The 109,704-nt window shown below is 50.3% G+C and overlaps 8 protein-coding genes across 17 annotated transcripts; 5 read left to right on the forward strand and 3 right to left on the reverse strand.

The window, feature by feature from the left end:
* The first annotated feature begins 4,150 nt into the window (after positions 1 to 4,150).
* LOC142036418 (sodium-dependent serotonin transporter-like) lies at positions 4,151 to 11,913 on the forward strand. The gene is made up of 13 exons (XM_075039585.1): positions 4,151 to 4,370; positions 6,034 to 6,168; positions 6,323 to 6,542; positions 6,828 to 6,966; positions 7,278 to 7,412; positions 8,087 to 8,190; positions 8,445 to 8,572; positions 8,893 to 9,005; positions 9,349 to 9,480; positions 9,629 to 9,728; positions 9,947 to 10,047; positions 11,168 to 11,335; positions 11,833 to 11,913. Exons 1-13 carry the CDS (start codon positions 4,151 to 4,153, stop codon positions 11,911 to 11,913), a joined length of 1,776 nt encoding a protein of 591 aa, XP_074895686.1.
* A 1,291-nt stretch (positions 11,914 to 13,204) lies between these two features.
* Positions 13,205 to 15,299, forward strand: C11H12orf76 (chromosome 11 C12orf76 homolog). The gene is made up of 2 exons (XM_075039586.1): positions 13,205 to 13,394; positions 13,552 to 15,299. The coding sequence occupies exons 1-2, from the start codon at positions 13,286 to 13,288 to the stop codon at positions 13,635 to 13,637; spliced, it is 195 nt and encodes a 64-aa protein (XP_074895687.1). The 5' UTR covers positions 13,205 to 13,285; the 3' UTR covers positions 13,638 to 15,299.
* Positions 15,300 to 16,670: 1,371 nt separating this feature from the next.
* On the reverse strand, positions 16,671 to 31,547 carry ANKRD13A (ankyrin repeat domain 13A). Of its 2 annotated transcripts, XM_075041158.1 has the most exons (15): positions 30,962 to 31,547; positions 28,486 to 28,618; positions 28,227 to 28,351; positions 27,740 to 27,785; positions 26,896 to 27,039; positions 26,271 to 26,466; positions 25,109 to 25,175; positions 23,593 to 23,674; positions 22,790 to 22,848; positions 21,737 to 21,873; positions 21,210 to 21,367; positions 20,613 to 20,726; positions 19,708 to 19,859; positions 19,407 to 19,471; positions 16,671 to 18,598 (listed from the first exon to the last, which is right to left on the reverse strand). In XM_075041158.1, the coding sequence occupies exons 1-15, from the start codon at positions 31,058 to 31,060 to the stop codon at positions 18,400 to 18,402; spliced, it is 1,776 nt and encodes a 591-aa protein (XP_074897259.1). In that variant the 5' UTR covers positions 31,061 to 31,547; the 3' UTR covers positions 16,671 to 18,399. The 2 variants fall into 2 exon arrangements, with proteins under 2 accessions (XP_074897259.1, XP_074897260.1); XM_075041159.1 differs by lacking the exon at positions 28,486 to 28,618.
* Positions 31,548 to 32,294: 747 nt separating this feature from the next.
* GIT2 (GIT ArfGAP 2) lies at positions 32,295 to 66,022 on the forward strand. Of its 8 annotated transcripts, none has more exons than XM_075041153.1 (21): positions 32,295 to 32,470; positions 37,058 to 37,191; positions 37,721 to 37,833; positions 38,576 to 38,681; positions 39,048 to 39,134; positions 39,280 to 39,410; positions 40,565 to 40,659; positions 41,494 to 41,539; positions 43,116 to 43,167; positions 45,205 to 45,277; positions 45,623 to 45,720; positions 46,025 to 46,136; positions 47,166 to 47,308; positions 48,104 to 48,253; positions 51,462 to 51,710; positions 53,108 to 53,197; positions 58,016 to 58,098; positions 58,239 to 58,421; positions 60,174 to 60,328; positions 63,579 to 63,642; positions 64,514 to 66,022. In XM_075041153.1, the coding sequence occupies exons 1-20, from the start codon at positions 32,419 to 32,421 to the stop codon at positions 63,614 to 63,616; spliced, it is 2,190 nt and encodes a 729-aa protein (XP_074897254.1). In that variant the 5' UTR covers positions 32,295 to 32,418; the 3' UTR covers positions 63,617 to 63,642; positions 64,514 to 66,022. The 8 variants fall into 8 exon arrangements, with proteins under 8 accessions (XP_074897254.1, XP_074897250.1, XP_074897251.1 ...); XM_075041149.1 differs by having other exon boundaries at positions 60,174 to 60,299; XM_075041150.1 differs by having other exon boundaries at positions 43,119 to 43,167; positions 60,174 to 60,299.
* A 625-nt stretch (positions 66,023 to 66,647) lies between these two features.
* On the reverse strand, positions 66,648 to 74,700 carry TCHP (trichoplein keratin filament binding). Its single transcript, XM_075041160.1, has 12 exons — positions 74,405 to 74,700; positions 74,120 to 74,324; positions 73,748 to 73,804; positions 73,111 to 73,179; positions 72,094 to 72,267; positions 71,482 to 71,594; positions 71,093 to 71,159; positions 70,630 to 70,802; positions 69,541 to 69,622; positions 69,122 to 69,307; positions 68,898 to 69,038; positions 66,648 to 68,265 (listed from the first exon to the last, which is right to left on the reverse strand). The coding sequence occupies exons 1-12, from the start codon at positions 74,587 to 74,589 to the stop codon at positions 68,233 to 68,235; spliced, it is 1,485 nt and encodes a 494-aa protein (XP_074897261.1). The 5' UTR covers positions 74,590 to 74,700; the 3' UTR covers positions 66,648 to 68,232.
* Positions 74,701 to 75,954: 1,254 nt separating this feature from the next.
* GLTP (glycolipid transfer protein) lies at positions 75,955 to 79,163 on the forward strand. 2 transcript variants are annotated; one of them, XM_075041162.1, is made up of 6 exons: positions 75,955 to 76,147; positions 76,980 to 77,041; positions 77,369 to 77,502; positions 77,822 to 77,972; positions 78,294 to 78,508; positions 78,690 to 79,163. In XM_075041162.1, the coding sequence occupies exons 1-5, from the start codon at positions 76,045 to 76,047 to the stop codon at positions 78,474 to 78,476; spliced, it is 633 nt and encodes a 210-aa protein (XP_074897263.1). In that variant the 5' UTR covers positions 75,955 to 76,044; the 3' UTR covers positions 78,477 to 78,508; positions 78,690 to 79,163. The 2 variants fall into 2 exon arrangements, with proteins under 2 accessions (XP_074897263.1, XP_074897262.1); XM_075041161.1 differs by having other exon boundaries at positions 75,956 to 76,147; positions 78,294 to 79,163.
* Positions 79,164 to 83,089: 3,926 nt separating this feature from the next.
* TRPV4 (transient receptor potential cation channel subfamily V member 4) lies at positions 83,090 to 89,358 on the forward strand. The gene is made up of 15 exons (XM_075039587.1): positions 83,090 to 83,466; positions 84,535 to 84,707; positions 84,937 to 85,089; positions 85,345 to 85,485; positions 85,587 to 85,885; positions 86,372 to 86,551; positions 86,641 to 86,799; positions 86,935 to 87,027; positions 87,222 to 87,295; positions 87,406 to 87,571; positions 87,796 to 87,862; positions 88,114 to 88,430; positions 88,572 to 88,699; positions 88,928 to 89,049; positions 89,216 to 89,358. Exons 1-15 carry the CDS (start codon positions 83,090 to 83,092, stop codon positions 89,356 to 89,358), a joined length of 2,592 nt encoding a protein of 863 aa, XP_074895688.1.
* Positions 89,359 to 94,979: 5,621 nt separating this feature from the next.
* On the reverse strand, positions 94,980 to 109,464 carry FAM222A (family with sequence similarity 222 member A). Its single transcript, XM_075039588.1, has 2 exons — positions 109,347 to 109,464; positions 94,980 to 97,028 (listed from the first exon to the last, which is right to left on the reverse strand). Exons 1-2 carry the CDS (start codon positions 109,426 to 109,428, stop codon positions 95,812 to 95,814), a joined length of 1,299 nt encoding a protein of 432 aa, XP_074895689.1. The 5' UTR covers positions 109,429 to 109,464; the 3' UTR covers positions 94,980 to 95,811.
* Positions 109,465 to 109,704: the final 240 nt, after the last annotated feature.

Here is a 109,704-nt window from a genome sequence, read left to right on the forward strand (position 1 = left end):
GCTGCCCCTTCCTCGTCATGGGCCAAAGTGAATGCTCGGATCCAGCACTCCTGACTTCAGCTGTGTATTATATCAAATGCTACGTAGTCTCCATAGCCTCCTCTGCAATGCTTCTAATCGAATGTCAGAGGATGGACAAAAATATTTGGCTACAATTGGCAAAATAACAACATTTTACCCAGAAAACACCCCTGTCTGGCATGTGACTGATGAGCACACAGAGCCCCACGCGGTACAGCTGATGGGCCGGGCTGGAGCAACACACACAGCCCCTTACACAGGGCCTGGAAAACTGTGACCAGAATAAACAAAACTCTGGGGAAAACTCATCTCTCCAGAGAGTCACTGAGCCGGGATCCCGCTGCGAGCTTGGTTGCTCGCAGGGTCCCAAGACACCGGAGCTGAGTCTGGGGAGTGCAACACCTTGCAATGAAAACCATCTCCCAAAGACACCTCTCCCTCTGCCTTCCTCCCCTCTCCAGCAGCCCTGAGAACCTGCAATGGCTTTTCCAGCTTGCAGCTTCTAAAAAAAAATAAATTGAGATTTCAAAGCTCTTTCCTCATTGACTTGACAGCAGCATCCCTGACCCAATGCTGGGGAGGAGGCAGCCGTATCAGCAGGGCAGAGTGGAGAGGCAGTGGGCAGCAGCACGGGTGGGCAATCGGGCACCCAAGGAGAAGGTGGGAGCTGGGGGAGCGGGATGGGAACGCCGGGTGCATTTGCGGCTCATTCGCCAGTGAGGACCCCGGGGGGGGATCTGTCAGGGATGGTAGCTGCTGGAACAGCGGCAGGAGCATCGAACTGACGGCGTGGCACATCGGCTTGGCTGGAGCGGAGCAGCATTGGCGTGCTGGGAAACTGATACCGGTCGGTGCCTCGGCATAGGGAGCTTTCAGATGGCAAGGTGCAGGCTGCACGTCCCTGTGTTGCAAAACCACCATGCGGCTCTGGTTTGGAGCTATTCTGGGAATAGCTATAGCTGGGGCTGGCTAGTGCCGTTTCTGCATGCCCAGATCTGTCCAAGGTGCAAGTACAAAGCCCACCTCCTAAAATTTAAAAGATCAACGTGCAGAAAAGGAGAGGCTCTTCAGGAGAGCAAGTAGCTTAGTTTTAAAAAAGATGCCAGTGTTTGAACAGCTGCTGCTTCACACCCGGGAAGTGGTGTCAGCCCTTCACCCCACACTGGGGGATGCTGTGGGGGGACCTGCTCCCCACAGACCACCGCAGACCACCGCAGACCACTGCGGACCAGTGCAGACCGCCACAGACCGCCTCTAACCCCCCAACCAGTGTAGCCAGCTTCTCCCGTCTGGGCTGGGAGAGTCTCTGAGCCCATCTGCTGAGGCTTCTTGAGCAGGGAGCAGGGCCGGGGTGCAGGAGGGTCTCCATACTTGGCACACTAAGCCATTCCATGTAAACTACCCGGAGAAAAGAAGGGTCAGCTACAGAGAAAGAGCTATTGTTTTTTTTACAGTTGCTATGGCACCAGCTGTCTCTGTTCTGCCATTTATGCTCTTAAAATGGTCCTCGATCGGGGGGGGGGATTAAACCTTGCTCCCCCCAGCAGCCTCCTCAGACAGATCAGACCAGCAGCAGGGATTTCTCGCCTTCATCCCTAAGCAAGGGACAACTGCAGCCCCTCTGCCAGCCCCCCGCAGCCCCAGCAGTTGAGTACAGCCTTGTCTCTAATTTCCAATGGCTGTGCCCGCACCGGTATTACAAGGCCTGCAACTGAAATTCACGGCTTTGCGAGGCCCCAGGAGTGACACAAATCCCATATAAACCCGCAGGAGATTAATCGTCCCTTACCTGTGTGCCAGGCCTCAGCTTGGCAGAGAGCCGCACCGGCAAAGCCCGGCAAGGCCACATGCGTCCGGGCTCACGGAGCAGGGGGGCTCTGCCTGGATCTGACGGGAACCCCCCAACCTCCACTCGCTCCCCACCCAGTGCGGGGACCAGTACGTGGAATCAGCATGACACCCTCCAACTAAACCCCTTGGCTCAGAGAAAAGCACGTGCAAAGACCTGTAACCAGTCCCTCCTCATATACCACCAAGCAGAAAATTGTTGCATTTTCAAATGAGAGGTGTTAAAACAAATGATGATTTCACAAGCAGAGAGGGAGAAGCTGTGCCGAGCGCAGCCTGCAGGCGGGTGGCAAGAGCAAATCCATCACCCATCACTGCCCACTGGGAGGGGGCAGCTCCGGGCTGGGCACTCCAGTTTGGGAATCCACTGCTGGGGTCCCCGCTCTGGGTCAGGGAATACCTGGGGGTACACAGCAAGGGGGGGAGAGGGGGGGCAGCCAAATGCAGGAGGGCAAGGAGGGATAGCTGGTTAAGACAAAAGAAATCCTGGTGGGCTGATGCCCCCTGGCAGAGCCCCAGGGTGACTCTGCCACTGCAGCCTGGTCTAAACCCACCGAGGCACAATCTCTCCTGCCCGCCTTGCTGCAGCCACCCAGAGCACTGGGACGTCTGACCGGGCACTGGCATCAGCCCCCTGAGCTGCTCCCATCCAACAGCCCAGGCAGCCAGGACCAGACACACCAAAAAAAAAAAAAAAAGTGTTTTTAACTGGACGTTTCTAACAGGTCTCCATGCATGTGCCTGAAGGATTAACAGTGTCCAGAGGTTTCCCGTACTGGGCAGACGCCGGGCAGCTGCGTCACGTCGTCACAGCAACCTGCTAAGCATGGCCCTAAGAACGGCAGCTCCTGGTTTGATCTCTTCTGTAGTTTCTTTTAATTACAGATGAGGGTGCCTGCAAATGCTGGTGCTGGAGCATCCTGGAGCCCTGGGAGCACCCGGCTCGCTCCGTGTGGGAGCATAATCATGGACTCAACGACAGATCAATATGATCATAGTTGAAGACCATTTACTAGAGCATCAGACATCATTTTATACATTGGTTACATCTGTACATGCGCTTAGCTATTTTACTATTGGTTACACACATTATTCACGCACTGTCCACGCGCCTAGTTACACTTAATGATTGGTTATATCAACACTGTACACGCGCATAAACATAAGACATAATTGGTTATACTAAAACATGCGAAACTTGTCTCAGTCTAATTGGTCAAGATAAACTGTGGAATTGAGGTTGTTTGTGCCAAGTTCCCTTTATCGTGGAATGCGCACCTGTGTTCTTCTAATTGGCATCTTTCTTTTTTTGCCTTCTTGTTTATTCTGTTCAAGGCCTTCAAAAGGCATCTGGAATGCTCTTGTGACCATTAGCTAAATATGTGTCCACAGCTCGGCAGCAGCCCCCGTGTCGCAGCTGGGGGTGAGATGCAGGGACCTTCCCCAGCTGTAAGCCTTCACAGGTACATTTCATTTGCAATGAAATTTGCTGTTTAACTGTCAAACTGAAGAGAACAATGGCTTTCGGTACACTCCCATCCCCTCCCTGGTCATATCTGAGCTGCAAAAATTACTTCACTTCTGAGTGGCAACAACTCACACACCCCTGCGCTACAGAAAGACCCAGCAAGTCCATGAGGACAGACAGGGTGATGCGGGATGACTTAAACCGGGCAGCTCTGTGCCAGTGGTGCTGGCTCCCGGCAGTGCACAGAGATGCCCCTGGCCCACAAGGGTCTGGTGGGCTCCCAGTGAGTGCCGGTTGGGTTTGTGCTCTGCACTTGCCTCCCGGCCGGGGGGAAATTTCCAGGCGCCACTTGCTTCCCCTGCAAGAACGAGCGGTCATCTGCCTTTGGTGGGTCTGGTGTCATCATTCGCAGAGCAGTAATTGCAAAATACACCAAGGAGAAAGAAATATCTATTTGTTAGGAGGAAGGACCACCACCCCTGTGTGCAAATACGGTTCCGTTTCACCAACCCCACCCCAACCCCAAACTGCACCCACCCGGGTGCAGACCCAGGGAGCATAGGGGACAGAAACCCATGCGGTGAGGCTGGTCCTCAGCCCTGCGCTCGGAAAACTGCTCTCCCCCCTCCTGCCTTTGATCAGAGGATGGGTTTCTCTGCCGGCTGCTCTCGGTGCTGTGGGTTTCCAGCGGGAGGTGGGGAAGCGCAGTCAGCCTGACCCTCCCCTCCTCGGATCTGTCATCAGCAACAGAAAAATCCTTCCCTTGCCCAAGTTACTCAGCCTGAATCCTGCAGGATTTACCAGGGTGGCAGGATGGCAGAGCAGTCCTGCCCGGCACCCACCGCCAGCCCTCCCCGGCAAGTCACGGCCCCTCACCTGGGTCCCACGGCCAGCCCCGCGCCCCTGGGGCCCAAAAGCCACCCCAGGGACAAGTGGAGCAAAAAAATGGATTTCCTCCTCTCGGTCATCGGATTCGCCGTCGATCTGGGCAACGTCTGGCGGTTCCCTTACATCTGCTACCAAAACGGAGGGGGTAAGGACACCACTAGGATTATTTAAATCTTCTTTTGGAGAAAAGAAATCTGTTTTTCATCTTTCCAATGCTGAAAAACTCGCTGTTTCTTTTCTTTCTTTGTCTCTAGCTGCTCCTCTCTGCACAGGGCGGTTTAGAGACTGACCCAACTTCTCCTGACACCTGTATTTTTTCTTTTTTGTGTCTTTCTTCATTCAAAATCCTACTCCATTCGCTCCTTCCCCAGTGTCATTCACTCCTTCCCCAGCATGGTTAGAGGTGCGTTAGCAGCTCTGGGGTCACAAAGAGAAAATTAGCGTGGTCCAAACTGCATAAAAAGATTAAGAATCTGTAAATTTGGGGTGGGAGGTTCATACCCTTTAAGATCCTGTGACTTAAGCAACCCTTTCTGATGGCTCATGTTTTAAAATAATCCTCGCAAGTATCCCAGCCGCCTGCCGCAGATCCCAGCCATGCCACTGGCAGTGCTGGACCCCACAGAGCAGCCCCAGCTCCCCGGGACGCTCAGCCCCATGCCGCACAGGGCTCGGGGTGTTCAATCCTGTGAGCGATCAACAGAAAGTTAAGATACAAAAGCTCCATGAAGGAAAAAACCTTGAGTAAATGACATTTAAATGAATTGCTTTAAATAGAGCAGGGTAGAAAAAAACCCTTGCATGGAAATTAAAAATGAGGAATGAAAATTTTGTGCTGTTTGCAAATGCACAGTGGATTTAATTGCCAAAGTCGGCATTTGGGTAACATCCTCTACTGCTTGGGAAAATTAGAAGGAGATAATTAGTACCATACTCAAGGCTAAAACATGGATCCCAGGTGCCCACACTGAAGCGCAGTTATTTGTGATTTACTCCTATGGGACTGGGAGCAAACTTTAGCCATTCTTCATTGATGTGGTTCAGGCAGATGCTTTCCTCGCCCCGCCATGCACACAGGAGGGTGAGGAGTTCAAACAGCAGCTCTTGGAAAGGACAGCCATGGTCCACGCAGAGCAGGAGTGCTGATCTGGGCTGGTGGTGGGCTCACCCATCAGCTGGAGATGTTCCTAGTAGAGAAACCCTTGAGGGGTTGAGGGTGGAGTGCGTGGAGGGCTCTCGGAGAGAGGAGCCGTGGGGGTTAAATTAACTAATCCCAACAGGGCTATTCTGACGAGCGCAGAGAGCAGCTCCAGTTCCAAAACCTCCATGGGGTACAAGTGTAGCCCTGGTAAAGATGACATTGTTATGAATAATGCAGATTACAGCATTAATTATTTGTGTCTTGGGGTGACCGTGCATATTCAGCAGGATTTTCTCCAAAATTCTTCTAGACCTGGTAGGTGCTTGGTGCCCTGTCCTCTGCACCCTGATGGTTTGTATTGCTCTTTGTACCATCCCAGCCAAACGATCCCTCCCCGTGAAGGCTGGGATGCCAGTGGGGACTGACACAGCAGCCCGGAAAGCTGGCGCACCAACCGAGGTCCTGACACCCATGAGCCCCTCTGAACAGATAATTTGCAAAGCATCTTACAAACACGCGCCCAAATCCCTCATCCATGCTCCTCTGTGACACATCTCTGCAGCTCTGGGAGGGACGGCAGTGGCAGCCCCCAGCCCGCAGCCTGCCTGTGCTTGCCAGCCGGCGCAGGGCCGTGGTGGTCACTGCTGCTCTGCTCCTCACCCCGCAGGAGCCTTTCTCATCCCGTACACACTGATGGCTGTTTTCGGAGGGGTGCCCCTCTTCTACATGGAGCTGGCCCTGGGGCAGTTCCACAGGACGGGCGCCATCCCCATCTGGAAGCGCATCTGCCCCATCTTTAAAGGTAAGAGCCCCCATAGCCCCAGGCCACTGCTGAGGACTTGGGGCCATGCAGTGTTGGTGAGCGGGGCCGTGCAGGTCCCCGCAGCCATGTTCCAGGGGACGGAGAGAGGGCTGGACCCACGTGGGCTGCTGAGACTGGCCCCCTCTTTCCCCAGGCATCGGCTTCGCTATTTGCATCATTGGCCTGTACGTCTCCTTCTACTACAACACCATCATCGCCTGGGCTCTCTACTACTTCTACTCGTCCTTCTCGGGCACCCTGCCCTGGGCGAGCTGCGACAACCCCTGGAACACACCAGCCTGCACCAACTACTTCGGGAGAAGCAATGTGACCTGGACCAACTTCTCCAGGTCCCCTGCTGAAGAGTTTTATACGTAAGTGCACGTACGTGCATGGTGTGTTTAAGCTGGGGGACATTCCCGTGGAGGCACTTGGGTCTGCTGCGCGGGGAGCAGGACCGGGGTGCCTGGAAGCAGGCTCTGATGCAAGGATGCTCTTGGGGAGCTCATCGTCCCCGTTCTTGGTGTGCTGGGGGAGAGGTGAGCGTGGGACTGCCTGCCCAGGGCTGAGCCCGCTGCCCGGCTGCCTGCAAGGGCAGACCCAGCAGCACCGTGCCAGCCTGAGACACCCTCCCCGGCCACGGGGGTCCCTGCCCGCAGGAGGAAGGTCCTGGAGATCCAGAAGTCTGGGGGCCTGTATGACGTGGGGGGCATCCGCTGGCAGCTTCTCCTCTGCCTCTTCCTCATCTTTACCATTGTCTACTTCAGCCTGTGGAAAGGGGTGAAAACCTCCGGGAAGGTAAGAAAGAGGGCTCCAGCACCAGCCCTTCCCAGGCACAGAAATGCCGGAGCCGTGGGCACATGGGAGCTCGCAGCCTGGCACGCAAGCATCCCCTCTACGGCCAGGCCCAGGCAGGAGAGACCGAGCCCTGGTGAGGTCTTGCATCTCCCCTGGCTGCTTAAACACGGGATATTGCCCCCTCCCCACACCCCTACCCCTCGGCCACCCCAGGCAGGCACGAGCAAGCCAGCCGTGCCCGACACAGGCGGTTTGGGTGCTCGGTGGAGCAGCCCTGCCGGTGCTGCGGGCTGACAGCTGCCTCTCTCCAGGTGGTGTGGGTGACGGCCACGCTGCCCTATGTCGTCCTCCTTGTCCTGCTGGTCCGGGGGGCCACGCTGCCTGGTGCCTGGAGAGGGGTCATCTTCTACCTGCGCCCGGACTGGGGCAAGCTCCTGAGCACCGCGGTGAGTGCGCAGCAGGACGTGCTGCCCCGGCTCTGGCTGCCCCCCACCCCAGGGACGGCAGCACCCAGACCCCCTCCCCGGGACACACACCCACCCTTGCCCACGTCTGGTCCCACCGCTGGAGCCGCAGGGCGATGGGGCCCTTGTTCCTGCAGAAACAAGGCACCCTGGACAGGCTGTTGGAAATGTAAATCTATAATTGAATCACCCATCTCATTGCTGCTGGGTTTTGTTTGTGCCATGTTCTCCCCCCCAGCCTGACAATAGGCTTCCTGTGGGTAATTACCAGGCAGCACTTGAGAATTCTCATTAAAGGTAATCAGGGCTGCACTGCTGGCGCCGAACTTGGGCACGGGGGTCTCGGGGCTCCCCTCGACTTCGTTCCCACTCCGAGCATGAGTAAGCACAGATGCCGTTGCTTAATTCTGCTGCTGCAGGACTTCAGGGTGGAAATGACCTCCCTCTGTCCCACAGCAGCTCCCCTGCTCCCAGGACATCTCATAGGGGGATGAGGCAGGCAAAAGGGGAGGTTAGGCAGCATGTGCCAACACAGACCCCATCCCTGTGCCATGGGGTGGGCATGCCATGGGGTGGGCATGCCATGGGGCACCTCCCAGTCTCAAGGACCTCCTGCCTTGCCCATTCTCCAGCCTGCCTGTTGCTTCTCCTGCCAGGTTTGGGTTGATGCTGCTGCACAGATTTTCTTCTCCTTGGGCCCTGGATTCGGTGTCCTCCTTGCTTTGGCCAGTTACAACCATTTCCACAACAACTGCTACCGGTGAGCTCCCACAGCCATGGGTCCCGGCGGGCACGGGGGCTGCACCAGGCATGGCTACAGCGGAGCCACATCCAGGCAGCTCCCGTACCCTGCGGCTGCAGGCTGAGCATCTTTCCCCTTTTTACTGATGGTTTTGGTATGCAGGGCCAGGAGAGGGAACTGGTGGGAGTACAGGTGACCAGAGCAGCCAGGCTGGGGTGAGAGCTGAACTGGAGGGGGGGTTCTGCTGCAGGACACATCTCCCTGCTTTCTAGGGACGCGCTCATCGCCAGCACCGTGAACTGCCTCACCAGCTTCCTCTCGGGCTTCGTCATCTTCACCGTGCTGGGCTACATGGCCGAGATGAGGGACGTGGAGGTGGAGGATGTCGCGAGAGACAAAGGTTCGCCTCCCTCCAGCACGACTGCTCCGTCCTGGCCCGGCAGTGACCAGCTGCCCTTGGGCTCTGTGTGCCCATCGTGGCTGAGGGGGGATGGGGTGATGGCCAGCCCTGGGGTCTGCCGGGGCGCGGGGGCTTGTGCCCGGGAGCAGTTCCCAGGAGTGGAGGACAGCGAGGTGTCTGGCCCCTGTATCTCAGCCAGAACAGGCACAGATGCTCTGGCTTTGGGGCATGCTCCCCACATGCATTCCCACCGCTGCCAGCACCCAGGGCTGTGCCAGAGCAGCTGGGGAACGGCAAACCAAACCAGTGTTCCTTCCTAGGGCCGAGCCTCCTTTTTATCACCTACCCCGAAGCAATTGCCAACATGGTGGGATCCACCTTCTTCGCCATCATATTCTTCCTGATGATGATAACACTGGGGCTGGACAGCACGGTAGGGAACTCCATTGAGTGCGAGGGACTGGGAATGGCTGGCTGTGTCCCACGGGGAATACCAGGGTGACAAGGGGAGCTATGGCCTCGGGAAGGAGACCTGCCTGCCTGAGCCCTATGAGTGTGGGGACAGAGGGAGCACTGCACCATCGTCTCTAGTGGGTCTGAGCTGGCGTCCTCCAAAGCCCATCGGAGGGGATGGTCACCCTGGAGGGAAGGGATAAGATGGGATGTCACCACTCTGCTCACGGGCAGAGGGGAGCTTGCAGGGAGCAGGTTTTCTCCAAGAATGGGACTAGCCCCACAACTCCTTTCTCCGCCTCATGCTGGCATTTCCTTTGCAGTTTGGGGGCTTGGAGGCTGTGATCACGGCTGTGATGGATGAGTACCCTCAGGTCCTGGCCGGGCGACGGGAGCTTTTCGTCCTTGGCCTCATCACAGTCTGTTTCCTGGGCTCCCTGAGCACCCTCACCTACGTGAGTACCACTGGGCACCGCTCCACTCCCGTCCCCATCACACACCTACTTGTTTCTCCAACAACCCGTGGCACAGGACTTTGCTGAAGACCTGCTCCTCATCCCCACGGGGTCTGCAGCCACCATCCCCTCCGTTGTGCTGTTCCAGGGGGGAGCCTATGTGGTGAAGCTGCTGGAGGAGTTCGGTGCTGGCTGCTCAATCCTGGCGGTGGTGCTACTGGAAACAATAGCTGTCTCCTGGTTTTATGGTAAGAAACTGCCTCTGCTATGAAAAACATCCCACAGGCACCTACAGGGGTATTTAACCTTAGGTACCTGAGTAAATGCCAGGGGGTTTGGGGGAAGAAGCATGTATGTGATGACTCCTGGCAAGGCTCTGATGGAGCACGGAGGGCATTGTGCCCACGTCCCTGTACCCACATCCTCCGCGGGTCTCTGGGGCCATGACAGCTTTCTTCTCTGGCAGGGATACAGAGGTTCTCCCGCGATGTGAAAGCCATGCTGGGCTTCACTCCGGGGATGTTCTGGAAGGTGTGCTGGGTCGCTGTCAGCCCTGCCTTGTTGGCGGTGAGTATCTACAGTCCGAAATAAAGACCAGGTTGTCAGCCTCCCTCTGAACATCCCGCAGGGGAGCTGCTCTTCCCTTGCCAGCTGCTGCTGCTGCTGCCCAGCTCTCTGGGGACCTGTGCCGCTGCATGGTCTCACCCTCTCGCTTGCATGGGGTGAACAAGCTGCCAAGAGGGTGGACCAGGGTCCTGGCCAGGGCTGTAGGACCTCATGCCAGCCCTCCCTGCCGGCTCCCTATGCTGCTGCTCCAGCCATGGGCAATGACAAGCTGCCTGCAGTCCCTGGGACAGTGGGTTTCATCAAAAAAGCGAGCTGGGAGTACATTTTCCAGCCTCTTCTGCAGCTCCAGGCAAAGCTGGGAGCCAGCAGCTGGGTGCTCACACGGGCACAAATGCAGCCTTGTATCATCCTCCTGGTCTGTGGCGTCCCACGCTCGTGCTGGTACGGCCAGCCACGGCTGCGTCTCTGATGGCACTGCGGTGCTGCGCGCCAGGCTGGATCCGTCCCCTTTGAAATGCCAGCTCCCCCGGCACTTCAAAGGCTGCCGTCTGCAGAGGCACAGGGGTCTAATCTCACTGGATCTGCAGGAGAAGAGGCCTTGTGAGGATTAATTACAGCTCTAAGGGCTTTGCCCAGGTTATTAAGAGAGAAGTATTATAATCAAAGCAGACAGCAAATGATTTCATTTCAGCACGCGGACGTGCAGCCTTCGCAGGCCACTGGCTCTGTGGGGTTTGTTAGGCGAAGACCTCCCAGCCCACGCCTAGCGAGGGCTGACAGTCTGGGAAATGTCACCGCAACGTCCACGCTGGCCTTTCGCAGTTAGGAAAGAAGCGGTGGCAGTGGGACGCGGGCGGTGTTAACCTCGGGATGAGCCGGGTCAGTGCTGGGGCTGGGGAGATGTCACAGTGGATTGGCTCTCCATGGGGAACCAACGGGCTCATCTGCCAGGGATGCTCGGCCACCCCAAAAGAGCTTTTCTGGCCACCCATGCTGTGTGCGCATGGGTTTTGTGGGCTGTACAGCCCTGTGCTGCTTGTGACAGGCAGCGGGGCATGTCCTGCCATAGCCTGGCCCCATGAGCATCCTTCCCTAACGCCCTGCGCTTCATTTGTTACAGTTCATAGTTATCAGCTCCCTCCTGGACCAGCCACCCCTGACGCTCTTCGACTACCAGTACCCCGAGTGGAGCATCTCAGTGGGGTACCTCATAGAAGCATCGTCCTTCATCTGCATCCCCTTCTACATGGTGTACAAGCTCGTCTGGACACCAGGGTCTCTCAAGCAGGTGAGGAGCGGGGTGGGCGACCCGGTGGCCCATGCGTGGGCTGGGGGTGGGCAAGGACCCCCACTTGAGTCAGCCCAAGACCAGGGCTGGGGAGCTGGACAGATGGTTGATGCCAGCTGACCATCTTCGTGGACGTGGCAATTAAATCACGCCTGGAGAGCTGCCTGGAAAAGGGCTCAGAAGAGCGTGGCTGATGGCCTGATCATTTTAAATCATATTTCTGAAGCTGTGATTTTGGCTGGGCCAGGAGGCAGCGGGGCTACATCCACAATGGCCCTGGAGGCAGGAGACCGTCCCCAGCTGTCACCCGTCCTCTCAGGACACCTCCTGCCCACTGCAGTCTGCTGCAGGCTGACATGGCCACAGCCCCGCAGCGAGCAAGGTCTCGGCGGGGATGGCTTTGGCACATCAGGGCAGGCAGCCCTGCTCGTGGCACCAGGCCCCGGTGCGGGAAGGAAACCCATTACCTTTTTTTCCTGCCTGCTTACACCCTCCAGCGCCTCGCCGTCTGCATTTGGCCGGAGAAAAAACCACGAGACCCCCGAGCAGACACAGTGTGCATGTCACCCGTCCTGTAGCCCTCCCCCAGAGGCTGCGCGAGCTGGCGGCAGCTCTCCGGCTGCCAGCTCCCGTCGTGTCCTGGCATCTCAGCAGAAGCAGCACCACCAGCACGTGCTGGCAAACCGGACCCCGTTCTCGCCGCGGGCAGGGAAAACCTCTGATCCACAGCAGGGAGAACGGGACCCTCCGCTGAGTCCCGTGGGCTGGAAGCAAAGGGGCCAAACTCCTCCGGTTTGGAGGTGAACCCCGACTCCCCGCAAAGACGGAGGTGCAGCTGCGGAGAGACGGCAGTCCGACGGTACAAGCCGTGAACACGCCTCGCTTAGAGATGCTCGCGACCTTGCTGCGCAAACCCGTTCGGCGTGAGCAGTGCATGCCTTTAGCTGTGCCGTGAGTGACGTGGAAAATAAAGCTGATATCAATTGTTAGATCAGAGGAGGGAGAGGAGCCGGAGCTCGCCGTGCTGCGTTCACGAAGCGCCGTGGTGTTGCTGAGAGCACAGGGCTGGGCTGGGGGAGGCGGGGGGCTACACGGATACCTTGTTCTGTTGCAAAGAGCAGAAAGAAGTCCAGCAGAGAAGCTGCGTGGCCCCTCGGGTGGCTGCCGGGACCACGCTGCTGCGGCAGGGCAGGCTGGTCCCTCCTGCTGCCTCCTCCCGGCTCCGGCCCCGCCAGGCGGGAGCTCAGCTGAGCCGGGAGGATCGGCTGCGGGAGAAGCGGCGGTCTCTGGCATTTGAAGAAGACAAGACCTTCAGAGATCTCGTTTTACAAACAAATATCAGGGTGAAGCAGCCCCGGCGCTGGTGTGAACCAGCCACCTGCCGCCTGTCGCGGCTTCCCAGTAACCTCACATCACTTCCAACGCGGCCCCACCGTTTCTCACCCCTTAACCGGGCCCACGAAACACTTTCCAGCACCCACGTTCACCTCGGCGCAGGCAAAGCGGCATCTCCCAGCCGGCAGCGCAGCCGTGTGCCGGTCCGCGGCGGGGACCCCTCCCGGTCCCCCCTCGGCGGCTCCCGCTCTCCTTCGGGGTGATGCAGAACACGACAGGGGAGAGCTGGGGGGGGGGCACGGGGCTGGGGGGATGGACACACACGGGGCTGTGGGGATGGACACGGGGCCGGGGGGGACGGCAGTGCTGGGGGGGCGCGGGGCTGGGGGAGGGACACGGGATTGGGGGGGACACAGGGGTGGAGGGACCCCCCCGCCCCGGGGCGGGCACCTGGGTCCCCCCCCGCGGATGGCTGACCCGGGGGGGCGGGTCCTGCCGGGGGGGGGCGGGGCGGCAGGAAGAGGAAGGGCCGGGCCGGGCGCACAAAGGCCGGGGGGGTGGGGCGGCTGCCGGTCCGTCCGTCCGTCGGTCGGTCGGTCGGTCGGTCTGTCGGCGATGGTGCTGGCGGCGGTGCGGGGCTGGGCGCTGGCGGCGCTGGCCCTGCTAGCCCCGGGCCCGGCGGAGCGCAGCCGGCCCTACGCCGTGCTGCAGAAGCAGAACCTGGGTAAGGAGCGGCAGGGCGGCGGGCACCTTTCTGCTTGTTTTTCAGTGTTTGTTTGGTTTTTTTTTTTGGTTTTTTTTTTTTTTTTTAAGCTAATTTGGGGGAAGCGTCGTGGGGGGCGCGTTCAAATCCTAACCTGCCTTCCTCCCTCCTCCCGCAGTGCTGCTGGGCAGCATCCTCAGCGCCCTGCTGCTCACCATCATCCTCATGGCCATCTGCGTCTACAAGCCGGTCCGGCGGCGGTAACCGAGCGGGACCCGGCGGGTCCGTCGTGGAGAAGCGCTGCTGGTCCCGCCTGGTTCTCCCGCCTGGCACACAGCCGCCCCACCGCCTCCCCCACCCGCGACCGGGGACACCCTGATGTTGCACGCACGGCTCTTCATCCGCGCAACATCGTGTGGCTCCATCGGGAATGGCTCTTCATCCACGCGACATCGGCGGCTCCATCGTGACGTCACTTTCGATGACAGTATGGCCGGGTGCTGGAAATCACACCCCAGTCCTCCGCAAACTTGACCCCTGGACCTCCCGCGAATGCTTCCACAGCAAACCCGGTTGGGTTTGAGCAGGGTCTGTAGCAACACACCTTCCTCCCAAAACGCAGTGTTTCAGCGAGGCTGATCCAACACGATGCACTCAAGAGCATCCCTGGGGCGTGTGTGTACCTGGAGCCTGGGGAGGCTGTGGGGAGCTCGACCAGCCGTGACGCCCGTTCCAATCAGTGCCCGGGGAACCAAACCTCGGGGTCGGCACAAGAACCAAGCCAGACTACTGACATCGCCGTCTGACAAGCAGGCCCACGCACTTGATTACACCATATCTAGTTCTGCTTTCTGATTAATTTTGTTCCTTGCTTGAATGCTGAGTCTTGAGGGTTTGTAGTACAGCCTTCAAATACAGTCCAAAGGCAAAAGCTCAGCCACCTACCGCAGCTGTGGGGGTCTGGTACGTGCTTACCTCTGAGCAGAAATACTGAAGCATGAACAGATCTGGTGTAGCTGTTCAGGGACAGGCTTGTCATTCCTCGTGTTATTTGCTTTAACTCTTAGGTAACCCCAAGAAGTCTTGCACCAAAACCGCCATGCTGAACCTGTTCCAAACTGGGGAGTGGGCGAGGGTTTCCAGCTTGTGCTGAGCACTCCTCTCCTTGCAGGTGGATTTGTGCTCCCGAGCAGGTTATTATCCTACTGGAAACAGGAGCCTCCAAAAGTCTGCAAGCCAGGCAGATGCTCGAGACTGCTGGGCTCAGGCTCTCTGGAAGTTCGCTGTGTTTAAGCTCCGGACAGACCTGTTCTATGCATTTTCAGGAATGAATTCAAGGGTTTACACTGAAATCACACTTGCATATGAATGCTGCTATTTTGTTTTGCACTGCTATGAGTAGTAACTGGATTTTGCTTATTAAGTATTACTTTGGTATTTAACATAGGGGTGTTTTGGCTAGTAATTTATTTAGTGTTTTAAAACTTAACTGCTAGAACAATTGTGTTGACTCATTCTCTAAAATGTTATGCTGCATCTGACATGTTTTCTGTTCACTCTGTTTTAAAGGACACTGACCACTCTCATTGCAATGGGGGATTTTCTTTGCTGCTGCTCTATTAGTAAAGTGACAGTAGGAGGCTGGCCTAGAACAGATCTAGTTCTAATCTAAGTGAAACAGAAGTGAGGAAGCAAGGTAACACTCTTCTATTGCTTTCTGGTCCTTTTCTTTTGATTACCAGCCCTGTATCACTGATTTTTCTTAGCCCTTCATCTGATGTAAAACTCAGCCTATAGCTGTGTGCTGTTCACAGGAGGGTGGATGCTGTAGCTTGCAGCTACAGCTCTGAGTTCCCGGGAGCAGCATTCTTGGTTGCGTTCATTCTTCACTCCCTGCTATGTCCCTTTGTACAAATAAAAAGCTAAGTAAACAACCCAGGACTCTCTTATTTATTCATGGATGTTCTGTTTGTTATTAAGTCAGCTGTATGAAGGGATGAGGCAGTCCCATTTCCCACCTCCAATAATCTTACAGTTCTTACCCCTTTTCAATGGCAAGGGAACAGGGGCAGGACAGCAGTGTGATATTAACAGCTGGCTGAAGCCCCTGTTTTCATGAATGTTAATTAGCAAGGAACTGTTAACAGTAAACTGAAAATGAAAGCTCAGCCTGCAAGCGTAGTGTAGTCCCCAGCAGACATTAAGAGGAAAAGTTCAGTTAACTCAGTCATGAAGACTTTTGAATCTAAAGTCAACCAAAGCAGCGTAAGGATTTCCAAATTAATCACATCATGGATTATTGTTGTACATAGCCTACCTACTTGAAAAAATACTCCAAAAGCACAAAAAACCTCCCCTGCCTAGCCTCACTTTCAGGAACAGATACAAACAGCAGTGACACTGTGGAAACAGCATCAATTTAAAGAATTTAAAAAGCTAGTTATAGTTTTAGAACAAACTACAGCTATTTCTAAATCTGAGCTTCTCCCTTCCTACATAAGCCTCAAACTTCCTTGGAAAGAGAAGTTGGACTCAGCTTTTATATAGCAGTCTCAGCATTAGTATTACATGTACTATGCAACCCTTTGCTGTTACAAGAAGGTACACACAGAAACTAATGCAGAGCACTGAAATCCTGCCACCACCCTGCCTTTCATTGCCTTAGAACTGTCTGTATTGTACTGATCCCTGTTTTCAGAACAGGGAGACTCAGAGGTTGTCTGAAAATGTCAGAAAAATGTTTCCAGGGATTTCAGAGTAAACCAGAACTATCCTTGATAGATGATAATGTCACCTTTAATGTACAAAAATGCAACAAAAAGGCAGATAAGGATAATTACTAAAGACTCCAGTTACCACCTTAGAAAAACACACTCATGGGTGTAGTGTAACATTGTGCTGCAAGAAAAAACAAAAGATACTGCACACACAGAGGAGCAGAGGATACTTTTTATCCACATAGTATAAGATGTAAGCTAGGGTTTAAAAAAAAGCAGCACTTGCTTCAGGGAAGCTGGGCTTTCTAGTTTAGATGGAATGATGCAAATGCCACAGAAAGAAAAAAAAAAAAAACAACCAATCAAATAAACAAAACAACCCAAAAGCCCACCACAGATTTTTTTTACAGTCCCAGACTAAGAAGCAGCAGCATAACAAAACTTGAATTGAAACTGCTCAATATTCTTTAGTTTACAATATAAAAAAGAAAGAACGAGACAGCTTTTAAAAAAAAGATATTTCCCCCGCCGCGTAACCTTTGAAATGCTTAATAGAAAAAAATCCACCGTGTCAGACAGATGGTTTTATAAAGGCAACAGCACTCTTTATTTCCGCTGGAGGAAAAAACCACAGTTTCATCTCCTACCTCACAACTTCGTCAAGAGCTTAACGCAAGGCTTATTCCCTTTTTTTCAACTGTGAAAGTCACAGTAATCCCCTTTTCAAAGAAAGATGCAATTCTGACATAGACCACTGCCACCGTGCAAGAAAGTCAACATTCCTGCAAACACCAAATAAGCTATTTAGGGATGCAAGCTGTATCATTAAACAAAAACAGTGCAGATATACCAGTTCTAGTGTACACTGAAGGAATTTTAATCATTTGCTACGTAGAACAATGGATTATTGGTTTAAAATAGGATTCCAAGTTACCAACCACCTCACTGGTTATGATCAAGTCCATGTTATAGTGATTTTATACTGGTTAATAGTTGGTCACACAGAACTGCCCTGTTTTGCCCAAGGAACAAGTGCAGGATTAGGTAGCAAGATCAGACCATATGTACCAGAGGATCTTCATGCTTCTGCCAGCCAGAACAGAGGAATATTGCTCACTTTTAACTACTGTAAGGCTTTCCTGTGGATATACATTGCATACTTGTGGAGCGCACTTGAGAGTCATAGTGTAAGTACTGTAAACACCGACAGAAGTGCAGATAAAATAGCTACAAATATATTGTATGACGAAAGACCTGAGGAAAGCTAGTTAAAACATACTTGCAAATTGTTACAATACCATTTTTATGAGTGTAGTCATATTGGCTTGTTTTAAAATCAATAAAAATATTCAGATAAAAAAATATATGTATTCACATGAAGGATGAGCATTTGAATTTTAAAAAGCAACACACGTTTCCCTTTCAGATGACAGAATTAAAACTTATCTTTCAGTAAGTATACATTAAAATTTCACCTGATTTTTCTTCTATTTGAATTTAGCACCCGCACACAGGCACGCACTCATGCACACACACCAAGTGATCGCAAAGAAGCACCTGTATCTATCGCTTATTTTCTTGCTGCCCTCTGACTATGGGAACTAGCTGGTTTTGAATCACTGCAGAAACTGCTACTTTACTAGACAGATGGTCCCATTTTAGGATCTAAAATTCTACTGGCTACTTGTCCTTTTTCAGAAAGCACTAGTTTAATCTTGAGCTTGGATTAGCTGTTCAAGTATAAAATTATCCCTCTTAAGCAGGAGCACGTGATAAAATATCAGTAACTAGAGAAGAGATAATCACAAGTAAACAAAACTAACAGAATCTGTCAGCATGAAGCACTACCCTATGTGTGTATATGCATATAGATACTCTTCCATGTAATGACTGGAAAAAACAGACAATGGCTTTGGATTATTCACAAATGACTAAGCAGATGAGTATTTCTTTGGTAAGTAATGACGTTTCCCTCCTGAATTCCCCATAAATCAAGTTTTCAAGCTTTACTGCAATCCTATATCCTGATGCTAAGCAAAATTTCTATCTGCTCTTCAATAAATATGTTTAGATAAAAACTTTTCCTTCAAAGCTAAGACCACATGGTTGGGGAGCCAAATGCAGAGTACCGTGATCTGAAACTCCCTCAAACAAAAATAAATCAGCTTTTTGTAGCTGATGATGCCAACTTAGAAGGCAGGTGAAATGTTCACTTAAGCAATCCAGGAGTGGTCTTCAGACTGATAGCTCTGAAAGCCTTCAGTTTTATGCAGATTTGGTCATCCTTATTTCAGAAGATGGCTAAGGAGTTATTTTTCCACAAGAGAAAGCTGTAAAACTTGCTGAAGCTCTGCATCTTCCTCTTCACGACGTTGCTTCTCCCGTTCCTCCTGCTCTCGGACAGACAACTCCATGGCAAGCTGCAAGTCTTTTTCAAAACTGGAAGGTTCACTAGGGGTGCTGCAGTGTGAGTTACCTGAGCTTGTTAGATAGCTCTCCTGCAGTGCCCTGAAGGAGAAAAAGAACTTCAAGAAGAGAGACAGAGCCTATTTCACATTTCCTGCAACAATCCTTCCTAGCAACTGTTTTCTAACTGCAAACCTGAAAATCTCTCACCAGAGAGCAGAAAGCAATTTTCAGGGTAAGAGAGCAATTGTTCTAACATCCATAAAATTCCCAGTGTAAAACCTGTTCTTTGAAGGTTCCTCAGAATCTTTCATATGTACTAACAGTTACATTTTCAATGGGCTTCTAAAAGCATTCTCACCTGGTTCAAAGGTAACACGATTTTCCACGTACAAAAGAACGAAAAGGATGCAGTTCTTTGTGCGCACAAAGGTTTCTTTGCACTTAACTGCAGGAAGACCCCACAGATACCAGAGCATATTCTCAAGGGTCCAGTAACTATATGTTGCTAAGTTTTTAAGGATTATATAATGATTTTGAAAAGAAAGAAGAGCTACCCTGAAGTGTACAGCATCTAATAAACAAACCTTCAACCCAGAGGGACCAAATTCACAGTTTTTAAGAGCAGAAAAGAAGGACTATGTTTATTTGTTGAGTAAAGAATCTGTCACGTGCCCAGACCAGTCCCAAAGCTGAGCTGAAGAGCTATACTATATAAGCCAGGGAGGCCTAGTTTAGAGTCCTTGCTTCTTAGAAAAGTAAAAGTTAGAAGCAGCACAAGAAAGGAGACCTTGAGTTCTCTGCATCTGCTACCTACATACACAAAAAAACCTGCAAAATTGCTTCATGCTACTGTTGGAAGTATTTTTGCTCTGTCACTGCATGGCTTAATGTGAAAAAAATTAGTTACCTCTGATACTGTATATTGAAGTCCTGTGAATATGCAACTGCTCCATTGGAATGCACCCCCACTTCCTAGAAATGGGGAAGGACAGACAATTCCACAGCAGTTAACAGATCTGCAGTGCAACTCACTGAAAGGTAACTCTTAAATCACTCTAATTTCTTCTGAAATACATTATTATATTTTTCTCTTCTGAGGTTCTTAGAAAAATAGGTCCTACATTGGTTTAATTCAGAGATGCAGCTATCACTGCATAGTCCTTATCAAAACTGTCAGATCTGCACTGCACAGATTACAGCACACTTACTTGATTTCCACCGGATTCCAACAAACTCTGCTGAATAGCAAACTGCATGATCTCGTTATCTTCATCCTGCACGTGTATGTTCCTACCGTCATCTTGGATGTGGTAGGATTTGGGGATCTCAAACACTGACTGGTCAACCTCAAAATTAGCACCTACAGAAGCCAAATATACTTACAAACATGACATAGTATATTTTTACAAGTTGTGAATGAAAAAATTCTGAAGAATGTTTATGCATGATTAAGTTCACTCCAAAAATTCAGATAAACCACCTGGCTAAATATACCAACAGGCTCTGAAAGACCGCTGTGGCAAACAAGCACAGCAGTAAGACAGAATGCAGGGTCTTTCTTTAGGATGCTGGCAAGTCATACAAATAAAACCAGTGTGCAGCAGAGCGCTAAGGTGGCTGAACTCTGACAAAACCAGATGGGGAAAAAAAAAAAAAAAGGTTGCAAAAGATAAATACCGCAGTGGCTTTTCTGAGGTTATTCCTAATGAACGGGTCTGCAACAGCTCATAGGACAGAGTATCACTGGATATATGTAGTCATGAGCATTCTGCTCAAAAGTAATCCACTCTTTTCTGAAAGGGCATGCAGACTTAGCTGTCACTTACAGCAATTTTGTATTCCACTTCCCATAGCAATAGCTTGCACCAGAATTTAGACCTCAAAATACTTGGGAAAACTTGTTAGAGCTCAGTTTAGTCAGCCTGGCAGGCATGGAAGGGGCAGAATGGGTCTGTATGATCACTATCACACACCCTAGATCAGCTCTAATGTCCTGCAGCTTCCTCTCACCTGTGAATTTTTCATTCTCTGCAGTTAACCCATTTCTCTCTTCTGTGCATTACACTGACAGAAATGTAAACAGGTGCGATCACTGCATCTTTCCACTCCTTACCTGAATCACACTGTGCACCTCCAACCATTTGTGATGATGTTTTGTCAGCTGTCCTGCAGCCGTTGACATTTTCAAATGTAATTCGGGCATTCAGCACATGGAATAGGGGAATTTCTGCAAGAAGGAGTACAAGATTTCTGTCAAAAAGAGAACTCTCTCATTCACTTCTGCATCTACAGCCACATCAAACCCTTACACATTTATTGAATATATTCCACAAGCAGCATCCCATAATGACAAAGTATATAGTAACTCACTTCACCAAGAAGTTGCCCTTAGTCATTCTCACTGTCTCTCTAGATCTCTTATAATAAAATTTGCCAAATCTAAGGCATTGAAGCTAAGAGGAAAGGGCTAGCAACAGCTCATTCTTACAGAAATGATACTGTCTTCAAACTTATACTTCTGTACTGGTCATTCAGAATTTGGATTCAATGACCCCAGATGTACAAGACAATGTATGTCTGGGTTCTCAGCTCTAGATATCAGTGAGATGATTAGTAAAAAACTAACATGGTTTTTGTAAATATATGCTGCAAAACCAATAGAAAGAGTGTAAATGAAGAAGATGCTACAATAAAAAATGCTAACTCTTACCAATTTTGACAGGAAATCCTGGTGGAAATTCCAGAGTGATGAAATCCCTAAGTCTGGCAAAATGAGCACTAGTTCTGGCCATCAGATCAATGATTGGAGTGACTTGTTCCATAAGAGACAAGGGAAACTCTTCACTCATCCACAAGGTTGCTTTAAATCTTAAAGAGAAAGTTGCATAAAACCATCCTAAGTTTACAGTTTAGGAATAGATGCAAAGCAAAACATTGTCACCTGCTTCATACATTTCAAAGAGTCAGAACAGATACTGCTCTGAGGAACCGAACCACATTCCTGGTCAGACCAAAGGCAAAGCACAGGAGGTTACTAACAAGTTACAGCACTAGTCCAAACATTTTCTTTGACTTAGTGGATGAAGAATTAGACTATAGCTGAATACTTCAAGATCTCTCTTCTGATTAATTTTGAGAGCTGGGGCAAAACCACACTGGGTGTTTGTAAAAATGGTTTCCAGAGATTAGATGACTGGGAATAGACAAACTAGAAATAGTTAAAATTTTATTTCTCACTTCTGTGTTCGAATGGTGACTTCTTTCGGTCTTCCTATGTCTCTACCTTTCAAATCAAATTCTGGGTCAAAGTATTCCTCCAGAGTAATAGCAGTAGGATTGTTACTTGCAGCATACTCTGTTGTCTTGGTTGTACTCTATAAGGAAAGAGAAGGGGGTGGGGGGGGCGAGGAAAGTATGGAACAAATACACAGTGGCTACTACAAGAAACTTCTAAGTTACCTCTTGTGAAGTAACTCACACTCTATTTTAGACACCAGCAAGACATAGCCATAAATACAAGCACACATATTTAGACTGCTTTCTATTGAGGTTAAAAATCTCCAAGCATTTTAGAGACAGGAAAAATCTACTTAAATACTTTAAAGCTAGAAACCAACCAGAAATGCACACACAAGCTAGAGCTCCAAATCCTTTATTAAAGGCAAAACTTTGATGAGGTATTTGAAACAAAAATCTCTAGATCTGTGCAAGATCTGCAATGCCATCCTGATACAGAGCCAGCAGTTGGCAAATCTATTATCTACTGTACTTAAGTATATACAGATGCGAAGGAGTTTCTAAAGCCATATTGAAATCATTATCAACACACTTCATAACAGCAGAGGATATATGGTTTTCCTCCGAGTTGCTGAAGAGCAGCGTGCTAACATGTCGCTTCATCCTCTCATCATATCTTTGCCTGATGATCACTATGCTAGCACTGTCTCCCAACTGAGGTTCCTGCAGGTCTGTGGACATGTCTTCCCAGATTACTGGTGGGTTGCCACTAAGATCTGTGCTTGCTCAGATTTACTGCCTCTGCTCACAACCCAGCTCTTGCTGTGCTAACGGATTCTATGTCTTTTTCATAAGAGTGTTCAGAAGGAGGTACCTGCTATTCATACAGAACATTTGACCGCTTAAAAACAAAAACATTCTCAGGGAAAATTTAAACCTCATCATCAAAATTGCTGCCAAACTAAGGAAACAAGAGGCGATTCCACACACCTAGAATTCCTACCGGTACAGATCTCTGCGCTGCAGACCTCTTTCAATGTCAAAGACACTCACCTGCACACCATACTCATGCTCCACTGTACCCAGAAATGATTCCAGGGGGTTCCTGTCAGCTTCAGATAACAGGAGGGAAAAACCAGAAGAATCTATTACTATTAATTAGCAGTAAAATTTACATACACACCAGGCTAAAAAGCAAGGCTTCTAACCCAAAGTGAAGTAAGCCGTTCACACTTTCTGTAAGCTCTACCAGGCAAGCCCAGGACCTAAAGCTGACAGTATAAAACTGGTACAATACAAAGAATAGAGGCAAAGATTTTTCAGTGGTTTCTATCATTAGGAGATAGCTTTTTTATTCACAATGCCTCTCCTCCCGGGCCCACAAGGTAGGCCAATGAAGGGCAGTGTTTCCATATGAAGTTACTGGCTGGTCACCCTTTACTCTAGTTTAAATACTAGAAAAAAATTAGTGGACCAAAACAAAACAAAAAGTCCAAGCAAACAACGCCTACATGAATCTTGTAATCATGGCCAAAGCAAAGTAAAGGCATGAATACATTCCAGAGCAGGACAAAGCATGGAAAAGTGCAGCCTTTTAACTTTCAGTAAACTTTCAACAGTTTTGAAGGGCTCTTCTTTCCTCTAAATACAGCTAGGATAAATACTGGTTCATTCGTAGGTTAGGAGTCAAGTAATGAGCTACCTCAGACACACAACATGTGAAAGTAAAGCAGGGTGAAGTCAGCAAGAAAAGTATTTCCCTTGTCTACCTGCCCAGTTCTTCTGCAGTCACGCAGAGAAGGCATCAGAGAGCCAAAAGGTTCTACTTATTTCCAGTTATCCTATAGGAAAACTACCTTTATATCTTTTCTTCTCCTCTTCTGTTAAATGTTCAGTTCGGATTTTTGTGACCACATTCACATTGTTTGCAATGTATACCTTTAAAAAAAAAAAAAGTACAAGGACAAAAAACAAAAAGCATCACAGGTTAAAAAAGAGAGTTCTCTCTAGTAAAACACCATGTACACAAATCTAAAGACAGAATAAATCAGCATGGATCTGCCTCTCATGGACAAAGATCTTAATTTTTAACATACAGGTGATCAATAGGAAATGCTGCACTTTGATTTTTCTATTCGCTTTGGTATAATGGAAATCCTACATAATATAATCTTGACAGACCCGTGCTAAGGCTGAATCTACATGCCACCTGCTGGGCAAGTTGATAAAATCAGAAACCTTGCAAATCATACATCATATTCTCTCCAGACAGCATTAATCTTGCAAGCATCCTGTGCCAAAAGAATGGGAAAGGAGTCTGGTCATCAGCTTTGATGACAACAGAAGTCAGTCTTTCAACCAAGTTCCTGGAATGCACATTTACACTTTTAAATACGCTTTTGTAACTAACCAAACCAACCTCAAAACTAGACAGACATTTCCAAGCCTGCTGGAAAGAATCCCCACCTGGGCAGAGATTTTAAGAGACAACAGGGAGGGAAAGTCAGATAACGCTATTCCTAAACAGAGGTCACTTGTAAGACCTTCCAAATGAAATTTAGTGACAGTTTAATTCTGCAGGAACACTAATGAACCCCATGTCCAACTGAATAGTCCTGCTGTCTTACCAGGAAAAGCCTTCATATAAATGTCAAAAGCTATTCAGCATTTATTCTTCTGTTAAATGAAATTACAAGATGTGATTTATTGCACAAATTCCAAAACCTGGAGTAAACACAGACTTATGAATCAGGGAAGTTAATTCTTTTGATTCTTAAATTCCTAACGCAGTAAGGCTGTAAAGCCATCTTCAAAAATATTTCACCAAAGTGAAATGGAAGACAAAGACAGTGTCACATGGAACAAATCTGAGCAACTGTATGACTCACGAGCATGGTCAGGGTCTTTAATTTACCAGCAGTCTTTCATTACTTGAATTCATGATGCAACTCATGGCAGCAGGAGGCTGTTATTTCCCAGCAATACTGTTACTAGAGAGTGCTCAAGGCTCTTCACCAATGGGTTCCTCATTTTTTAGACAGTGAAAGAATGACTATTCAAGAATGAGTTAAACTCCAGTTTTTGGATGGAAGGGAGTTCTAGCAGTTATGCTGAATCTTTTGCCCCTCTTCTCCTGAAATGCTTTGATCCTCCCTCTCCCCTAAAGTCCCTGCTGATGTTCCTGTGTACGGGCCCCATCCCTCCCACAAGCTTGGCAGCCCTGAAGCTCCTCACTCCTGCCCAGTTCTGCTGGCAACACAATAAGCTCTCAATTGGAAGTTTTAAGACCTGAAATATTTAGGAAATAAAGGCAAAACACAACCAGACTTCAGTTAGCTATAAGACCTCTTAATAGAATAGAATGGGCTTTACCTTTGCTTCATAACCATTTACACCTTCTGCTTTTTCTGTCCTCCATACCCAGAATCCAGATGTGGTTCTGACAAAAAGTGAACACCACAAGCATCTATACAGTTGCATTTCTACACAATCCCCAGCCCGTTTTTTCTAAAATTGTTTCGAAACAACATTTGATAGCTTCTTTGATTATTAACCCCAGTCAAAAGCACAGGTCAATCTGTCCTCACCCACACCGATCACAGGAGGGCTGAGGAAGTCACACTGTTTCTGTTCTTATTCAGTCCATGGCCAAAGCACAAACGCTCAGACAGAGATTTTAGATTGAGATGTGGATACCTGAGCCACAGAAGACAGTCTAAAAACTTACCTAATTATTTTGTCCAACAGCCTGGGCATGGCAGCTGTTAACACACCGTTTAATTTAAAAAGTAACCTGTCACTGCAATTTGGGGAACTGGATAGTAGGAATAATTCTGTCTATGAAATCTTATTTTCTGGATGTGTAGATGCTGCAGTTACTAAGGCTCAGTGAACATCACAGGGACTAATTCTGGGCAGCTTTGAAAGGGTACTAAATATTCAGGAGAAAGATGCCAGAATTATACAGCTTGCTTTGAAAACACTTGTTTTGTACGATCATGGGGGTAGTTTACTGCATCACAGAGCACTCCAAAAGGAGCTTCATAAAAAGGATTGTTTGAACCAAGCTGACAGATACCTAGATAAACACGTGTAGTAAACAAGGAAGACAAATGTGTGTCTGTGGAAAGACACACTATTCACGTATTTTTATTTAAAGCATTAATGTGACATTTGACTTACTTAGCTACAAGACGCCAAGTTCTTGCCCATTAGTTTCAGCACTATACATACAGATTTGGGTGAAATGCAAACTTGTAATTAGACATTAACGTGGATCTCGCTAATATGATAAACTGGAAGTTTTCTGCAAATCAGTTCTTTCAACTGGAAACTTTTTACCAAGCAATAGTGGCAAGCTAACCAAGTCAAATTTATTTACCTACTGATGTGTGAAGTTTAAAGTGATTTCAGATCTAGCCCTAAAAGTTTTTATTACCAGGGCTTTTGAGAGTTTGTCTTTAAAGCTTTATTGCAGGTATGACCATCCATAATCTTGAAGTGTGTATTTGCTAAGAGAAACTTTGTATCTTACCTTTCAAAAGCAATATTTTTTGTATCAAGGCACGTATTAATAATTGGAGATGTAAGGCGTCTTTCCACATCTTTTCTTTTTGGTGTCATAGATCCCAATGTCAAACGCTTCATGTGTTGGGAAATCTCAAAACGCTCTGTTGTAACAAACTTATCATCATGATTGATCTCAATTAGTTCTGCCCAACCTCCAGTATCTGTTGGAAATGGTACACCTCAGTCTAAAAAACCTTAGCAACAGTATTCCAAAATGAAAAACTCTGTCAAATCAGGGTGGACGCTAATTCACTGTATTTTCCACTCAGCTGAGATCAAATTTGGAACTGTATCTAAAATTATTCAGGGGGCAGGAGAACAGAAGGGGGAAAACTAAGTAAAAGACTGAAGTAAAATTTTAGCCCTATTACCAAATTTTGACCTCAGATTTACTCAAAAGAAAGATATTAAGCCATTACGTTAAACCACAAAACAGTATCTCTAGGAGACAGTCACAGAATGTATGTATAAAACTTTTATAAAATTTAGTACTCAGCCTCAACAGGTCTTTTTTGTGCAAAATCGGGATTTCTCATTGTGGCTCTCATAGTATTTGGTGATCAATGGTGCAGACATGATAAAATATTTACCTTCTCCCTTGAAAATTAAACTACGCCTTCCTCTCTCCCAGCTCATATTTTCAAAGCCCAGTAAGGTGATATCAACACGCAGCTTGGCACCACTTTTCCAGATGCGGCAGACATCACTTGGACAAACTCTAGAAACCAGTGGGACTACAAAAAAAAAAAGAGAAAAATGTAAATAGAAAACATTCAAGAGACTAAGCACACAGGAAGTCTGAACTCAAGCAGAAGCTATATCCCCGACACAGGATTGCGCAGTACTACGATCATTATTCCAGAGGAGGTGAGATACTGATCTTTACTTTAAGAACAATCAGCCTAGGGACAAACCCCACCAACTTTAAATTAAAGATGAACATAAAAAGGAAGAAGACATTAGTTCAGACTAAAAGATGTGAAATGGCATAAACCCCACCTCTTAGCATAAACCCCACCTCTTAGCAATCTAATAGTTAGCTGTTTGGAAAATTAAGTCAACTCTGAGGCCTAGCGTTCATTCCTTTAGAAGAAAAGGAGGTAGCTCCCAAGTAGTCTGTGCATCTATGTATGAGATATATATCACCGTCTTAGTCATCAACTAAGGTAAACAAAATCCCAAGAAGTCTTCAGCAATTCTAACAATGGCTACACTCTCCATTAAAAAACAAACAAACAAAACCCAGCAAATAAACCAAATAAACAGGAAACAAAGCATAACTGTGCAACAAAAATATAAGAGGTTATTCTGAGAGGTGAAGAGATAAATATTCTGGGGAGCAGATATTTGTCTGCATGTCCTTCGTGACATTTTTACGTAAGCAAGTCCCTTTGTCTACAGTTTAGAAGAGGTAGCAGTGACCAGGATTCTTACCCCAGCTAGTGAACTCCCATTTCATTTCCACATAAAAGTCAGGAGTCTGGAGAAGGAAAATACTTTATGAATACCTCATTAAATAGTTTTATTCTAACATTCAGTACAGCATTTCTCGTGAACATTTTAGATAAAGGAAAGCAAAAAAAGAACAGAACTCAAGACATGATAAATGAATGTTAAAAAAACGAAATTGAAACTAACGAACATAAAAGTCATTGGCCTACCACTACTGCCTTCTGATGAGCTATTCTTCCTTATTTTACTATAGGAGCAGTAACACCTTCAAGATTCAGTGTCCAGTGTTGGAGTTCATGACTAAGGATTTCAAAGTCAAGTCAACGAAAAAGTCTCCATCTCCCACCACGCTATGGAATATGCAAGTTGAAACGAAGAACACAATTGCCCATCTGATTCCAGTTTACTTAACTGAAGTACTTGAATGAGACCTGCTGTCTGGAGTAAGAGGTTTAAACTAAATAATTACCTCATTAATCTTTTGGAGTAATTCAGGAACTCCTCCAAGTGTCATAGAGGTCTGCTGGTAGTCCCGATGCTGCAGAATCATTTGTACCATCTCTGGATCTCCTGTACTGACAGCCTCATGTAAAACTGAAAGAAATCCAGACACAAGGTAGTTTCAGTTTGCTTTCTGAGCAAAATACATAATATAAAAGCAGTCAAAATACAGCATCTGCAACTGAAAAGTATTAACACATGACTTCTGTTTTCCAAATTATCTTTACCTGTCCATCCCTGTGCATTCTCTTTAGTTACATCTGCCTTGTGCTGAAGAAGGACTTTGGCAGATTCTATATAACCCAAGGAAACAGCAAGGTGCAACAAGGTCCGGCCTCGTGGATCACGCTGATCAACATCCTGTTGAGTATCCGAGAGAAAAATAATGCTGAAGCTGTCCTATCAAATGCAACTAATGAGAGCACACTGAGAAGAGTTTATATAAACAAAGCTTGTCAGTGGTAATCCAGGGGTCGATATTCCCTAGGTGTTCCCATGTATCAGCCTGTGGTGCACAGCCGACTCAGTTTTCAAACACTACTGTCCTGCCCTTCCCCACTGAAATAAAAGGAGAAGCAGAACAGGGCCTATAAAACCGACATGGTAAGAACCGGTATCACTGTAAGACATGACTGAGTTCTTGTTAATGCTTCTTGTTTCTTTTTCGATAATTATTTCCCCTTCTATCTCCTTTCAGAAGGTGTCTCTTTCAGGAGAAGATGGGACTTCTAGTCTGTGTGCATTGCACCATGGCCAGTCAACAGCCTGAGAGACCAATAGAGCATTTAACATTATACAACATAATGGGGAGAAGGAAAAAAAAAAAAAGTAACAGGGCATACAACACCGATTTTGTATAGCACTTTTTGAAAGTATAGAAGCAAATGGTATTTTACAAAGCATCCATTTGACTGACACACACAGCACAATGAAGAGTGAGTGCATTTTGTACAAGTCACTAAAAAAAAAAAAAAAGAAAAGAAAAAAACTACACAGGCATAAACATCCAAAACATGCAAGCACAACATACTCATACCTTACATATTTTTCACTATTAGCTTAGAGATTTGAAACAGAAGAGCATCTATAACTAAAGGAAAAGTGGAAAGTCAATAGCAGAATAAGAAAGGAAAGTTATTATGCAAGTTAACACGGTTATCTGACAGCATTAAGTTGGAAAGATCACACACAGAGTAAGGAAAGCTTCATTTTAAAGCATTCCCTTTTCACTTCTGTGGTGGAATACCAATTAATTTGTTTCCCCACTTCCTACAGCTCCAATGCCTACTGCACCAACAGGTAAAGGACTCTAAGGCGTCCCTCCCAATTGTCTTTGCTGCTGTTAACCGGTAACCACACATTCTACCTGTCATTTGCCATACCAAGTGCAGCTGGCTAGTGTCTTTTCATTCCCTCACGCACCCTCCGACAGCAAGAAGCTTATCCCTGGGAAGCAGGAGGAAACATATCTTTGGAATACTTTAAAAAAAGAAGTTATTTAAAAGCAGATAAAGGAAGTAAGAGACAGACATATTCCACCTTAACATGTTGCTTGTTTCCTTACAGTATAAAGCATTTGAGGTAGGAAGCAGCACTTCACAGGTGTGAACTGCAGTCTCAGACTAACAAGAAGCAGAACGATCCTTACTTAATGGCAAACTTTCACAGGCGAGAACTTTATTGAAACAAATACACAGAAGCAACGTGCCAGTAAGGTTAAAGATTTTGTTAAGGAATAAGATCACATGAATTAGATAAAAAGTAACTGCATTCCAAAGATTCTCCTAAAAATAGGACAGGAGCATGCTCTAAGCAAGCATTAGTAAATCGTGGTGTACCGTTAGAATTGCAGATGACAGCCACTAGTCAGGAGGTGGCACAGCTGATCTTTGGCTCATATACTTGTGGTGTCAGGTATAATGTAATTAATATGCTCTGCTTCTGCAAACTATACTCCACACTAGCAAATGTCAGAGCTTTTACACAGCATCTCAGCCATAAGGATGTTTGCTCCCTGAGCTCTGCTGCAGCTTTTCAGACCAGTTCCTTACGTCATTACCATTTCTCACTTAGCCATCACAGAGAGGGAACAGCTTTGTATTTTTCTACTCCACAGCATGAAACAATGATCCATTTTTTTACCAGAGATGCTGAAAACATTCCAGCCAGTATAAAAATGCTGCCCCCATGGTCTTGGACAGCAACGAAGCTGTAAGTGCTGGTCCTCAGCAAGCTAAAGGCTGGTTTAATCTTGGGCAGCAGCAGCCACCTTTTCTGCATGTTGACTTCCCATTAAGGTAAGCAGTATTTATTGCTTTTCTGGCACAGAAAAAAAATTAATGTCCATCACATCTGCTCTTCCTGATCTGTTTCAGTGACTCCTAATACTTTCTAAAGAGCTACTCTGCAACCCACATTTGAATGCTCTGAGCACAGCTTTACAGTCAATGTTTAACATCTTACATAACAAAAAGTATATTCCTATGCCTTCTTACATCACTCCCGCAACCACAAATAAATAGGTAAAGAGAAAGAAGCACAGCAATCCCACAAGCCCAGCAAACAGACCTGGCAGTACCATTCAGGTTACTTCTCTCTAGAAAGGCAGTAAGCGAGGGGCACCAAGCCCTGTACCATGCCACAAGCTCTTTTGAGGCCAACAGCCCCACAACAGCCCCTCTATCGCCCGGGTGTCCCAGTTACCTTGTCCTGCAGCTCCTCATCCAGGCGCCTGTAGTCATTATTCCAGACCAGGACGTGCAGGGGAAACGCACTACTGGCCCTGCCAGGGGAACTCATCATGCCACACACCTGCAGGAGCCAGGGAAGCAGGGTGCCTACCCTCACTGTTCCCCCCTCTCTTTACTTTGGAGACCGCAGAATACTCAAGCTCTCACCCCTTAAGCTTATCCTCTCTCCTGGCACCCACCTGCCCCAGGTGGCGGGGGGGAACACTGGGCCACAACCCCCTACAAACCCTTCACCCCGCTCCAAGGGGTGCCCCATGCAAAATCCCACTCCTGGGGGTCCCCTGCTCTTGGGCACCCCCCCTCAACCCCACACTACAGAGGGTCTTCTCTGCTCCTGGTACCCCCCTCAGCCCCACACTCGGGGGAGTCCCCTGCCGGCCCACCCACAGCCCCACACTGCTGAGGGCCTCCTACTCCCCTCAGCCCCTTCACTCCTGAGGGTCTCCCCTGCTCCGGAGCCAGCCCACCCACAGCCCCACACTCCTGAGGGCCTCCTGCTCCCCTCGGCCCCTTCACTCCTGAGGGTCTCCCCTGCTCCTGGCCGCCCCCCCCCCAGCCTCACCCACCCGGCTGCCCCCCGACCTCCGCCTCGCCCCGCCCCCCTCCTTCCTGTCTCTCCAGGGCAGCGGCCGGGACGGACCACAGCGCGGCAGGTGCGGGGGGGGGGCGCTTCCCCTCAGAGCCCCTCAGCTCTGCCGCCACCGGCGAGCCCACGGAAAGCGGAAGTTGCTGCTCTCCGCCCACCCTGTCCCCGCGCGAGTGGGCAGATGGAGCGTCCCTTCCGCGAGCTGCCCCATCGCCCCCCGCGCGGAGGGAGGGGGGGGCCGGCAGCGCGGCGTTGGGCCGAGGTGCTCAGCTCTGGCTGCTCCCCCCTCCCTCCACCGAACATTGGTTTCGCCCGCCGTGCCGCCGCCATGGTTGGTGAGGGCAGGGCTTGATGGAGAGCAGCGTCTTCCGCCAGCCTGAGGGGCTAAGCGCCCGAAGCCTCGTTTTTCCCAGCTCCCCCTCTGCCCTAGTCGGGAGGAGACAGCGAGCAGGCCAGCGCAGCCACTTACGGGAGGTCTCTACGCTTCCCCGCAGAAGCGTAACGCTTCTGTGAAGCCAGAGCGCAGCCCGAGGCAGGTGTCTGCCAGGGACAAACGTGGCCGACCCCGCCGCCGCCACAGCCCGACTGCCGCCCTTTTGCCAGGAGCGAACATGGCGGCCCGGACCCGCCTCGCACCACCCGCCGTTGTCCTGCGGAACGCAGCCCGGCGCTGGCGTACGCAGCTTGGTGAATAGCGCCGGTGGCGGAGCGGGTGGCGTTACCGTGCGCCTGCGCGCTGCCGCCTCGGCTCGGCCGCCTGGCGGGGGCTGGCGGCGGGGACCCGTTAGCGCGGCAGGAAGCGCCCGGTCCCGCCGCCGCGCACCATGTCGAAGCGCCTGAGGAGCAGCGAGGTCTGCGCCGACTGCAGCGCCCAGGGTAGGCACCGCCGGCGGCCGGGGCCGAGGCGAAGGCACCCCAGCGGCCGGGCGAGCCCATCCCCCTCTCCTCAGACCGGGCAGCGGCGTTTCCCGCCGCCCCCACCCCCCTCCCGGCCCCGCCTCAGGCGCTGAGGGGGCGCGGGCAGGTGGCGGCCGTGAGGGGCGGGCTGCGCAGGGGCTCCGCCGGGCCCGCACTGGCCGCGGCCGCCGAGTCGGGTACACCGGGGGGGGGGGGGGGGGCTCCTGTCAGCGGGCCGCCCCCCCGGGAGCGGCCCCGGCTGCCCGGGGCGGGGGGAAGGTGGTGCTGCCGGCGCTGTGCCGGGGGGTGTCACCGCCTCGTAGCGGCCCCTCGTCGGCGGGGAGCCGGTTTTGCTGGGTTTGGAGGCGTTTTTAGCGGTTTTGTCCCTATCGGGCTTTTTTCCGAAGGACCCGTTTTCGTAGCGAGCGGTGGTGCGCCCAACCCTGTCTTCGGTTCGCTGTAATTTTAGTTGAAAAGCGTACGTACAGGTCGCCCTGGGAGCCCGGCTGTGTCTCCCCGCTGCCCTCTCGGGTCAGCCCCGGGTCCGCGCTGAGGGGCCGGAGCTTCGGGGAACGAACGGGCCGTGGGCAGCGACCACGCTCTGGGTACAAGTAAATCTGAAACTTCTCAGCTTCGGAAGGAGGAAGGCTTACTCAAAGAAGTCTTCCAGTCAGGGAGCTAAAAGGTGGGAGGAGGGTGTAGGCTGGAAATGAAAGGGACAGTGGCTGTTTCGGGGGACTTGGGAAGATGAGAGTGGGACTGGCTTTGGAGACCTCCCTTATTCTGAGGGTCAGGGGGAAGTAAAATTTAGACTTGTTAGGTGTACGACTGGCCCCACGGTGTGGGTTGGGTGTAGGTACCCCAGACTTCCAAAGAAAGGCTGTTCTGAGCTTTCCGATAGACTCGGATTGGAAATGTTCAGTGAGCAGCATAGGTTCTGTGCTGACATGCATGTTGTCTGCCTTACACTGCAGATAAGTTTGGGAGTTTATTGAAACATATCTTGTTTTTAGAAAGTCGGTTGCATCTCCTTTTCTGACTGTCTGTGGTTTTGCTGTTCTTATGTTTAAAACTGTCCAGTTCACTTTTTTTTTTGAGCAACTGTATGTATTTATTGTCTTTCCTTCCCAGAGTTATGTTGTTTTTGTTGTTTGTGTTCTGTGCTGGTTCTTCCAATATAATTACTTATGTAGATACTGAAATTAATTAAAACACTGTAATGTAGATAACATTTGAATGGCCAGAAGATATGATGTGGGAGAGGGGATAACAACTTTTATAAAATAGGACTTCTGTTTAAAAAGAAAAATTAAAAAATCCCAAATTAACTCTCAGGGAGTTACTTTTATCTTCATATAGTTTTGTTTTCACAATAAATAGAGCATGTGTATCTTACGTAGGCAGTTGTCCCTATCTTATACAAGGTAGCATATCTATGCTTTTAAACATCAGTGGTGTTACGACTCTGAGATAAAGTTGTGTTATTGTGTTCGTATTCGTTAAACTCGTCAGGACTATGCAGTGTGTCAGAATCACTACTAGGGTAATCTTGTAAACCAGCCTTTTATTTTGTTGTGTCGTGATGTTATAGCATTGTCAGATATTTACTTGATCTTGGTGAAGAAATTTGCTGGGTTACTCATATATATATGAAGAAGTCTTAATTTAACCCCTTCTTAAATTAAAAAGAAAATCAAACCCTTCTTTTACTTAAACCAGAGGGAATTTGTCCGAGGGGTGGTAGGGAGCTGCTACTTGTGCAGCTGTGTCAGGAGGCCTGGGGGGACTGCAGCCTTTTCACCCAGATCAGGTGTAGCAAGTGCAGAATGCCTGACTGCTGTAATAATCAGTAGTTGCCCCTTGAACTTCATCAGTATACACTTTGTTTCTTTGGCAAAGTATGAATAGTTTTCTCTTACACGAGGTGATTTTACGTGTACTTTTCTGGTACACTTCCTATTCTCAGGCAGGAGCTCGCTTTTCAAACTCACAGTTCAGGCTTGTCTTTATCACACGCTTCCTGTTTTGAATCACTCTGCCATGTTCCTGAAAACAGATTTGACTTATCTTTCTAGCTTCTCCCCTGTTGTATTTTGGTATTGGCTTAAGCATATTTTGATTGTGTCCGTAACTGGATCTCTTTTAAAAATGATTGAAATAAATTCCAGCACAGACACTTCATTAAATTAAATTTAAACCTGAAATACCAATTTTCCCATAACCTGACAGCTCTCTCTCTGTTTCTTCTGACTGTGTAACACTGTATTCCTTCTCCCTTTCCTGTCCCCACCTGTTACTTGGGAAGAAGTACATGGTGCTAAGCCAGGTATTAATTGAATTGAGGGGCTACAAACAGTTGTGCAGTTTCATTGAAAAAACTCTTTCAGTTAAACACGTGTGACTCAGAAAACGGCTTGCAGTGCTCAACTTCTGACTGCTTTTTGATTAGTCCACTCTCCACCCAGGCATGCTGTCAAATCCGCTGTGTTCCGTATCATTTAGGCTCCTTAACGGGGGCCTGAGCCACTGTCGGTCCTCTCTCTGGCCTCCCCAACGCTCACTAGGAGCAAAGAGCTTTCTCTTTGCCCATTGTGCTGAACTTTTCAGTTCCCTTGCCAAATCCATCTGTTGTCTTTCCTTTTGTTTTTCTTTTATTGTCGTCTTTTTTTGCATCACACCATCCACATTTCCAAGGGTGCCAGTTTTTGACAGATTCTACATAAACATGGATTCTTTCATCAATGAGATTTCTTTTAAATAGAATGTACAAGCTGAAATTATAAGCAAGGTCTCAGCTTTTTTCTTCAGAAGAATTTTAAACCCCTGTTTCTGCTATGAAATGACCAAATAAACAGTAGCTGACTTTATCATGGCTAAACAGCAATTGTTTGGAGCCCGTTAAATTAGGTATTGAGGTGGATGTAAAGAAAAAAAACCTGATGATGACTCTTGGTCAAAACAGAGTGAGGCTCACAGCAGCCTGTAACTAGTGATTGAAACAAGAAACGTAATGGCTTTCAGAAGAATCCTATTAGTTTATGAATGAGTATGTGATAAGGTTGTCTGTAATGAAAAGGGACTAGACTCGTTAATCTGGAAGGCTGCCTCCAGTCTTGGGTCGTTAGGTTAGTGCTAATGCGTCTCATTTCATTGTTATTTTTTTCCTTCTTAGAGGTGAAAGTTGTTAAAATAATGGAATGATTTAATAAGGAGGTTGCGTGCTTGTTATTAATTTGTTTTTTAAATTAGGTTAGGTTTTTTTCTAAAACATATGCTTTAATTTGGCTCTGGGCTGTGATAGTTATCATCTGTGAATAGATGCTCCCATCCCTCATGGCCTGTGGTTCGAACAGGTTTGCCTACATTGCCTTCAGCACACATACATCAACTCTGCTTAAAAAACACAACTGTGATCAGATCTCATGTTTCAGGGATTCAGTAAGTTTATTGCATGGGTCAGAGAAGACTTTTTTATGATGCACAATTGCTTAGATGTATTCTGACAGCCTGCAGAAGTTCTCGCATCAGATACCAGCATTGTGTTGTACTCACTTATTTAGCCTCAGACTGATCTCTGGATTTGAAATTAAGAAGAATTTTCCAAAACAAAAGAGAATCTTGAATTCCCTTTTCTTTTTCCTGGGATATGCTAGATCTGAAGATCTGTCTTGCTGCTCAGTTGCCTGTTACTGCAGGGTTCTTGGCACGTTGAGTTTCATGTGTCACTGACAGAAAACTGGAGTTTCTTCTGAAGACTGAGCTAAGGGTGGCAGAGGGACCTCAGTTTAATGTCCTGTTTTGCATATATTCAGTTGCAATCTGATGTAACACTCCTCAGTTTTATACTTTTTGATGTTTGAAGCTACATAATAGCTACTATATATTATTTACTACTTCACCTTCCATCAGTTGTCTTTCTGGTTTGCTTATAAGATGGTTTCAATTTGGATCTGTTGAGTTGAAGTTAATTTGCTTGCCAGTTTTTGATTTTACTGAGTGTTTACCTTGACACATATATATCTTTTTTTCTTTTTTTTACTCTCAGACTCTTGAGTGTTTTTACTATTTAATGTGGAAATTTTAAAAAATTGTACTAATATAGAACTGAAGACTGAGTAGTATGTGAAGAAGCATGGTTGCTATTACCACTTTTTATTTATAGACTTTTGAGTTTTTCAGAAGAGGAGGTAGGTACTATTGTTAGAAATATTTCTGTAGGACTCCACTAAGTGACAGGTAAACACTTCAAGAAGGTAATAAATTTAGTGTCCTGTTACACTTGCAGAGAAGGTATTTTCATAGGAAGAACTGAAGACAGTGGGGCTTGTTTCAGAGTTTCCACAGCAGGTCTCCTTGCTGTCCTAGGACTCCTACCTCCCCAGCAAGTGTAAGGGCTGTTATTTCCTCAGCATCCAGAGGCCCAGCAAGGCTGTAACATTCACAAGCTCATAAAATGGCTAAGCAGTAAAGCTAAGGTTAGAAGGCAGGGCTTCTCATTTTAGACTCTGTGTTTGAAATACAAGGTCATATTGCCTTCTGTGTTGTAATTAACATATTTTTTTTCAGATCCATGTTGGGCATCTATAAACAGAGGGATTCTGATCTGTGATGAGTGTTGCAGTGTTCATCGAAGTTTGGGGCGTCATATCTCTCAAGTGAGACATCTCAAGCATACACCATGGCCTCCAACACTGCTGCAGGTAAAAAGTAAAACTGTGTCTCCCTTCATTAAAACTAGATACATTAATTTTTTTAACACTTTTTATGGAATTTAAATCACTAAGTTTTTGTTTGAGAGGGGCTGGTCCTTTTAAGCTTTCTTTTTCTAAGTTAGTCTGCTTTTATTTCTCTTGTTTTGCTATGATGGACCACTAAAATCAGAATTGTCTATGCCTTTTTAATTTGATACCTTTGTTTTGGAAGGTCACCTTCAACTTTTCTTTCAGACTTCTGCGATGCATCTGCTTCAACCTAAAGTTTCAATCTATAGCAAGCCCCTCTTCAGTAGAGCTGCTGTTGGGAAGAGTAGAGAATTTTAAGGGGGTTCTTATTGCATTCCGCATGTGCCTGGTTCTTATACCCCAGTACGTTATGGATGCTGGCACACAGAATATGAATCTCTGTTGGCTTGCTGTCTGGTTGAAAATAATTACAGATATTTGATAGTCAGTCTGTGCAGCTAGCAGCAAAATCTCTTTACTGCCTGGTTATATACATTTTGGATTTCAGATGGTTGAAACACTGTATAGTAATGGTGCTAACTCCATATGGGAACATTCGTTGCTGGACCCTGCCTCTGTTATGAGTGGAAGGCGCAAAGCTAGCCCACAGGATAAAGTGCAGTAAGTGGAAAATTACAGAATTTTTTGTTTTTATAGAAGTGTGATTATTTTATTCAGCGGTAACAGAGACTGCAAGGTGTCTGTGGGAACCTATGTATATTTTGTTGTGGGAAGAGAACAGAAGTAAACTGGTCAGTTGTTTACTCACTTTTTACCTTTTTTTTAAAAAATTTCCAATGATTGATTTTTTTTCAAAATTATTGCAAAAATGGAAATACATTGGTTGAATTCTCTGAACTATAGATTCCTGACCTCTAGCTTTGAGTAGTGAGAACCTTTACTTGTACTTGACTCAAAAGACTTTTAATTCTTATGCCATATGCTTCAGTTAACTGAATGCTGCTAATGAGAATGAGTTTGGTTGATGAATTAAAAATTGAGAGATTTCTCTCATGAATATGGTGCTTCATTTTAAAATGTAAATAAATGCATATAGTAAGTATAGGTCTTAAATTGGCATAATTAAGTTCAATGTTTACTTCTAAGAAATAGACACTACATCCTACAGTCTGCAGATATTTTGATGTTTGTAACAAAAGTATGCTCTGTATAGTTAGACAGTCTGCACTGCATTGTTTTGTTAATGAAAATATTTTTCCATGTCTAACTTTGCTACTAGTAGCATGCAAAGTCTAATGCAAACTTCACTTGTGAATTTTCCTTTTTCTAGAGCATCTGTATTATTGTGAAAGCACTAATATTTATTTTCTTTCCCTTCTGTTGCTTGGGTTTCTCTTTACAGTCCCAATAAAGCAGAATTCATTAGAGCTAAATATCAAATGTTAGCATTTGTTCATCGCTTGCCATGCCGTGAAGATGACAGTGTTACTGCCAAAGATCTTAGTAAGGTTAGTAGTTTCTGCAGGCTGCCAGAAAAAACATACAACTTTTGTGTAACAGAACAGTGACATCTGACTGAATTAAATTGGTTGCTTTTGACTTGAGATAACTATTGCTGTTCTTCACCACTATTACATAAACAAATACAGCTTGACTTCAACTTGAAGCCACTTTTTTTTGGTAATATATATGTAGATATTGGAGATGTGGATGGTTAAGAGGCATCAATTTAGGTTAACCTGGAGAAAAACGTTTACAGAAAACAGCTGTAGCAAGAATTCTTGCATACCTGTTTCTAAAAGCATGGCTGAAAAAACAAATGCTGAATCACAGTTATTGCTGTTGTATTAAGTACAATCCTGCTTCTTTTTCAGCAACTCCATTCCAGTGTAAGAACAGGGAATCTGGAGACGTGTTTGCGATTACTGTCCTTAGGAGCTCAAGCCAACTTCTTTCATCCTGTATGAACACTTTTTTCATTATTTTGGTATACAATCAATTCTTACAGTTCATAGTATTTATACTGATTTCAGCTGATACACATTATATTTTAATCTTCTACTCGGACCTGTTGATTAAGTAGATGTTTTTCTTAATAACTTGTAGGAGAAAGGAAACACCCCACTCCATGTTGCTGCTAAGGCAGGACAGACTTTACAAGCAGAATTACTAGCCGTTTATGGTGCTGATCCTGGCACGCAAGATTCCAATGGAAAAACTCCAGTTGACTATGCAAGGTAGAAGGCTCTGACATATGTGATGCTCATATATTAACTGATGTTCCTAAACCACATGATGAACCTGCTTAGATATGTTTCTGTCCTGAAAATAATTTGACTGTTAAATGCTAGTAGGTACTTTTTCCAGAAAGAGCAAATGCATAAAGAGTATAAATATGCATTTTCATAATTTCATAGCCTGTATTTTCGTGGATGCTTGAGACAACAGTTGTGATCCCAATGAAACAGGCTGTGCCAATCTAGCAGCTTACAGAAAAGTAATCTGAGGAGAAGAGTTTCTGCAAGCTCAGCAAGCTGAGTAGACTCCAGGAGTGCAGATTAACTAGGGAATGGCTGTAGGAAAGAAAGGGCTGGACTGCACAGATGGGTCAGGGAGCAGGGGGTAGAACCAGGCTTTTTAGTGGCAGTGAACTGTTAGGTGCATCCAGTCGCAGAACTGCACCCTCAGGAAAGCCTACCTTTAGAAGGGCTTTAGGTTTCTGAAGGGCAGACAATATTCATGTCAAGAAAGATTAAACATGAATGTCTCTGCTGCTTAGTTGGGCAGTAATGAGGCACTGCAAGATTTGCAGCACAGCATTGAAGGTTTTTTGTGTTTATATGCAAAATTGGACATTACTGATGAACTAGAAGCTGCACATTTGTGTAAATGAAGCATCCTCATTGCTCTGATTCCTTTTGAATTGAGGCCATGAATGGAATCTGATGACTGTGTAAGTTCACTTGGTTGCAGAAGACAATATGCCAGAATATTTCCATTTCTCAATGTTGTTAGTCAAATGTGAAGTTGGGTGAGTTTGCAGCGTGACCTCATGAACCGTCTAGAAAATTGTAAATAATGTATTCAAAATAGCCTATATAACCTGTTTGGTTTTTTCTACAGCAAAGCAGTAGGCAAAGGTTTTCAGAGTTTTGACTGGCTCATTTGGAAAGTTCATAAAAGTTTATCTAGGGTTTTTTTTTTTGCCCACTGGAAGATACTGTTGAAAATCCTGCTGTTAGTCTGTGCTGTGTTGATACGCTCAAACACGTGCATTGTTGAACAGTGGCTAAACTAAAGCTGTTTCTCTGACCATTTTTTAATTTTTTTGTATGTCTTGAAATGAATAACTAATCTAACTTTTGTGTGTGTGTGTGTGTGTGTAAACCAGACAAGGCGGGCATCATGAACTGGCAGAGCGCCTGGTGGAAATTCAGTATGAACTGACAGACAGGTTAGCTTTCTATCTCTGTGGCAGGAAACCAGGTAAGTAGAAAAAACTGTACTCCAAGATCTTTCAGTGTTAATTATACGACAGTTCAAACTATGGTATATAATGTTTGTGTCGGTGTTACTACATTTTTTATATGCATTTCAAATATTCTAACATTGCATGAATTTATATAGGAAGAATTGAAGAAAGTATAAGATGTAAGATCAGTGATAATGCATTTAAAATTCAGATAAAAGTGCAGGATTTCAAGTATACCTAAATTAAAAATTAAGTTCCTTTCTGTTTTTCCACAAATATGTGTTCTGTAAATGGAATACCCCGAAAGTGTGGAGAAACCTATGTGTAAGATCAGATGAGTACTGTTTAACTTCAAGGAATGAATTGCAGGGAAAATACAGATTTTGTGAATGTTGAATAGTCTCCAGAAGATATTGTAGAAACTCAGTCTGAGTAGTTTCTTTTCATTGAAATGCAAAAGCAGGGGAGTATTCAATTAAGTGGGTACCTTTTGAATACAAGCACACTTAGAAGTTTTTAGCCATTAGGTACCATAAAGACACCTATATTAGAACTTTATTTTTTTTTTAATGGAACGTTAATACAGTTGATAAGCCTTAACTGGAATCTTTGATAACACCAGGAAATTGTGGTAGGAACCTTCTTTGAAGACTTGCTAGATTCCTGTAATTGGAAATTGAGTAATTACATGCAAGATAAATGATTTTATGTTTGCCTGTTGCATATATTCTTGGGTTTCTCATTACTCTGTCTTTTAGTAACATTGAATACAAGCTGTATACCCTGACAACATTGAAAACTATATTCTAGTAACAACCTATTAAAGTGCAATTTGTTTTCAACTCCAGAGCATAAAAATGGACAGCACTTTGTTATACCTCAGATGGCAGACAGGTAAGTTGCTGATTCCACGTCATGTCTGAAAACATCAAAATAAAAAAACCCCTAATAACTGAGTTTCCTTTCCTTTCCTTTCTGAAATAACTTTTAAGCTTGTTGTCGTTCTAACTTTATAGTGTGTGCCTTTATCAATCTTGCAAGCTTTTTTTCCCTAGAAAGAATATTGTCATTTAAGCAAAATCAGAAAATTATAGAACTTTACTGTATTTGTTAAAATGCAGGGGGAAGGTGAGACAATTATCTTTAAGGGAATGCACATGGGGATTCCTGGGAAACAGATTTTTGTAAATAATGTAAGGAGCAGTTGAGTTAGTTTCCTGGCACAGCATTTTGAAACTAATACCTGCAAGAAAGCTGCATTTTTCTCTGAAAATATTTGTACTTTTGATCATCTGAGTGCTTTTAACTTTTGGCTACGGTCAATGAAATCATATTTGTGTAAAACATCAAGTATTAATCATAAGTCCCTATTTTTCTTTTATTGCTATGCAATTGGAAATAAGACGGCTGTAAGTAAACTACTGTTCAACTTATTGCTTGCAAAATTTCTATGAAAAACTGTAATAAAATAATTATAGAAACTATGTAATAGTTGGTAAAATACTTAGTGTTAACATCTGTAATTTTTTTAGATATGCTGTGTTTAGCTATTGGATAAAGTACTGTGTATTTTCAGTGCAAAATATTTTGCAGAGCACAGTAAGTACCATTTGCCTCATTACACAGAGAAGGAAGTTGACATGCAGAGAAAATTACTTGTTCAAAGATGTTGCTCAGATTGCAGAGCCTGCAGTACAACCTGACTGTCCTGCCTCTGCCTGATGTCCTCTGCTGGTTTTTTGTTGGGGTTTTTTTTTTCCCCTTGTCTAGGTGACTGCTTACACAAACGCTCTGTGATGTCAGTTAATCATACAGCAGTTTTATTTGAGCCTTTCCATCCTTTTAGGTCAGAGGAGTCTTCTGGGTGATACAAATATGGACTCAAAATTTGTCAGCTTCCTGATCTGTGGCTTTTAGAATAAATTCTGTTGAACTGCACAATTTTCATCTTGTGCCTCATGTTGAACACTGGAAACTAGTGGAAGAGATTGTTTACTAATCGGTACAGAATAATTTTAAGCATGGCCCTATTGATGTAGCCATTTGCCAGCCTGATGGTCACCTACCTCCTGCACAGTCCAGTGGAACAAATCCTGTGTGTTTTATGTGGACTCCAGTTTTGGTCAGAATGATCGTATTGTTTTGATTCTTTACAGAAAGCATTTTGTTGCACTACAACTTGACTGCTTCTTGAGCTATGCAAATGTGGGTATTCACATTCCAAAGGATTTTTGGGATTCTTTTGTTTTAAATGTAAGATTGTTGTTCAGAAAAGCTTAAGAATATACTAATTGGTGTATTAGCAATATTAGTAAGATCAATGTGTTAAAAACTGTATTAAAAATACTAAAAGATCAAGGACTTTCAAATAAAAGTGACATTTTAATAATTGAATTATTGAAACATAGAATTTGTGTTTAAACAAGCTATTAAATGCTGTAGATGTAATGATCACTTTTTGTTTTCATAGCAGTCTAGATTTATCAGAACTTGCAAAAGCAGCTAAGAAGAAGCTTCAGTCTGTAAGTAAAACTTCTTTGTCTAGACGTGGCAAACTGCACTTCATCTTTCAGGCTGGTTTCAGCTGCTATTAATTCCTGCATAAATAAATGTCAACTCTGTAGCAAGCTAAAAGTCTGGAGAAGAACATGAAAATTGGCAGAAATGGAGGAGCAGAGATGATGACAAATCCATTATGGAGATGTTGGTCTTATTTGGAGTAGTATCTCTAGGTCTGTCTCCCCAGTTCAGAACCTTAAATTTTGTTGTTTTTCTTGCTCTCATGTATTTTATATAAATCTGTATGTTAAATGTTACTTTGCCTTTAACTTTCTGCAAAGCCAGAATAGTGCACTACTGTCTGCTAATTAGTTGATAGTAATGCCAGCTCACTTGTACAATGATTTGGTTACCAACACTATAAGTTAGAGTGGGAATATGTTTTCCCTCTACTTAAAGCTTTTAGCTGAAGCAAATTGTATCAAAGGATAAAAATCTTGCAGTTGGGGGAGGAACAATCCTGGTGATACTCTTCTGTTCAACAATGCCTGTTTTTCTCTAAAGGTAATGCTAGTGGTCATGAAAATTCCAGCTAAGCAAGCCAGCCTGTGTAGAACTGGTATTCAGATAGCAATCAATACAAACCAGATACGAATCCTACTTTAGAATTGGCTTTCTGCTGTTAACATGCTGTTAGTGGCTACTTTAAGTGCATTGCTAGCTAGAAGTAGATGGATTCCTGCATGGTATTTTTGCAAGTTATGGTGGGTTGACCCTGGCCAGCAGCCCAGCACCAACACAGTCCACCCCAGCATGACTGGGGAGAGCATAGGAAGAGCAAAAGGGAGAAAACCCATAGGTTGAGATAAAGGCAGTTTCATAGGTGAAGAGAAGAAAAACAAGTGAAGCAAATTAAATTGCTCAGCACCTCCCACAGGCAGACTACTACAGACTGCCCAGCTAGTCTCTGAAAAGCCATCTTGGAAGCCAAAAACCAAACTATCTCTTCCTCTACCCCAGATTTTATTGCTAAGCATGCCATGGTATGGAATGGAACATCCCTGTGGCAGATTCACATTAGCTGTCCTGGCTGGGTCTCCTCCCAGCTTCATGCCCACCCTGACTGAGCCTACTTGCTGCTGGGTGGTGGGGTGGGCAGAGTGGGGGGAAAAAAGAGAATGCCTTAGTGTTGTGCAAGCACTGTGCAGCGGCACCCAAAACTACGTAGTGTTATCTGCACTGCTTGAGCCACAAATTCAAAACACAGCAAGCATCATGCGGGCTACTATGAAGAAAGTTAATTCCACCCCTGCCACATCCAGTACACAGGTAAACATACTGGCTTTATCTGGGTTCAAGAATGATGGCACTTGCTCTTTGGTTAAGAATAGCACTCAAACTCTGGAAAAAGCAGGACTGGTTTTCGTGCTATCACCCTAGAAAGTGTTAGGTTTTTCACCCTTTTTAGTACAGCTTGTACCAGAGAAGGAAGATGAGCTCTCTATTCAGGCTTGCTTACACAGTCAGTTAGTTATCAAGTCTACCCATTACTAATGTTAATGCACTGTACTTCAGTAAGTGAAATATCCACAAAGCCCTGTGACATCTTAATTTCATGTCTGATCGACAGCTCACTTCTTTATAATGCAAGTATCTCTCTTGAGCCATCCACTGTAGCAGCAGTTTGAAACATGCAAACATTTTCTTAGTCTTCACTGTTCACTTAAGCCCAAATCTACAGTGGCATACCTAATTCTCAGAGTAGGTCTGCTTCACCCCAAATACACAAGGTGTTTTTGATCACATAGGAGAGGAGAAAAATCCATTAACCAGTAAAGGAAAAATGTAGAACAGTATTGTTGTCTCTGTGTCTAGCAATCAGGCAGTCGTATATATCTGCTTAATGGATTACTTTACTATGCAGGCTGAGGAACAAGCAACTGTATAGGCTGAAGAGCAGCCAAGCGAGAGTAGAGTTGTGCTCTTATATTTTCTATATTATAGAGGTCTTATTAGGTTTCATTTCTTTTCAAGCTGTAATTATTCTCTTCTACCCTTAGCTAAGCAACCACTTATTTGAAGAACTTGCCATGGATGTGTATGATGAAGTTGACAGGAGGGAAACAGATGCAGGTGAATGAGGCTTTCTGAAATATGTATAAAATAAATTTGAATTGTTACATTATGTACAAGATACTACTGCAAGCATATGTTCTGTTTGAAGTACTTCTGTATTCCGTAATTGCTGATAATAGTAGTTTCTTTATCTTGCATTGTCTGAAGGTGATGTTAGTTGAAAAAATCTTGTGTTTTTATGAAGTAGAGAACCCTCTAGGGAAAAAAACCTTCCTTTGAATTGATTGTGTATGTTTGAAATTGTGGTCTTTTATTCTTTGATGAGAAACACTGTCAAATAGTACAGGAAGGTTATTCCCTCTATTTTTTTTCTTTTTTTTTTTTTTCTTCTTCCCTGAGCAGTCTGGCTTGCTACTCAGAATCATAGTACTCTTGTGACAGAGACCACAGTGGTCCCTTTTCTTCCCGTAAATCCTGAGTATTCCTCAACCAGGAATCAGGTATGCAATCTTCTTAATACTGTAAAACTATTTTTATTTAATAGGCCAGGTATTCTAAGTAATACTATTTTACTGTACTTCACTACTGTAGAAGAGTTGCATCTACTTGTGAAGCTATTTTAACCTCTTTACATTTCCCCTGCCCAGGAGCGTGCAGCTTGATAACTTAAATCACACTTTTTGCAATACATATAATTGAACAATCAACTCGCTGCAAGTGCTATAGTCTTAGTTTTACCTGGGAACTCTGCTGTTCATCTAATATACGATATACTTTTTTTTCCTGCGTTATTCTGTAATTTAGGGAAGACAGAAACTGGCTCGATTTAATGCCCATGAATTTGCTACGCTAGTTATAGATATCTTAAGTGATGCCAAAAGAAGACAACAGGGGAATCCTCTCACTGGTTCAAAAGGTGAGTATACTTTTGGTTGTCACCTATTCTATATGCAATTCTTCAGTAGTTTAATTGATACCATAGCCTCATTCAGAAGTACTATATGAATGAAGAAAGAGATTTATACTGTTTTTATAAATGAAAAGAGCAAATCATGTGGATAGCAGGATATTGACAACATGCATTAGGCCACCAAAATAATGCCCAAATACAGGAGGTTTGTCTGTTAAGGTTGGTATTTGTAATACAATTAAATTAAGCAGAATTTGTGCAATTCAGTAACATCTTTTTATGTTGGGTGTGACTTTTATGATAACTTGGTAAAATTTTCCAGAATGCTCCTGTACAGTTTTAGAGTGGTGGTACTTTTGATAGGCAGCTAGGATAATGTCAGTGTTTTAGATGCTGGCTGTCCTGGCTGCTCTATATATGCAGGACTTTGCTGTAATTTAGATGCTCTTGAGCTTATTGCTAATTCACCTAAAAATGTTTACTTTCTGTATTTATTGAGTACAATAGATACCAAAGAATACAAATACCTATGCCAACAACCAGACAGAGCCATAGTTCTAGCCTTGATGGTATGGAACAAGATTTGAACACTAGTTTTCCCTCTGGAGAGAAAATACAAAAAATCTATTCTAACTTTTAATTTTTCCTCTATATTTTTCATTTGAATGTTGACATCCATTTGTTCAGTGTAGTCTGTTGGGGTTTTTTTCCCCCTTACGTAAATTTCATTAAGTTATTAAAGTATGTTTCTCACCACTTATTTTAACTTGCCTAAACACTTAGAAGAAATGAAAAGACAAAACCATAAAACTTTGACATTTTGGACATTAATAATCCATACCTATTAGGCAGATCTAAATTAATTTTTTTGAACTGGACTAGTCAAATGGTACTTAGTTATGGCATGTCTTGTATTGTCTCTCTGGATGAAAATATTTTCTGATTTATTTATTTTTTAAATTACTTTAAATTATGCACTTCTCTTTCTTCTCCAAACTGACTAGTATGTTTTTAAATGGTGTATGTTGATCACAGAAAATGTGGAGCTGATACTCAAATCAATCAGCAATCAACATAGTAGTGAAAGTCAGGATAATGACCAGCCTGATTATGACAGCGTTGCTTCAGATGAAGACACAGATCTAGAAACAAATGCAGCTAAATCAAACAGACAGAAGGTAGGTTTGCAATATTTACACACACACCAAATTTTATTCATATAGGTAATCTGCAGTCAGTCTTGCCCCTAGTGAGGGGATTTAACATGCATAAACAATCAGAAAATGAATCTTCTAATTAATTTTCAAATTCATTTCAGAATCATCTCTCAGTCTATGAACTTTAACAAAGTTATGTCTTCTGATTTCAGGAATTTTCATTGTAAATAAAATGCTCCTCTAGAAAAGTAATGTGTGCCACTCTGCATGTCTGGAGTGAAGATATAGGTCTAATTGCATAGATGAAATAATTGGATCTACCAAAACACTCTTAATCAGTGATTCCATGGTATTTCACAAACTGCTTCCTACTGAAGAAATATTTACAGGAGACCAATAGTGATTGGAGTGTTTTAAACCGTTCCTGAAAATAATGCAGCATGGTGAAAGAGGGGCAGTAAACCTAGTACTTCTAGTTTAATCTTCCCTGGTAATATGCACACTGGATATTTAATAATCTGTCTTTTATGACTTTCCAGTTCCTTACTGTGTATTTTAAAAAAATCCTTGTGAAACAGTATTGTCACTGAAACGCTGAGACAAATGTTTTTGTGCATAGAGAAGCTAAGAGTTGATTGATATCAGATTTCCTTTATATTACACTAAAATTATTTTAATGGATCTTATTAATTTGAACTTAATTTGAACCATGATTCCTTTAAAGTACATTGAAAAGCTGTTGAAATCTCATTGTCTTGTTTTCTTTTGGTAATCTGTTTCTCAATGGTCTAAGTATTGTTCTCTTACTGGTTATAGAGCCTGGATTCAGACTTATCAGATGGACCAGTGACAGCCCAAGAATATATGCAAGTTAAAAATGCATTGGTGGCTTCTGAGGTAAAGATTCAGCAGTTAATGAAAGTGAACATCAACTTGAGTGATGAGCTGAGAATCATGCAGAAAAAGGTAACAGGCACAACAGTGTAACCCCTTCATCTCTTGCTGTATTTTAAGTTGACTGGAATAAAACTGCTGAAACTGAAGATGCAATAACCCAATATTAGGATAGTGAGAATACTTATTTTAAAATGGAGCTGCCTTGGCATTGGATATGAGACTATAAATGTATGTTTGCAGCACATGCTTTGAATGTTTTTTTTTGTGGAGATGATGATCTGCTTAGTTCACTTGGACATAAGTTTTCCAAGTGACAAGACAGTTGTTACAAGTCTTGTACGTTTTTGCTGTCTTGCTTCAAGATAAGCAGTTTTCAACAATGAGGAAGTAAGTGCTAGCACACACCTTATGTGCGTGCACATATCTATATAATGAAATTGCAACTTTTCTGGTAAATATGCTGGGTTTTTTTTCCATTAATAAGCCTAGCTTGGAATGAAGGGAAATTAAAATTCCAATCCAGTTTGGCAGTAGAAAATAATCTGAAATGTGGCAATACCATACAAAGTTCTCACATACCAGGAGGCCAAGATTTATTTGTTTGCTTGCGTTCGAATCTGTGGGAAATAGCACATAAAGGATATAGAGGTAAACTCAATTACTGCTTTAAACCTTCAATGTGGGTTTTGTCTAGACAAGGATAAGGTAGAGATATCTCATTTACAATATGAGTTACTATGTATAGGTAGTCTTATGCAAACAGAATACTGAACATTTTCAGCTAAAATCCTGAATTTAAAGCTCCTAAAACCCAGTTTGGAAGCCAGGCCTTCTAATCTTTATATAAACAAATCAACAATTTGTTGAATGCTTTGCTAGTGTTCTGGTAAATTGAGATTTTTGCAGGGTAGAGGAGAATTTATATCTGTATTGAGTTCACTATCCTGTGTGTCATGCTAGCCTAGAAAATGCTGGCTGCTTCCTCAAATTCTTTGCCTAGTGTTAAAAATCCTCTTTTCCAAATAATTACAATACTGCAAGACTTAAGTATGTGCTGCAGAAGTGTTCTCTGTCTGTAGAGAAAGGTGTTCAAGCTGTGCTTCTGCAGAGGTGAACCTGTGCTGAGAGATTATCCCTGTTTTGGGGCAAAGAGGCTGATGCTTTGGAGAGTGGTGGGAATTGTTGAGCTAGCATCTGAAGCCAAGCTAATTCAGTGGATTCAAATATCTTTGTCTGTTAAGTGCGATCCTTCTGTTACAACTGTGTTAAGCCTTTCAGATCTATTGGAATGGTGAATACTAAGAGATCTCAGGTTGTTTCCATGGTCTTGTAGCAGCTTGTACTGGTTAAGCACTTCTCTGCATCAATTGAATTAACTTTTCACTTACACTGAGTTTCTTTAACTAGATGAAGTCTATTTAGGGGGGGAAAAAAAGTCTTTAGGGCATAGGAATTAATGAGACTTTAGTATATCTGTGTGGTGTAGCAGAAGAGAGATCATTGCTGTGCTGCAGTTGAACTTGTTTTGAAAGATGGCATAGCCAGGGCTCACTCACCTTGGAGATGAGTTGCACTAATTTTATGTCCTGATGATGTATATAGCTATGGGGCTTCTTTATCTTCATGTTTAGTTGCTTTGGATTGGTGAAGAATCGATAGAGCTATGCGCCAGTGCAGAATGCAGCATGGGAGGAAGGGATCACAGCTGTCTTAGCTCTAAGCTACTGGGAACTTCACTACAATATGGGAATTCTCTGCTGGGTTATTTGTGGCATGACACCAATATATTTGTACTACTTCAGCAATTCCAATGCAGCAGATGTCATTCAGGAGTCTCTTTTTTGTTGTTGTTTTTTGTTTTCTAAGCAAGGGCTTAGAAAGTCATAAACTAAAAATATCTATCCACTTTATATATCACCTTATTAGCCAACTGTGTATCTAATCTTTTCCATGGCAATTACTAAGCAAAAGAAGCTAATTAAAAGAGGCAAAGCTGTACTTGATGAATGCTACTTCAGAGTAGATTCTTCCTAAACAAAAGTGAAAATAGTTCCATTACTTTAATGGGCATTCCAATGGAAAAAGTTAATTTTTTTTATGTCTGCGGATTTTTTTTTAGGTGCTTATAGGTGGTTAAGAGTTTGGCCTGAATTTACATTAGCTGTTGGCTAAAACTGCACCAAAAGCACTTTTATACAATGTGGAAAACGTTTGGAAGAAGGAGGCTATAAAGTTTATGTATTTAATTGCCTCTAATGTCAAACTTCTAAGGGGGCAGCTTGGCTCCTGGGTGATCCTCAAATCTTAAGACTTGATGCATCTCACTACAGAGCACACAGAAAGTGGGGAGAAAAGGAATGAGTTACCTTGTTAGAAGTCTGCATGTTCGATTTAGGGTTCTGGGAAGTGCTCCAGGCAAAATAGGATTTTTTTGATAGAGAATGCTCTTGAACGTTCATATGATGCAAAATAAATGCAAGTAGTAAGTATGCAATTTCCTGTTTAAAAGGCCATCAGTTGTTTGAAATACTATACTCAATTATTGTTAGAGAATTGCCGATGCTGACTTTTTTTACATCTTTTCTTTATGATGTGTTAATATAGCAAACTTACTCTGAGTAACTCCACAAAAAAAAAATCAGAATTGTTGCATTTTTACTATCTATCAAATACATAATAATAAAAAGCTTTAAAATTATTTCTTGTTTACTTTTTTAGAAAGTAGTGGCTGATACTTAATTTTCATAAGCTAAACTCTCTTCTTGCTTTGCAGAGCAAGCTTTAGTTTTCTTTGCGCTGCTTCTGGTGTCTGTGCTGTAGTGCTGGCATCTTCAGATTTCATGGGCCTTATGTTAAAGTCCTCTTTTAAGTTCTTGTATTGACTGCTGAAATGGATCACTTTGCTTGAAAAACTGTTTTGTTGGCAGTCCTTCCCCCCACAACCTCATTATATTACACGATTCGTGTGCCAGTACAGCCGGTCTGGAAGAAACGGATTGTGTGTTTTTAAACTACAACAGGCAATTTTAAGATCTAATTCAGTTTGCATCTGAGCAAAAAGTGCTGGAAATCAGCGCATATATATTTCCAGATCTGGAACATAGATGCTTCTATGCTTATACTAAGCAAGTCAAGTAGATTTTGAAAAAGAAATCAAACCCTAGCTACTAGTAACTGGATTTACTAGTAAAGCTGACAAGCGTATATTGTATAGTCAGTTTGCTTTTGACGCTTGCTATTAGAAAAACAAAGTCCTACTGCTAAACATTTCTTTCAGCTTCAAACGCTACAGAGTGAAAATACCAACCTCAGAAGACAGGCTACAACCAATATATATCAGGTCCAAACTGGTCCTGAATACACAGACCCTGCCAACAATTCTTCTTTAAAGCGGCGACCATCTGCACGGGGTAGCAGACCCATGTCCATGTATGAGACCGGATCAGGTCAGAAACCCTACCTCCCCATGGGAGAGGTCACATACCCAGAAGAAAGCATAACAAGACTGCAGCCTTTCCCTCCACATGTAAGTAGAACTGCTGATGCTTCTGCATTTCTTCTTATGTTCAGCTTTTCTGTCTATTCCAACTACGCTCGTTTACCAAAGCTGCTCAGCTGTCAGCTTCAGAGTGAATTTGAACTGTAAGAATTGTTAATGTTTGCTGTATTAACATGTCTGCAGGAGCTCGATGTTTTGAAAAGTAAAAGCTATAACAATTGTGGAATATGTAAACAGAGTTTTTGGCTTCTGCTCAGCTGTTTCTTTTAATCACAGTATATATGCCAAATATCAATGTGTGGCTGTTTGAAAACCAGGAGGGGGGGTGGAAATAGTATTCCAAGAAGGTAGGTAAAGTTCATGGATTTCTTTCTTGAGTTACACAGGCATGTGCCAATTTGTGGAACTTCAGAAACCTTTCAAAAATAAAATAAATTTGAAGCTAAATTTTCACTAGGCCACCAATTTCTTATTCTGAGTTTGGAACTGGAGGCTGAAGATGGTTTAAATCTGTTAGTTGAACAAATTCTTCTGGTTTAGTATATCCTGTATGATGTGCTAATAGTGGAGAGTGAGTTCTGTATTAAGCCACAAGAATTTTGCACTGATGTGTTCACACTTCAGATAAGTGACCCAACACACACTAGTGCTTATTCAAGTTAATTTTTTACTGCATCTTTTTAAGATTGCCCTGTGGGCAGGAATACAGGATGGTATTTTTTAGGCATGTATTTAACATTTGTGGATTTGTTTCAATATGTTTCCCTGTTGGTGGCACTATCTTGTATTTCCTTCCAGATAAACAATTAAGCCTTTTAAAATATATTGGGAGTTAATGGGTTCTTTTGCCTGGCATGAGGGACGGCAAAGGTTCCATGCACATTCCGAAGAAGACAGTTGAGTGCACCAGGGAATCAGCAGAGAAATGTGTGCTGGGTTTTTCCCTGCCTTCAATTAAATTAATAAGAACTTTAAACTATGAAATCTGGATCATTTTAAATTATATTGACATGTTGATATAAAGGCAGTTCTGGCAGCAAGAAATGTCAGAATTCTGTATGTGGCAATGTTTGCAAAATATGACAGTGCTTTGTATAGGTCCTTTGGTCTCTTGGTTTGAAATTTGGATAGAAGTAGCTGTTCTGAAGCATTGATTTGTTACATGGAGTTAGTTACGTGGTATTGTGGTGAATGTATTTTATTCTCTGTGGAATTTAGCACCTCTGGAATATCAGTATTAGAATTAACATGAAGTCAATTGTATTTTGAAAGAATTAAGTCCACTCAGGCTTAGCCAAATTCTCAAAATCATTCTTGCTTTATGTCATCTCCATGGTTTTAAGAATGTTCCTTTATTTCAGTTAAGAATTTATTTGTGTTTTGTTTTTGGTTTTCCCGAGTGTTTTTCTCTTTCCCATTTTTAGATCGGGAGGAGTGCGTTTGTGACCTCCTCTTCATCTCTACCTTCCTTCCCCTCCACGCTTTCCTGGTCAAGGGATGAAAGCACACGAAGGGTTAAGTACCTTCCCAATTGGTCTTTTACCTGGAGGAGGTGGCAGTCTCCCTAGAAGCCATTATGCCTCTGTCTTCTCCCCGTTTATGCTGACTAGCCTTCATGCTTGCATGAAGCAGTATTTCATCACTTTCCGTTTCTTCTGCCACATGCTGTGGATACTTGCCTCTCTCTAACTTCACAACGGCTAAAATCTTTAGCATTTAACACCATGCACAGTTACTCCAGATCACTTGTTTGACTGCATAACACTGAAAACAGCCAGAAGACAGGTTGGTTGCTGTTTGGAAAGTAATTTGGCAGGCACTTGCTGATATTTCATAAGCCAATATATAACTCTTCCTATTGACTAAAATGCATTGCATGAGGCATTTGAAGCTCACTGGGTCCTGGCTTTAAAGCCTGCTTTCTTTGAGGGCTGTCAGTTTGCACCAAAACAAATTGGTACTGATTGACTGTTTATCTTACAGATGTTCATTAGTTTGTTTGAAGTGAGTTCTTTAAGCATCCAAACAGATGGCCATTCATATTGCCCACTGATATGTTTAGTATCAGCTAGCCTGCCTTCTGCTGACCTTGATAGGTAAAAGACTGAATGGGCGTGGGAATTTTTTTTAGCAAGACTCCTTTCAGGGCAAAATTAAAGACACTGAGAGTGTATAAAGGAAGCTTATATTGGTGTTCCATCAGTATCTACAAAGCTTTGTTCTTAGGGTTGTTAGCTACAGTACTGACTCTAGGGGAAAAAATTGCAATGTTACCAAGAAATGTTAAATGCATTCTATAAGCTTATGTTATTCCAAAGACACTGTCTTTGCTGTGGCCTGATAGGTGAGCTATTAGCTATTTGAAGAAGCCTCATCCAGCTTCTTAAAATTTTTTTAAACACTGTTCTCTTTTTGTAGTGGGTGACCTTAAATTTAGTCTTATTCAAATTCACCTGCTAGAAGTGAGCATAAAATGCCACCTTGCAAAAGGACATATTTAGCAAGGCAGACAGTTTGATAGACTAGTCTGTGACAGCTTCTTTTTAGACTATGTTTTATTTAGGATCCTTGAACTAATGGCAAATTACATATTCAAAAAAAAGGGAAAAGCATGTTGGATTTGCAGCTCTAGAATAACATCCATTTTTGGCTGTGAAGGGGCTGTGACTGAAGTAATGGACCCTGAGCAGGTACATCTTAAGGTGTCACAGACTAATGAATGCTGAAGATGAACACCCATAGCTTTTACGCTGCTGTTTGGCCAGCCTGAGCTACCAGCTTGCACTGCTTGCAGAAAGTACCCTCCATCATCAGAATGAGTTGATTACATTTCGAGGTCTTGCTCTGACTAAACCTCTTTAACTTTGAGGCAAATATTGATACAAGGTCCTTTGGGCTGTTTTTAGATGTCTGTGTCTCATTTTGTAGGAAATAATGAGTAGCTTATACCCATTTTGTTGTATCACATATTCAAGACTTCGGCTTTGCTTATTTCTGTGTTAAAATAAGGCTTTCCGAGAGTAAACTTGAGAGAGAAGTATTTGCATTTCTTTGTAAGACTTAACTGATTTTGAAAAGATCTTTCAAGAAAAGTTCTCTCTTCTTGCACTGCTATTTCTCTGTGGTTAATATAATGAAATCAGTACTGTCTCATTCTGTTTCTTGGGCAAGCATTGCAGTGTCTCTAATCAAATTTTACTATATAATACTAAATTTTTCAAAAAAGACAGGTTTGCGGGTTTAGATGTTGAATGGTCATACTCTGGCCTCTTCCTACTGGGATACAGAATCTGCTTTTTAAATTCTTGTGTCCCCGTTTTATTTTGACTGTACAGTGTTTGGACATATCAGTCAAGAAAATATTAGATTTGCAAGTAGGGCTAAATGATAAAACTTTAGGAGGAAATATCCTGCTTGGTCAAGTGTGAATCTAGGTTTGGCCGCAGCTGATATCAGTACTGTGTAGTACTAGAAACTTGCAGAGGTTTTGTTTGTTAGTTTTTGTTGTACATTTATTCCATTACTATACTATATTACTGATTCCATAATATCCTATTCTTGTAATTCATTGTTGTCTGTTTGTATTTCTGACCATAGTGTAGAGCTTTGCCACTAATCGTACTGTTCTTCTTTGTACATCTGGGAGAGGGGAAGGGTCAGACCCTCCATATAGTAGTTTCGTATCTTCAAAATTTGTGTCACTTAGAATTGATCTTTACTAGCTCTCCTGAGAAGTGAGCTTTCAAAAAATGCTTGTTTTTTCCTTCCGTGCAGAGTAACTTTAAAGTGGATGGAGAGTGTTCCTACTCCAGGTGCTTCAGAGTTAAGAATTGTTGGTTTTAACATTAGATGAGTGCTTGACAAATGTACTGGATCTTAAGCAATGAAAACCAGTTCCTAGTCACATTTTTGGTTTGTCCTCGAGGTAGAAATATTATTTCCTAAGTGTATGGATCTGGGATGCAAATTGAAGGTGTCCCTTACAGTCTTAACACCTGAGATTCCTTCATCTTGACTTAAGAGCTTCTGTAAAGCTTGAAGGCTTGTTCTTCAGCAGGGATTGCAAAGGACCCTATTACATGAGCAGTGTCTGTGACTAAGGCAGGAGCTGATGCAGAGGCTGATATATATGTAGAGTGACACTGATGTGGCGTACTTGCAAATGGACGAGCTGTAGTAGGCACTTCTGATGAGCTTTGCAATTTTTAAGACTAGAATAGGTGGACATGTGGTGATCCTGGGGCCTGGCTGAGGATGGGAGTGTGCCTCGGGGACTCCAGACTGCAAATTCATGTGAACTGCAGAGATCAGCCTGACAGTAGGTATTCATAGCATAACCCTCCAGGATGTTGTATTGCCTGGGCATAAAATATCCAAGAAGGCTAAACTAGGTCAGAGAAGGGAGCCTAGCTCTCTGTCTGAAAGTCTGATTTGAAACTCTTGCTGCATGTTAGGATCTGCAGAGAGAGCACTTTTGAGCTGTCATAGTGTAAGTATGCTTATTTGTGTTGGCAGCCTTCTGAGAGAGTAAAAAAACCATAAGTTGAAAAGGACTTTAGGGAAGAAAAAAAAAATGGAGCATCATCTTTGCCAATGGATTGGATGCTTTACTGGGAGTTGCAGAACTGGTCTGTATAGGGTTAGGAGGTGGTGAGCATTCTGCCACTGCACCTGGGAAGAAGCGCATGTGTTCAGAGGCAGGGAATGGGCGGCACTCCGGTTCCCGGTGTGGACACAGTCACTGCGTATCTCCCAAGGGAATGCCACATGAAGGGGAAAGGGGGAAATACTGGGCCTCTGGGCCTCCACCCTCTGGAGCAGCACTCAGCAGCTGGGCCTCCCACACTTGGTCTGGCCTCCCACGCTTGGTTCAGCCTCCAACTCTGTCTTTGGCCTTCCCTCTGTCATGGTCCTCCCACTCTAGGTTTGACCTCACCTTCCTCGTGTACCTCCCAGTCTAGGTTTGGCCTCCTACTCTGTGGCAGACCTCCATTCTGAGGTCAGAGTCTCAGGCTCAGTTCAGCCCCCACTCCACTGTGTGCCTCCTACTCTCGGTTTGGCCTCCCACTCAGCTGCAGGCCTTCGCTCTGGGTTCGGCCTCTGCTGTAGATTTGGCCTCCAAGCTCATTTTGGTATCCCGCTCTTCATTCAGCCTTCACCCTGGCTTCAGCTTCTCAGTTGGATCAGCCTCCTGCTTGGCAATGGGCCTGCAATGCTTGGTCCAGCCTCCGCTTCCTTGTGTACCTCCTGCCCTTGTTTTGGCTTCCGCTTTGGAATTGGCATCCCACCCTCCTTTTGACGCCCATTACTCAGCGGCGCTCTACTCCTGATGGTTAGGCCTCTCACCCTTGTTTCATCCTATGCACTCCTATGGGCCACAACTCTCACTTATTTGGCCTCCCAACCTTCTATTGGTCTGAAGTGTTCAGTGGGACTCAACTCTCCCTGTTTTGTCCTCCCACCCCAGTTTCAGCCTCCAATTTGCAATGGGCTTTGACTCTCCCCGTTTCGGCCTCCCACCCCTTTTTCAGCCTCCAGTCAGCTCCAAGTCTCATTGGTTCGGCTTTCTACGTGCCCTTTGGTCTTCCACCCGCAGTTTGGCCTCTACTCTGCGATGGGCCTCCCACCATCATTTCAGTCTCCTGTCTTTATTTTGGCTTTCCCATTGCAACAGTCCTCTACCCTCGTTTTGGTCTCCCATTCTACGGTGGGCTTCCCATGCCCGGGTCAGCCTCTGCTCTGTGGTCAGACCCCCATGCTTGATTTGGCCTCTACTCTTGTCACGACCCTCCCACACTCTGTCCAGCCTCCTACTCTGCCATGGGCCTTCTACACTCAGTTCAGCCTCGCACGTTGTATTGGGCCTTAGTTCTCCATTCAGCCTCCCATGCTCAGTTTGGTTTCCACTCTGTGTTCAGCCTCCCGTGCTGTGTCTGGCCTCCAGTCTGCTGTGGGCCTCCTGCTCTTGGTCTGGCCTCTTTCTCCCCGGTGGTCTTGCCCTCTCCGTTTGGCCTCTGCTCCCCTCTGGGCCTCCCTCTGCATGCCCACGTGGCAGTTTCAGCATCAGGGGAAGGATGCTGTGCTGTGGCCTTTCCGCAGCCCCACTTTGGGTCTGTCGGGGCTGTGCCGAGCCAGCATCACCCAGGGCCTCGGCTACCCACTGGCAGCAGGAGCCCAGCGCAGGGCATGGGGACGCACTGGGCTTCAGGGCAGCGTCTGGTGCAGGGGCTGTTGTGCTAAAGAGGAAGCCCAGGTACGCAGGACACGGCGCTGGCACAGCTCGGGACTCTTCTTTCCTGCACAGTGCTGAAATAGATCTGTGTTGGTTGCAGGCGTCAAAGCTGGAGAAGCAGAGCAGCGTGTCTGAGAGCGACTACGATAACCCCACCACCCCTCTGGAGCTGGAGGAGACAGGGTAGGTGCCGTGGTGACGCAGAGCTGAAGCTGTGGTGACGCAGAGCTGACAGCACAGCTCTGCGCTGTTGGAAGATGGGGAGTTGCATGAAGCAGCCAGTTTGGTCCCACAGGGCCAACCTCTGCTTTGTTCCTTTGCAGGTCAGGCAGGAAGGGCCGGCAAAGGAGCGTCCTTTGGCAGGGGGAGGGATCCATCCCTGAAGATGCTGACACAGCCCCCAGCTCCAGTTTGCCCAGCACAGAAGATGTGATTCGGAAAACCGAGCAGATCACTAAGAATATTCAGGAGCTGCTGCGAGCAGCGCAAGAGAACAAGCATGACAGGTAAGGTGTGAGTGCCAGAAAAGCTCCAGAGTTTGTGAGAAAATGAAGGAGATTCTTCAGGTGTTTTCAGAAGTACAGCCACCACCCCCGTGTTAACACTGGAGACGCAAATTTCACACCTACAAAATGTGTAGGTCTGTGGCGTTTCCTGGTGCACTGGACCTAGTGCACCAAGATGAGTGGGGATGAGTGACCAGCACAAGCAGTGGGAACATGCACACTCCCATCCAAAAAGCCGGTGCAGCCCCCTGCGAGTGAGTTCTGGCTGCAGTGCTGCCTGTCACCTGTCCACCCTGCCCACAACTGGCACGGGGATAGGGAGCACTGGGGAGTGGAGCGCTGGGGAGCAAAGAGCTTGTCAAGTCCTGCTGCAAAATGAATGATGTTTTGGATACAAATCAAGTGTGTTGCAGGGAACTTGCCGTAAGTTTCTCTTAGATCTTTGGGCCTCTGCGTCCTTAGGTAAGGACACCCCGCAGAAGTGTGACAGTAGCACCAAGTCTTGTTTCAGGAAAAATTTGCGAAGGTAATTTGACTTTCCTACTGAAATATCAGTACAGATAAAGTACCAGCAGAAGCTGTTTTGAGCTATTGGGTTTAGACACAGACCTAGCTGAGTAAGCAGGAGATTGTTGATCAGTACATCAGGTAGTGCGCAGCTTCAGCTCCCTCTGGAACTTCTGTCCCAACTGAACAATTAATTTCCAGAATAGCCCTAAGTGAGTAAAAGCGATACTGCCCTTGACTGATCATCAGGTGGTGTTACTGCACAGCTCTTTTAGAAGGCTGTGAATAAGAGTTACATCTTCCCAGGTATGAACATGCTTTAGGTCTGGAACAGCCTTGCTCTCCAGAAGACCTGAGCTTTGCAGACTGGCAGGTTTCACGTTCTGCCTCCCGTCCCAAGTTCTGTGCCTGTCTTCGCCTGTGAGAAGCGGCTGGAAATTTATGTTAAGCCCTCTCTTCCTGCCTTGCTGAGAGAAGTGCACAATGGGGCCACTTTTGTTCTGTGTTTTTTCCTTCTCTTACTTTCCTATTTTTAGAAGGGACAGTGTGCAGCCTCTCCTTCTCATGCTGAATAGTGAGTTCTAACGTGTTTGTGCTGAGCTCGTTGCCCTCGTCCGTAACCTTTTCCACTGCAATCCCTTGTTGCTTGTTTCTCACAGAGAAGCAACAGTAAGAGAAGCTTTACTTGAGTTTGGTTTTTATGAATATCAGAGTTTATGGTATTTGAATTATATTTTTTAAAAAAATCATTGAAAGAAACAATGCAGCCTACCTGGCTTTCGCTGTTAAATTGAATAGGTTGTTAAACAACCTGTTATGTACTTTTTTGTTTTCTCTTCTGTACCATGTGTGGAGTGGGGTGTGTGCCAGTAGTTACATGAGTATAATCTTGCAAAACACTGAACTATGAAGCTGCTGTTCTTTGTTTTCCTGTTCCCTGGCTTTGTCTCAGCAGGCTGAGAACTGCACGGCCTGGGGCATGCAGGAGATGGAGTTGGCTTGTTCCAGCATTGTCGTCTTGCAATAGGGGAATACTTCCTTAACAAAAGGAGATACTTTGGGATATAATAATACATCTTCCAAGCTAGTGATGGGAACCTTGTAGACGAAAATCATGTGCAGCATAGATAATGAGAGAGTAATAGAATGATGCAAGAATATCATCTATTAATGAAACACCTTCTTTTGTTTTCTTGTTTTCTTGTTTTCTTCCATTCCTTTTCCTGTGCTCAACTGGCCAAGTAGACCATTAGAGCGTGCGGGCACGCTCAAGCTCAGACATAGCCTCGGCTGCTTCAGCACGCCGGTTCCCTGGGCTGAGAGAGCTCCCCTGCAGCCTCTGAACATCCAGCAGCCCAGTCCTGCCTCCTGGTACTCTGGCCTCTGTCCCTGCCTCCCAGGCACAGTGTCCTTTCTCTTTCTCTCTGCTGCCTCTTTCCCTCATGCACCACCTGCACAGGGGTCGTTGAAGGCTATGCATGAAATGCTTCGGATGGTAATGGAACTGCAGATAGCTAGTACAGAGAGTTGTGAACCTGATATTACCTGTTCAGTCGAAGCTCCCAGTAGGGATTTAATTGGGAACAGAATCACAGCCTGGAAGTGTAACTGTCTCTAGTGTAAAAGATTCCCCTGTCTCTGTTCTGTTTATTGTTCATCGAGATGATAAATTATGACAACTAACAGCACAACATGTGGTTGCTGCTTCTGTGCACTGTTGCAAAAGTAGCAGAAGTTTCACGGTTCCCAGCATGCAACTTTCACACCTGACAGCTTAGGCCCTCAACTGTTTATACAGCTGGTGTGTCAAATGAGATAATTGGTATCTTGAATCAATGAAAAAAAAAAAGTGTGTTTATACAGTATCTTCCAACCTGACCAAAATATTGTTTATTAATGCCTAAAATAAAAATAAAACTTGAGTGAGGTGTTCTTTAAAACAGAACTTCCCAAGTTCTAGCCCCAGGTGTTAGTGTCAGTGACAAATACGAGGGTTGGAGGAAGAGTTACTGCTAATGAGTTACAAGTTACTGCTAATGATGGATTCTTTTTTCCAAGCTGTCACTACTTGAATATCTTCCTCATGTCTTACTGGAAAGTGCGTAAACTCAACAAATGTGCCAGCTTGTTTCATGAGCTTACAGTGAGTGTTTATAAAATAAAGCCATTCCTCCAAGATACACTGTAAACTTTGCAACTAAACTAGAGAACATATTATGAAATATGTGTCATTAATCTCGGTCTCTTTCTTTCAAGCTATTCCTAGTGCTTTCTCTGCCTTGTTAGTGAAGGGTTTAATCAGCAAACTGGCTTTTTAGTGAGGTGAGGTGCTGTTTGGTGTGGCTTGCAGGGAGCAAATTAATTGTTAACTCAATAGCAGAATGGGAATTACAGTGAACTTGGAAACTTCTCTCCACTTTTATTTGGAAGAACTCATGTGATTTGAGACATACGGAAATACTCCTTTTTAAAGCAATTTTCCTGCATTGCCAGAATGACCCCAGTGTGTTGCTTCTTTCTCAGTGCATTTGCAAGTGACCTATTTTTGCACCTTTGGTATTGCAAGATGACTGCATAAGTAATGACTGGGGGGGTTGGGGTTTTGGGTTTGGTTTGGTTTGGTGTTTTTTTTTTTTTTTTTTTGCTTGAAAGGGCAATGATCTACCATAATCTACAGACGATGAATATTTTTCTTGAATGCTGTTGCTTTGTGATTTTTGGGATTCTCTTGGTTAAGATTGAATTGTGTTAACTAACTTATCCTAACATTGAGCCTTTGAAGCACAGAAACAAGTCTTCTGAAATTGGACTTTTGACAAACCACGCTAACACAGCGCTTCACAGCAGCTTATGGCAATAGTTTTAAAATCTATTTTGAACAGACCAATTTTCATTTGGTATATAAATCAGAAGTGAAATCTGAAGACTAATGGAATCTGCCTTTATTTTATTAGCTTACTCAACAGAATTACTGAATATTTAGCCTAAAACTCACACACTGTGAAAGTAGTTGGTAGTTTGAAGATGCATGTATCTGTAAGCTGCTGTATCAGAATTGTGCATTGTCCATTTACTGTGTATAAATTAATCTGAGAAGGCATCTTGGTGTTCTTAAGCTACCTTCATGTGATGTTTTAGTTAAACTTTACCAAAAAAGCAAGGTATGAATTCTGTACTGGAAGTTTGGCATACCCCATTCTCAGGTGTCTAACCTTCCAGTTTGTGAAACTGAGAAAGGGGAAATGCATGCATAGTGCTGCATTCCTGGCTTCACCTGAGAATGAACTGATACAAGGATGGAAATGAATCTCCTTGGAATCAAGGTGTGTCCTCAGTGTGCATCTCTGCAACAAACTAAAGCTTCCAGCCCCACTGCGGACCCAGAGAGGCATGTATTAGTTACAGAGATCGCTCAGAGTAGCTGAGAACCCATGGGTTAAAAGCTTAGGGAGGTCAGACCTCAGGTCTTGCTGCCAAGTGTTTTCAGTACAGTTTTTTGGGTTTACTGTATTTTGGTAACTTAAATACAAAGTGGTTTTTTAAAGGCTTCTACTTTGTAACTTAACACATGGAAAAGAAGTGTAGGAAAATTGCATTGCTTCAGAGGTGCAGACAAGACAGTCCTATAAATATCAACACTTGGCTGTCAGATTATTTTTAAGAGTTTGGATGGCCAAAATTCAACTCTGAAACATAAAATCAATTGAAACACCTTTGGGTTTTTGTAACTTTTCTTCAGAGATTACTGGATATTTTTAGCTGCTTAGATCCTTAGCAGTTTAAAAACTTTTAGTAATCTGGTTTTACAGTCTTTTCCCTTATGGAGAAAAAGTTCTTTGAAAACAAATGGATAGAGATTTCCCTAAAATGGCAGCAAGTTAAACTTACTCAGATTCCACACACAAAGTGGGGTGGTTTTTTTTTTTTTTTTAAATCTGCTTTTGATTGTCAACACTGCACTGAGCAAAGAAAGTTGCTGTTTTTCCAAAGCACCTCTGTATCACCGGATTTTGTTTAAATATTTTCAAGCTGCAGAATCTTACTTTACTTTGTGCCTGTCTTACATGAACCAGTTTGCTTGGGCATGCTTTCCCACGTGTAACAATATGTCGTTGTGCATACACCAAAGAGAAAACGAGCTGAGCAATTTTCTGTACAATTTGGAGACGAATTCTAGCATTTGAGTAGTCAGGCAGGAGGGGGAGGTTAGGAAATGCAAGCGTATAAATTAATGTGCAGTTAATGTTCATAGACATGTTTCCATAATTGCATACAAATTTAGACTTTTAGTGACAATGTTTGGTGTAATAGGTGTGGACAGTTATTCCTTCAAACAACCTTTGATCGAAGAATAATGAAAACTTAAAAAATAATTTTGTACTATTGGTTAAGTTCTTGCTTTTTCTGAAGTTGCATAGTTATATAGAAACTTGTGCTGCAGTGTGCTGGGGAATGCTGAGGAGACACTAAAAGTCACCATATTGTGTGTTGCTCTAGCTACTTCAGTTAACTTCAGTGCAGCCTACGAAGATACTTTTAGAATATATATGGGGGTTTTGTTACTCAGTTGTTTTCAGAAGAATAGCCACTGACTAGTGAAATCCAAGAGGAGTCTTTACATAATGAATAATACATTGCATCTTTGTGCAGCTATATACCATGCTCCGAGAGAATACATGTGGCAGTAACAGAAATGGCAGCCTTGTTCCCAAAAGTAAGTACCTTCCAGCATTATAATGTTTTTGGCCTCATTCCTTGTTAGTAGATTTCCTTTCAGTAAATGAAAACTAAAAGCCAAAGGTAGGGAGAAATGACTAGGCAGTTGTCACATCTTGCATCCTTTGTATTTATTAGCAAGCCAATTGGGAAGGGCTAATGTATGAATCCAGGCCTTTAATTTTGCTCTTGAACTTAAAACTCTAAGAATTGCACACAGTTCCTCCAAAACTGGAGGCTACTTGCTTGAGGAGTCATGTGGTTATACAGGAATTTTGCTAGAGTCATCACCCCCAAGTTTCCATTTGAGTGCCATTGCTTGGATTTCTTACTTGCAGGTATGTTTGGATCTATTACCCATCTACCAAAGCGATTTGTTTCTTCACAGCAAGTTTAGGGAGTGAAATCTCCATGATTGAGTTTTTATAATGTCATATCTACCTCTGTAAAACTGCAAGGAAAATCTACTGCTGTTGTGCCTGCCTGAACTGATTGTCTTGTACATGCTCTACTCTGATGTCAGCCAGGACGTGGGCTGGGTAGCAGTAAACGGGCACTAGAAAATTTGTATGAGTAACTTCCTAAATGAGAGCATGAAAACAGTGTTCCCTGTGTACTGCCTGGCAGCAGTTTGAAACCTCCCCAAGATGAGAGAGGAGAAATTCCAGGGATATGTTTCACCCGCCCCTAACCCATGTCTCTGCAGCAGTGATGGCTTACAACATCTACTACAGCACAGAGAAGTCTGTGCAGAAAGCAGGGCCCTAGCAGCAGAAGTTTTGAATTAAAGAACACTACTGGCTAATTAAAAGTGATCCTGAAATGGTTTTGCTGTTCTGTCAAGTTCAACTTCTACTTTCCTCTCCCAGAAACCCAAATCTGAACTGGTAAGGACTTCTTTACGTCTGCTGACATCTAGTGCCTACAGACTCCAATCTGAGTGCAAAAAAACCCTTCCTGTGGAGACGTGCCCTACGACAGACATCCAGCTGGTCACACAGCAAGTTATCCAGTGCGCCTACGACATTGCCAAGGCCGCTAAACAGCTGGTTACCATCACAACCAAAGAGAACAACAACTGAGTCACACTTGGCTTTTTAGTCTTGTTTTTTAAAGGTTGGATTTCAAATATAGGTGTGGAACTATTCAAATTTTTATGAGAAAAACTAAAGGGGCAAGAAACATTTTTTAAAACTCAGTATTATTTTTGCATGTTTTCTAACAATTTTATGATTAATTTAACCCACTGCCTTATTTTTGTGCCTGTGTTGCCAGTTTAGTTACAGATAATAGCATGTTGCAAATAGCTGTTGAGCCAGTACCGTGTACCAGCCTCGTATCAAGCTCTTGCTAGATGTTTCCTTGGGGTCACGTTCTGCTTTCAGGTATTGCTTGCAAAACTCCCACTGAAGTCAGCTGCACATATCAGAGGGCAGAATCTTGCCTCTGGTCTGTCCGTCCTGGAGCCTCACGTGCTGTGATGCCACTGACTGAGAAACCTGCAGCGAAACAGGCTCTGAAGGCTCCAGGACCATAATGGCTAACCAGCAGGAAGAAGGTTGTAGTCCTGATAATGGAGCACAAGCCGAATATTATCTGTTCCCATATCAACTGTTGTGCAATAATATGTTTTTAGTCTGCTAAAACAATAGTAGTTGTGGGCATCTGAGCTTATTACATGTAACTACACAAGGTCTTTGTCACTTTATCTGTTTTGGAAGGAATTTGATACTTAATAGTTATTTCTTTTAGTTGTCACTATGCCATTAATATATATGTTTGATGTTACTTTAGGGCATTAGTGGTTAAAATATTATCCTTTGTTTCTGATTTAATAATTCATTCTTAAGTTTCCTCCAGAATTTTACTGTCATCTTTAAGGCACCATCTTGTTTGCAGCAGCATTGCTAAGTAACTCAAGATGCAATTTCACTAAAGATTTCTGTGATAAATAAAAAAAAAAAAGGAAGTTAGAAGAGCACTAGTGCAAAAGCAGCTGTGTCTGCCATAGCATATAACCTCTGTACCTCAACATATCCAAATGTGAAAAGATTTCTTGTATCTAGTAAGTTTTTTGCAAATCTTTCACAAGCTACATATGGAGTAACCCATGCTAGGCTGCCTGTCAGGAGGGTAGATGGGTAGCAAATGTCAATGTGTGTCACGTTTTTTCATTCATAACAGTTCACAAAACTTCCAAAAATATGTGTCTGTCCATAATTTCAAAAGTGAGAGTTTTCTGGGGACTCTAAATTCCATGGTGGGGGAGAAAATCACCAATATTTGCCTCCACCTGTCCCCCATTTGGAAGCGTGTTGTCATTTTCAAGGAGCTGGCTGTGGCAGTTCAGCAGGCAGCTGCTTCAAGTGGTCTTGTAGTTAAGAGTGAAGTTGGGGAACTGCACTGGCTGTCATGTGGCAGCAGTTGAGGTGAACATTTAGACAGTTTTCACAGAAACCTTTGAGTCGGAAACGGCTGTCTGCTGTTCCACAAATGGGTCTGCCAAAACCACAAACTCTTCAAGGCTTTCTGGTGAAAAACTGCCATATTTAGGTGAAGAACTGAACTGAAGTTCAGTGGTTGGTTCCTTCTCAAATCATAGTGTGTTTGTATGTGTATATAAACACTAAGTGCCATAAGACTGTTCAATTCCTGTATGTTGTAATTAACGCCCTTTCCAAAGTAGCACAAGTTTGTGGGAGGGAAGGAAGGGAGAGTAGATGACAACCCAGTAAATTAATGTTCTTCGTGGGGTTTTTTAGTTCCTTTCTGCACTTTGGAATTCCAGAACTGTCCCTAAACTCATGGGAATGCGGACAGGCTGGGATTAGAACTGCAGAAGACATTTGTAAAACCTACTTCAAAATTTTGCTACTGGCAATTAAATACATTGATAATCTTCTAGGAACTTTTCCTTAAATTGGCATCATTGAAAGGCAGCAGATGGTATTTTTAAATCTCTCAGGATGCCATTGTTTGCTTTTCTTTAACATATCTTACCCCATTTCCAAAGCAGGGTAATGCTGAGTTAGCTTGTAAGTTACCAGTTGTTTAAACTTGCCTCTGTGCAAAAACAAGCATATGCTTTGATAACTGCATGCCCTTGTTCCAGCTACACTAGCTCCAGGTTTTCTAAAATCAACCATTTAGCTTGTTGGAAGGCCTAGCTATAAAACCATGGCTAACTTGTAACTGATTTCCTGCTTTGTCACTTCAACAGCATTTCTGGTCAATTCCCCCATCTCTGAACAAAGGTTTGTTCTAGGTTGGTTATGGTCACACTGTCATCGCTCCAGAACAACACTGCCTGTGATGCAAGAGTGGCCCTTTTCTGTCATCCCCAGTAAAACAGAAGTGGTCCGAGCATATGCTGATGACCTGCATCAGCTCTCTTCACAAACAGGCAGAGTGGTTCAAACCAACAGTGGAGCTAAAAAGTAGTACGTAGATTAGTCCTCGGATCATACAGCATAATACCTGAAATAAAAAAGCTGTTTTTTTTGGTTTTATGACTAGATCTCCTTTTTTTCCCCTATAAACAAAGTTGCTCTTTCTTTACAAAATGCTGCATAGGAAAGTAAACATTTTTTTTTGCCTTTTTCCAAAACTTGTATTTATCAGTGTTGTTCTATCTGTACAATACTTTGACTTAATCTTTTGTTTACAGTATTACTATAAAATGCTAAAACCCTTTCAGTGTGCAAACTTGTTACGGTTATTTGACTGCTGGTTTTGTAAAGAAAAGATCCTGGAGAAGGTTTCTACGGTTGAGTAAAGCCTGCAGTGCTGAGGTGGCACCCATCTTGGTAACAGCCCTGTGACAAGAGCTGAAGGTGCCACACCAGCTGAAGTGCATGGACTGATATTTTAAGCTGCAGTTGCTGACAATAATCAACTAAAACTCCCCTCCTGTTGTTGCAGTAGTTCACTCATGTAAAGAAATGAATGGTTGTTCAGGTTGCAGTTATTCATTATTTATGAAACAAGTGAAAAGCAACGTTTAATGAAGTCTTCAGCACTTTCTGGAGAGGAATGGGATGTGTTAGGAGTTACTGCTGCAGCACACATTATCTATCTTACTGATTTGCAGTCTGCGTTAGGAATTAAGTCCTAAAAGCCAGCTGGGCCTCTGGGCATGTCCTGCTGCTCAGAGGTAGGAGTCTGACACCTGAAGAGCAAACGCAGCACATAGTGGTTCACAGTTCATGTTCCACAGGAGGCACCAATTCTTTTATGGTTCAGGTCCCAAGGGCCCCCTTGTTGGCTCTGTGACCCCAGTGTAGCACATACTGAAATAGGTCATCACAATCCCTGAGCAAGTGAAGCAGTTCCATCTGCCAAGGATGCTCGCACCTCCACATTCTTGAAGCCGGTAGGAATTTGCTCTTGTGTTCAGCTAAGCCACAGCTAAGTATTTTCAGAAAGGTACTAAGCTGAGTCTCTGTGTCATTGTAGGCTATTCCAAAGCCACTGTCATTTCAGGAGTTAAACACTGAAAAGCGTTTGAAGCTTGATGCTTCAAAATTTTCTTTCTGTAGTCTGCAGCTGCATTTGGTGCTCATTCCTTGGGCGCAAAGGACAGGAATCCTCAGGTCCATGCTGCTTTTGGGTAACTGTAGAGCTAAAAGGGTCAAAACAAAGACCGTAACTATGTCATGGGCTCTAGAATTAATTTTCTGCACGTGTGAAGGAGGTACGTTTGAGAGCACAGCATATCCTCCAAGAAAAAGCATCAGTAACGTTTAAGAGTTGATACTTTCAAGGCACTAACACCTCCTTCTGGCTTTCTCTGACTTCAGTAGCTACTGTTTAATAAATGACAGAGGTGAGTTACTTTCCAGAGTACCCCACAGTTTAGTATGAAAAATACGATCTCCTGGGCACATGGTTTTGGTAGGGTTACTCAAATTCAGCTTCGTTTTTAGAGCTAGGCAAAGCACAACAGAAGATGGAAAGACATTGAGCAGCTGAGGTGCACTGTACCAACTGTGTTAATGCAGCTGGTAATGCTAAAAATAATTAGAGTAACATTTGAGGCAGTAGCAACAAGTCTGCCTCAGAAGTTGTTTTAAAACGGGGACTTAAAGCATCAATATCAGAAAAAAAAAAAAGCAATTTATAAGAGAGAACTATAGACCTCTGTTAGAAAGAGGAACAGGACCGGTGTTCTGCCCTGGTGCTGTGTGGCAACCAAGGTGCAGATTAGAAACAATGACCCATGTGTATGGGCTTCCCCTTCATGCTGTTACCTACCCTGCTGCGATGCCCTTGCTCAGCCATGCGCTCGGCCTCCTGCCGCACGAATTCCTCGCAGCACTGCCGGGCTGATCTCTCCTCTTCCTCCTCCCTCTGGCGCTGCTGCTCTTCCCGTTCTTGCAAGTGGCATGCTGTCAGCTGGGCACAGAGAAGATGGGGCTGTTAGGGCAAGACTGGGCACCTTCAGCAGCTGGGCACGTATCTGGAAAAGTGTGCTGTACCTGCGCCTCCAGCTCCCGCCTGCCGGCTGCCTTCAGTTCCTCTTCCTGCTCCTTCTCTCGCCTAGTCAGTTCTTTTGCCTCTTCGAGTTCTTTAATCAGCTGCTCTCGATACTTTATAGACTTTTCTTGGGCTTGTCTGTTTAACTCCATCTTCTCATGGATCTGGCGCCGTCTGCCTGCAAGGACCTTCGTGAAGTGAGAGGATTAAGGGAGAAGGTAAGTCAAGGGGGCCAGCCTTTGAAGCAGAACTGGGGAAATTCTGGTGCAGACGGTTAAACAGTTCTCAGAAAATGTATCGGACAAGCAAAAGAATTCTGCCCTGGGTAGTGAAGGCTGTAACCCCCTGGAGGGTGGAGGGTCACAGCTGGAACATGGCTTCATCGAACCAGGAGAGACACTTCATCAGAAAAGGTCATCACCTCATTCATCAGGCGATCTCTGGCCACCTTCTCTCTTTCCCATTCTTCTTCCCTCTTCTCCCACACTTTTTTAGCTTCTTCTCTAAAGGAGAAAGAAAGAATTATCTCTAAGGTTACTACTGACAGTTAAAAAACCCCACCTATATACTCTATGGGCATAGAGGAGTGCTTTAGAGGAGCACTCGGGTTTCTCTTCACATTTGTTCCCAGGCAGCTAGCATGCCCACCCCACCTGTGCCTATTTCAGAGAACCACTCCCATCTCTGTCACTGAGCAGCAGGAGGTAAGAGGCTGAAGGGAACACTGGCCTGTAGCAGGACTTCTTGGATGCGCCCATCTGCCCCAGGCACAGAAGGGCCTCGGGAGGAAGCTTGCCTCTTAGCAAGGATACTACTTCACATGGGGGGTGGGTAGTTAAGGGCATTGCTGGAAAAGCCGAAGATTTTGCAAATCTTCCCTCCGCAACAAAACCTGTAACTAAAATTTGATGGTAGCACGCACTGTCCTGTCACCAGTGAAGACGCTCTCTGTGCTGGGGAAAGCGAAAGGTGAACCTGAATGTGGAACCTGAGGCAGCTTTTATCTACAAGCTCTGAGATACACAAGGAAATAATACGCAGGTTTTGGAGTCACTAAGCCCCTCCACAGCGGTAATGCAGAATCATTGAAAGTTGGTTACAATGTACTTACAACTAAAAGGTAATTCTTGCCATCTCTGCATTACTTTTTTTTTTTTTTTGTATTAAAGCTGTTGCATTAGAGCTAATGTAACAGAAATTAAGGACTAGGCCTTGGGCTGAGGTAGCTGAAAAACAGCCTCGGTTTTTGATTCTGTCCTGGCAGAAAAGCTTCGGCTCTGTCTGTGTACTGGCACGCTGACCGCCTAGCACGGTACTCGGCACACGGAACAAAGGGGCAGAGCTCACTTCAACTGCAGCGCTTCTACAACTGCAAGGCCAACCAGACACCACTTTCTAACATCCGCTCTCAAAGCCTATTTAACAAACACAAATGGAGCTTTGCCAACTGGGCAGGAACATTCAGCACGTACGGCCTCTTTAGATGACGTTCAGAGGTGAGCAGGCTCACCTAAAAATAGTCTGCAGCTCTGCCTCCCTCTCCTTTTCTAACTGGAGCTGTTCCTCAATGACATGTTTCATCCAGGCAACATCCACAACAGCTCGTTCTTGTCGCGCAGACTGGCGGCGCTGATCCTCATCTTCTTTCTCGAGGAGGGCTAATAAGATTTGCCTGTCTATCTCCTTCAGAAAAACCACAAGATTAACAACTATCCAACAGGCTTCCAGCCTGTGTGCAGGGCTATTCCCTACAAATTATTGGTGACGTAGTGTCAAGGGTCCGCTCAGCGAGACACTCGGTCTGCTGGCTTCCTCATGACTCTTTGCGCTCCAGCCCTGTTCACAAGCTGGAAGGGGCTTCCTAATTAATTATCTGTAGACATCAGAGGCAGACACATAAGTGAAACACAAAGAACAAGTTTCTTCAGCACACAATATCTGTAACATCTAAATCAAGGGGTACTTCCTCTTACCAGCTCCTCTTGTATCTGCTGGGCTCGTCTCTTTAACTGGATATCACACTGATGCCTCAAAAAGCGACTGAAGGAGGAAAAAAAAAAAAAAAGAACACATTCAAACTGACTCTAAAGCCCTATGTTATTATACACCAGCACTCAAGAAGGTACACGTATGACAACGTAACTTGCAGACAACAGGGGTACCTGCTACAGCAAATGTGAACAAAAAGAAGTAACAGCACCAATGCATTTGCTTGTTGGCTGTTCTGGCCGCTTCTGTCAAAAACCAAATACTTACAACCCACCACTATCTGAAATATCCCCTCGTGCCGCAAGAACTATCATGGATGTAGGAACAGATTCTGTCAAAGCCCCGCTGAAATGAGCTACACTTGATCTCATACCCAAGCTCTTTCTTCTTCCGGTGCTCTTCCATTTGTTTCCTTTCTTCTTCCAAGTCCTCCAGCTCCCACTGCTGCTTTAATAAATTCTCTTGTTCTTTTTTCAGCTTTGTTGCCTGAACAGGAAAAACAACCACCAAGAAAGGGTACGTCAGAGAGCTAGGACATCCCAGAGAGAGCCTTTGTACCGGAGTTTGTACCCCATTCTGCTCCTCTGCAAGTGGTCAAAATTCTCGCTGCAGTAAATATTCCATGTTCATTTAATTCGTGGCTCAGGGGCTCACAGCTCCAGAGACAGTGTGAGGAGCTCCAACTGGCAAAGCCTTTGACCTGAACCTGTCACACTTAGAAGTTTCTACAGACCTGTTTCTCATCTGGTGCAGCACGAAAAGGTGCTCACATTTCAAGAGAAGCAAACAAAAGCTACCGGAATGCAGTCAGTATGCCAGTGTTCAGGGGAGAGGTCTACACTGCTACACAGAAATTACGTCACAGCTAACTTTGTTCCAGATTTAATCTAGTGGAAACCTGGAGGGGAGAGGTCAGGTCAGTGTTGCTTTATTTACACAAGAAACAATGAATTTCCTTCTCAAATGAGGAGAAACTAAAGATTACCTCTGTCTCCTGTAATTTCAGTTCTTCTATTTGTTGAAGCAACGCCTCCGCTTGCTTCTTCTCTTCCAGCTGACGCTTCTCTTCCTCTTGTCTCATTCTTTCCAGTGCATCCCTTTGCGCAATTTCATATTCGTTTTCGTAACGTTTTTTCTCTTCAAGTTCAGCTGCTTCTTGCTTTCCAAGCCAAAAGAAAACATGGCATTTAAGGTTAGGCTAACCCAAAAAAACAGCCTCAGGCTCAGGAAATCCACAAATCAAACTCCTGCAAGCTGACACCTATTGGGAAAATACGGAACAAAATACGCTAGGAAGGAACACAAGGACAAAGCCAAACTATCTGCTGATCACTGCCCGAAAATGGTTATCAGTCTATACCCGTCCTTCACAGGACTCTGCACAGGTCTGGTGCAAAGCACAGGTGGTCTCACAAATAGACTCAGATTTTCCTATTACAGCCTAGATTATTGTTTTAGTTAACTCTGACACCTGTATTTGAAGGCCTTTATTATTCTTTCACATCAAAATCACTGTATTCCCGTATCTAGTAGGTTCGTATTCAAATACTGAGCTTTTGCAGCTTTGCACCGGCTCTGCACTGCAGGTCACTGTTGGACGAGCGCCCAGTGCCACACTGAATCCTGCAACAGATCCGTTCAGCAGATAGCACTGGATTTTCTAAGAGATGGATAGCATGTACTTGTTAGACAGGAACGATGGCTCTTCATTAAAAGCATCCTTCCTGTTAGCAGCTACTGTCGTTCTGCAGACACCAGAACTCCCCATCGCTACAGGAACCAGCACAGCAACCTCAGTCGTTATTTTTGGTACGAGACTGGTGTGAGAAAATGAACAAACAGCCAACTCCTTCCTATTCCTTCCACACCCGAGCCCTGCCTGTACAGGAAGCAGGCTGTCTGCCAGCCAGGTCAAAAGGCACACATTGTCACACTTCCACCTGCTCATGTGCTTCAGGAGTCTGCCCTAATGACCAGTAACACCAGGGCTACCCCAGTGTACCTTGTTCTTTTGCATTAGCTGATCACCCCAAGCCTCCATCACGTGCTTCCTGTGCAGCTCCGACTCCACCTGTAGATGACAACAGATACCATTAGCAGCAGAGGCTCCCCGGTCCCCCAGGGTCTACTGGACTCTCTGGAGCACCATCTGGCCCAGCTGTAGCCCTGAAGTCCCAGCAGGATCTGCCTCTGCAGTGGTGGGCTTGTTTGGGTGTCCTCGGTGCCCACCAGGTCCCAAGCTGAGGGTCAATGTCACACGCCAGTTCTGGGAAACACTACAGTGACACTGAAACCAGGGCTGTGGCGGCTAGAGCGGCAGGTTGGTGGAGTAAAGCATAAGGAAGCACCATGGACACGGCAGGTACAGCTTTAAAACCCACCTGAGATATTTACATCATGGGAACTGAAAATCTGCTCTGAGTCAGAAGGGATTTCTGACTCTTTTTGAAAAATACCAGCTTTGGGGGGACTTCTTACACAGTTGAGCCATTTTACTTCTTTGCCTTTTACTTATCAGAACTTAGGACGATTGCTGTGATTCAAGGTGAATGACAACAGCAGATACACGACGGCTTTCGAGTTAAAAACTGGCTTCATAAATGCAAGGCGTCGGGGACTAACAAAGCAAGTAGCATCACCTCCCGGAACTCAGCGTTGTTTTTCTTCCAGTGCTCATGGAGCAGCTGCTCAGCGACCTGGAGACAGGAGAGCGGCATGATGTCAGAGCACAGAAGGACCCCAGGCACCCAGCCCTCCCAAGGCAGCCATTAGTTAAGGACACCGAGCGCTGAAAAACCGCAGCCCGGGGCACTTCTCTCCGGCCCCCAGCAAGTCCCGTTCGCGCGCCCACAGCGACGGAGCGGCGGTACGGGCCGGGAGGGCCGAACGAGCGCTCCTTCACCGGGAGAAGTGGCGAACGAACCCCGGGGCTGCGCGGCCTCTCCCGGCGCCCCGCCTGCCCGGACCGCCAAGGGCCGGGGCCGCGGGAGGCCCCGCCGCCGCCCCCTCACCTTCCTCCTCCGCTCCTCCCGGCCGGCTCGCAGCTCCTGGCTCCGCCGCCGCATCCCGGCGGGCTCCGGCCCGCGCTCCCGCCGCAGCTCCCACAGCTCCGCCGCCAGCGCCTCCCGCTCCTCCCCGAGCAGCCGCCGCAGCCGCTCCCGCCGCTGCTCCAGCCGCTCCGCCGCTTCCTCCGCCTCCCGTCGCACCGCCGCCGGGCTGCGACACACCCGGCGGGTCAGAGGAAGCCCCCCCGGGGCCCGGCCACCCCCATCCCCGCCCCGGGGCCCGGCCCCTACCTGGGCGGCGGGGCCCGCGGCGCGCTCCACCGCGCCTGCCTGGAGCAGCAAACGGCGGCCCGGGCGAAGGAGCGGCTGGCCCGCTCCCACTGCTGCCGGCTCCGCGCCTCCAGCTCCCGCCGCCGCTCGGCGGCCCAGCGCTCCGGGGCCCGGGCCCGGCCCCGAGCCGCCCGCCACAGCGCCATCGCCCTCCCGCCCCGCAACGGCCGCTGCCCGGCGCCACGGCAACGCCGGCGGCCTCTACGGGAGCCGGCGAGGGACAGGCCGGGAGGAGCTTCGCGGGAAAGGAAGGGGGAAGAGGGAAAGGCAAGAGGCAAAAGGCCAGAGGGACAGGGAAAAGGCGAAAGGGAAAGGCAAAAGAGAAAAGAGAAAAGGCAAAAGGCAAGCTCGCCGCAGGCTCACACCCCGGGGCGAGCCGGCCTGGCGGAACAGCTTCTGCTGCCACGTTACCTCCATGCCCTGTCCGAGGCCTGGGTGGTGGCAGGACGTGAAGAATCGGTTCACTGAGCTGGGGGCGCGGTTTGTGGGGGCAGCCGGGCCGGTGCTGGCACATGTTGTGCTGGGTTAAAGCTCCCAGCAACAGCTCAAGTCTTTATTGCGCTGTAAATACCTCGGGTGGGTTAAAGGTTCCCGTTTCTGGAAGCCTCAGCAGTAACACGGGCCTGGCACTGCCTGCAGAAGCTTGTCCCATGCCAAACCCCAACCGGGCCGGCTTCTGGCTGACCCAGCATGTGCCAAGCACCCAGGGACACCAGGTGTGGGCACAGCCGGCACCGGCTTGGCGGAGGTGGCAGCCGGAGGCCCCCCCCGCGTGTGCCACCGCTGGTGACACACGGCTCCCAGCCTCGGCCTTGTGCCGGCACCTTCTGTGTGAGCCAAAGATCGGTATCGCCCCACAACCCGTTTTTCCAGAATAGCTGGTAAAAACCCCAGATTTGGGGCTCTGCCACGGGTAAATCCCCTCCCCACACCCCAACGTCCCCGTTCCCTCTCCCACTGCGGGGAGGGCGAGTTCACCCTGCCTGGACAGAGCTCAATGTCCTTTAAAATTAATCACTAATTAATCACTCCCACGTCCGGCTTTGGGTTGGGTTGTTTTCCCAGCGCAGGCCAAGGCCCCGCTAACCGAACCATCTGCTCCCGATGAAAAATTTATCTCCCCTAAATAATTAACAACCACCAGCCAGGAATACTGCACCCAGCCAGGGGAGGAACGAAGCGCGGTGGGGGAAGATCCGATTTCCCGCCCCCCCCTCCCTTCGCCCCGCCGCTACCGGGGCAGGGCCTGCAGGCACCCGTGAGGCCCAGAGCAGGCCGGAGCGGGGGATGAACCGGGGTGAGGTGAGGGCAGGCGGGCGCCCAAACCGGCCCGGCCCGGGCGAGGGGGCTGAGGAGGGAACCGGCCCCGGGCCTGAGGAGGCTCTGAGGGGAGCAAAGCCCCGCCCCTCAGCACCGTCTCCCCGCCCCTCTAGGCCCGCCGCCACGCTCCGATTGGCGGTGGGGCGGGTGGGCGGTGCACGGTCATTGGTCGGAGCGGCGGGGGCGGGGCGCGGGGGGAAGCGCGCTGCCAGGTCGGGCCGTGGGGCCGGTCCCGGTGCGGGTCCCGGTGCGGAGCGGTGAGGGCCGGGCCAGGCCGGGCCATGGCGCTGCTGCTGGAGCACGAGTTCAAGCCGCTGCCGGCCGATAAGCAGATCGAGACGCTGCCCTTCCTGGAGGCTGTGGCGCACCTGCCGCCCTTTTTCGGTGAGCCCGGTCCGGCCGTCTGCGGGGGCGGGAGCTGCGGCAGGGCCCGGCCCGGTACCGGCCCCGCCGCCGCGCCCGGCTGTGACCGTCTGCGGGCAGAGGGCCTCGGGTCCCGCCGGTCCGGGTAGCCCCACCCCAGTCCTAGGGGTCCCCCGGTTCTGGGTCGTCCCCCCATCCCCGGTCCTGGATCCCCGGTTGGTGCTCAGCCCCGGACCCGGCTGCTCCCCGCCCCCCCCGGTGCCTCGTGCCCTCCCGGGGAAGCAGCCTGGCAGGACCGGGGTTGCATCACGGTCCTGTCAAACCCGCCGAGCAACCCCCGTTGGGAAACATCCCGACGCCAGGGCCCAGACGCCTTCCCCCGGTACGCCCCGGCTGGAGGCATCGCTCCGGGGTGGGCAGCTCCCGGCTGGCCTACGGATCCCACCCGCCACCCCTCACCCCGTGTCAGGGACGGAGCAGGCGCTGCCGGGACCGTGGGTGCATGCCGTGCCGGCTGCCCTCGTGCCACGACGCCTGCGCCATCCCGCTGCCATCCACAATGTCAGCTATTGTGTGATGGCGGCGTGGCAGGGCTCAACCGGGCAGGACATGGGCAGAGAGGGTCCTGTGTCCGTCATGTCACTCCGGACCATCACATCAGGGCCGTGTCCTGGAGCCGGGGGGTCAGAGGGTCACTGGCGGGGCCACGTGCGAAGCCTGAAGAGCCCTTTGCTGGTGCGTGTCTCGGTGTCTTGGCTGCAGTTAAGGTGAAACCTGTTGTTTACAGCTCGGGACTTTGCCGTGTCTCCCATGTCCCCTAAAGACTAATAGTCCTCTCTCCATGTTTCCACAGATTGCCTGGGGACTCCCATCGTCTACTCGCCAGTCAAAGCAGACCTGACTGGAAATATCAAGGTAGGAAGGGACGCAGGAGGGCTCGGGGCGGGGGTGAACCCCCAGGCAGAGATGCTGTGGGATTGGAGAGGCAAGACCTGGAGGCCTTTAAAAGGGATTTTCTTCCCATGGGGGCTTTCAGGCTCAGTAGCGGCTCATCTCAGTCGTGTGTGTTTGTTAACGGGGTTCCCTGGCAAAAGCACCGTTTAGTGGCCACGGTGCTCGCTGCAGGCACCACGTTTTCCCCACGCCGCAGCTGTAAGCTCCAGCCCAGCTGCTCTCCGGTGCCGCCCGCTGCCGCTCTACCCGGCAGCTCCCGGGAGCCAACCCTGCCTTGTCTACCTTCAGAAAATCCGAGCGGTTTACGACTCCAACCCTGCCAAGTTCAAAACACTGCAGAACATCCTGGAGGTGGAGAAGGAGATGCACGGCTCAGCCTGGCCCAAGACGGGCGCGACGCTGGCGCTGATGTGGTTGAAAAGGTGACTCATGGTGTTGGTGCTCCAGGCTGTGTCCTGGCACGTGGGGAGCTCGTTGAACGCTGGCCAGAGCCTGCTGCGGAGAGCGTGGATCTGGCTGGTCCCTTCAGGCTGGGTCTGGCTGGGATAGCATGGGGTGCTGCATTTTGGGGAGCAGGAATATGCAGGGGCAGGCATCAGCTCTGCGAGGGGGTGTGTGCTGCCAGGGCCGTGGGTTTTGGGGAGGAGCCTGGATATGCATCAGGCTTGGGGGTGCTTTGCTGGAGGCTGGCAAGCAGCATCCCCTTCCCCACCCCCCCCATCACCTCCATTCTTCTCACAGGGGCCTGAAGTTCATGCTGGTGTTGCTGCAGAGCATCTCTGATGGCGAGCGGGACGAGGAGCATCCGAACCTCATCCGGGTGAATGCCATGAAGGCTTACGAGATTGCGCTGAAGAAATACCACGGCTGGATGCTGCAGAAGCTATTCATGGTGAGCGTTCCCGTCTCCATGGAGGAAAGCAGCCTTTCTTTAAGCCCAGTTGCTCCGTTAGTTACCCCGAGAAGTGATGTGCTTTAGAGGAACAAAGGCTTGGAAACATGGGAAGCTGCTGATCTATTTTGAGCAGCATTTCCTGGGGACCCTCTCTGCGCATCCCTGCTTCTCTGAGGGTGGCTTCTCCAGTCACCATCCCCAAGGTTGTTCCTGAGTGCTCAGAGGTGCACAGGAACAACCCAAACCAGGGTCCTGCATATGGAATGGGGAGGACTTTGAGTTTGTGGGAGCCTTACAGCTTCTTCCTCTGTTTTACAGGGCTCAGTCTATGCTCTTCCGTACAAATCAGATTTGCTGAAGGCATTAGAGAAAGGTAAAGACGTCAAAGAGGAGGAAAGCATAGAGAAGATTCATCAGTTTCTCTCGAGGGTCACTCCCATCCTGGATGCGATTTATGAGATGTACACAAAGATGAACGCCGAGCTGAGCTACAAAGCCTGAGGCTTGCACGGGACTGGCAGGGCTGAAATAAGGTGTGACGGGTGCTACCTGTGTCTTAATCACTGAGGCAGCCAGGGCTGCTCCTGGCTGTCAGGCGACTTTGATTCTCCTCTGGATCTGCAGTGGATAACCTGTTTTCTTAAAAAAGAAAAAAAATATTCATTTTCTATTGAGAATATGGCAATAAAACAATTGTACCCCATGTTATTGTAGGATTTCTCAAGCTTTTGTACTAAAGAGGAAGAACAAGTGTTCCTAGTCCTAACCACCGGGTTCGTGTCTACTGCAGTACAGGGAATGAAGCGCGGCTGGCGGCAGCGTCCCGCTGATGCTGCCTTGACTCTTGGACTACACCGCTGCACCCTCGGCTGCGCTGCGCCTGGTACCCGCAGCGTGCTGATGGGCACCCGATCGGCACCCGAGTGAGAAAGTTCCCGAATGATGCCAACGGTCCCCGTGGCGGAGGAGCTGATGATTTTCCCCAGTGACCCCCAGTTCCTCCAGCACCTGCATGGGAGTGAGTCCCCTCTGCTGGGACGGCTGCACTGGCCGAAGCCGGGGGACTGTCCTGACACGGCGTTTGTGGGAGCACGTGTTGCCTTGTTCACCAACTGCCTTACAGTGCTGCCGAGACCCATGTTGGCGGGGCAGGGAAGCAAAATTTAATAAAAACTCACGGTAACCTCAGCCTGGGCAGCTGTTTTGGGGCTTGTTCCTGGGGGGGGCTGTTTCAGGGAGGGTGTTTTGGGGGCTGTGCCGGGGGGAGGGGCTGTTTTCAGGAGAGTTTTTGGGGCTGCTTCAGGGAGGGTGTTTCAGGGCTTGTTCCTGGGGGGCTGTTTCAGGGAGGGAGATTTGGGGGGCTTTTCCTGGGGGGGGCTGTTTACAGGAGAGTTTGGGGGACTCTTCCCTGTGGGGGCTGTTTCAGGGAGGTTGTTCTGGGGGGCTTGTTTTGGGGAGGGATTGTTTTGGGGAGACTGTCGGGGCTGTTCCTGGTAGGGGCTGTTTTGGGGCTGTTCCTGGGGGGGAGGGGGGAGCTGTTTCAGGGAGGGTGTTTCAGGGATGGTGTTTCGGGGGGCTGTTTTGGGGAGGGTCTTTTGGGGGGCTGTTCCTGGGGGGGCTGTTTTGGGGAGAATGTTTTGAGGTTGTTCCTGGGGGGCTGTTTCAGGGAGGCTGTTTTGGGGGACTGTTCCTGGGGGGGGCTGTTTCAGGGATGTTGTTCTGGGGAGGCTGTTTTGCGGAGGGTCTTTCAGGGGGCTGTTCCTGGGGGGGCTGTTTTGGGGAGAGTGTTTTGAGGTTGTTCCTGGGGGGCTGTTTCAGGGAGGCTGTTTTGGGGGACTGTTCCAGGGGGGGCTGTTTCAGGGATGTTGTTTTGGGGAGGGTGTTTCGGGGGGCTGTTCCTGGTGGCGGGTCTGTTTCGGGGAGGTTGTTCTGAGGGGCTGTTCCTGCAGGGGCTGTTTTGGGAGAGCATTTTCAGGTTGTTCCTGGGGGGGGCTGTTTCAGGGAGGGTGTTTCAAGGAGGGTGTTTGGGGGGGCTGTTCCTGGTGGCGGGGCTGTTTCGGGGAGGGCTTTCCGGGGCTGCTCCGGGCCGTGCCGGTGCCCGGGTGCCGGCAGGAGCGGAGCGGAGGGGGCGGGCGGGGGCCGCTCCCGCAGGCGGGTCCCGGTGCCTCCCGCCCCCGGTGCCGGACCGGGGAGGGGCCGTTCTCCGGGACGGGCCCCGCGGCGACTCCCCGGCGCCGGAGCTTGCGGGACCCTTCGCGGGACGTGCCGCGGTACGGGCCGGGAGCGGAGCGGGCAGCCGAGGGGTGGGGTGGGGGGGACACGGGACGTGGGGTCCCGCAAAAACGGGGGGCGGCACGACCGTGGCGGGGACCGGGACGCAGGTACCGGGGCGGGACACGGGGACCGGGGCAGGATGGAGCCCCGGGGTAGGACAGGGAGACCGGGGCAGGATGGAACCCCGGGGTGGGACACGGGGACTTGGGCAGGATGGAACTCCCGGGGCGAGGGCAGGGTGGCAGGCCGAGGTGGGCCAGGAGGGCTGCAGACCCCCCGGCACTGTGGGGTCCTGACCTGTCTGGCCAGTCTGGGGTCTCAGTGCTCCGAGGGTGAGGGGCCGGGTGCGTTCCCACGGGGAGCTTTGAGGAGGGGGTCACCAACGGCTCTGAAAGGCATCCCTCGGACCACGGGGAGTTCACGGCTCTCGCCCAGGTGAGCGCGGTCCCGGCGGTGCGGTTTAGTTTGGAAGGTGGCTGGTTCACTCCGGATGAGCGTTTCCACCGGGGCTGGACAAGAACACTGCGATGTGGTTTCGGTGATTCATTCCTACCCAGAGCCCTTCGTGCTTTAGTTTGAGGAACACTTTAACCACCTGCTAATGGGGTATCCTCCCTGCCACCCGCCCAGGGCATGCCCCTGCACATCCCAGTGTTGGTGCCGGTGTCCGTGCCCCCACGGCGGGCTGGAGTGGGAGACTAACTGGGGATACTGGTCTGGCTGGGAGGTAACTTGGTGGAAAGCTGGGGAGAGGTGGGAGCATACGTGGGGGAGTGGGCGGGAGGGTTTGCGTTGGGTGGGAGAGCCAGAGCCATGCCTCAGCGTGCGGTGAACTGCGCCGACTCATTTATTCCATGGGGTGAGGAAGTCTGAAAAATAAAAAACCCAAATAACGAACAAGCCAAATAAAACCCCATTGACAGCACCTTTCCTGGCAGCAGCTGGACCCATGGGAGCGCCCAGGCTGATGGCACCAGCCAGCGAGCCCGTCGTTTCTGACGTGAGCTTCCTGCCCTGGTCCCTGGCGGCAGCGCCGGCTCCCGGTCCCACCCGCCCTTTCCACTTGTCCCCTCACTTCTGCCCCGTGTCTCCCTGGGCATCCCCGGGGCTGCCCGCTGCCCGGCTGAGTCCCCCCGCCAATGTCCTCAGCTGCTTCCTACAGGGAACCATGTCCTGTGCCGGTGGCTCCCTGGCTCTGCCCTGGGCTCCAGCCACATGTGACAGCCCGCACCATGTTCGGGCTTTTCCCTAAAGCTGTGCCTGTCTGGGGCTGGGATTTCCAATGCAGCTCAGAGGGGTCCGGCGCTCCGTCCCCTTGCGCAACCCGCAGGGTCAGCGTGCTTGGCAATCCCCTCTTCTCTGTTGTCCAAGGACAAACATGGCCGTGCAAGGGCCCGTGTTTGCCCGGGGTCGGGGTGTGGGACCTGCGGGCTTTGGCAGGTGCTTGTGGAATTTCTTGCAGAGAGGGCGATGGCAGGAAAGTCAGCAAAGAGGAGAAACCGTGTCGGCTCCGTGGCTCGCCCTGTGTCTCCCCAGGGCTGCACTGTCCCTGCTGGGTGTCCCCCAGGGCAGCAGGGAGGAGAGGACTGCTGCCTGGGATCCCCCCACTGCTGCGGGATTTCGGGGCCGCTTGCAGCCCTCATCCCCCCCATGTCCCGTGGGCCCCCGCCATGGGGCTGCCATGGGCAGCTGTGGGACACGCTGCCTAATTAGAAGCACGTTATCCGACAGATATCCCTGCCCGTCCCGGGAGGGCCCAGCCTGCCATTATGGCTCGTTGTACAAAGCTGCAGCCCAGCAGCAAATGATACGTTTCCCGGCTGCTTTTTCTGTCCCGGGACCCGCAGGGAGGGCTGAGCTCCCCCGAGGCAGGAGCTGGGCTGAGCCTTAACACTGCTGTGTTTTGTGGGTGTGTTTTGGTGGAAAGCAGGGCTGGGGGACAGCCCAGGGTCACTCACCTGCCTGTCCGTGCCCCTGCCAGCACCGCCTGCCCAGAGGGACCTGGCAGGCAGGGCACGGCAGTTCCCGTGCCATGGTGCAGTCCTTTGCTGTCCGTGCTGGTAGCGTGGCTCTCCTGCAGCCCCGTTTCCTCTGGGTAACCTAAACCCATAATTTCTTGTCCTAACCGCTGCTCCCGCCAGGCAGCACCCACAGGCTGTGACCTCCCCATGCTGCCTCCGTCCCCTTCCCGGTGCCCAGCGTGGCCGTGCCGGCACCGCCGGCTCCCACAGCCGGATCCCACCGAGCCCCCCAAGGCTGCAGGAGTGGTGGGGCATCGAGGACCAGCCCCAGCCCTGCTCCCAGCCCCGCTGCGGCAGCAGCTCCTCACTGCCTCTGGGCGCTTCTCTGGGAGAGGGGTGTATCCCAGGAATGTTTTCTTTCCTTGGGCGGCAGATCGGAGCGCACAGGGTCTGCTCTGTGCCCTGTCCTGGGCTGCACCCAAGCTGACCGCAGTGGGGAGAGGCAGCGGGGCCGGGCTCGCCCTTGCCCATTACAGCTGCGCTTTGAAGCCGGCAGCACCACAGCCGGTGGGGCCTCTGCAGAGGTGAGGGGTCCCCACGGCTGGGTAGGTGGGCACTGAGGAGAGTCAGGGCAGGCAGGAGCAGCTGGGAGACCCTGGGCTGCCGGGGGTCTCGCTGGCCCCAACAGCTGCCGGGGTCGGCGGGGGATCTGCTCCCACGTGGGGGCACGGTGCCCCGTGGGAGAGGATGGGGAGGGACAGGGGTTATTTGGGGATGACATTGGGTTTTCCTCCGCCAGGTCTCCCGCTCTCGTGGAAAGAGCTGGGGCTTGCAGCCACGCAGGCAGGCTGCTCGTTCCTGTCCCCCTGGCCAGGGAGCATGGCAGATGCTGAAGACCCCCCACGCGCTGCTGGCAGTGATGCCGCTGAGGGGCCGGGGGATGATGGTTCTCTCCAGAATGACTCCTTCCCTCTCTCCTCGCTGGCCAACCTGTTCGAAAGCGAGGACACCCCATCCTCTGCTGAGGCAGCCCGGGGCCCCCCCGGCGCTGGGGATGGAAAGCAAAACCTCCGCATGAAATTCCACGGGGCTTTCCGGAAAGGTGCCCCGAAGCCCATGGAGCTGCTGGAGGCTACCATCTATGAGTCAGCTGTGGTCCCCGCACCCAAGAAAGCCCCCATGGACTCCCTCTTTGACTATGGCACCTACCGCCATCACCCCAGCGAGAACAAGCGCTGGCGCAGGAGGGTTGCGGAGTGAGTACGGCGATGCCTGTGCACCCCGGTGCTGGCAGGGAGCGATGGGGTGGGGGGCACCCTGGGCACGCTGGATGCAACATGAGGGGTATGGGGATACTCGGCAGCTGGGGATGGGGACAGACCCCTCGTGGCTCTCTGGGTGGTCCTTTGGGGTGCTTTGGGCAGGGGGTGCCATACACAGAGAACAGCTCCCAGCCAGGCCCAGTGGCAGCGCTGGGCTGCGCCACGCTGCCCCGTGCCGTGCCACGGTGCCCTATGCCACGCCACGGCATGGGTCTGCAGCCCCGCTGTGCCGTGGGGCTGAGAGCGTGGCTCCCCTTCCCCCTTTGCCGGTGCCGTGAAAGAGGCTCTGTGCGCCCAGCCGCTCCCCTGGCCGGTGCGGACGTCTGGCTCCCCGGCATGAAAGGGCTTTTCAGGAGGGCCTCCACCCTCCCCGCGCCAGGAAACCGGAGCCGGGGGGGGGCAGCCCGCGGCCGGCCACACAATGCCCCTCTGTGCCGGGCACCTGGGGCGGCCGCCGTGTCCCCCCACCACTGTCCTCAACCCAGGGGTGCAGCCTGGCCAGGTCCCTTGGGTGGGCAGGGATGCAGGTGGGTGGAGGGGGCCGGGATGCCCCACGTGCCCCCTGCCCCAGAGACCCCTGGCTGGGGCAACTGCCGTCCATCCTCCTCCCCCCCCATTCCCGGTGCCCGGAGCTGGCCGGTTGTCCCGCTGCCGCCAACTGCTCCGACCGGTCTGGCTTTGCCCACGGCGCTGGAGCGTGACTGAACTCGAGGCCCGTCCCTGCTGGGAGGGGCACGGTTGGGGGCCCAAAATATTGCAGCACCCAGCTGGGAGCTGGCAAGATGCCCACCAGCCCCTGTGGGCAATACTGGGAGGTGGGATGCTGGGAGAACTGGGTTGCTGTGGGTGGGGAGGCTGCCCCGGCCCCGTGGGTGACCCTGGCTGGGGGGTGCCCCCGGCTGCCCATGCGCTTCTGTGGCAGCTAAGCACCCTCAAGCTCATCACATGGGTGGGAAACTGAGGCAGCGGCTCCGGACCCCAGTGCTGGCGCTTCTCCTGCAGGAAGCAGGCGCCGGGCATGAAGGCGCCGGCTCCCAACCCGCCCCCCGTCCTCAAGGTCTTCAACAGACCCATCCTTTTCGACATCGTCTCCCGGGGGTCCCCAGCTGGCTTGGACGGGCTCCTCTCCTTCCTCCTCACCCACAAGAAGCGCCTGACGGATGAGGAGTTTCGAGGTGAGCACCTGGGGCTGGTTCTGCGCTGGGACTGGGGCTGTGCCATGCCACCAGTGGTCCCCGCGTCCCCTCGGGAATGGTGATGCATAGCCCTGGCACGGGGAGGCTGTGATGTGCGGCGCCCAGGAGGAGCTGGGGATTTGACCAGGGAGTGCAGGGGTGCAGGGCTGGGCACCCCCGTAGCCTGGTGGGCTCGCCCCGGCCCCCCCTCAGCACCCTCTGCTCCCAGAGCCCTCCACGGGGAAGACCTGCCTGCCCAAGGCGCTGCTCAACCTGAGCGGGGGCAGGAATGACACCATCCCCCTCCTCCTCGACATCGCCGAGAAGACGGGCAACATGCGGGAGTTCATCAACTCGCCCTTCAGGGATGTCTACTACCGAGGTAGGGGGGTACGGGGGTGCTGCTAGACCTGCCCGGGCATGGGGGACCCCAGGGAGGTTTGGGGACCGGAGCAGCAGGGACCCTGGGGAGGATGGAGGATGCTGGCAGGTTGGGGACCAAAGCAGCGAGGACCCTAGGGAGGCTGAGGAGTTCTAGGGGGGCTTGGCGACTGCAGCAGCAGGTACCCTGGGAAGGTCAGAGACCTGGGGGAAGTCGCGGGGCGAGCCGGGGGGCTGACAGGTGCCGGCGGTGCAGGTCAGACAGCCCTGCACATCGCCATCGAGCGCCGCTGCAAGCACTACGTGGAGCTGCTGGTGGAGAAAGGAGCAGATGTGCATGCCCAGGCCCGTGGCCGCTTCTTCCAGCCCAAGGACGAGGGTGGCTACTTCTACTTTGGTGAGTGGGGAGGGAGCCGGTGGGTTGCTCGGGGGGCACCGCCTGCACCCCAGGGATGCCCCGGTGGCAGGCTGAGTCCCGACAGCGTGCTGTCCCTGCAGGCGAGCTGCCCCTCTCGCTGGCCGCCTGCACCAACCAGCCCCACATCGTGCACTACCTGACGGAGAACGGGCACAAGCAGGCGGACCTGCGGCGCCAGGACTCTCGTGGCAATACCGTGCTGCACGCCCTGGTCGCTATCGCCGACAACACCCGCGAGAACACCAAGTTCGTCACCAAGATGTACGACCTGCTCCTCGTCAAGTGTGCCAAGCTCTTCCCCGACACCAACCTGGAGGCGCTGCTCAACAACGATGGCCTCTCCCCCCTCATGATGGCTGCCAAGACCGGCAAGATCGGGGTACGGTGACCCCCCCGAGGTGCAATCCGTCTGCCGCGCCGCCCCCATCAGCTCTTGGCTGAGACCTGTTGCACTCGGTGCACGTCCTTGACAGCAGCGAGCAGCACGGCTTCCCTCTGCAGATGATGCTAGAAACCTGCATGTGCAGCCTATTAACCTGGCTAATTAACCTTTCCCTAATTAACCCCAGGCTCTCTGTACATCCTGTCTTTTCCCCTCACTTGCCCTCGTCCTCCACTGGTGCGGGCAGGGGGGTTGTTAAAAATGCAAAAGCTGCAGCATCCTGGGGGGCTGCCTGCCTGCTGTGACAGTGTCCCTGCACCCCAGGAGCACCCCAGGCCCCCGTGGGGTGCAGGGGGGTGGGTTGGGGTCTGCAGCGGTGGAAGGGGAGCTGCCTAGGGTGGGGTGGGAGGAGAGCAGGGTGTCCCGAGCAGGCGGGGGCCAGATGCGGGTTTGCCCACGGGCGAGTGGTCCTCCCTCCGGTAGATCTTCCAGCACATCATCCGACGGGAGATCACGGACGAGGACGCCCGGCACCTCTCGCGGAAGTTTAAGGACTGGGCGTATGGCCCCGTCTACTCCTCCCTCTACGACCTCTCCTCGCTGGACACCTGCGGGGAAGAGGTGTCCGTGCTGGAGATCCTTGTCTACAACAGCAAGATTGAGGTGTGCAGGGACCGGGAGGTGCGCAGGGTGTGGGGGACCGGGAGGACCACGGGGCTGGGTCCCCGCTGACAGCGCCCGTGTCCCACCAGAACCGCCATGAGATGTTGGCCGTGGAGCCCATCAACGAGCTGCTGCGTGACAAGTGGCGCAAGTTCGGGGCCGTCTCCTTCTACATCAGCGTGGTCTCCTACCTCTGCGCCATGGTCATCTTCACCCTTGTCGCCTACTACCGCCCCATGGAAGGCCCCGTGAGTCCTGTGGCACCCTGGCACAGCCCCATGGGCCAGCGACTCCTGGCAGGGGGGGTTTGCCGCGTCTCTGCCCCAAGCAGCCCTGCCTGCCCTGGGAAGGTGGAACAGCTCCGTTCTGTCCTTTCCCCACAGCCCCCCTACCCGTACATCACCACTGTCGACTACCTGCGCCTGGCCGGGGAGATCATCACCCTTCTCACCGGCATCCTCTTCTTCTTCACAAACGTCAGTGTGGTGAGGCGGGGGGTCGTCCCGTGGCACAGCCGAGCCCTCCTGGTCTCCATGCAAGGAGTGACTCGAGGGCGACAGCCCCATGTCCTGAGGCATCAGCCCCTGCCGCGTTGCCTCCAGGACACCGGGACCCTGTCGTGAAGGGGCTTGCTCCCCTGACCCCCCCAACCTCTCCCTCTCTCCTCCAGATCAAAGATCTGTTCATGAAGAAGTGCCCAGGCGTGAACTCCTTCTTCATAGATGGCTCCTTCCAGCTGCTCTAGTAAGTGGGGAACCCCTGGGGCCTCCCCGAGCCACAGCACCCCCGGGCTTGCAAGGGGCAGTAGCCGACGATGGCTGTGGGTGCAGGGTCTGACCCCGGCTCTCCTCCAGCTTCATCTACTCGGTGCTGGTGATCGTCGCGGCAGGGCTGTACCTGGGCGGCATCGAGGCGTACCTGGCCGTCATGGTCTTCGCGCTGGTCCTGGGCTGGATGAATGCGCTGTACTTCACCCGGGGGCTCAAGCTGACGGGGACCTACAGCATCATGATCCAGAAGGTCTGGTGGGGTCGGGGTCTTCTCCTTCCCCAGCAGGGCTGGTCCTCCTATGGATGTGTGGCCCAAAAGGAGGGCCCTCCATGCTTTCTTTAGGGTTTCTTGTGGGTCACCAATGCCCTGCTCTCAGCCCGACCATCTCTGCAGCATGACTCAGCCATGGTGCCTGGGCACACAGCTGGGCACTGTGGTCAAGCACATCTCACCCCACTCTCCATCACTTGCAGATCCTCTTCAAAGACCTTTTCCGCTTCCTCCTGGTCTACTTGCTCTTCATGATCGGCTATGCGTCAGGTAGGCGCCTGGCTGGCAAGCTGGGGCTCAGGGGAAGGACAAGCCCTGCGGCACGGCACGGCATGGCACAGCATGACAGGGCAGAGGTCTGCAGAGCCCCTGCTCCATCCTACCCATCTGCAGGCTCAGCCTTTGCCTCCTCCTGTGGTGGAGAGGGGCTCGGCCAGCGTGGAGCCGTGTGGGGGCCCGTTGTGAACCCCATCCTTGCCGCTGCCTCCACGGACTCGCCATCCCTGTCCCTCCTCCCCCAGCTCTGGTGTCCCTCCTCAACCCGTGTCCCAGCAGTGAGTCCTGTGGCGAGGAGCAGTCCAACTGCACGGTGCCCACCTACCCCTCCTGCCGGGACAGCCAGACCTTCAGCACCTTCCTGCTCGACCTCTTTAAGCTCACCATTGGCATGGGCGACCTGGAGATGCTTGAGAGTGCCAAGTACCCTGGTGTCTTCATCATCCTCCTCGTCACCTACATCATCCTCACCTTTGTGCTCCTCCTCAACATGCTCATCGCTCTCATGGGTGAGACTGTGGGCCAAGTGTCCAAGGAGAGCAAGCACATCTGGAAGCTGCAGGTACCACCCCAGGGCTGCCTGTGCCAGGGAGGGGCTGCAGCACCGCAGCACCCCAAGTTCCATCAAAGCAGCACCACCTGGGCAAGGGACTCCCATGCCCGCATTCCCAAGCGGCTGAGGGGTCCCTGATGTCCCCGGCAGTGGGCCACCACCATCCTGGACATCGAACGCTCCTTCCCTGTGTTCCTGCGGAGAGCCTTCCGCTCGGGGGAGATGGTCACTGTGGGGAAGGGCACCGATGGGACGCCTGACCGCCGCTGGTGCTTCAGGTAAAGGCAGGCACCCTCGGGAGCTGGGGACCGGGAGCAGCTGAGCCTCTCCCACTGCAGCGAGCTGCATTTCGGGGTGATGGTGCCGTGCTTTCGTTTGCTGGGTAGTTTGTACTAATCTGGAGCCAGGTGGCATTACTGGTGGCGGGATGGCACAAGGATGCAGAAGCTAACGCTTTGGCACCCAGTCGCTCCATGCAGCCCTTCTGGGTCTGACCTTCCCTGCAGGGTGGACGAGGTGAACTGGTCCCACTGGAACCAGAACCTGGGCATCATCAGTGAGGACCCGGGCAAGAGCGACACGTACCAGTACTATGGCTTCTCCCACACCGTGGGCCGGCTGCGGAGAGGTAGGCACAGTGCTGTGGGCTGGGAGCATCCCTTGGGATGCTGCTTGCAGCCTCTGATGAGCCCCAAGAGCAGATTTGCTTTGGGGCCTGGGTGGCACAGGGCTGACCAGCAAGGTGGGAGCAGCCACAGGCTCCTGGCTCTGACAAATTCCTGCCATCTCTGCAGATCGCTGGTCGACGGTGGTGCCACGCGTGGTGGAACTCAACAAGAGCTGCCAGCCGGAGGAGGTGGTGGTGCCGCTGGGGACCATGGGGACGGCGGAGATGCGGGAGCGGCGGCATGGCCAGGCCCCGAGCTCCCCGCTCTAGCATAGCGGTGCTGGGAGCCGATGGACTCTGCCCGGGCCCCTGGCACGGCCCCGGCACAGCCAGCAGGATCACGGACTAGGCTGGACGGTGCTTGTCTGCTCCTCAGGGATTCATGCAGCCTCTGCCCCTCCAGCAGCTGCTGTCCCGGTGGGTGTCCAGCCTGGATGGGGGGTCCTGGCTCTGCCCTGGCGGTCTCCGGCTCACTCGGATGAGCTCCAGTGCTGCCGCTTCGCTTTGCCACACTGGGGCTGTCGGCTGTGCCAGGCTGGGAACCTCTGCCGCGGGCAGGGTGCAGGGAGCACGGCCCCCTCCACCCACAAAGGCCAATGGTTTTTGCTACATGTTTTTGCACAAGATTTATACGACTATTTATTTAGCAATAAAGACTGGCCTGCCGCCGCTGCCTCCTCCTGGCATTGACTGATTCCAGCTGGGAGAGCGTCGCTGCAGGCAGGTCTCTGGGAGGGAGGCGGGAGCTTGCTGCTCCCCGTGCCATGGTGGAAGGCCACCCGACACACCGAGCTCACGCTCCTCTGGGAGACGGACCCTCCCGTGGTGCCCTGTGCCGCCTGGAGCCTGCTGCCAACCTGACAGGGCACTGTGATGGTACGGAGCGGGCAGAAGCCCACGGGTACCCTGGGCAGAGCACCACGCGCCTGCAGACGGGCAGGGCCGCGCCGAGCAGCGGATGGGGTCGTGGCTGGCTGCAGCACCCGGTGTCACCCTCCTGGCCTTGGCTGCTCTGCCTGGGAGATGGGAGAGCCCGGCCCTGGCAGCCCTGCGCTCATCCGGAGGTGCGTGGCCAGCAGCGCACAGCTGCCGTTGCATGGCTGCAGTACGTGGGTATGATGCACAGCTGCGGCGCACAGCTATGCTGGATGGCCGCGGTGCAGGGCTGTGGTGCACGGCTGTAGTGCAGGGCGATGGTGTGCAGCTGCAGCGCATGGCTATGGTGCAGGGCAGCGGTGCAGGGCAGCGGTGCAGGGCTGCGGTGCAGGGCTGCGGTGCAGGGCCACGGCGCAGTGCCGGCGCTGCCCGACTGCCTCCCGTCGGGGCCGCTGTTCCACTGGAGGGCACCACACACCGCGCAATGCCGGATCCGGCCCCGACAAGCAGGAGGGAACCCGGGGCCGGGCCCCGCCGGGCTCCTGCCCCCACGTCCTGCTGGGCAGCCCCCGGGCTGGGGGGGCAGCCGGACCGGGGGCGAACCGAGGGTCTGCGGCCGAGCTGGGCACCCGTCCCGGTGTCCCTGCGCACCCCTCGCCCCGTCCTCGGGTGGGGACCGGCCTGCGGGATGCGGGTCTGCGGGATGAGGCCGGTGTCCGGGTCCTGCTGGCTGCCCTTGCGATGTCCTGCTGTCGGGCAGGGAATGGGGGTGAAGCGGGGGGGCTGGCGGCTGCCCGGCTGGTGCAGGATGAACTCCGGGCAGGATGGGCAGCGGGACAGGCAGTACCACCTGGGCAGGATGCTCCCCATCCCCATCCCATCCCTTTCCCCATCCCATCCCCTCCAATTCCCATCCCCATCCCATCCCTTTCCCCATCCCATCCCCTCCAATTCCCATCCCATCCCTTTCCCCATCCCATCCCCTCCAATCCCCATCCCATCGCGCCTCTTTAAGCGTGTTGCTCCTTTTCTGCTCATGTCCCCTCGCAGCCATCTGCAACGGTGTAGTTTCCTTTTGCAGCCGGGCATTGTGTAGGTCTGAAGGACTGATTGGGGTGGCATGGTGGCACAGTGACTTGGTGGCAGGGACACTGGCCAGGGCCTTGGAGGCAGCCCAGCTCGCTAAGCAAATGATATAGCAGAAAAGGGGACACTTCTTCAAACTTGATTACTCGCCGTTAGCTTTAACTGCACTGTCTCCGTTTAAATGTGATTTACATATATCTCTCATATTGTGGTTTAAGTATTTCCCCAGGGTGAGGGAATGAATAAGTTTCATTATCACTACTTAGGAGAGGCTGAGGTTTCAGCTCTCGGCTCACGCTGCATAATCGAATGAGGACCTGAGCCGGCTCCTGCTTTCACGCCAGCTGTTATATGAAAATGATAAACTTTGCTTTTGCCCAGCCAGGCGGCCAGGCCCCACCAGGTACACGGCGGCCAGCACTGGCCGGGCAGCGCGGAGCAACTGGACGAGCCCCGGCACGGGACTCAGCCGCCCAGCGTGCCAGAGGTGGGCTCTGTGCTGCAGCTGCCCCCAGCTACAGTGCCGGAGATGGGATTTTCCAGCGTAATTGGTAATAAACCATTTTTTTTCCCTCCCGTGCAAATTCTAATGTCCCAAAGCTGAGGGACTCTGCGTGAGCAGGGTTTAAAGTGGTTGGGATGCAGGAAAGGCAGACATCGGCGTGCCCTAGCACCCTGTGCTATCATGCTGGACCCCATGGTGGCTCGATGGGGATGGGGAGACCACAGCCACGACGGTGACATCCCAGCATGAGATGCTTCTGCCACCTTCGGGGCTGCAGGACTTGCATTTGGCCCTTTTATACCCCGCTCTCCTAAGCCCTGAGCTATTGCACCCTCTGCCTTCAGGCATGGCCACGGAGGTGGGGGGCATCCTGGGGGGCTGGTGGGCTGGGGGTGCTTCGGCACGGCCCCCTCCTGCCCCCCCACCCCACCCCGCCACCCTGCCAGCGATGACAAACCCAACAAAAGGAAGAGAAAAGCACTTGTCATCCAGAATGCGGAGCGCGGAAGCAAATTTATTTTTAGATAAATCTAAAGCTTAATTTGTGAAGCTAATATCAATCAAAATGAGAGATGGGGTTTTTTAAGTCTTTTTGCAGCCATGCAATTTATACTGCCTGTCTCTTCTCCTCACTCTCAAGCAGCAAAGGTGGCCGCTAAGTTTAATATCAGCCTCATGCACACCTGCCTTAGAAATTATTATTATTATTATTTTAATAGGAAGATATTTGCAGACCAGAAATGGGATCGTTTCCCCCCGCTGCGTTCCTGCAGCACTCATGGGGTGCTGCGCCCTGCAGGGGTGTGGGAGGGCTATGGGGTGTGGTGGCTTTGCCCTGAGTGCTGGGATGCACCTCGGGGGTCCTTGCCCCATCTCCAGCTGGTGTCCACACGCATGTCGGGTCCCCAGGGACTCACCTGTGCCCACGGGAGCCGGCATTGTGGCAGCCCTGGATGGAGGCAGGTGCCCACCAAGGAGGGACCCATTTATTCTGGATTATGCATTTGAAGTCCTCCCGTGCACAGTGAAATCCTCCTCCAAGAGAGAGCTATCTGAGGGGAGAATTAACCTGCTAAATAATAAAAACCCCGCGCACCTCCTAATGAAATGTAATGACTTTGAGACCGGCAAGATGGATCGCGCCGTCGCTCCCAGCCGTTCGCCCTGATTTATGGCAATGTGGGAAATATGATGGAGGCAGCGCTAATGAATCCCCCCCCCCCCCAAGGAGCACTGGTAACGGAGCAAAGTTTCTCCTGGGGCCCCCAGCGAGGCTCCTTGCACCAGGCAGCCCTGGCCTCGGTAGGGTCCCCCCACTTTGGTAGCCCCGAATGCAGGGGGGAGCCCCACAGAGGGGCCGCAGCTGGCACCGCCACTCTGTGCCCAGCACAGAGGGACCCACCAGCACTGCCGTGCTTCAGCCTCACGTTTCTTTTGATGTGGCATATTTTAATGACAAAGATCTAAGCAAATATCTTCCTCCAGCCGATCTAATTTTAACGCATAGACAGGCAATGGCATCCCACCCCCACCCCCCCCAGTAACATTAACCTCCGTGAAAATTTCCTTTTGTCCCAATTTCTCTTTGTTCCCTGGATGGGCTGTCATGCCGCTCACTGCTGGTGACAGAGCGGTCCTCTCCTGGCATGCCATAAATATCGGCAGAACCACACGCACCATGGTTATGGCAAGAGAGCGAATGAGACAAATGGAGCCACGCTCCCGGGGTGCAGCTGTGGCCGCGGGGCAGCTCCGGGCATGTGGCTGCACGGCTGTGTCCCCGTCCCCATCCCTGTCCCCCCATCCCTGTTCTCATCCCTGGCAGACCTGGGCGGGGGAGCAGCAAAAAGGCAAAAAATCATAATAATAAAGCTTTGCCCCTGACAAACCAGCCCTCTGCCCCCAGTTCACGTCCACGGCCATGGTGTGTTTTGGGTGTCCCCCCACCACGCGCAGGTCAGGCTGGTGGGTTGTGGTCTCTCCACACTGCCGGGTGCGTGGGCACCACTACACCTGCAACCTGCCGTGGGTTTCTGCCGGGACCGGTCCCGCAGCCAGCGCTGGCCGTGGGCAAGGGTGGGCAGGAACCGGTTGAAAAATGATCTGAATTCTGCAGGTGGATAAGTGGAAAATAAAGCAATCGCTGCCCATGCCCTCGCAGCCATGCCGGGGGTCGCAGGCAGCTGTGGGCAGGGGTGCGAGCGGGCAGCCGAGCCCCCCACCGCCCTCAGCCCCCTCCCCGGCCAGGATAACGGCACGCCATATGTCACCGCCGCGGGACGCGGGGGCCGGGGAGACGTGCCCTCCGCCCAGTGCTATTTGGGATTTAATACTATTATCCTAATGCAACCGGCTCTTTGTTCGGGCCGGGAAGCTGCTGCCGGGGCAGAGCAGGGGGGTGGTCAGGGTTAGGGGAGATCAGCCCCCTCCCAGCCAGAGCGGGGCTGCCGGAGACCCCCCCATCCTGCCCCGGCACCAGGAACTCTCCTGCTGGGGGGGAAATCGGTGGCAAACTCGCAGGAGATGATGGATGGCAGGGGAGATGCCGGCACCGCATCGGTGCCAGCTGCAGGTCCTGGGATGGGGATGGGGTACCCGACCCCCAGCACCCATCACCGGGCCCTCGGGGCTGCGAGAGGCGAGCATCCCGCGGGTGCACACAGGGCCGCAGCCCTAATCCCTGGGGATTTGGCCCACGTGCACCCACCTCGCCCGGCCACCCTTTGGTGGTGCCACGCGGGATTAATGGCTCAGCGTCGTTAGCAGGTTATTTATAGGTGCTCCTCCGTGCCCTAAAAATCTGTGGGAGGAAGGCAGGGAGCGAGGGGCTGGGGGGGGTCCCAGCTGGGGTGGAGGGGAGCCCAGGGGTGGCCACAGCAAAGCAAAGAGACTCCAGAGCACATGTCCAGCGATATCCTGGTTTTACTTTGGGAAAAACACCATCCGGACACACGGCTTGCGGGTTTTGTGTTTTTTTGGTTTTTTTTTTTTTTTTCATTTGTTTTCTCTCATTTTTAAAACAATATAGTGCAGCCAGCACTTCTCACAGTAGAATATAATGGTCAATTTTAGTATAAAAAAAAAACATTCTCAGAGATTTGTAAATGCACTTAGTGCTTGAACAGGCCTTTCAGGGATACAGTACCTCTTTTCCGAGCACAATCACCTTGGGTTTCATCAGGGTATTTTTCTTTTTTTTTCCTTTAAACATCAAAACACTTTGTATTTTGTGGTGCGGAGCCTTTTTTAAATGAATAAATCTATTAAACACAGAATTACACATAGTGAATAACGGACCGTAATGAGCATTTTGGAACTGTTTTTTTTTTTAAAAAAAAAAAAGGAGAAAAAAGGAGGGATGTCAGCGCCCCGGGAACCATGGTCGCCTCTAACCCAGAACCAAGGTAGAACTGACAATAAGGGGAGAAAAAGAAAAACAAAAACAAAAAAAACCAGCCTGGAAATGTGAGACCCGGGCAGGTTCCCGGGGGTGCCACGGGAAGGGAGAGGGGCCGGGGGTCCTGCTGGGCGCCTGGCATGGGGCCACCAAACCTCCCGGTTGAGTGGGAATAGGAGCCGGTGGCCAACGCGGGACCAGGCGAGAAGAGGAGGAGGAGGAGGAAGAGGGGCGGGAGGAGACTCTGTAGCAGCCAACACGTAGATGTACAGCCTAGTCAACTAAAAAAAAAAAAAAAAAATTAAAAAAAAAAAATCTGTTCAAGTTTTCAAGTGTTTTTCTTAAATAGCCTCCAGACTGTCCCCAATTATTAGCTTTAATCAAAGCAGTGCAAGTTACGGACTTCAGCTACAGGTCAGGCGCGAGCTCCCTGTGGCCACCGCGCACCGGCTGGCTGCCGGGCTGGCACCGGCTGCCAGCGAGCCTCTCGGCCGGCCGCGGCACAGGGCTCTGCCCCGCACGGATCCGGCCGGGCGCCCGGAGCGGAGCCTCCTCTCCCTGGATAGCAGCAACTCGTAGCGATTCCCTGTTCACATTCGTGGAGATAAAATGATTTCTGAGCTATATAGACAAGCGGTCCTTCGTCCTCGGCTTCCGGCGGGTTGCGGGTGTATCCAGTCTGGGGACCCCAGTGAAACGCCAGTGTCCCGGGAGCCCTTTTGGCAGCAGACCCCATGTCCCCCTCCCCGTCCCCCCGCCCTCCTCGCTGCCACGGTCCGGTACCCGCACGGTGCCGGAGGGGAGCACGGCTCGCGCCAAAGTCCTCGCCCCTGGGTTTGGGAAAAGCAGCATCGGTTCCTTATCTGTAGACGGGCAGGCGGATGTGGGCGTGCTGGTGGTCCAAGAGCCTTGGCACAGACACGGTCTCGTAGCCCTTGCCCAGCATCTGCTCCTTGATGCAGGGCGGGTGGATGTCGTTGATGAGATACTCCAGGGACTGGAGGCTGCTGCTGAGGATGGAGGTATTGCAGAGCGTCTTGCTGGGCAGCCCCTCGGCGGGGGGCACCCCCAGCTCGCGGGGCCCGGCCCCCAGCTCCGGCGGGTTGTAACAGTCGCTGTTGGGGGTCACCAAGATGCTGTTCCAGGGAGGGGCGAAGTACTGCCCCACCGAGAAGTTGCCGTGCATGCAGTTCAAGGGGGACGAGCTCACCTTCTCGGCTGCGCCGCCCAGGGCGTAGGGGCGCGACGCCCCCGCGCACGTCTCGGGGGACTTGCTGAGGGCCCCCCCGCCGCCGCTGCCCCCGCTGTACATTCGCAGGTGCTGCTGCTGCTGCTTCTGCTGCCAGACCAGGTAGTCCATGCCCTCGGGGTAGACGCCCGCCTTGGGTCCCAGGGCCGCGGCCGGGTTGGAGCCCAGCGCCAGCTCGGTGCCCTTGCGGCACTCCGGCAGGACGGCGCCGGCGTACGCGGCGGCGCCGGGGAAGGCGCCGTGCTTGGCCGGGCTGGGGTTGGCGGCCACCACGGCCGGGCAGCCCGGCTGGGCGCCCTGCGCCTGACACTGCTGATTGATCTGGTAGATGATGCTCTGGATGGAGGGCAGGTTGGACGGCGGCAGGGCCAGGCTCCTGCCCGCCAGCGGCAGCACGGAGGCCGCCACCGTCACGTTGGGGGGCACGGGACCCTCCAGCTGCTTCTGGCTGCCGTGGTAGCTCAGCTGCCCGGCGCAGGAGGGACCTTGAGCTAAAGTGCTTGACACGGGGTAGGGAGCGACGCCGACCTGGGCGGGCGAAAGCTTAGTCCGCTTCCCCTCCGAGTTCTTCACCACGCTTTTACCGGAGGCTTTGACGATGGCCAGGAGACCCTGGTAGCCGCCGGCGTGCAGGGGGTAGGGGCTGTAGCGCTGCCCCGTCGTGTCGTAGCCATTGACCGTCCGGTTAAGGTGCTTGTGCTGGGGGACCCTGATGTTGGTGGGGAAGATCTTGATGGTCAGCGGGCTGTTGGCCACCTTCTGTGCGTAGGCGTCCAGCTCGGCAGGGCTGGGGTAGCGCGGGGAATGCATGGGTGCCACCGTCTCACCTACGGGAGCAAAGCGTAGGGTGAATCCGGTGCTGCTGGGAGGAGGGGGACCCGGCGCCCCGGCACCCAGCGCCTCCCCCCCGGCCCCGGCTCCCACCCGCTGCTGGCAGAAACCAGGTCATGGCACCAACCTGCCCCCTCCCGCTGACGGAGTCACTTGTAAGTGGCCTAAAATAAACTCAGTGTGGAGAATGGAAATGTCACTTTACCCAACGGGGGAATCTTTCTCCGAGATTGGATTTAAACTACATTATACAAGCAATTTCATGGGTGCTTTGCGCTGCTACGAGAACCTCACCAAAAATGGAAAAGCATTGCATTTACCAGCCATAAATCAGCAGTTCCTATAATGAGCACAAAAATGTCACTTTTATGCAATTTTACAGATGAACAAAACTGGTGAAATTAACTGTGGTAACCTACTGGAGTCAGCAAAAGCCACTGCAGAAAAAAAATTATATATGTATATATTTTTGTTCCTTTCAAACTCTTTCCCAGGCAAGTTTCTGCCATTCTGGTGTGAAAACTCATTTGTCGTACCCATTATACTTTCATTTGGAGTTTATCTTGAGTATCCAATGAGCCACCAACTGTGAAAATGATTAAATCTACAAAATCTATCTAATAGATGGAATAAATTAGGTGTTTAAAATCTCCACACACACACACACACACACAGAGGCACATGCATATACACGCCAGCACATTGGGGACGATGTTTGCTCCTGAGCTGGTCCCAAAACCCCCGGCCCTGCCAGGGGATGGACACCTGCAGCACTCTGGGAACACCAGCCCTAGCATCTGCCTGGAGACAGGTTTTGTAAGGGAGAGATGGTCAAATCGGGGGGCTTTGGGGCTGGCAACCCCCAACGAGGAGCCCCAGCCCTCCCAGGGCAATTTTGGAGGCTCCCAGGCAGTGCAGCCCCACAGCACCCTGGGGAAGGGGACTGCAGGCACGCGGCATCCCCGCAGGGACGCTGGGGACCACTTTGCTCCAGATGCCACCAGGACCAGCAATTCCTGATGCCACCGTGGGCTGGGTGGCAAAGTCACTGCGAAAGAGCCGTGCCATTGGATGCGTTCAGCACACCTAACAAAGTTGTTAAAATGCTCTGCAACCCCTGGCTCAATCCTGCTCGGAGAGATGCTCCGGCGCAGTGCCCGCGCCTGCCTGCACGCACAGGCGTGCCTGGAGGAACCAGGCACAACATTGAAACCAGGATTCAGGGGGAGGTTGGGGCACTGGCAGCTGCAGGACTCCATGTCACTCCCCGGGCAGCAGCGTGATGTTCAGGGACACACAGGAGCGAGGCCGTGGCCGCTCTCCGTCCTCTCCATCCAAGCGGTGCAGCAGTAATTTAACAGGCAGAACGGCAGAGCGTTCACCAGCCATTCCTCCCATTAAGCTAATGTTATGAGCTTTTTACAGGTGTCTTAAATAGACATTGTTATTAACGAGTATATTAAGCCAATTAAAACCAGGGCCTTTGAGTAGGATTTAGTGTAGCTGCCAGGAGACAGGAGGCATGGCATCATCAGCTCCCTATGGTGGGACACGTGCAGGCACGTGACATCCCAGGATATGCTGCCAGCCTCGCCGGGCACATCCCGGGCATCGACCATCCAACCTCCATAAAGCTCCCGAGCCGCGGTGGCACCTGCAGAGCAGCCAGGCAGCTGCACGGGTGCACGCGCGCGTGCATGCTGGGTGCCGCTGGGCACGGGCACCCCGTGAGTCGGCGGGCGCAGGGGCCTGCGAGCGGGACCCCGGTGGCACGGCATGGCACGGCACGCTGCCCGGCACCACGGCCCGCTGGCACCACGAGCCGTGCACATCTGCATTCCCCTTCATGCCGGCACTGCTGTCCTTGGAGGTGGCAGCATCGTGAATACTCAATTAACATGACACTAATTAGCTGGTGACACTTGCAGAATCCCTAATGAGCCCTTTCCACGGAAACACTCCTTTCCAAGCAAAAATAATAAAAAAAAAGGGGCCATTGCTGGAGGGAGGGAGGCAGCATCGCCCGTGGGCACCGTGGCTGCCCGGTGCGAGTCACCAAAACCCCGTGCCTGAGCACCGGGGCTGCGGGTGACGCTTCTGGGACGGTCCATGCAGCCCCCCTGGAGCTGCCCGCTGCTGCGGGACAGGCAGAGCTGCCAGCTCGGGTGAGCCGAGCTTGGCCAAGGGCATCCCACCCGCGAGCCCCGGTGCCAGCGCATGCCTGGGGAGTGCCGTGGCCGACGCCGAGCCGGCCTGGGGAGAGCCAGGAGCCGCCTTTGTCGCCTCTTCGTGCCAGCTGGGTTGGATGTGACAAGCCACCAATTCGGTGTGTTGTCACATATCAGGGTGACGCACCAAACCCCCGCCAGGAAAATTACAGAGCGACCGATTTCCCGGCGGCTCCCGGCACGCTGGCGGCTGTGCGGCTCCACCGCTCCCCCTCTCCGCAGTAATTACTGCTTTCTAACGGGCTGTAATTACTGCGAGATGCAAACTCTCCTGAACCACCGCCGTCACCCGTCAGGCGCAGGCAGCCCTGACACCAGCCGCTCGCTCCTGCCTTTGCCCCCCTCCTCTTAAACTTGAACCATTGGAGCCATCGAGCCAGGACCGGGTGGGATGCGCCGTGGACCCCTGGCCGGTGTGGTTTACCTCCGCCGGCTGCCGACACGCGGGCAGGCTCAGCAGGGCTCGCCGCCACAAGCAGCCCCGGCTCTCGCCACCCCTAAACCAAATCCAGCTGCCAGCAGCACGCCAGCCTGGGGACAGGCACCCATCAACAGCCGCTTCTCTCAGAAGATGCTTTGCCAGCTCCCGGCTCCCTCCCTCCCTCGCTGGCATTCCCACGGGATACGGCCAGCACACTCCCAGCTCTGGGCTCCCCCTCCCTCCCTGACCTGCTCTATTTTTCCAGCCTGCACTCAATAACAGCTAAATAATTGAATCTGCTCAGCAGCCAAAGATTTGGTTTGAATTTTATTGGAATTTTAAATTGTTTTGTTTCTTCAGTATTTTATTACTGTAAATGGAAAATGCATCGCCCGCAGTAATAATCCGATGGCTTTTTATATTACTCCGAGCTTCTGCTCAAAGCATTATTGGAAAGCCAGGCAGAAACGAGAAGCCATTATAATGGCAGCACAGGCTTATAAGATTACGCCTCCAGCTAAACAACTTTTTACTTTAGCAAATTGGCCACCAAACCTGGTTCGAGACACAGATGTAAATCCCAGACCCCACCGGTGCCGCCATCCGGAATAAATCTCGGTTTATGGGTCGGGGAGCCATGCCCAGAGCAGCCGGGTCTCTGCAAAATGTCCGACGGGGGGGGGGGGGGCAGCTGCGCGAGGGGCGGACGGGGGACGGGGGTGCCTTGAGAAACCCCCAAAAGCCTCCCCCGGCATGTGCACCCACTGCCGGCGTCCCATGCATCCTCAGCATCCCCCGCATCCCCCACATCGCCTGCATCCCGGCATCCCCTGCATCCCCAGCATCCCCCGCAGCTCCTGCGTCCCCCACATCCCCTGCATCCCCAGCATCCCCTGCATCCCCCGCATCCCTGGCATCCCCCGCATGCCCAGCATCCCCAGGGTCCCCCACACTGTGCTTGGCTGCAGCCACAGCCCACAAGGGCTGGGGAAGAAGAAAAGATGGGAAGAAAGGAAGGGAGGGAAACTAACTGAAGCCATCCTTGCGGCAGGAGAGACCAAGGCTAACCAGAGGCCGATGATCCGGGGCTTGTGCGGCACAGGAGTCGGCCGACACAAACCCACAACAGTCCCCAATTACCCCCGGCCCTGGCCCCGGCTCCACTGGGACACAATGGGCGCCGATGAAGCCCAGCTGCCGGGCCCCTAATTAACCCTGATTTTAACTGTACACTTTTAAAGGCACTAAAGCGGTTACAAAGTGGAGAACAAGGCAGGGTTAATAGCGCAGACCTAAATTGCAGGCCCGCGGGGCCTGGGCCCCATAGAAATAATAGACCTGTCTGGGCTGCTCAGCTGTCAGTCAGGCGAACAATTTGGCACCCGAGGAGCTCAGTGATGGCACAGGACGGGCAGCATCGGGGCTCTGGCAATCAGTGTCTGCTCAGTTAAAGCATTTGTGGGATCAAAATGACGCCAGGGAAGATGCTCAGCACCAGGAAGGGTGCTCAGCACTGGGAAGGATGCTCATCATCAGGAAGGATGCTTGACACTGGGAAGGATGCTTGACACTGGGAAAGATGCTCATCATCAGGAAGGATGCTTGACACTGGGAAGGATGCTTGACACTGGGAAAGATGCTTGGTACCAGGAAGGATGTTTGTGACCAGGAAGGATGCTCGGTACTAGGAAGGATGCTCAGTGCCAGGAAGGATGCTCAGCACCAGGAAGGATGCTCAGTACCAGGAAGGATGCTCGGTACTAGGAAGGATGCTCAGTGCCAGGAAGGATGCTCAGCACCAGGAAGGATGCTCAGTACCAGGAAGGATGCTCAGCACCAGGAAGGATGCTCGGTACCAGGAAGGATGCTCAGCACCAGGAAGAAGGCTCAGTACCGGGAAGGATGCTCAGGACAAAGAAGGACAGGAAGGATACTCGGCACCAGGAAGGATGCTCCATGCTGGTCCCACAGCGCAGCTGCCCTGGGTGTTCCCTGGCCTGGTGCTGGCCGCAGCATCCCTGGCTGGGCCCCCTCTTCCATGGAGGAAGGCGAGTGCATGACGGGCAATTTATGGCTTTAATTTTCAGGCCATGATGCTGCAGGAGATGCTGCACTCCCTGGGTGGCTGTCCCACTCTGGAAGGGGACCGTAAGTGGGATGTTGGGGTGCATGGGGGGGTACGTCCCGGAGATCAGCGCTGGCAGCACCGCAGCCCTGAGGTGGACTCAGCGGAGACAAGCTGAGCGGGGATGTGGTGGCAGCAGCACATGGCACCTAACCAGTTAACAGCTGGCATGAAAGACATGCACTGCCTCACTCCCTCCCCTCCACTCCTTTGCTCCTCTGCGAGATGAGATAAGATGGGACAAACCTTATTTTTACACATCGAAAGCACTAAAATATTTCGCAACAAATGAAATAAGTAATCTCAGAGGTAAATCTTTATAAAGCTGCCGAAGGCGAAGCTGTGGCTGGAAGCTACCTGGCGCCTTGCTCGGGCCTCAGTTCCCTGCAGCCCCAAAGGAAACCGCTTTTCACCCCTTTTTCAGACAGGAGCAGAGCTGCTGCCAGGGCTGCCGGGGCTGCCGTGCTCCTCCTGCCACAGCACAGCCCTGGTCAAAGCGCAGGCACATCTCGGCTGCTCCGCCACGAAGGGTGACCAGCAGTAAGACACGCCATCCCGGGGGTAACCCCATCCCGGGGAGGGTGAGATGGTGAGAGCCACCCAGCGGGACCAGCCTGGCACTGGGGATCGGGTCTGTCTGTGCTGGGACCTGCGTAGCAGCAGGCTGCTTCCCGCTGCCAGCACGGCCGAGACGAGGCCAGCTCGTCCTCCCTGTACCGCAACATGCCAGGTGCCCGGCTGGCAGCCCCGCTCCGGTCAGGTCTGTCCCCGCAGCGGCAACCTGCGCCCGGGCAGGGTCATGGCTCGGCACCGCAGGTGGGCTCAGGCGTGCCCAGGCGGGTTTGCCAGGGATGCTCGGGCAAGCTGCAGCGGCCAGCGACGCGCCCGCCGCTCGGACAACCATTTCAGAGAGGTTTTCTGCTCTGAACCTCAATGCGAAGCCCCGGCTGCTCTGTCCTGGTCCCGCTGTCACATTCACCCCGGGAAGGGGCATTTCCTGGGGGTCACCCTGCCCTGCCCCAAGCACCCTGCCAGATGTCACCCTCCCTCGCCATCCCTCCCCATCCTGCCCTGCTCCTCTTACAGGAAAGCGCTGGTCTTTCCAGTGCTGAGCTCGCGTTTCTCTCCTGCTCCAACCCTGCGGGGCAAAGGGGCAGCAATTAGGCAGGATCTCTAATTGTGCAGGGGCAGGAGGGGGTGGGAAGGGGAGCGATGCTGAGAGTGCCAGGCAGAGGCAGGAGGAGACACTGGGGGACCTGAGCAGCCAGTCAGTGACCGGCGTGCCAATAGCTCTTATTAAAAAATAATAGTGCTGCAGCCTCCAAATGAATTAAATTCTGCAAGAGCCGAGATCTCATCCCCTGGCTTTGGGACCAGGCTCCCTGTTCCCCTCACAGCAAGGAGATCCCAATGTCTTCGAAGCTTCAAAAAGCATCAAAAATCCCCTTTTTCTCTGCCTGCAACACTAGGAGCAGATTTGGGAAGAGCTAAACCCTAAATATTTGCAAAACACTTGGAAGAAACCTCAATATTTAGAAAACACTTGGAAGAAAACAAACAAAACCTTGTACATTTGACAAATCAATAAAATCTCTGAAGATTGGGTCCAAGCCTCAGGTGGCAAAGCTGCCTGGGCAGGAACCGGCCGCCCCGGCCCCGCAGGCTGGCAGGACCCCCCTGCCCGCTCCGCAGGGCTGGAGGGCAGACCCTGCCCGCACGGCACAGCCGGGGCCAGGGAGCCGGGTGCTGGAGCTGGCGACCCCCTGCCAAGAGCAGGGCAAAGCTCAGGGGGTCCCAGGTGGAGCCCGGGGGGGGGTCACTGGGGGATGCCGTCCTGCCCAGACCCAGGGTGACCCCAGGGAGGGCACGGGGGCGTGCAAGCCCCTGGCCCTGCGGAGAGCGGCAGCAGCAGCCGGCGCGGGTGCCACGCGTCCCCCGAGCTGTTTTTGGGGTGCAGCCGGGCGGAGGGGGCCGCCGGCGCTGCCCCCCCGCCATGCCGCTCGCTCCGCACCAGGCGGGTTGGGCTGCTGTCACATCGCACCGGCTTTCCCACCCTGTGAAGTGCGGTGGTTTCTATGGTGACTGTGTCCCCAGGATGGGTGGCGCAGAGGCCACCGCGCCACCGTGTCTGCGGCGGGGGGCCCAGGCACCAGCACAGTCCCAAGCCCCCCGCGAGCACAGGCCCGGCAGGGATGGCAGCCACCCATGACCGGCACCCTCAGCACCACCACGGTCGCCCATAAATTGCTGTGTCCCCTCTGCAGAACCCTCCGTTGCAGGACCCTCCGTTGCAGGACCCCCCATTGGAGGACCCTCCCGCATCCCAGCCCCCGGCGTGGAGCCAGGACAAAAGCATCCTCCGGCAGAGCATCCTCGGCGCGAGGAGCAGAGAGACAAACGCGGCCCGGCTTCGGGGGCTTAAATTAAAACCAACTACAGAAATAATAGCGGGAGAAATCCATCTGAATAACCGTAGGTGGCAAACCCCGCGCGGCAGCCGTGCAGGAGCCGTAATCTGCAAAGACAACAAAATTCATGACAAAGCACAAAGGGAAGCGCCGGGCTTCGCCATCCCCAGATATTCATCCGTTAACACGTTCCCTTTTTAGGCTGACATGTCATTTCAGACGGGCCTTTTTTCCTCCCCTTTCTTCTCCCCCTCGACGGCGCGCGGCTCTGCCGAGGCGGCTGCTGAATTGGATCACCTCAGGGCGAGCACTTTATTATCTGCAGTCAAAGCGTCACCACAAATACCCGTCTACACACACACGTGTCACTTCCCATTTGTCTCCTCCACGAGGTATTAGCGCCGCGCGCCGCCCTGCACTGTGCCACCGCATCCACCGGCGCGGCAAAGGCAAACGGCGCTGAGCGGGAGGCACGCAGGGAGGGCAGCATCGCGGCCATAAGGATGCCCTGGTGCCACCCCACTGCTGCTCCGATGCCACCCTGATGCCATCCCAATGCAAACCCTGATGCCACCCCAATGCCATCCTGATACTATCCCAATGTCATCCCAGCGCCACTCCAATGCTGTCCCAATGCCATCCTGATGCTACCCCAGTGTCACCCCAAAACTGCCCCAATTCCACCCTTATGACACCCAGATGCCACCCCAACTCCACCATGATGCTGCCCCGATGCCACCTCTATGCCACCCAACACTGCCCTAGCACAGCACTGATGCTGCCCCAATGCTGTCCCACCACACAGCCGCCGAGGGGACCTCAGGACCGGGAGGGACACCACCGCAGCTGGCAGCCCCGCACCTCAGCCCAGCCGCTCCCCAGCCCCTCTGCTCTATCGTCGACAGTAAATTAGTATTTGATTCATTTTAAGACACGGGCTTTGCATGCCGTGCATGGCTGCTGGCACCCACAGCACCCCATCCCTGCCAAGGGGGAGCAGAGGGGGCACCCCCGGCGCAGGCTGTGGGGAGCGGGTGCCCCATCCCCGGGTCTGCAGCCCCGCATGGCCCTGCTGGTGCCCAGGAACCTGCTCTGCAGCCGATGGATCGGTGCGGTCTTGGAAAGTTTGGACACAAACCAAAACCCCCTCGTGTGCCGGGGCGTTACCAGTGAAACCCACCCAACGACCAGGGCTCTGACCTGGTGGGAGACGGTCGCACCCGGAGAGGCTGCCCCAGCACCAAGCAGCTCCCCTGCACCCAACCATCTCCCACCGCGCACGTGACCGATCGAAAAGTGGTTTTGCAGCGTTTCCTGGCAGGGAAAGTGCAAGTCAACAGCACATTTTGGGCACGGCAGTTAATTGAACTCCTTTTTATGGCACGTATATAAATACACAGCACCATCATTAACCGATCCCTTCCAGAAACTGAAAATGAAAGAATTAATCTTATTTCACTCATGTGTAACCCCTCATGAAATTAAAATGATATTTTATGGGTGTGTACAAAAGCAGAGCCTTGCTGCAGCTACTTTAATGAAAATGCCCTTGGAATAAGTAGAATTGGGTAACGAGAAGCCATTAAACGGGGCTTTATCCCATACGCAATTAAACAGTTTTATCACTGATGAGAGTCCCCACAGGCGAGTGGGGAGAGCTGTCGGTGACCCTGGAGCCAGGTCCCCGGTGGTTTGCTGCTCTCTGAGCCCCGGCCATCACCTCTCATTAGTGTTTTAATAACCCAGCCGGAGCCCTGGGAGGGCTCACGCCAGTCCCCAAGAGCCGTTTCTTGTTTCTTACACCATCCCCATGGGGCCCAAGGTGCGAGGTCCCATGGGACCCCCGGCACAAGGCCACAGTGGGGCAGGGCTCCAGATCCAGCCCCGCCAGAAGGATGCAGGCAGTGAGAGGGGGTGGCTGATGCTCGCATGGCGAAACGTGATGTTAGCACAGGGGGAGCTCAGGGAGCTCCCCGTAACTCCCAGCTCCATACGGATCCCACCCCCTTCGAGGAGCATGCATCCTGCCCCCCCCAGCCGCACGCCCAGCCCCAGGCTGATGGCAGAGCAGTGCGGGCTGAAGGAGGGCACATAGAAAGTAACATTTAATTAAATATAAGCCACCGTTACATTACGGCAGAGAGCAAGAGCAGCAAAGAGTTTGGCCAAGCTGAGAGTGGTATTATTTGATTTATAATTTAAATAAAGCTCAGGATTCCTGTAATGCGTGCAGAATAAAATCAAAAGGGACCAGGCTGCTGGAGTTAATTGGACGTGATATTTTCCTGAGGATGCTGCTTCTCCGCAGGCTCCTGCTCCTCGGCTGGAGGCGGGCAGACGCAGGCAGAGCTGGCAGGGCTCCGGGCACCCTCCTGCTGCCTCCTGCATCCTCCTCGAGGATGCAATGCCGCCATGCCGGGCCGGTGCCCGTGATGCAGCTCTGGGATTACCAGCAAGGGAAACCGGCTGCTGCCATGAGCTGGCAACAGCGAGCACCGCGGCAAAGTCACCTACAGCATTTAACCGGATGGGTTTTGTGGGATGCACCGAGCCCGCTGGGATGCAGCCACGCCGGTGCATGGGGCACCAAGTCGGGGGGATAGTAATTAGCAGGAGAGCCAAGGGGCAGAACCAGGGGGTGAAGGCGCCGGGGCCGTCAGCTCCCAGCACGGGCAGGAAAATTAGTCAGCTCACCTTTTATGTGAAATTAATACAAAAATTAATCAGCAGCACGGGCAGGATAATAGGATTTCACAGTGGTGCTGGGCCAGACGGCCAATGTGCTGAGAGCCAGACTCATTTAATATCGACAGAAACAATGCCAGAGGACAGAAATAAGACCCATAAAGATAATTACTGAGATACTCAGGAGCAAATTAAGTAATCAGAGGCACTTCTAAATTGTGCCTCGTTTTAAGAGAACGCTATCTTTGTCGATTACCTACGCAGGCGTTTAGGAGGCGGCAGGAGGCTCGGCCCTGCACGCCAGCTCACCGGCCCCTCTGCGTTGCGCTTACCGCAGGTGCCATAAATAAAGAAGAGAAAATCGTATTCCAAACCAGATGCGTGGCCCTGGATGTCACCTGCAATTTAATTTGCGCTAGCAGGAGGTAGAGAGGAGCGAGATGCACTGGATTTGCCCATAATGAGCGGAAACATACGGGCAGCTAAACTTTGATTAAGGTGACCTGGCTGGCGGCAGCCGGCGGTGAGCGCGGCACAGGGGTCCAGCTGGGGAGCTCAGCCACCGCCGCCATGCACCGCCCGCCCCAGGGGATGCGCCCCAGTTGGGGAACAAGCCTCAGAGAACTCGGGCGAGCGTGGTCCTGCCCTGAGGGATGGGGCACGATCAGCCAAAAAGCGCGGTACCCCAGTCCCCTGCACCTGCCTGGGTCCGGCTTGGGGTCAGACCTCTGCAACCTGCCCTCCTCCCACCGGCATGGCTCAGGGACCCCCCTGCACCCCGGGGCTGGGACCCTCTGAGGATGGGGGTGGTTGCACCCAAGAGCAGCTCTCCCCACCGATGGGTGCCTTGCCACGTGGTGACACCACGTACAGGCTCCTGCTCCCCAAACCTCATTTTAGCATTGTCTATGGTGGGGCGGGAAATGCTGGGGAGCACCAGCATCCCCCCCTGGCAGGAGGGTGCTCCTGGGCCCCGTCCCCAGGGTGCTGTTCCTCAGCATCCCTATGAGCCAAGACGGTCCCCGGCTCTGAGCTGCAACCAGGGAACGCAGCGGGGATGGGTGGGCATATCCTGACCTCAGAAGACACCACACTGGGCTCGACACAAAGATGCCCAGTGCCAAACACCTCTGGTCTCCAGAAAACCCTGCCAGGCTCAGCCTGCCCACAGGTCTCAGACCGTGTGGGCACAGCTAAGCTAATTAGCCAGCGGCAACGAGGCGTGCTGGGAGCCGGACCCTCGTGCCAGCCCTGCGCTGCCGTGCGCTGCTCAGGCGTGACGGATTAGGAATAATTTTACAAGAGCAACATCCGTTTTCCTTCCAGACACTAAGAAGGAGACCCCGGCGGCACCGCAAGCTCTGATGCAGCGCAAGCACGTGGGGGGACCACGCACGCACCCACCTGCTTTGCAGACTCACCGAGACCCCCAAAAGCTGACACCCCAATGGGTACTCAGGGGCAAACAGCTTGGGGGGCATCGATCCCGACTGCCCCTGCAACCGCTGCATGCACATGCAAGTGCTTCCCCACCTGCAACGCTGGGACGTGTGGGTGCCCATCACCCTGCCTCCGGCCTGGGTGCATCGCTCCCTGCAGCGATGCTGCGCTGGAGCTTGGGGAGCTTCACCCCAAAAAATAACCCTCCTGGCTGCCAGTATGACCCATGCCCCGCCGGAGCAATGCTGGGGGTCCTCAGGGTGGCGGAGCATCACCCAAACCCCGCGCCCGGCTCACGCAGCTGTGTCGGGGTACCCAGGTAGAGGGGAAAAAACGTCTCTGGGAAAATACAGATCATTAAACAAATGCCCGGGGGCTGTCACAGACTAACAAGCAGAGCTTTAGCAGCTGATTTGTCTTCAGCCGGCAATGTTTAAAAATCCAACTGAGACCAGCAGAAAAATATCCACTCCCCTCTTTAAAACACACATTCATCACTTGAGAATCTTAATGCGTCTTTCCCAGCCGGGGAGGTCAAACACGCCTGCCTAAAGCAGGCTCATTAAATATACATTTAATCACGGTTTGGATTGAGAGACAAAGGCTGGGAGAGACAGGTGCTTTACTGGAGTGACCTTTTGGATCCCATTTTAATGTAACTAGTTTACAGCTTATCTGAAAGGCCAGCTCCTGGGGAAGGCGAGCTGCAGCAAAACGGGGAAAGTAATTAGGGGGGGGAAGGGCCGGGGAGGTTTGGGGGGCCACGGAGCAGACGACGGCAGCATCCTCTGCTGCCGCCGCGCCTCCCAGACAGCTCTGCAACATTTTCTGAAGTTCGACTTATCAACCAGAGCAACCCAATTTAATTTGCTTATCTTGTCTCCTTCCTCCCTCCCTCCCCCCCGCTTCTCCTGCTCTTTTTAATTATCGGTTAAATAAATGTCTTTTTCAATAAGGGAAGCAGCATCAAAGCGGGCGCGCACCCCCCCCCCTCCCCGGGCACTTACACTTGCGCGGCTCCAGCGCCTTGTTGGGGCAGGCGAGGTGCTGGGCTGGGGGGTTCTGGGTCCTCTGCAGGCAGGCCAGCATGGTCCGGGTCTGCCGGCGGGCAACGCCGCCCCCGCCGCCGGCCCGCGCCCTGCCGAGAGAAGAGAAATGCCGGTGAGGCGAGGGGACCTGGCCCCCCCGCTGCCCACCACCCTCCTGCCCACCCAGCTGCTTGCCGGGCGGAGGAGCTGGAGGCAGGAGCTCCCCGCACTGACCACGGGCATGCACGCTGCTCAGAGCCCTTCGCTCCTTTGGAGATACATAAATAACGGGAAAGCCTTAAATAAGTATGAATGTATATAAAGTAAATCTGAAGGT

The sequence above is a fragment of the Buteo buteo genome, chromosome 11 (genome assembly GCF_964188355.1).
Source record: "Buteo buteo chromosome 11, bButBut1.hap1.1, whole genome shotgun sequence".
Classification (NCBI taxonomy): Eukaryota; Metazoa; Chordata; class Aves; order Accipitriformes; family Accipitridae; genus Buteo; species Buteo buteo.

Coding starts and splice junctions, on each gene's coding strand:
- GLTP (XM_075041162.1), top strand. CDS start 76,045: ATGGCGCTGCTGCTGGAGCACGAGTTCAAGCCGCTGCCGGCCGATAAG. Junction 77,042..77,368: donor ACCTGACTGGAAATATCAAG/GTAGGAAGGGAC, acceptor GTCTACCTTCAG/AAAATCCGAGCGGTTTACGA. Junction 77,503..77,821: donor GCGCTGATGTGGTTGAAAAG/GTGACTCATGGT, acceptor TTCTTCTCACAG/GGGCCTGAAGTTCATGCTGG.
- TRPV4 (XM_075039587.1), top strand. CDS start 83,090: ATGGCAGATGCTGAAGACCCCCCACGCGCTGCTGGCAGTGATGCCGCT. Junction 85,090..85,344: donor CAGGGATGTCTACTACCGAG/GTAGGGGGGTAC, acceptor CCGGCGGTGCAG/GTCAGACAGCCCTGCACATC. Junction 88,700..88,927: donor GACCGCCGCTGGTGCTTCAG/GTAAAGGCAGGC, acceptor CCTTCCCTGCAG/GGTGGACGAGGTGAACTGGT.
- FAM222A (XM_075039588.1), bottom strand. CDS start 109,428: ATGCTGGCCTGCCTGCAGAGGACCCAGAACCCCCCAGCCCAGCACCTC. Junction 97,029..109,346: donor GGCGCTGGAGCCGCGCAAGT/GTAAGTGCCCGG, acceptor TTGCTCCCGTAG/GTGAGACGGTGGCACCCATG.
- C11H12orf76 (XM_075039586.1), top strand. CDS start 13,286: ATGGTGCTGGCGGCGGTGCGGGGCTGGGCGCTGGCGGCGCTGGCCCTG. Junction 13,395..13,551: donor GCTGCAGAAGCAGAACCTGG/GTAAGGAGCGGC, acceptor CTCCTCCCGCAG/TGCTGCTGGGCAGCATCCTC.
- TCHP (XM_075041160.1), bottom strand. CDS start 74,589: ATGGCGCTGTGGCGGGCGGCTCGGGGCCGGGCCCGGGCCCCGGAGCGC. Junction 74,325..74,404: donor CCGCGGGCCCCGCCGCCCAG/GTAGGGGCCGGG, acceptor GGTGTGTCGCAG/CCCGGCGGCGGTGCGACGGG. Junction 69,623..70,629: donor GAGCTGCAGACTATTTTTAG/GTGAGCCTGCTC, acceptor TTTCTCCTTTAG/AGAAGAAGCTAAAAAAGTGT.
- ANKRD13A (XM_075041158.1), bottom strand. CDS start 31,060: ATGATGAGTTCCCCTGGCAGGGCCAGTAGTGCGTTTCCCCTGCACGTC. Junction 28,619..30,961: donor ATGAGGAGCTGCAGGACAAG/GTAACTGGGACA, acceptor GATACTCAACAG/GATGTTGATCAGCGTGATCC. Junction 28,352..28,485: donor GAATGCACAGGGATGGACAG/GTAAAGATAATT, acceptor GATTTCTTTCAG/TTTTACATGAGGCTGTCAGT.
- GIT2 (XM_075041149.1), top strand. CDS start 32,419: ATGTCGAAGCGCCTGAGGAGCAGCGAGGTCTGCGCCGACTGCAGCGCC. Junction 32,471..37,057: donor CGCCGACTGCAGCGCCCAGG/GTAGGCACCGCC, acceptor ATTTTTTTTCAG/ATCCATGTTGGGCATCTATA. Junction 53,198..58,015: donor GGGATGAAAGCACACGAAGG/GTTAAGTACCTT, acceptor TGTTGGTTGCAG/GCGTCAAAGCTGGAGAAGCA.
- LOC142036418 (XM_075039585.1), top strand. CDS start 4,151: ATGGCAGAGCAGTCCTGCCCGGCACCCACCGCCAGCCCTCCCCGGCAA. Junction 9,006..9,348: donor CACTGGGGCTGGACAGCACG/GTAGGGAACTCC, acceptor TTTCCTTTGCAG/TTTGGGGGCTTGGAGGCTGT. Junction 10,048..11,167: donor TCAGCCCTGCCTTGTTGGCG/GTGAGTATCTAC, acceptor CATTTGTTACAG/TTCATAGTTATCAGCTCCCT.